The sequence below is a fragment of the Amborella trichopoda genome, chromosome 13, assembly GCF_054954075.1.
Source record: "Amborella trichopoda isolate Santa Cruz 75 chromosome 13, AtrichopodaSantaCruz75HAP2 v2.0, whole genome shotgun sequence".
In the NCBI taxonomy this organism is placed as follows: Eukaryota; Viridiplantae; Streptophyta; class Magnoliopsida; order Amborellales; family Amborellaceae; genus Amborella; species Amborella trichopoda.
The window spans coordinates 51,921,505-52,043,400 of NC_142348.1; the positions used below are offsets into that span (position 1 = coordinate 51,921,505).

Here is a 121,896-nt window from a genome sequence, read left to right on the forward strand (position 1 = left end):
CCCAAAAATTAACTAAGAAGAATAGAAATTAAAAGTTCACAAAAGAAAACATAATATAAGCCCACTATTTCAATGAATAAAAGTCATCCATTTATCCTTCATTGTTCATCCCCGCTTTCAAGAACTAAAAAACTACTTTTAAAATTTTATTTATTTTGAAGGGATTTATTTTTAAGGGATTGTATACAATGTGATCATTTACTTTTGGTATAAAGAGGTCACAATTACTTACAACCATCCAATGTGAAATCTATAGCTTGAGTGTGTGACAAAATTTGAGAAAATTTCTTTTGAACGTTGTAGTTGGTTCATAAAATAAATGCAACCAATCAATTTCACATCCAATAGTCAAGATTAATTGTGACTACCTTATACCAAAAAGTAAATAGTCTCATCATATATTGTTTTGTATTTTTAATGAGAATAATATAATAATTTTAAACTCAAAAAATTGCTGAAGGTATATGTTATTTATCAAGTATTTCACTGAAAATTTAAAAAAATATACAAAAAGATAATTTACCATTGGTAACATAAAGTTGCGACCACCTTTAGCTATTAGAATATGAAAGGGAACGCACAACAACCATATGCATCCCAGGACTCATAAAAACCTCGTCTTCGGAAAAGAGGGGATAGGACTCGTGCTTCTTTGCGCTCCCTGAGAGGCCCAAAGAAACACAACCAACGCTATCTCGCCCGTACGGTTGGTCCACGTCATCGATCCGCGTGGTCATGATTGGACGGTCCACGATGAATGTTGACACAATCGTGAGCAATCTGCATCTGACGGTCTGAAACACGCTTACGAAACCGCGGTTCACCGCTAGCAGTTAGCCTCCGAGGGCTCCCCTTAAGAAGACGAAGAATCTCCCAATTGGAAAATTAGGGTTAGGGTTAGGGTTTGCAAAAGCCTCTCTCTCTCACGCAGTGTCCAGCCCGTGGTTCAGAGGAACGAAATTAGGGTTTTTGGCTGTCTTCTTCTGTTTTTTGTTTCCATGTCTGTTGAATCTCACGATTTAGGATTTGTGGTGTTGAGGATGGGTGGAATTTGGTGGAGAGGGGCTCTCGGGGTTGCAGAGGCTGGATAATGAGATTCCGTGGTGTGTTTAGGGTTTTCAAGTATTGCATGCGAAGTGTTGGGGTTTGAGCTCAGGTTCGATTTGGTGTGGTGATCTGGGGGTTTTGAGTTGGGTGGATATCTGAAAACCCTTTTTCAGGGTTTGGCGGCTTCTCTTAACTCTAGGTTTCTTTCTTTTTTACTTGGTGGAAACGTTGCATTAACATGCTTTGTATTTTCTAGTGCATTTGATCTTGAAATTTAGGGCAAGTTGTATCGAGTGGTTCCTCTGGATTTTGAAGCTGCTTCACTGATGTTTCGTCAGAGGTTCAATTGAATATCTTCACCCTGGTAGATTTAGATTGAAAATTTTCTTCTGGTTCACATTGATCTGATACAATGGATGAAGTCTGGGAAAGAGCCGTGGAAACAGCTCTTGAAGGACATTCCGACTCTTTCTCAGCTCGAACCCTAACACTAGATGGTGCAGTGAAGTGCGCCCATGGCCGACTTCCTCCTCCTGGTCTCCTTGAAAAGTTTCAGAATCTTGAGCTCTTATCGATTGCAAATGTTGGCGTCTCCTCTCTAGAGAAGTTTCCCCGCCTTCGAAACCTTCAGAAACTCATTCTCAGTGACAATCGCATAGCCAGTGGCCTCGAATTCTTAGTGGAAGCAGGGCTTGATTCTCTCAGAGACCTTGACCTCTCAAACAATCGAATCCAATATCTTGAAGACCTTGCTCCATTAGCCAAACTAAAGCTCATCTCTCTAGACCTCTACGAGTGCCCTGTAACTAGGGTCCATGACTATCGATCCAGGGTTTTCTCTATGATCAAGTCTCTGAAATACTTGGACAAGATGGATGCTGAGGAGAATGAGAGACCTGAATCAGATGAAGAGGAAGATGAAGACGAAGATGATGAGGACCCAGGCAGTGGTGAGATCGATGGCGAGGATCGCTCGGGTAAGGCAAATGGGGGTATAATTGATGGTGACGAAGATGAAGATGAGGGGGAAGAGAGTGATGAGGATGAGGAGGAAACTGTTAGGGTTAGGGCGAATGGGATCAATGGTGGGGAGAGGGCCAGGGCTAGGTACTCGCCAGAGTTGAATGGTGTGGATGGGTCCGATGAGGAAGAGGAGGATGTGGAGGATGAGGAGGATGACAATGGTGGTTCTAGGGTTACAGTTCCTTCTCAATCAGCCAATGGCGATTGGTCTGAGGAGGAAGAGATCGATGAAGATGATGATGGTGCAGAGGTTCATGAGGGGGATGACAGCGAAGAGGAAGATGGGGTTGAAGAGGAAGAAGAAGATGGTGATGGCGATGATGATGATGGTGGTGGGGATGATGATGATGATGATGACGACGACGATGAAGAGGAAGAGGATGTTGATGAGGAAGGGGATTTGGGTACTGCAGGTAGGCTAACGAGTGCAGAGGGCGAGATTGATGGGCATGAGCAGGGCGAAGAAGATGAAAATGGAGAGATTGGTGAGGAAGATGAACATGGTGTGGAGGAAGATGGGGATGATGATGAGGAAGATGGTGAAGATGAGGTGAATTCCCTCCCCTTTTACCATGCCAATACTTTTATCTTTCTATTTCGCTGTTTGGTTTCCATCTCTCTTTCTAAAAAATTGTTACTCTTTTGTTATTTGTCTATGAGTGCATATGAATATCATGTATAATGCTGATATCTTTGTCTATTTATTCTTATTGATGTCCCTATTTCTTATTGTGGCTCAAATAATGCAGTCGCCTCTGAAAATGTGTTGGGTCTTTGTTATATGTCTGCAAATGCAGAGTATGTGCTGTAAATCTGTTTTGTTCTGTTACTCGGCATAACCACTTTTTAAGTGTTATTTACTTGTTTGTCTGTTTTGATATTCTTGCACCTTACTGTTACAGTGTTTAGGTATTTGCTAAATATGATTTTTACCGATCATGTTGTTTTTTTTATTAGTGCATGCGGTTGTTTTTTATTAGTGCTTGCTGTTGGTATGATATCCCCTGTGGATTACTGTTCATTTTTGTTCCCTTTAATTTATGCTGTGGGGTGTTAGTAGATATGGGATTTTTGTTTTTTTCCATATGCATTTTTTTTTGGAACATCAATTTGCTTGCATTACCTCAGCCGTGATTTTTTTTAGTAGACTTTGTTAACATTGGTTCTATTTTACTTGTTAAGTGGACAAGTTCTGTTCACTACTTCCCACCATTTTTGTTTCTCTTTGGACTACTGGTACTGTTATCTTTTTGCTGTTTTGTTCTATTGATTATGCCCTTGTTCGCATAGTATGTTTACTGTTCAGGGTAGTCATCTTGTATTTCCTTGTTTTGTAACATATGGATCAATATTATTTTTCACTTTTTCCTCCACCTTAAAGCTTCTACTTAAGCATTGTCTGTTGCTCTTCCTCTGTTTGTGATTATTGTTGCACTATATTTTTGCAAATTGTTATCATTTTACAAGTGAAATATGTTTTTTGTTAGTTAAGATGCTTCTTGTTTATAGTAAATGGGCTTTAGGTAAAGTTGGTCAGAGCGGTGGGTGTCACACATGATGTCTATAGTTACATTCTTACCAAAACAAACGATGCTTCTTATTTATAGCTTCAATTCCAAATATGATGCGTAAAGTGACTATAAAAAATACATTTCAATGAATGAGGAATCATGTTCATCTGGTGGTAATTAGTTGTTTCTATTGGACATAAGGTTTGGGAGTTATGTTTGCCATATCCTCTATGGCTGGTTGGATTTTCTGCTGGTTTGGATCACGTATTTTTATGGGGTGGTCGAGCTTTGGTGTGAGGTGTAGGTTAAGTGCTAGTTGGTCATCTCCTTGTTTTATGTTTTTAGCTTTGTGCCTTGTATTATTTGTGCTGAATATCAGCATGAGTATGCTTGTGGCTTTTATTCTATCCTCCTGCCATTTTCACTGTCCCGGACCTATTTAGATGAGTGATCTTATCCCTTCTATGATATACTCTATTTGCAGTTTTTTGGTCATTGGTGGCTGGTTCTTTATTGCGGAGCTTGTTTTTATGGCACTTATTGTCTTTTAATACTTTACAAGTTGTGTTTGTTTTGAATTATAGTTTGCTTTTATGTTTCCTATTTTTGTATCTTTTCTGTTCATTTAATTATTTACACGAGACACCACTTTATCAAATGGCAACACAAACTTATGGCTATGCATCTGCCTCTTCCTCATGTTGGCTGGTCTCTTTTCATATATATTTCCTCCCCCACTTACCACACACACACACAAAACAGAAAATATTTGGAATTGATGCCCTTTAACACTGCTATGGTTCTTTTATGGTCCTAAGTGTTAATATCTCCTTTTCCCTATTGGGTACTTCTTTTCAGCATTTTATATGCATGTGCTTATTCTTGAAGCTCTGCTCTTTTGCCTTTTTGTATCGCTTTCCTTGCATTGCCCTTCAAAGTACCCTTAATGATGAGATCTTTAATTTGCTTGTAGTGATGGGAACTTTTTGCTCTTGCTGTCCTTGTACAGTCTTATTTTATCTATCAACATGGGATTTTACCTCTCATAATACCCTAATTGGTGCTTTCATTTGCTGATCTTTCATTTGTATGTGTGTGTGTGTGTAGATGTATATTTGTATATGTTGTATATAATAAGTGCTTTCCATTCTTTGCATATTGACCCCCAATAGAATGTGCACTGCTCATTGATTTCCCAAGTCATTAGAACCCGTATATAAAAGTTTTTATGCTGGTCTCTTGTGCCGACTCCTTATCGCCGACTCCTTATCTTTTGTTTGCTGGCTGTGAACTGGGTTTTGTTTACTGAAAGATACTGGGTCTGTAATGTCATGGAAAAGAAAAAAGATGCTTGGCTTTTAGATTTTACTTTGCAGATTAATACCCTTTTTTATTATTGGTTATTAAATGGTCTTGTGTTGGGGAACGTGTTTGATATTTTCTTTTGGTTTTCAGTTCCTTTACATTTGTTGCTGATATTGTGATTCGGTAGTCACTTTTTTTTTAGTGTAATTCTTTGACATTCTGTCTCTTCTTTGTTATTTTAAGTTTTGAATTATCTTTCTGAAATTGGGTTGTGTTTTTTTCTGCCAAATATTTTGCTCTTCACTCTTCCTTATACATGTACGATTTCATTTCTTTTAGGAAGAGGATATCGGTGCTGAGTACCTGGTTCAACCCATTGGACAAGCAGAAGCAGAAGACGAAGGTGGAGCCAGTGATTTGGACCCTGGGGAGAATGAAGATGACGATGGAGAAGAAGAGGAGGATCTTGATGAGGAGGAGGGCCACAGGGTTCAATCACAACCTCCTCCTCATCAATCCAAAAGGAAAAGAAGCTCAGAAGATGATGATGATGATGATGATGTGGTCGAGAATGGCAAATCGTCTAAGCAGCGCTAAGCCTGAAGATTTCCCTCTCTTTTTTTCCCCCTCCCCCTTCTCTCTCTCCCCCCATACATTATACTCTCTATGTAGACATCTCTTATACTCGAGACGTAAGGGCTTTCTCTAAATTGTTCTCTGGTCCCTTTGAGCTTGCATTGAGAGAGAGAGAGAGAGAAAGAGAGAGAGAGAGATTGAGAGCAGTTCAGACTGCCCCTTTTTGAAGGCAGGACCTTTGATTCAAATCCATGTGTATATTTGTACAACCCATGTCATGGGGCCCCCCCTTGAAATCTTTTTTTTTTTTTTTTTTTAAAGTTTCATGTGAAGATCCTTTCCCTTTGAAATGAGAGACCAAATCTTTTTCCCTCAGTCTTCAATAATTCATGTGAACGATTTCTTTCCTGCAGTTTGTTACAGTTGGTTGGTTACCAGTTTGAAGGATCCTACAATGGAGTACACTGACAAGAACAAAGGTTTGTTCTCATATTTTAGTCATCACATTCCTTTGATTTATGCTTACTTTTTCTCTTTGTTTTTATGTGGGATTTCATTTTTTAATTTTCTCTGCTGTGAATATAATAATGGTTTTGCTGATTTTGATGGTGCATAGCCTCTCTGTATATTTTTGCAATGATTATTAATATTTGGAATTTTGAGTTCATCACCCGTTATTATTAAAATATTATTTAATTTTGGAATTCATAAATGGAGGTATTGCTTGAGCTTATAATTCTCTTTACGTTCCAATGTTTCATTCTATCGATCCTAAGATTGCTGTTTCTTCTGGTGCAGTTGCTCAAAATCTTTACAAGTATTTTTTGAATTGTTTGCATCAGGTTTTTTGTTTTTCTTTGCGATTGTGACCAAAATTGTTTCCGTTTCTTTTTATTTGGTTGTTCAGAGAGTCTTTTCATGTGCAGAAGATCCTGTTTTTTAGTCTTTTTTATTTTTTGGAGATTTTAAGATTGTATGATGACGATCCATAATAGGGACCATCCATAGGATGGCCTTAATGTGGGTTTGAGTTTTCGTTGTATGTTTAGCCTCACTCAATTCAGTTTTCATCTTAGCCGTCCGATCTAGTATCTGCTTTCTGATCTTGATGAATTGGACGGCTACGAATGGTTAGGGGCTAGATACCATCCAAAAGAGGTGAGTGTTTGAGAGAGAGAGAGAGAGAGTTGAAGCAATTCTCTATTGCTTGATTTCTCTCTTAGAGTGAGAGTCGCTTGGTTCTAGAGAGAGATTGGAGAAGCCATTTGTCCATTCTCTAATCTCATTCTAGTGAGAGACTATTGCATTCTAGAGAGAGAGAGAGAGAGATTGGCTTCTCTATTACTTTCTGTGGGCGTTTTTTATTCTTTTTTTTGTCGAAGTCATTTCCTCATTTTTCGAAGTCCATTTTGATGGAATGGATGGTCAGGATTTATCTCATGGAAGCTTGTGGGCTACACGTAAGAGCAATGGACGGTTATGATTGATGTTTACACGTAACGAGAATGATACACTTGGCCGTAACTTAATTATTTCAATTATCCATGTGCACAAATCTTATTATTACGTGTGATGTGAGCCATGTGTGAATTCGTTTTTTTTATACTACCTATCTTTAGGTCATACTTTCTCATATTTTGTCAATTTTGACCTCCTATTCTTTATCTTTTTCTTCCACCTGCCTCTCTTTGTACATTGTACTACTTCAACTACCGAGTATTTCTCTCTTCCATTTGGGCCCCTCTCCCTCTCTCTCTCTCTCTCTGGTAAAAATTGGGCCCTCTTTTAAACAGGAAAATTGTTTCATGCGAGGGGACCGCATTTCCACATTTGCGTTCCGTGAGTATCTATAAAGTATTCATCTCAAGGATGGATGCAATTAGGCTGTCCATCTAAAACTAATTGTAACTAACGTCTTTAATTTTTTTCAATAGAATTATTATTTTTATTTTTAAAATTTATTTATTTATTTATATTCATAATTTCCATATAAGAGATTATATGTCCTTATTTTTAAGTCCAAAAATCTATTTCAAAAATAGATTTATAAGAGGTGACTCAGAAACTTTCCTTTAAATTAACTGTCCATAGTTGCTTTCTCTCTCTCCCTTTCTCTTCTACAACGTTAATTATTGGGGCCTTCGTTTAACTAAACTTGGTCGATAGTTGCCTTAATATGGACAATGATCTCTCTTCTATATAAAGTAGGAAAAAGGGCATTCGATTATTTCTAATGTTGTATTGTAGGGCACTCTTATATGAATCTCTCTCTCAATAGAGGGAAAGAAGGGGGCTTTCAAGTATTCCAATAGTCGGGTGTTTTCATAAGGTATTTTAAATTAAATTGAAAATTGAGTTTAGAATGTTAAATAGTTGGACTTTTAGGTGTGTTGTGAAATTTTTATTGTAAGAAAAATGTTTGGGTTTTATAGTTGTTTTATCATGATTAGTATGTTATTTTTTTTCATAAAAAAAAGGGGTGGCAATAGTGATCCTTAAGATCATTTAACCACCAAGGGTTATGGAATGGATTTTATAGTACACTATTGTGCTCCCTAGCATGACCTTAAAGGTCATGGTAAAGCGGTATTCACTCGGATCAATGTGGTGGATGGAGATGGAAGAAAGTGGGTCCAACATATATTGATTGATTGCAATGCGTGTTCCCGCTGTTCTTTGCCATCCATTTCATTGATCGGATGGTGATAAAACCACATGGTATTGTCAACTTTCTTGCAATGGTGCCCATTCTGACAGTATGGATCATGGCATGTTCTCCACCTCGCTCTCTCTCTCATATGGTCATATGAGAATATAAAGGGATCACATATCTTGTACTCCAAACCCTTACCCTTCCCCCCTCTCTGGCTGAAGAGAATCACAAAAGCTTTCATCCACGGCTCTCTCGATGGCTATCTCCTCACTAACCACATTGCCATGGATTCCACTACCTGGGACTCCACCACCTAAACCCTACAACTAGATGGCAAAGAACCACCGTTCATATGAAGATGAGCAAGGCCAAGATCGACAAGGACCAAGACACCGAAGATGTCGGCTTGGCCAGTAAAGTAACCATAGCATCGAGCCTAGTAGCCATCCCCACCATAGGTTGGTCGCTCTACACGCTCAAGACCACTGGGTGTGGCCTCCCCCCGGGGCCACTGGGATCGTTGGGTGCGCTAGAGGGCTTGAGCTACTTGACCGTGTTCGGTGTGGTGGGTTGGTCAGTGTGGGTCAAGGCTAGAACTGGGTCAGGCCTAACGGCCGGGCCTTACAGCCTCTTGGGTGCAGTTGAGGGTACATCATACTTGGTTTTGCTAGCCATTTTGGCGGTGTTTGGGTGGCAATTCTTGGACTTGGGTTACATCCCTGGCCCTTTGCCCGGTGACCGGTGCTTTGGATGATGGGTGTGGTGTATGGTATTGAACCATGGTATCTGGAGCATGGAGGATGTGTGGCTGAGAAGAAATTGCTCTTAAAAGAAAAAGAGTTGGGAGAGATAAGGTTGATGTGGTAGATAAGGGAGGAAGTGTTAGTTTGGATGTTATGCTATTTGTTGATATTTAGCGTTTTTTCCCTCTCTCTCCTTTTCTTTTTCTTTTTGAATAATTTATGTACAGACACAAAAAGAGAAAAATACAAAATGGGCTAATTTTGGTAAAAAATTATGCGGAAGGTTGGCTAACTTGCTTTTTTTCTTTTTTTTTAAATTGCCCCTTGGTCCGACGATAGCATTTTCGGACCGCTTTATATATATATATGTATTAATTTTTTCGTTACTAGGGTAGTGTCCTAGTGTGAGGGGCAGGGCTCAATCCAATAGGCAGTCTGAGGTTGACATCCTCGGACCATGTTATTTCTTAGCACACATAGGAGCTTAATGCAATTTGAGGATGCCACCGCACACTGTCTTGAAGAGCGCCAAGGAAGGCGGTCTGAGAATGGGCAGCTAGAACAACTTCTAAATGCTTAACAAAATTAGTCTTTGCGGTTTGAGGATGTCAACCTCGTTCCACTTTGAAGAACACCACAGAAGGTGATCTGATGATGCTAACATCGAACCGATTGGACACTGCCCCAAGGGCACAACCTTACTACATAAAAAAACTCAAAAAAAGAAAAAAATGGCTATCCTCGAATCAAGAGGTAACTTTTTAAAAAATAAGTGACTGACCTAATTTTAACCCAACATTAACTCATATAGTTTTTTTGTCCCCGTACATAATCCTTTATGTCTTTTTCCTCTCTGAGCTGAAAGAATGATGAATAGCACCTTTTTCTTTTTCATTGTATAGCCAAATTTTTTTGGAGTGTATTAGATTAGCTAGCCAAAGCGGTTTTCTTAGATTTTGAATTAATGGCATTTTGTGCAAGATATCAGAAATTAAAAAATGCCATTAATAAAAATATCTGTGGATTTTTTTATACTTTATTTGAGCATAGCAGGATTGGGTATCGTACGTACAGGATTGGGGATCGTATGTTTTAAGGAAATTTTTAGCACAACATTATTTCACAACTGTTAAGGATTAAATAAAGGGGAAGGTTTTGGTGCATCACGGGGTGCACCTACGGACATGGGGATTGAAAATTTTAGAAAAAATTACGTACATATCTGTTATACTTTGTATTATTACAGATGCATCAAATAGTTTTCGTTATTACAATGTCTGTCCGTTTTTTACTTTTTATAACGTAATTTTTTTAACAAAGGTGACTTTACCTTTCTTAAGGTTTCAGGACTTTCGCAGTTACATTTTCGGATGTCGAACATCTGAAAATGTGACACTTTCGGATGTTGAATATCCGAAAATGTGACACTTTCGGATATCCAACATACAAAACCATTTTTCGGATGTTAGCAATACAAGCTTTTTGAAATGTGACTGATATTGTTTAACAACCGAAAATACATTGCATTCGGGTTCAATACCCAAAAAAAGATAAAATCGTTTTTTTAAAAAAATTTACGTTATGAAAGGTAAAAAATAGACATACATGTAATAACAGAAATTATTCGATACAGTTGTATGAACGCAAAATATAACGAATAAAGATGTAATTTTCCTAAAATTGTATAGGTATGTCATGTTGATAACCACAACTATGAATTTTAAAAAGGAGAAAGTTGTACAACTTCGTCCTTTAAGGTTAAAAGTAAGATTATGAGTAAAAAATTAAACTCAGTAACTAAAATGTTTTCGGAAGAAATTAATAATAATTAAAAAGGTATGAATGAAAATCAAATTTGACATTTTTTTTAAAAAAATTATAGTAATTTAAAAAGCCATTAACATAAATTTCTTTTAAAATTATCAACATCGTTTAGGGACAGTTTTTCTTTCAAAGTTCAAACAATCAGTCCAATAATTGAGATTATTGGTACACCATTACAATCTCTCGCTAATACTTGACAACCCCTATATTATTCAACTGTTTTATACTCCCGTGTAAGCAAACTGTACATTTGCACCCTCCAGATATATACTAGCTAGTAGCATTTCTCCTGTAAAAAAATCACCTCTCAGATGGAATACATATTGCCCCATTTTTAGTATGTGTTCGAACTCAAATCATTTTTATTTTACTTTTTCTTTAAAAAGAAAGAGTTGCTGCAATTCTAAATGACAAAAGTTTTATACTTCCTCAGGAGTATACTATCCATTTACTCCCTCTAGTAAAGTTCAATCTAGGAGCATTTTTAGGATATCATTTTGCCAATATGACGTCTTCTTCTTGTAGGCTAACTCCATAAATTTCTTTTTCCAAATTTCACTCTCCATGGGCTTAAAAAAAAAAAAGATCTCAAGATTGAATGTCCAATTCTAGGAGGGTGAGATCCACAAGTCAGTCAACTCAAAATCCTAATTTTTTTGTTCATAAAAACAATAATGTACTGATTATTAGGTGGTTCCCAAAATTGTAGAACGTGAAAGAAGAAGAAAAGAAATACTTCCAAATATGTCATCTATAAGAGGGAGTAAGTGTATAGTAAAGTTCCCTAGGGACTATGGTATTCCTGCCCATTCTAATTTGGAACCGAAATTCCATCGAGGACAAAGAGAAGCCCTTCTAAGTGGCTCCGAGGCTGCAGATTATAAACGATCCATTTCTAATACTTTTCATTGTTTTCAGTACACAGTAGCATCTTGGGATGAAAAAACACTTAAATGCATTGTAGACCGGGTCCTGCATGAATGGAGTGCAAGGCACGCAGCTGAATGCCATGCACTAAACCCTAAATCTAGAACCCCAAATTATCCCCAAATTATGGAGTCTCACATGGTTTACCCTATTTTTTTTCTACACTTCCCAATTCACTTTTCATGCACAAAGAATTGTAAGTTTTTATTTCTTTTCCAACCAAAAGTTCAAAGGCGTCCATTCACCATGATCCTTATAATGATTTTTCACCAAGATACATCTCAAGTTCGATTCCTATCATTGAATTACCCCAAAAAAAAAAACACAATCCATGTAAGTGATTAAAAATTCATTGGCAGGACACGCCTGAGTTGGATCGGATAAAAAAGGTGAATCCTTGCGACTAGCCTTGAGTTGGCAACTATTTAATCACATGATCAATTTATGTGATTAAAATATCTAGTCCGACTTGAGGCTCACCTTGAATCAAAACATGGGACCCATGCTCTAGAGTTTCCTAGCCTAAGTCCCATGTTTGTGAAGACTGAAACATATGGGCTTTATGATACCATAACTATGAGGTTATCACCATCCAATCAATTGTTTGGACAGTGAAGGAGGTGGGTGGGTCCAACCTCAAATGTCATTAATGGAGTTGTGTGTCCATACCCTCCCTCTTTCATCATCCAATCGATTGATTAGATGGAGGTAAAGAACCACATGTCATACTTGTTGATATATTGGCATAATTATCTGGTGGAAGTTTGGTTTATGAAGCCGAAGCCTTCGAACAATTCAGCTCTTATGGGGGGCATGGAAGGCGCGGCTTTCATTTTCTCCCTTTTTCTAGAACAATGAGGGAAACAATGAAAGCCATCTTTTTCCATGCCTCCCGTGGGCTGAAACGTTCAGAGGTTTTGGCTTCCAAAGTTGAAATTTTTGCCAAACACGCGCCTACATGTCCACATGGCGATGTTTTTCCTTCAAGAAAAGGAGCCTTATTGAATCAAGCATAAGAGGCTAGCTCTGACTTGCTATTCATTCATAAATTCCATTAACTAATTAACATATTGATAAAAGGAAAAGGCATTGTTTGGTAAGTCCCTTTATCATAAGCAAGTTCTGCTTCATTCAGGTTTTATTCACATATTGGAACAATGGAGAATTATTCCCCCTTCTATTCAGGAAAAGAAAGAAAATAAAAATATATATTTTAGTCTTATTCATGAATATCCCCCTTCTTGAGCATGGTTGGAAGCGCCAAAACATGGGATTAGTTTTTACTATCATTCATCTTTACACTTTGATACAAGCCTGAATCAGAAAAATTGAAAGGGAGCTAATATATGTGTGAGAGAGAGAGGGGGCGGGGGGTTGAAAAGAAGAAGAAGAAGAAGAAGAAGAAGCAGTAGGTATGTACTCACATAATAAGAAAGAGGTTTATGAGCCAACCCTAAAGAGAAAATCTATGAGGACTTCCTCTACAAAGTGGTCACCCCCCTGAGAAAAGAATAAGACTAGGGCCTTCTCCTGGGACGGCTGCATTCGAAGAATTCTAAAGAATCCGGCGTGTCGTTATGACATGGCGAAGAACCGGAACGAGGAAACCAACCTTTGGGGAGCATTTCATTGAATGGGATCATCTTCCAGCTTTTGGGTCTCTTATCCAATCCCTTTTCACTGGGGCTTTGCACCTTGGGCCTTGAGTTCTTCACTTTATACACCTGCTGTTCTTGTTTTCCATCAGAGGGATCACTTCTATGGGGTTCTTCTCCTAGTGAAGAAGCCATTAGAATCAAAAGAATGAGGATTAAGATTTGAAACCCTACTTTGGGGATGAAACCACCCATGGAACAAGTGATGAAAAATGATGGAAAGGCATAGTATTACTTACTACAAGGAGGAGGAGAAGAGGATTGATATGACAACTACTTGGAGTTTATATTGCAAAGTGAAAAGAACTCAAAACTTTCTTCTTACTCTTCTTTTAATACATACCTCTCTCTCTCTCTCTCTCTCTCTCTCTTGGGAGTATAATTCTCACATGGGTAGTTGTTATTGGAACAGCTTGGATGTTCCTTTTGTACTCCACCAAGCTTCTAAATTCCTCTTTTGGTCTCTAAAAGAGAAGACAACAAATTTATCTATACTCATGAAATGATGTCTAGTAAACTAAACTAAACAAGCCTAAGAGTCTAAGCTTTGTAAACTAGCAAAAGAGATAGAGAAGCTCGTTAGACTAAGATTTAGCAGGTGTCTTGTCCTATAAAAAAATTGGACAAAAAGAAGGCTTGTTCCCCTTGAGGCTGAAATATTGTTTGACAATTCCTTCTTTTTGAGAGAAAAAGAGATGAGAAGTGTGTCTCTATGCATTGCCTTTAGGTAGAGGTTGTGGTTATGGTTAGACTGTGACCTTAACCATTATCATAAAGCTGGTATTTTATGTTGTTCATGTGTCGGGTCGGTCCGTCGGGTTTGAGTCATGGTTGATCTTGACAATTGGGTTATGCTCTGACCATGTTTAGGTCAGAGTAAACTCATCTCTCTCTCTCTCTAGGTCAGGGTTTGGGTCAACTTGTCCCTCATCCGACCACTTTCCATCCTTATTTTCGAATACCAAGCACAAAATTGTTTAAAAATAGGTTACAACATTTTCAAAATCGCCAAAAGCCTTTACATTTGAAGGTCGTTATATTTTTGGGAAGGATAGAATAAGACCATTTAATTTTGGTACAAAAGGTCACAATAACTACTAGTCATTGGACATCAAATTGGACGAGTGGAAGTCTACCATTGATTGGGGAGAAAATCCAAAAAAAAATTTTCAGGACCCGTGACGTACCCCAAGCTATCGAATTTCACATCCGAAAGCTAGAATACATTGTGACCTCATTATATTATAAATGATCTCATAGTATACAATGCCCTTTTGTAAAAAAATATGTTATGTTCTTCCTTTATCATTAAAAATAGTTAGAATTTATATTTGACATGGTCTATAATTAAAGATGTTTAGATGTAAATTTTATTTTATTAGATGTAATAATTAATGTATTTTAAAATTTATTCTTACAAAAAGAAGTTATTATTTGTATGATTACACAAAGAACCTGACGACTGTACTAAGTAATCATATTAATAAACATTCTTTTTATGACTTATTAATATGATTGTACAAAAAACTGTGAGTAATTTCCAGAAAATAGTCATGAAGTCTAAGAAGGATGCATTTAACATGAGGTCATCCTGCACATTGTAGAAATGCGGGCTTGGCAATAAGTATTTTTTTAAGGGTGCGGTTTGTATAGAGCCCAGGCTCTAAACAATCATATTAGAGCCTACCTTCAAAAAGGGTCGAGAAAAGTGGTTTCAATACTGAAAATCTTTGTAATAGCTTTAAAATATATTTTCATCTCTATTTATAAAGTTTAAAGCTTCAAAAATAGTGTAGATCGATAAATCTATGGAAATCTGAAAATTTTTGAAAATTGACGGTAAAAAAATGCATTTCAAAATACACTATTTTTACAACTTGAAATCCATTTTTTTCTCGTGTCCATGCATCTTGATGTCGAGATGATCAATTTGAGGATATTTGAGCATCAAAACAACCTCTCCTAGTGAACTATTTGAGGTAGGCTCTCATTTAATTTTTTAGAGCCTCGGCTCTATATAAACTTTTTCTTTTTTTTAAGTATAATTTGATCTTAATTTTTAGATAATATATAATCTTTAACATGGAGATCATGAATATGATTTTTTTTTAAAATTAAAATAATAATTATATTAAGAAAATATTTGGACCATTAGTTAAAATTATTTTAAATAAACCACCTATTTACATTCATTTTAAAGACTCTGGACTGTATATTGTTGAAATGCGGTCCAGCCCGCATGAAACAATTGTTGGTTTAATTACATGAGTTTCATTTGACAATTTTACGCCCGTAAGCCTAACTCTTAAGTTCAAAGCGAAGAATTAGGCTTCATCCGAAAGAACATATTAAAAGTGATGTACCACAAATAGTGGAATTATGCAACATCAAGTATTTAGGGTCACAAGCCCCACGACCAGACCCGATACTAGGTTTAGGTATGGGTCCAAAAAAGTGGACTTGAGAGGTAGGGCTGCGAATTTTTTTGATCACGTCCAGTTCACGCAAATTAGGATCTGGATTTGAAAAGTATACATTAGATGATTTGGATTTGAATTTAGATCCTATCGGATCCAAAATATTCCGATCTACATCCGGATCAATTCCAATTTTGTAATATTATAAAGTTAAAATATAATTATAAAAGTTAAATAATTATATATATTACATATAAAAGGAAATGATGACTTCAGTCCACTAGCCTAGAACTACGTGTGAGCTCAACAGTTCAGATTCAATTTAAGCTGATTTGATATTCATGATTTTATTTTGTATTTTAATTTTAATTCTTTTTTACAAATCCAAATCATATAAAAATTTAGACGTCTATTCTTCTTATCATGGCGTACCCAATAAAAATATTTTAAAAATATTTCGTAAAATATAAATTGACCAAAATACCTCTGAAACGTTTCGAGAGTAATTTGGTCAATTTATTTTACATAAAATATTTTTTATATATTTTTATTGGATTATTATATTATTAAAGAACATATGCTCAAAATTTTAAGTGATTTAGACGTATAGAAAAAATAATAATCAAAATTCAAATACAAAATACAATCGTGATCATTTCATCTGGCCAGATTCAATCTGGGTTGTAGGCTAGTAGGCCTATGCCATCATTTCCTATATATAAATTAATAAATATGTAAATTATTAATATATAATATTTAATTAATATTTAAATAAATATAAGTATATATTTTCAGTTATAATTTTTAAATAATACAAGTATATATTAAATATCATATTTACATTTTTTTTTGGGTCAGGTCCAATGGGGTCATGGACCAGCCTGACCCGACCCGTTGCCCCTAATCAAATTACTCTACAATCTGGACAAGGGGCATGTATCTGATGACATGTCTAGCACTGAACTAAAGCATGAGGGGCATGGCGAAAAGATTTTAAATGTGAAACTTTCTATACCATATTTTTAAGTTTTACATGTAGAGAACTTACATGCACTTAGTACTTCAAAAACCGAACCGGTTGGGTGAATTGGTCAACTAAAAATCTACTACGGATCAACAAATTACCAATTCGGATCAATTAGTCAGACCGATTCTCAAGTGTGAGACTTAGTCCAGTAAAAAAGAAAGATAAAAAGGAAAATAATAAATAATAGGTAGGAACCGGGCTATTCGGCTTGTCCAAACTGCTTGGTTCCTTGGCATAATCGATTGATTCCATCTTAGTAAGACCGTCTCCCCATTCTGACAAGAACTGGGTTAGAAGGGATTAGTTCCCAATCCAGATCGACAATTACTAATGCGGACAATTGTTTTTAATATAAAAGGTGAGCACTGAAATTAAAAAATGGAGGACTTTCAATTAGTTCACCTCCTAGATTTCCAAAAATATGGGGTTTAGTAATTTGAGGGAAAGATTAGGTCCTTAGAAAGCAAGGAAACTTCAACCTTGATGCCTTCCACTACAAGGCCATTGTCTCACCTCTAAAAAAGTAAAAATAAATTCACTTCTTCAAAATTTGACTCAGGCAAGGAAATGTAAAGGGATGAGGTTTTAGTAAGGCTCTTGCTTAACCGATTTTGGTTATGCTGGACCTTAAAACTCGTCTGAATAAACTAGATTCAGGCCTGAAAGCATGTGATAACATGCAAATCCATTTCACTTTTGATTATAGAATTTGAAGCTCCAAACATATTAAAATCTAATGAATTCACAAACTCTTGTATTCCATTGAAAATGTGGCACGGCGGACAATGTTAAGGTTTTCCAACTCTTTTTTTTTTCTTTTCTCAAATCAATGGTGGTTGAGATGGTGATAATCAATTTGTAAGTTTCCTGGCAAAAAACTGTATTTTCCAACTAGATTTGAGATGCAGCCATATAAAGTCAAGATTTTATGAAATACCTTATTTTTGATATGTGAAATACCATGATATTTTTATCTTCCAATTAGACTTCCGCCAAAGTGATCCATTTTAAGTTTGCAACTTGGTATAGAAACAAATTTGGCCACATGGGGGCTAGTTTTTGCACCCATAGTGGAGCTATAAAATAAAAATAAAATACAACACGACAATTTTGTGATATTCAGGTTTTTGATGATTTCAAGGGATTGAGACTCGCAATCCCAATCGAAATTATACAATAGATTAAATTTAGGGAAGATAAACTATTTAACAAATCATCCTTTTACGATGATCAAGTGCATTTTGATGGGTAATTTAAAATTAAATCAAATTGTTAAACGGTTCATATCTTATGATTGTGGTGATAACCTCACTAAAAGTATAACATTTGATAAAACAAAATGGCATATCAAGATTTGTATAACTAACCCCAATTAGTTGAAAAAAAACGGATGATAATGATAAAATTAATAAATTTCCATTACTTTGAGCTCTAATCGATTAAAAAAAGCAAAAAATTATTTAAATAAAACTTAAGTGGCTTCTCTCTCTTGGTAGGCAAGCGAAGCAAGCAAGCAAGCAATGTTCATTCAATGGACGCTCCACCCATTGTTTCAATTGATTGTTTCATCCAGAAGACTGGCTGGTCCGGATGAATTGCGTTAATAGGAAGCCAAATAAACCTAGGCGTGCCAATCAAGTCGGGCCGACCTAGGTCACAATATGGACTTAGAAACAAGACACGACATAACAGCCCAAGTCTATCAGGTCAAGTGCAGGTCGAGGTCCACCCCCGACTTCTTCAATCGGTCTTGGTTTGATGGACTCGAACCGGATTGGCTCTAATGGACCCAAACCGATTGGCTCTAGTTCTGAGTCCTAATCCTGGTCTCCCCAAGTCGGGTTGACCCGGTCACAGCTCTAAATACAACTCTTGATATGCATGGCTAACATGATCATTCCCTTTAACAACAAAGGCCATCTACAAGAAAGGAAAATGTAATTTTTAAGCTCTCAAGATGTATCAAAGAGTTTTTGTTAACCCATGATCATCTAAATTTTCTTGTACATGCATCATGAAATCAAATAATATAGATAGATAGGTACATGAACTTCCTTTTGTGGGCACTTGTGCCAATGTGCTTTGAAGATACATTGAATAAGGTCACAAAAAGGGTTCAACTATTTTTTGAACCTTTGGCGACCATTAAGATGCTTTGTTTCTTGAGTTGACCAAACGCTCGAGCTCATCGGATCCACCCACTTCCTCCAATTCCTATAAATCCACAATCAAATGTTGCCTTAATTCTCTCTCTCTCCCAATCAATAGCAAATATAAATTTTAAAAATCCAACAGCTTAAAAGGAAGGAAAAATAAGAAGCATGAGAAGTATTAAAAAATAGAAACCAAAATTATTGCATAACATATTTTTCTCTAATTTCACACCCAGATCCTATTTGGCGGTTTTTACTTTTTTCTTATTTCATTTTTGCCCCCTTATGATATTGGTAATATCCAATATTTTTTTAAAATTTCATTTTCTATTTTTTGTGACCTCTGTATGATATCCCGAAAAATAAAGCCGCATATGTCTAGGGCAGCTTGATCATAATAAATCTCTAATACAAGAAGCAACATTGAATTGTCCCATTCTTGGGTTAGGCCCCAAATATGAGCGGGTTTGATTTCTAGAGTATCGTACCACACTCTAAAGGTTACAATCATAATAACTCAAAAAAAGAAAAATGGGGGCAAAACTGGAATAGAAAATCTGGGTAATACGAACCATGTGGTAATTCCACACTTATTTTCTTGTCTTTAAATAGTCTTTCCTGGAGACGAGGTTTAAAGAAGGGGATCGATGACCCGGATCGACCACCCAAAAAATCGTGCCAGATTGGTTGATCGAAGATTCAGAGAGAAATATCGGCCAGATTGGCCGGTTTCATCCTCCAATTTTTCTAAAAAACCTAATATAAGTTCTAAAAAAAATAATATTTTAAGTTTCTAAAAGACAGCGGCAATTTGCAATATGGTTTTTATTATTATCTTAAAAATATGTAAATATTGAGAACCTGTCTCATGTTGAGTATTTGTTATGTATTAAATAAATTTTATAGTCAAAATAAAAATATGATAATAAAATGAATATCTCTAGTTCAATTTATTTTTTAATTTTTATACTAACTTAGGAGTTTTGTTGATTTTTAAAATAAGTTATACGAAACAAATTTAGTAAAAGAGGTTCCTAGAGAAATATAAAAGATAATTTTGGTGGAATTGATTGAGAGAGAGATTGTTGGTAGAGAGAGATGCCAAGGGAGGGCAAGGAATAGGAGAGAGAGAAGCCAAAATTTATTGGCCCCAAAATTTCTTTCATGTGGTGGTGAAGAAATGGGATTAATTTGTCTTTCGTTGACAATTGAATGAAGCAAAAACATCTATAAAAGCCTCACACAATATGAGTGGGCCGTTGAGTACAAGCAGTGCACACTCATAAATGCGTGAGGTACATAATTGGTCCCTACCGACCGACACTTTTTATGACATGGGTTGATACCTTTTGTTTTAATTTTTTTTTTTTGTTCTTTTAAAAAATGCACTAAAAAATAAAAAATTTCAAAAATATACATACCTAAGTTTTCTCATTCAAACTAGTTCAGACTAAAACTAGCGGGTTCTGACTGACAGATTCGACTGGTTTCTGTCAAAATTGGAGAGTTTTGTCGAAGATATGTCGGTTTAAAGGGGGACCCAGCCGGTTCTCGATATATAGTAGAAACCGGATTGACTTCAACAATTTCCGATCCATATCGGACAATTCCGATCCAGATCAACTATTTTTAAAACCTTGAAAAAAACAATGAGATGGAAGATACCTTAGGACCTAGGAAGAGTCCATATGGAACTCCATTGAAGTTATCTGCATGGTGCAACTGCATAGAGTGATTTTTGTCAATAAATAAATAAATAAATAAAAAGAGAAAAAACTCATGGCTTTTAAGACTTTGGCCTCCTATGTAAGAAAGAGGTTTAACCAAGATAATTCCAATATAAACAAATAACTTATCATAATATTCTATAAAAAAAATATAACAAATACCTGATGAGCAGCTGCAACCTTCTTCAAGTATGGGACATTCTCAATTGGTCCGACGGGGAATCGGCGATGAACGAGCCCGTCGTGCACGAACATGTAAGCCATCCCAAAGATTGTGATCCCTAATCCCTATAAGAAAAAAAAAAAAAAAAAAATTGGGAAGAAAAAGAAAAATTTTTTTTTTTTAATGAGGGTGTTGAGAAGAAAAAGATAAAAAGGAGAAGTATAAATGATTATTTATTTACAATAAATATGTCTTTACAAAATTAGTTGAGGGATTTTAAGAAATACATACAGCTCCAAAGCAAAGGCCTGGAAGTAATCCTTTATTGAAGAACCCAAATGCCATCAAAGACATGGCAGGAACTGAATTTATAATGGCAAATACATCATTCAGCTCAAAAGGACCTTCTCTTGGTCTATGATGAGACTGCAAATTCCAAAAAAGATAAAAGAAGAAAAGAAAAGAAAAAGAAGAAGAAGGGCAAAAAAGAACAAGAAAAAAAAAGAGCAACTTAGTAACCATCTTTCTTTTTCCGAAATTTCATAGAAAAAATAGATTATAAACGTCTTGGAGCGTGGGAGAACACTATATACTTAGACCCTCTCTGGAAAGAGACCTACTTAAGATTATTTTCTTGATTTGACCATTAAATATTTGATTTAGAATCACTAGTTAAATATCTTGAAGAAGAAAAAAAAAAAGTTCTTAAAACACTGAAGTCTGACAATCCAGAAATTGGACATTCCCTATTTAATTTTAGGATTTTTTTTATTCAAGATGATATGAAGTGGAGCATATAATCTTTTGGCAACATTTATGGTCCCCACCTCATCTTCCTAAATCAACAAATGTATTTATATTATCTAGGCCATGTTCTCATGTTTCCAACTTAACTAAGAAAAATAAACTAATAATTGTCATGTGCACCATAATGCTCCTAAATAGTATTTTGACAAACCCTTAATAAGTGAAATTTGTACTCCACATAAAGATCTAGTTGAGAGGAAATAAATTCAACCAAAACATAAAGAGATTTAAAAAATTGGTAGAATTTTGATTAAATTCCAACCTCATTGAATTCAGAATTTTTTTTTTCCCGATTCACCTAATTTTAGGACGGGATGCCAAAAATTTCATCCAAAAATATTTTATAGAAGAAAAATGAAAAATTAAATAGTGTTTGACATGACATTGGGGTATGAACAATAGTAGCCATTCGATTCATATCGGACAACTATGGGGTCACATGTAACTTATATGTTGTTGAGGTCGCATAGAAACATTTTCCTTATAATCAGACTTCATGTATTAGTCAATCATTCACAATTACTTAATAATCTATTTTTAAAATAAATTTTGACCCTGATTTCTAAGGAACATACAATATCTTAGATAGAGATCATTCACGTAAAAAAACAAAAGATGGGGGGCTTTTTTTTTTTTTTTTTTTTTTTTTAAGTTTTGGTTTGCATAAAGTTGCAACCTTAAATAAGGTGCACCTCCAAACTTTATCAAGAGACGCAATTTTGGGGTTGACAGTTGAGAATCTATTTTGAGCCATTGATTTGACCTTTTTTTTTTTTTTTCTTGGAGGGACCATCACTTACATCCATCCCATCTTAAGATGGATGGTTCTTGCCTCGGGCGCAAATGTAGAAATATATCCCCCAATGCATAAACTACTTTTCCATAGACCAAATATACCTTTAAGGATATTTGGAGGGTCATTGGGGGACTGATATTTGAGGCAAAGAAACCCTCCATGTGAAAGAAAGAAGAATCAATAAATTAAGACCAAAGGGTAAATATATAGAAAATGGGAAGGCCCATGAATTATAGCAAGGTTTACAATAAGAAAGATTAATAATAAAGTTAATATTAATATAAAATATTAAGAGGGTGTCGTACAGAAAGGGGGGTTGGGGGTACGTACCTCATGCATATGCCACAAGGAGGAATGCCATAGTGCCCTGTGGGCCCACCTAGCCCAGTGTTCCATTCCAACCTGCCATCAAAATTCCAAAGTTTCCTATTCTTAAATTCACTTCCCCAGAGAGACACAAACAACTTCGAGAGAGAGATTTTAAAAGTCTCAGCTCAGACACTGTGTGTGATTGATTTTTGTGGGTTGACGGATATATATATATATATATATAGATCGATCTTAGTAAATCTTAAATCAAATAAATAAATAATGGAAGAGGTTTTGGGTCACAAACGATATAGAATGAGAGAGGGAGAGAGATATTGTTAAGTCTTAAACCATAAAGAAAGTGAGAAAACTCCGGTTGTCATAAACCATTGAGAGTGAGAGTGATCTTAAATCATATAAAATGAGAGAGAGACTTGATTTTTTCTATAAATCATAGTGATCATCTGAGGTCCTCCGCACATGGATGAGGAAGGGTCTTATAGGATTATTATTTTTATTTATATATATATATTTATATATATATATATATATATATATATTGTTACCAAACGTTTATGAAAAACAATGAAAAAAGAATGCGTCTATCTTCATCACCTATCACGATTGTCCAGTAGTGTTTTATTTTTCATTTTTTTTTACAAATCGCATCTGAAATTTAAAATGTGTGTTCACCGAAAAAATAAATGAATCTATGAAAAATATAAAAAAAATATTTTTCATAAAATAAATTAATCAAAATATCTCAAAAATTTTTAAAGGTATTTTGGTTATTTATTTTTTTATAAATTTTTTTTTATATTTTCATTAAACGTACTTCACTACAATGTACGTACACTTTAAATATTAAATCTTTTCGTTTTGTAGAAATAAATAAAACACGTTCGAATAACGATGACAATTGGTGATAAAGGTAAACGAAATCACATTTGACGCCTGCGGACCCCGGGATCTATATATATATATATATATATATATATATATATATATATATATATATAAAAAGAAAAAGTATACAAATAGTGAGACGGGAGAGAGCTTAAACCAAATAGAATGAGAGAGAATGAGTGTGTAGACTACAAATATCATATCGTTTTTTCACCAAAGTGAAATATAAATATTCACGAATATACTTTTCCTATCCCAAACTCTGTAAAAAGGGGTTGAAAAAAATATGGAGCATGAGAGAGAGAGAGAGAGAGAGAAATCTGACCGCTGCGCCAAGGGCTAGAGCAAATGTCCCAAACATCTCTGCTCCAGGAACATCCCCACCCTGCTTCTCAAACAACCTTCTCTTAAACGACAACAAAAATCATCCCCATAAAAAAAAAACACATACTTTCTCTCTCTCTTTGATCTCACCTCCATTTGCCAATAAAACCGATAGTACACAGAACCAGCGGCCATGGTTGAGATTCCAAAGGAAGAAGCAATAGCTGCAAACAAATACACTTCTTTCTCTCTCTTCCTCCTCTCCACCTTCTCTTCATGCGGAGAAACCCCCTCTTTTTGAGCCTTGATCACCGAACCATGTTTAGGCGTGTGAAAATAAGGCATGAGGCAACCTCCATTGATTGAGGCCTTCTTGCTCAGTAAACCACGGTTTCTATAGAAGACATCATGAGGAGAGAGAAACGATTTGTGAGAAAAGAGAGCAACGGTGTTCATCTCTCTCTAAAAGATCGACCCAAGAGCACCCAAGAAGGAACTGATCCTATCTCTCTCTACGGAAGAGAACCCGACGAGGAATTGGAACACTCTTACTCTCTAGGAGAGAAGGATATGGAATTGGAGCTCTATATCTTTGTCCAGAAGAGAACCCAATAAGAAAATGGAGCTCTCTCTCTCTCTAAAAAAGCACCCAAGAAAGAAATTGAGCTCTTTTTCTCTCTCTACAGGAGAACCCAAGAAAATTTTGGAGCAAAGACCCCTCCTCTCTCTTCACTTATTGGAGTCCCCCAAACGTACTCTGTCTCCACGAAATCACACAAAATGCAGGGAGTCCCGCACACCTAATCTCTCGCTCTCCACAAAATCAAACACCTACTCTCTGTCTCTCTATAAAATCCCAGAATGCGACAATCTAAAAGCAAAACTCTAATTTCCACAGACTCTCGACCTCTCTCTTACTCTTTATAACTTTCTCTCTCTATCTCTGTCAATCAATCACTCTCTCTCTAGGTCGGGGCATTAGGAGGCCTAAGTTGGTGACCCAAAAGGTGTTGAAAAGATAGTTGCTTTCCATTGATGCATGGGAAGAGGCGCACCAATCACTTTGTGGCACCACCCCTCCACCTGCCCTTTGCGTGGCTCGTCCGTAAGGGACCGACGCCCACTACGTAGGTAGTGGTAGAGAGAGAAAAGTATTCTAAAGCGGCAGAGGAGAGGTGTCCAGAGAGGGGTGGGGGGCCTCTTTTTGACATGGATTGATTGGATCCCTAACCTTGCTTATAGAGAGAGAGAGAGATCATCGTTCGATCAATCCAACCCGCTTTTGAAACCCGGCAATCACGGGTCAGACTAACAAGTAAGTTGGTATGATCAACCGGTTTAATCAGGCAATAAAAAAAAATTATAAAATTTTAAATTTTAAAAAATATAAAAATATATTTAAAATATAATTAACCAAAACCACATTCAAATGAAGTTGAAAATTAATAAAAAAATATATTTAAAAAAATTAATTTGTGTTTAAAAATATTTTTTTTTAAAAATATATAAAAATAAATAGTCCTAGTCAAAATGCTTTCTAATATGAAAAATAAGATTAAAAATACATTACAAATAAATACCCTACTTTTGAGATTTTATATATATATTTTTTAAAATACCCGACGATTGGAGCATTGAACCTGATCAAAACCGAAACCAACAAGTGCTCGATTCTGGTTTGACAGGCCGAGTTGAACTGACCGTGTTTACTATAGTGATAGAGATCTCCATGTGCCGTTAACGAGAGAGATCATATGGTGTTCTAGAGAAGAGGAACCCTTCAATTCGATCCATATATTTGAGAGAGAGAGCCCTCTCCACTGATGCTTTGAGGAGAGATAATCTATTATGTGGTGTTTTAAAGAGAGAGAGGGATCGCACTATACGATGATTGTTATGCTCTAATACTACTTGTTGCGTGTGAAAGTTTTAGATATGATGGCTTAATATTTAACAAATAAAATATAAAAAATAAATAATGAGAACACAGATTTATGTGGTTCATCCTAAAAAGGATGTATCGATGGGTACAACCAGCGTTTTAAAAAATGTCGAGTCGAACCGGACTCGTCCGGTTCGACTCGGAAATCGTGAAAAGGGATCGGATCGCCCAAAAAATCGAAAATCGTCCGGTTCTAGAGAGAAACGGACGATTCTGTACAGTGAATCGCAGATTCACTGTACGGAATCGGCGAGTACGAACAGTGAATCGGCGATTCCGTATGGTTTTTTTTTTTTTTTTTTTTTTTTTTTTTTTTGTAATCCATGATAGATTTTTTTGTAATACTTGATCGATTTTTTTGTAATCCATGATCGAATTGTTTTTGTTTTTTTGTAATCCATGATCGAATTTTTTGGTTTTTTGTAACCCATAATAGAATTTTTTGTAATCCATGATCGAAATGTTTGTTTTCTTTTCTTGTAATCCATGATCGATTTTTTTGTTTTTTTTTTTTTTTTGTAACCCATGATAGAATTTTTTGTAATCCATGATCGAATGTTTTGTAATACATGATCGAAATGTTTGTTTTTTTTTTGTAATCCATGATCGAAATGTTTGTTTTTTTTTTTGTAATCCATGATTGAATTTTTTGTTTTTTGCTTTTTTTGTAACCCATGATAGAGTTTTTTGTAATTCATGATTGAATTTTTTGTAATCCATGATCGAACTATTTTTTTCTTTTTTTGTAATCCACGATTGAATTTTTTGTTTTTTTTTGTTTGTTTTTTTTTGTAATCCATGATCGAATTTTATGTAATCCATGATCGAATTTTATGTAATCCATGATCGAATTTTTTTTTGTAATCCATGATAGAATTTTTTGAAAATTTGTGATTTTTGTTTTAATCCATGATCGATTTTTTTGAAAATTTGTTTTTTTTTTTTTTTAATCCATATTATTCAAAGAGAAAACGAGAGAGATGATGATTCTGAAGCCACCCTATCCCAGCCATATTATTCACATATCGAGTCCCAACAGCAACAGTGTAGGGATGAGCACGAAATACTGTAAATTAAATGCTGAATGGCGGTTCATGCAGGGAAAGAACATATCAATATTCGCATATTCATTCAAAAACATGAAAATTCTTAATGGAGTACCCTCATTTTTTATTGAATTCCTAAAAAAACAATATTTATAATGAATTTTAATAATTTTTTCGAATTTTTTTTAAGCTTTATTCTGACCGATTCACCCGATTCCAGATCCGGATCGCCGATTCGCCGATCGGGATCGGTTTTTTGGAAGCCCTATTCGGGTCACCGATCCGTTTTTTAAACCATTGGGTACAACAAATCCATTATACCAATTAAAGTTATTTTAGAACAAACCTCGACACAAAACCCAAGTCGATCAAACCCTTTTAAACCTACTCTTCCAAATGGAAGAGGGCCGATCTCTCATCTCTATTCCATAACTAAACCTTATCTAAGAAGAGAACAACTTTGAGAGCAAACGAGACTTTATCTTACGGGAAACAACCAAAAATCTCTGTGGGAATCGTTTCTCTACAAGAAACCAACCCCTCGCTCTGCAGGAGGGGTCATCAATATTTCTCTTCATAATAAGCTCTTTCTCTAAGAGGAAAATGCATCTTATGCCCTAGGCGCTTGATCTCTCTCTCTCTCTTTAGAGGAACCACCATTCCGATATGGTAACACAAATAGAGTACACAAATTCTCTACATTGTCATCCCATATATATATATATAAAGTTAGGAATCGATACTAAATATGAAACTTCATATAGATCTTACATATATCTCAAAAGGCAAGAGATATATCAAAGAGTCCTAATCGTTTTTGGATTTCTATTTTCCTTAAGAAACTAATCAATATCAATATCAATTCCACATAATATGGGAATATATCAATCTTACATAATATGGATCGATCATAATCAATCCCACATAATATGGGAATATATCGATCCTACATAATATGGATCGATCATAATCAATCCCACATAATATGGGAATATATCGATCCTACATAATATGGATCGATCTTAATCAATCCTACATAATATGGGAATATATCAATCCTACATAATATAGATCGATCTTAATCAATCCCATAAAATACGAGATATTCTTATGTGAGTGATTTTAGATAGCATCAAATCCAACAATCTCCACCTTAATATTAAAATCGTCTGCTCACCATACCAACATCCATTGGATAGCTTTATGGATTCTTCATCTTTTGCAAAATAAATTTCTTCATCATTCTTGCTAAAAAAATAGTGTTTGCCATCAAATTTCTCCACCTCGAACTTTGCATTCGAAATATTTACTATCATACTGATAACCCAAAACTAGGGTTTGATACCGCTTGTTGTGAGTAGAAGCTCTAAACCTGATAAGTTAATATTTGGCAAATAAAGTATGAGAAATAAATCATGAAATACATACAACAAGAATACAAAGATTTACGTAATTCACCATAAAAAGGCTACATCCACGGGCACGGCAAACAAAAATCCACTATACCACTGAAAGTTACATCAAAGATTTTAGAACAAACCTCGACAAAAAACCCAAGTCGAGCAAATCTTTTTAAATCTGCTCTCCCAAACGGCACAATGCGGACCTCTCATCTTTATTCTATAATCAAACCGTTGTCTAGGAATATAACAACTTTAGGAGCAAACGAGACTTTATCTCACTAAAAGGGAAAACAACCCAAAATCTCCATGGAACCGCTTCTCTACAAGAAACCAATCTATCACTCAGAAGCACTATCAATGTTTCTCTCAAAAGCACTATCAATGTTTCTCTTTATATGAAGCTCTCTTATCTAAGAGGAAATTGCATCTTATGCACAGGATGTGCTATCTCCATCTCTCTCTAGAAGAATCACCATTTCCATATGGTGACCCAAATAGGGCACACAAATTCTATGTACTTTCATCATATATATATAAAGTTATGAATCTATACTAAATAGAAAACTTCATATAAATCTTACATATATCTCAAAAGATCAAGAAATATATCTAAGAGTTTTAATTCTTTTTCGATTTCTATTTCTTTTAAAAAACTTATAAATATAAATCTCAATCCCACTGGGAATATCTCAATCCTACATAAGATAAATCAATATTAATTAATCCCACAAAATATGAGATTTCTTTTTGTGGGTGATTTTGGTTAGCACCAAATCCATCAATGCTCGGGAGGAAGATATCTCTATGTGGCGTTTTAGGGAGAGAGGGAGATCTTCACGTCGTGTTTTAGAGAGGGAAAAAGTTTATATAAGGTTGTAGCCTTATAATATAGAGCTACGGATGCACCTCAAAAATCCATCGGAAAAATGTTGTTTTAATGTTACGATACCCTTTGATTAATCATCTCGACATCGAGATGTATGACCATGAAAGATAAAAAAATTTTAAGTCTAAAAAATAATGCATTTTACAACATATTATCTACACCGTCCATTTTCAAGATTTTCATATGTTTATAGAACTATTTGATTTTAACCATTTTTGAAATGTAAAATTTTATAATTAGATATGAAAATAGATTTTGAGATAATCTTAAAAACATTTTACATCAAAATTATTTACCATGATAAAATTTGAAGGCGTACCTTACCTCTACAGTTACATATGCATCCGTATGCCAACTGCACCTTTTAGAGAGAGAGCTTCTCTTTTGACTCATCAAGTTTAGGCCAGTCCTAGGGCCCACAATATAGTTAGTATTGTTGGCCTTTTTCACGCTAGGTGGAGCCCATGGTCCTGGTTCGGCTTGGTTTTAGACTCTAAATCTAGCTGAACCAAATTTAAAAAAAAATAAATAATGCTAAGTTCTAGTTCTCTTTTTGATGCAAGTAGTGTGGCCTCTTTTTTTTTTTTTTACTTAAACCAATATTTCAATAAAGTTGTGTCGAATCGAAATCGTCCTGTTATGTTCTTTAAGTGTCAGTAGGACAATCCCAATTCCATCATAACAACGTGGTTCTAGCCAGAAATAAGACGGTTATGTAACAGTAACTGCCAACCAATGGATGGGCCCCACAATCTATTTTTCATTTGTTTAGTTTCATGTTACTCTTAAATTTTCTCTTTTTATTGGTTGCTTTTTTCGGTTGGATCACTGCTCTGGATCGACAACTCACCAACCGAGTCCAATTTCTCGAATGATCGATTCACCATGTTTTTTGACATTTGTTCAGACACAAAAAGGGAAGTGTCTAGGCTTCCCTATGTTCCAAATACTCTCCAAAATGTGGTGCTCTATTTAGATAGTAGAAGGATATGTCTTGGGAAGTGGGTGTCAAGTTATCTATCTTTAGTATGGCATGTTAGGTCCCTCCATAGTGTGTCTCTTTTGGAGAATGTTATCAAAGATTAGATCCACATCTCTATCCAACGAGTTTGATTGATGATATTTGTTTTGGCTAGTATGTTCCAAAAAAAAATTTGAGATTGATTGAAGTTTATTAGATCAAAATTGTAGTTAACTTTGGTGGATTAGACTTTGCCCATTTGACTCGTTGAATGTTCGGATAATTTTTTATGAAAAGTAATTTAACTATTGTTCTTATTTTTTAACTTTTTTAGAATTTTTTTATCTAACTTATTTAATCAGTAGTTATTTTGACTGGATGAAAGCCCTAGCCAGTGCCCAATTTGAATTATCCCAACTTTTCCTATAGACTCTAGGGCCAAGTGGAAAAGTTGCCCTTTTAGAATTTGTCCTATAGAGTGGGTATACCTAATAAGAACTCATTTATCCTCTACTCATGTATTTGAGCTCCAATAGAGCTCAGGAAAGGTGCTTCCTCATAAATTGGGATATAGATGTCCTTATGGTCTTGCAGCTCGAAAGCATGGCTGTGGGGACTCGAGCCAAGCATTCCTTAGTCAAATATTTGGAGGGCTGGGCTAGGGCTAAGGCTTACCTTGCACGGCTTAGTGTGGCTACAAATAAGAAAAAAAGCTTGGATTCGAGTTAGGGACTTGAGTTATGGCTTGTGCTGAGGTAGACCCAGACTGGCTTTGAGAACCAAATTGTATTCTCCTAGCTTTCTTAAGTAGAAAACCTACTCAAGGTGCAATTTTAGGGCATTATTTTCTCATACCCATGGTGGGTGTGTATTGAATTATTTTGTTGTCACCATATCGATCATGTCATAATCTCTGACGTAACAGCGGTGGAACGTAACATAAGATTATGGCCGCATAACATATGGGCCTACGGTATTGGGAACTCGGCCAAAATACCGACACCCAAAGGGCCCGGCATGCACAATCCTATCCATCGAGTTTACCTTGTCATTGCATTTCGGACAGCCGTCAGTAGCATCATAAGGAACACCTTCCTTTCGATCAGGGACTTTCAGATTTGAAACCTTCTCGTCCCCAAGTTCTACATCAAAATCCCTAGAATATCAGATTCGAAACCTTCTCGAGGCAAATGTACAATTTACTCCCGCGAGCCTTTCCAATATTAAACTTCTCCCAAATTTTTATTTTCTTTTTACCTGAAAGTTATACAACCCAAGCCAAGACCAAAGCCAATCCAAGCTATTATTTGTCCATGCAATCGTGGAAGAAAGAGGGACAAAGGGCGGTGCATTATGGGTGAGGACTCCATTGCAATTCAATATTTGATTTATTTATGGTTCTTTTTTAATAAATCCCAAGTTAAAATCAGTATTATGTTCCCTTATTTATTAACACGTGTCCATTTAAGGGTATTTCTTTATTATCATGTGCGTGTCACTTGTCGCTCTCTAATCCTAAACTCCTCGAACTTTTCGACTTTCTAATAAAAAATTTAATAGCCCGCGGACGCATGTTGAGATAGTGGTGTGGCCTCGGTTTTACAAGTAAATATGCACTTGTAAAGCTCTTGGCATAGTTGTCAATGCTCGACCGGGTCGTCCGGTCCAAACAACACGAATGACAAATTTTATTTAAGTAAAATTTGAATTTGGTCAAAAAAAATTGCTTAAAACAAGGGTATGAGTAGCTTTGGCGGTTGAACAAGAGGTTTTGATTGATTAATCCGATTAAACAAATTGGGCAATTTTTTTGTATTTATTTTACATTTTAAATTATTATTTTTTTATTTATTTATTATTTATTTATTTTAATTCCAATCCAACTAAGTCCAACAAACAATTTAATCAATTGTAATTCCAATTGGACCAGATCTCTCAACAGTTCGGTAGCCGAGTCCTCATAAAATTGTTCATCAAAAGGCGTAATAAATTCTGAGGTCTACGAAGCCAAGGTTGAACTTCAGCTGTAGGATTATATCTTTTTTCCCCTTATTCAATCCGTAAATTCAAGATCAATATTAGAACAATACATAAATATTGAGCCAAACTCATGAATCGTGTATTAAACAAACTAATCAAAAAAACGAGAGAGAGGGAGAGAGAGTTACCATGTGAGGCCTCCGTGTTTGGTGGGATATTTCCACATTGTTTTTAAAACTAATATAATTGCACTTATCAAGAACAAGATTAGAACACCACATAAACCCGCAGCTAAAGTGGTTATTTGTGTATCAAGCAAACTAAGAGACAAGGAAAAATAGAATAATACTTTATGTGGCCTAACTTGGAATTTGGTGAGATATTTCAGCATTGTCTTTACAAACAAAAGAAAATGCACTTGTTAAGAACAAGTGGGAAGAACAAGGGTTCCTACCTTTCGGATAAAGATTTGACTAGACCAAAGACTCAATGGACCCGAGATCACTTGGTAAATTAGCTAGAAACTTCTAGTGTCTTAAGCCAACTCTCCATAATGGTGTAGTTCTAGCTTGAGCCAATAGGTTAGAGGTGTAAACGGGTCAGGTTTGGTCGGGCCTGGTGGGCCAATTAACCAGTATTAAGATAAAACCTGGCTGGACCTGATCATTGGATCCCAACCCACTTGATGCAAGAAGATATAAAAAAAAGGTGTATAAGATATATCACATCACCATCATCATGTAAGCTTTATCCCAATTATTTGGGATCGGTTACATGAATCACGTTCTTCTATTCTTCTCTATCAATAGTGATACCTTCAGTAAGATGTATTATATATCAATAGCCAGTCAATTTCATATCTGACCATTTCTATACTCTCAATAAGGATTTCAAATCCTTCAAATAATGCATCTTGTAACACATTATTTGGAGCATCCATTTTCAATAAATTTAAGTGTTTATAAGTTTTGCATGATCTACACCATTTTTTGTTCTAAATTTCACAGTTAGGGGCACAGATAGGTCTTTAGGCCCCCGTAAGGGTTTTCAGGCCTAGAACTGCATCTTTCAACAAGATTTAGATGCGAACCTTGCTCTCACTGTTTAAAGTTGACACTTTATAACCACATTCCAGTAGTAATACACAAGGGCAAGCTTTTTATGCTTCCCCTACAGCATAAAACTTATATGCTTCCCCTTATCCAGCCATCCATTCTAAATGGAGGGCTAAGATTGTCCCAAACACAATGTCAATTCTCTATACTATTTTATTTTTATTTTTTTTTTCTATAAACTATTATGACACCAAATTTTGTACATCCAAACCTCTATTAAACTCACACTAGCAAAAAATATATAAAAAATATTTCTAATAAAATAAAATGGCCTCAATACCCTGAAAGTTTTAAAGGGTATTTTGGTCATTATATTTTATCAAAAATTTATTTTTAATATTTTTTATAAGTGCGCCCTAATGAGAAGATGACACGTCCCAAATTTAATATCCATACAATTTGTATAAAAAAACTAAAAATAAAATGTTTTGAGACGTCGGATCTAAGATCAAACTGTGAGTGACTCTCTTTATCAAAATTGGATGGCTACATGGTAAGGGAAACATAGATCTTTTATGTTGTAGGGAAAGTATAGAAATCTTTCCCAATACACAATATGCAATAGAAAAGTATTTCATACTTCATGGACACTATTCAACACCTGAGCCCCCTGGCGCATCAAACATCCATCTTCAAGATGTGTTAAAACAATGGCCCCACAAAATACTCGAATAGAAGTGTACAAAAAAAAAAAAAAAAAGCGCAAATAATACCTTTATTTCGAAAATTTACATTTTTTTTAAGCTTCATGTTATGCATGGTGGAGATTCAGCCCCCAAAATTTTGGATCCAAAACCTATTGCTATAATGGATTTTGGAAGGAAGACACATGTAACTAGATGAGTTAATGGACTCATCAAAACCTTTCCAGTATGTAATAATCGAGTCTCCATATTTTGCTCCTATGGGAGCAAACTATCCATCTACACTCTCGGGCAAAGGACCTACTTGAAAAGATTTTTTGATATGGAAAATTGAGATCCGTATTAGAATCACTGGATGAGTACTTCAAGAAAAAAAAAGGAAAACAAAAAACATTTTAGTACTGAAAATCCAGATTTGACCTCAGAAATTGGACATGTGATGTGCAGTACTGTGACTTGGATTTGTATAAGGGACGGTCAGAATGCATATTCAATCTTTTTTCCTTGTTTTTTGTTTTAGGTTGTTTTAAGTAGGCTACATCCTCAACCTTCAGGGTCCTAAAGACTACAACCTAGATAGGATTTTACTGTAGGGAGCAAATGTACATGTTTGTTTGTACGTTAGCAAAATATTTTTCCAAATAATAAATTTATACAAGTTTTTGAAAAATTGAATCAGCCTCGAAAACCAGCCAAGGATAGGGTATGAGTAACCGGTAAACCGGCCTGTTCAAGTCGCATAGCCGAGCAGGTCCTAGACGGTTCAAAGTATTAAAAAATTCCAAAACAATATGAAAAGTTTATTTAAAGCTTGATTAAGCAAAGCACATCCAAATGAAGTTGAAAAGTAATAAAAAAAATGGATTTTAAAAAATTGATTTGTACCTAAGGGTAATTTTAAAATTTTTAAAAAATGTAAAAATAAATATTCATAGCCAAAAAAATTTTCAATATTTGCCAAAATGATACAAAACTGGATCAATTTTAGATTTTATTTTTTTAAATATCCTGCCGGAGCATCAAAACTGGATCAGCCAGTGAAAAGTTCTGGTTTAACCGGCCGATTCCAAGTTAGATTGGCCAAGATTGCGAACACTGTTTACACAAAATATATTTGATCGGCCAGGTCACCTCAATGTAGCATATACAAGCTAGGTTCAAAACCGAATTTTAGAGTCAGGCCCCGACCATAATGCCAATTAGCCAAGGGCCCATGGCCCTGCATTGGCCACAGACCTAGCCCATTTAATTGCAACAATATGTCCCAAGTTTGATTCCTAAAAAAACAAAAGAGAATTTACCATGTACCATTCGTGTGTCCTATGCAGGATACTAAGTCCACAATTCCTTCTTAGTGATGATTGGTGGAGATCAATTGTAATTTTTGAGGGCAACAATCAACGGCCAAGATTAATTTCCATCATTTGTCTTCGATAACTCCAGCATCTGCCTTCGATAACTAGTAGAACCACCGTTGGTGTATCATATTCCATACACATGCGGTGCATGGTATTCTTTAAGATGTAAATCAAGTCAACTAAGTTATTATCCATCTTTCCAAAGGTCAAGGTGATATAAAATCGACGTTTTTGCCTGGGGAATATATACAATAAGACATTTATGTATTTATTGATGCAGTTCTGATTCTAATTGATGCATAAAGAAAATAACACAGAAAAATAAAAAGAAAAAAGTTGAGAGAATACATTTTGAGAGAAGGAATCCACCCCAAAATAATCTTTTTACGAGACCAAATTTTATTAACTCTTTCACCAATTTACAATAAAAGGAGATATATATTTAAATAGATTAAAAAAATTAAGAAAGAAGATAAACATTTTTCTCTCATCCATTTCTTCTCTCTCTTAAATTCACGTGACACCCATTTCTTCTCTCTCTTAAATTTACGTGTCACCCACATTTTACCCATAGCTATGGTTGAAAAGATAAACCCTTTAGATTTAACCTTATCATATTATACTCCTAAACTAACCACTCAATTAATAAATATCAATTAATATCAATTCATTCACGTACAAAATAAACTCATATCAATTTATTCACGTACAAAATAACCTACCTAATTGTCCCTGTGCACCTCATATTCTTGAGTTAAAGATAAACTAAAAAATCCTAATAATAATAAAAATTAAAATTTTTTTTTCTCTGCATCATTCTCCCGGGGTTGGGAGAAGCTCGACCTGAGCTTGAAGCTAATCACCAGCTACTAATTGGTGATATAATCCCAGCCTGCACCTCGGCACATTTTCTTCAATTTATTCAAGACTAATTTAAAACTCTTTGCCGGGGACTGTGTTCCAGGAGTAATTGTTGAACACTAGCTTGGGCTAATTATTCCTAACTAGGAATAGTCCAGCTCCAAAGACGCACCATATGCAACCGAATTATTCCTAACTAGGAAAGACGCACCATATGCAACCGAATTATTCCTAACTAGGTAAGACGCACCATATGCAACCGAATTATTCATAACTAGGTATGGGTCCAGCTCCAAAAACTCACCATTTGCAACCGATGAACACCCTTGACCATGAAATTTTGGGAGATCGATTTTAATATTAAAATCTCGTGGTCGTTCTATAAGATGCGGATCTAGCCTCTAAATTTTTTCGTTATGCTCGAAATCAACACCATGGATTTGTCGTGTAATTTCTGATGCAAGATTAATGTGGTTGCTAGTACCTTCTTCAAGAGGAAGGTGCAAAATTAATGTGGTTGCTAGTACCTTCTTCACGAGGAAGGTTATTCTCCCACCGCTGCAACCTCTGATCCAATTGTTACATCCCCCTCTGATCCAACTATTGCATCCCTTTTTCACGTCGCGTACTTCAGTTTGAACATCCTCTAGGGCTTTAGTCAAATTTTCTATAGTTTGGCTCCATCGATCATCCAAAGTAGGAAGTGGATTAGCTTTTGGTGGTATTGTAAACTGTAGATCTAACTTCTCAGTATCCCCATCGATCATCCATAGTAGGAACTGGATTAGATTGATTAGCTTTTGGTGGTATTGTAAACCGTAGATCTAACTTCTCTGTATCTAACTTACTCTAGATCTGATTTCTGATACCAATTGATGCAGGGAAAAAATAAAACAAGAATAATAATAATGAAAAAAAAAGAAGAAAAGAGAATATACCCTCTCTCAAACTCATTCACCTAAACAGACTAAAAAATTAAGAAAAAGATAAACACTTTCTTATTTTATCTCTCCTCCCTATTTTCTCTCTTTTAACGCTATTGTTGAAAAGATAACCCCTTAGATTTAACCTTTTCATATTTATACTCTTAAACTAACCACCCAATTGATAAATATCAATTCATTTTCTCTGCATCATTTATTTATTTATTTATTTCAAATATGTTAACGATAGGAATTGAGGGTGGGATGTTATGTTGAGACATTTATCACTTAACCATCGATGCCCAATCTCATTCCTTATAATATGACTATTTGATTTTTATACAAAGAGGTCACGATCATTATTGACCACTGGATATGAAATTAGATAGTTGGGATGTGTCATTGATTGGGTATGAAGTCTAAAAATAAAATTCCTCAGATGACGTGACACGCTTAATATTTGCCAGATTTCACATCTAATGACCACGAATAATGGTGACCTCCTTGTACCAAAAATAAATGATCTTAGAGTATGCAATTCTTTTTTGTATCATGACACATATTCGATGGGATAAAGTGCACAAGAAAGAAAGGGAAACAAAATTCTACACTTTCAAAGCAATAAGAGTAAAATGGCATCCATAATCCCTCCTCATGGAAGTCTCCACATAGAGAGAGAAGGGGGGAGAATGAGGGGAGAAGAGAGGGAGCTAAACCCTAAACCAATGTTCAAAAAATCGAACCGGCCTCAGAAACCTGCAATGGGCCGTGTTTGAGTACCCGTAATCAGGCTCATTCAATATGCATAATAGGGCAGGCCCCAACTGGTTCAAAAAGTGTTAAAAAAATATAAAATAAATATAAAAAAATATTTAAAGCATGATCAAATAAAGCACATACAAATGATATTTAAAAGTAGAGGAAAAAATGGGACTTAAAAAAATCCATTTGTGCCTAGGAATATTTTTTATAGTTTTTCAAAAAAATGGAAAAATATAAAAATAATTATTTATAACCAAAACAGTTTCCAATCTTTGTCAAAATGATAAAAAATATTAAAAAACATATTACAAAAGAATCTCTTATTTTTTTAGAATTTTATATAATTTTTTTTTCAAATACCCGACTAGACTACCAAAACCGGCTAAAACGGGATCGGCAGTGCCTGGTTCCAAGTTGGACCGGCGGACTTTGAAAAAACGGGTGGGGACCAAAGATTTGAATTAGAAGAAGACAGATTTGACTTTGGACATACCTTTCATATGAATAACATTATAAACTCCTGATTGATAGTAATGAGAGAGAGGCAAAGAATTTAAGGGGAGAGAGATATGTTGAAGATGAAAGTTTTGACCTCTTACGTTTTACTTGAATAACATTATAAACTCCCAACTGATTGCCATCCCTCTCCTTACTTGATGAAGTAATAAGATTCCTTTTCATCTTTTATCTCTTATCTCATGGATTTCATGCCGAAAGCAGGGTTTCAAATCTTAATCTTCATTCTTTTGATTCTAATGGTTTCTTCACTAGGAGAAGAACCCCATAGAAGTGATCCCTCTGATGCAAAAGAAGAAAAGCAGGTGTATGTGGTGAAGAACTCAGGGCCAAAGCTGCAATACCACCATGAAAAGGGATTGAAGAAGAGGCCCACCAACTGGAAAATGATCCCATTAAATGATATGCTCCCCAAAGGTTGGGTTCCTCCTTCTGGTCCTTCTCTGTGCCATAACTATTTTCCGGACTCATTCGAATCTCCCGAATGCGCGGAACCTCGGAGATGGCCTTAGTCTTAGAATTTCATGGTGTTGAGATGGTAGGAGGATCATGATTGAGTCCTTATTTGTTTTTCCTTAGTTCTTGTCATTTGGATTGGTTCATAAACATGTGTTCTTGTTGTTATAGATTCGGCCTCTCCGTTCTTGTGATTGTAGGTTCTTCTTCTCCTCCTCCTCCTTCTTCTTCTCCTCATAGGATTTGGTTTGCTTTAATTTCAGCTGATTCCTGGTGAAATCAAGTTGTGAAGATGAATGATAATAAGGTATTTGATGCTAGATGCAAAGTTAAACATTGTATGTTTTGATTAAGGCAAGGTCATATGTTTATATTATGTATAGATTCTTCTTCTCCTGATGCAAAGCTGATCGCTCCAAAAAAAATTCCAGCTCCATATCTCGACTACATCGTTTAAAATCTAGCTCGATAATCTCGACTGCATCATCTCCTCTCCTTTCTTGTGATTGAAAAGAAGGGAAAATGAATTTGCTTGATGCAGGACGTAGGTCCATTTGACCCATTGTCGATAGAGAGAGAGAGGCCATGTGGGTTTGCATAGTTTTAGGGTTCATTGAAGTTTTTAAGGAAGAAAAGAAGGCACTCTCAAGCGTAGCGTACACTCCATGCATGGCTGGCCCCCTTTACTATGCATGTCAACATAATTGCAAGCATTTGTATGCATGTTCTCAATATATTGTACTTGGAGTAGTATCTTTAAAAACTGATTTTCATGTTTTAAAAAAGGGAAAATTTATATGGAGCCTAGGCTTTGAACAATCGAATTAGAGCCTACCTCAAAAATTTCACTAGATGAAGTTGTTTTGATACCTAAATAACATCAAATTGATCATCTCGACATCAAGATGCATGGACATGAGAAAAAAATGGATGTCAAGTTTTGAAAATAGTGCATCTTGTATCGCATTTTTTTACCGTCAATTTTCAAGATTTTCAACTTTTTATAGATCTACTCAATCTACACTATTTTTTAAGTTTTAAATTATATAATTAAAGATGAAAATATATTTTAAGGTTATTACAAAAATTTCTACTATTAAGACTATATTTCTTGATACTATTTGAAGGTGGGCTCAAATTTGCTTGTTTAGAGCCTCGGCTCTATACAAACCACACCCTTTAAAAAAGGGAAAATTTTATATAAAGCCAGGCTCTAAACAAACAAATTTGAGTCTACCTCAAAAATTTCACTAGAAGAGGCTATTTTGATGCTCAAATATCTTCAAATTGATCATCTCGACATCAAGATGTACAGACATGAGAAAAAATGGATTTCAAGTTTTGGAAATAGTATATTTTGTTATGCATTTTGGACTGTCAATTTTCAAAATTTTCAAGTTTTCATAGATTTGTCAATCTACACTATTTTTGAAGCTTTTAACTTTATAGATAAATGTGAAAATATATTTTAAGGCTATTACAAAGATTTTCAGTATTGAAACCATATTTTTCGACACTATCTAAAGGTGGGCACTAATTTGATTGTTTAGAGCCTACGCTCTATACAAACGGCACCCTTTAAAAAACGGTGTGGTTTCTATAAGGTTGCAACTTTAAACAATCCAATTAAGACGCACCTCCAAATTTTATCGTAACATATAATTTTGTTTTAAAATATTCTTAGGATTATGTTAAAATTTATTTTCATATCTAATTAGAAATTTTTAAAACTCCAAAAATGGTTAAAATCAAGTAGATCTATAAACATATGAAAATATTGAAAATGAACGATCTATATAATGTGTTGCAAGATGCATTATTTCTAGGACTCAAAAACTTTTTTTTTTCTTTTTCATATTCATACATCTCAATGTCGATATGATCAATTAGATGGTTTTTCAACATTAAAACAACCTTTCTGATAGATTTTTGAGATGCATTTGTAACTCTACATTTTTAATGTTGCAACCTTATATAAACTTTTTCCTTTAAAAAAAGCTTAATTGCTTCTTTCTTGTATAACATATGTTTATGGTGGTTTGCTTTAAAAAAAAAAAATCTTCTCTATGCTACAATAATATTATAAACATTGGATTGTTTACTGTAAGATCCTTTATATTTAGTACGTGATGGTCAGAATCACTATTATCCGTTAGCTATCAGATTAGAGATATGATAGTTTGAGGAGTCGTAAATTTAAAAAATACATATGTTTTTAGATTTTGATGATGATCAATAGTCAGCAGGCCAATTTACATTTAACAACTAAAGGTGATTTTGATTGACTTGTATTAAAAGTAAATAGTAATATTACCTGCTTTTTCCTAAAATTATCCTTCCTCTTCAATATTTTCTAGTGTTTCTTTTTTCCAAATGAAAACGTTTATATAAGGTTGACGCATTATATTGTAGAATTAATTACACCTCAAAAATCCATTAGAAGATGTTGTTTTGGTATTGAAACACCATCTAATTGATCATCTTATCATCGAGACGTATGGATATAGAAAAAACGAATATCTTAAGTCCCAAAGATTAGTACATCTTGCAATATACTAACACATATATGGACCGTCCATGTTCAAGATTTTCATACGTTTATAGATCTGCTTGATTTGAACCATTTTGGAGTTAAAATTTTATAATTAGAGATGAAAAGAGATTCTCAATCCATCCTAAAAAATTTCGACACCAAATTACATTTATGACAAAGTTTGGAGGTATGCCTTACTTTGATTATTCAAGGTAGCAACTTTATGCAAACCACACACCCTTTCCAAAAATGAGCGAAGTTTGTTATCTAAAACAAGCAAAATATTCTCTCATTAAATTAGCTTAGTAATAGGGTGGCCATTGGGTTGGGTTGACCCACCGACCCTACAGGCCTGACCGAACTCTACTTGGGTTCAGGTCTGCACCAAAACCTAGGTCGAATCTAGGTTGAGCTCCATCGAGGATCTTATTGGATCAGGTCGGGTGTACGTTGGGATTGACCCACGACTCGATATATGTGTACTAACGTATATATGACATATACAACTCTTAGTTTTGTATATTATAAATAAGGGTGTGGTTTCTATAAGGTTGTAACCTTAAACAATCCAATTAAGGTGCACCTTAAAATTTTATTATAATATGTAATTTTGTTGTAAAAAATTCTTAGTATTCTCTTAAAATCTATTTGCATACCTAATTAGAAAATTTTAAATTTAAAAAATGGTTAAAATCAAGTAGATCTATAAATATATGAAAATCTTGAAAATAGACAATCTAGTTAATGTGTTGTAAGAAACACTATTTTTGAGACTCAAAAACTTCTTTTATCTCGATGTCGAGATGATCGATTATAGGGTTTTTTCAACATTAAAACAACATTTTCGATAGATTTTTTAAGTGCATATGTTATTTTACATTTTAAGGTTGCAACTTTATATAAACTTTTCCTGATAAATAATATAGTTTCAAAAAATAATAATATAATATAAATTTTATTTTTTAAAATTTAGACCAGGACTTTGTTGGGTCCATGACCTAGAGCCAACCTCAGGGTTGTGTCCAACTATAGGACCTAGTCAGTACGGATCTCAGTAGACGTCGACCCTGACTCGACCTGGCCTATTTAAGACCCTACTTAATAAAATCGAGCGGCATCCAACCACTTACTTAAAAAAGCAGCGAGTGCATGATTGTTGTGATTGTTGAGAGAGAGAGAGCTTCCATTTCTTCTTGGATGTTTGGAGGAGAGATGAAAATTGTTTCTCTCCCCAAACGATATTCAATCAATTTCTATCTCCCCAAACAATTCAATCAATTTCTATTTATTAATTGTGAGACCTTTTTATACTCATGTGTGTAGGATTTCAGAAAAATATCTTTAAATTTAGTACATATCTCTAGAAAAGTCAAACCCCACACTTATGTGATAACTTTTTTGGAGATCTAGGTTAAGTTTAATGGTAATCTTTTGGGGTCCTACATAAATAGGTGTGAGGGATCTCATAGGATTATTACTCATTAATAATAACTTACGGAAAAAAAAAAAGAGAAATCTCAAATTCCTTATTAGCCTTTTATTAAAAACTAATTTTGATATTAATATTTATAACACTTCAACATGTACCATATATTAACCTCGCATCTATTTCAGTGTTTAACATTAGATTACAAGTTCAATTCTAAGCAAAGCAAGTTTTGGAGATCTATGTTAAGTTTAATGGTAATCTTTTGGGATCCTACATAAATAGGTGTGAGGGATCTCATAGGATTATTACTCATTAATAATAACTTACGAAAAAAAAAAAGAGAAATCTCTAATTCCTTATTAGCCTTTTATTAAAAACTAATTTTGATATTAATATTTATAACACTTCAACATGTACCATATATTAACCTCGCATCTATTTCAGTGTTTAACATTAGATTACAAGTTCAATTCTAAGCAAAGCAAGTTTTGGAGTGACACCCATAAGATGCCCTTGTTCTAAAAGATGGGCTCCAAGAATTTGAAGCAAAAATCCAAAAATGAGAGAACTAATATTGCCAACACCTTCTTCAAATTGATCCTCAATTCTAAAATACACGTTTTTTAAGGTAGATTGCTGAAATCGGATCCATTATCATTGCTTTTAGTCATGTTATCTTTATTAAAATTTCTACTCATATGGCTAATTCAAAATACTTGAAAGCATGAGCAAGTCAAAATCCTCTATTACTTCAAAGTTCCAAGTAAAGTATGAGCAATTAAAAGTCCTCTTTTAATTCAAAGTTAATCTATTGGTTTAAGACATTCTAATCCATCTCTAGAGAGAAAAGATGCAACCCCACCTCAAAATATAGGTAAAACTTGAATCTTGGTTCCACACTATTCATGATTTGAGGTTGTTGCTATACCATGCCCAAATAGTGCTACTCAAATTTTGAGGAAACATTCTATTGCATCTCCAAGCTTATCTTGAGTTCTCACTTATTTCAAAAAAAAAAAAACTTATTTCCATCATGTGTTCTCCATTATCTACTAGTGTCGACTTATTTTGAGTGAGGTCCATTTAAACTTCTAACAATTCATACTGTATGATGTGTGATCACAAGAATCAAAACGGAATTGAGAGTATTTATCTTTTGTAAAAAGAGGTCACAATCACTATAGTTTTTTAAATTTCATAGCGGGTGAATGTAAGAGTGTCATTGAATAAATATAAAATTTCAAAAAAAAAAATTCTCGAACTACAGGACTTATCCTGAACCATCCAATTTGAAATCTAATGAATCAGAATAGTTGTAAGCTCCCTGTACAAAATATAAATAGTCTATTTGTAGACAAAATCCCGAATCAAAATTCATTTACTCCATAATGTCATTTTCTCTATTATCCATCAATGATAGAGGAATGGTATTTGGTAAATAAGCCAACGAGCATCTGCTCTGATTTTCAGGGGATTTAAGACCCGAAACAGAGCCCTGTAAATCCAAACGTGTATCATCCATGCAGTTGGAACTTCAAAAACAGAGTAGATCTAATGATCAGCATTAACATAGATGGTCCATATATAAAATACTCTATTTTCAAGGTTGGCATTTATTTTTCATATTCATGTGCCAAGATCGATTTTGGGAGGGTGGACTTACTGTTACAAAGTGTGTCGCCAAAGATACTTACACCATACTTATTTTTAATATATGCATCCAATTGCTATCTTCAAGGTAGATTTTGGAAGGGTGGATTCACTATAACAAGTGAGATCACTACAAAAGGTGAGTCTGAGACTCACCAAAGACCATACAATTAAAGTTTGCATAATATGCAACCTTAAACAATCTGAGTAATAATAAGTCGTACTTAATATGCAACCTTGAACATCTTATATTTTACACATGAATTAATAATAGATCGTACCTTACCATTCAAAACAAAAAAACCATAAACAATCAAAGTAAGGTGCACCTCCAAACTCTATCATGGATGGAATTTTGGTGTCAAGAATTCTTAGGACGGTGCGCATTTTTATCTCTAATCATAAAACTTTAAACTCCAAAAATAGTTCAAATCAAATAAATCTATAAGCATATGAAAATATTAAAAATGAACTCTCCAGATAAGATGTTGTAAGATGTACTATTTTTAAGACTTGAAATCATTTTTTTTCTCCATATTTATACATTTCGATGTCGAGATGATTAATTGGACGTTTTTCGAACATCAAAACATCAAATATTGCGATGTGCACTTTAATTTTATACTTCAAGGTGTCAATCTTATATAAACTTTTCCTTATTGTGCATGTTATACAAATTGATAGAACTAAGTGTACATCACCTCCAGCTATATTTGGCCCAAAGCCAAACACTTAAATAAAACCTAAACCCTAACCCCTCATACAACCAGCCTAAACAGCCCCAGCCATCTTTGTAAAGAGTCCATAAGAGCTCTCAACTAAACTTCTTTAAAAGTACTTCTTTAAAAGTACAAAGAAGCCTCAGATTGTAACCTTAATATGCATAGAGACATCTTGCATATCAAACAAAAGCCATATCTCATTCACTCTACCACTGAACTCAAATGGTGAATTGTACTGAGCTACTGTGAATACATCAGGCTTGTCGTCATGGCTTTTGCTCTTGGCTATGGCAGTGGACCATTTGGATCCCAACAAGCTAGCATGGAGCTTACTGGCTTCTTGGCCGATGTTGTAATCGCTTACGAACCCACCAAATTGGCGAACAGCTGCGAATTTTTTAACCCACTTTTGGGCTTGAAGTCCCTGAGCCGGAGGTGGATCTGCTTGGTTAGCTCCGGGCACGTAGAAGCTTACAACAAATTCCGAAGCACAAAAGGGTCCACTGCTTGGAAAGACCTCTGTCATAACAGGGGCAGTCATCTCTATCTTGGTTCCATACTTGTTCTTCCCTTGAATGTAATCGAAGAGCCTGAAAATTTACCGGGTTCTTGATGATTTAAACAAATCGGACTTGTACTTCCATTGAATGTAACAAGCAAGCCAAAAAAATTATTGGTTTTTGTCAATCGTTCGAATTGGTTTTTGTCAATCGATCGAATGAAATATAGTTGTTCCTCATCTGAATGTAATAAAAAAGCCCTAGATATTTATTGGCTTTCTGATCAATCAAATAAAACATACTTGCTCTTCCCATGAATGTAATCAAAGAGCCTGAAAATTTCTTGGTTTACTGATAAATCAACCAAAATGCACTTGTATTCCACTGAATCTAATACAAAAGGTCTGAAATTTCATTGGATCCTCAGTTAATTGAACAAACAAACTATAATGATTATTCCATTGAATGCAATGAAAAAGCCTCAAAATTAACTGGTTTTTATCAATTGATCGAATAAACATAGTTGTTCCTGATTTAAATGTGTAATGACAAGGCCTGGAAATTTATTGAGTTTTTGAGCAATCAAATAAAACAAACTTGTACTTCCCTTGAATGTAATCAAAGGCCCTGAAAATTTATTGGATTCTTGGTCCATCAAACAAAAGGCACTTGTACTTCCATTGAGTGTAAAGAAAAAGCCTGAAACTTTCTATCAAAAAAAAAAAGCATGAAACTTTATGGGTCCTTGATAAATCAATAAAACATAATACAAGTTCTTCCCTTGAATGTAAATAAAATAAAATAAAATAAAAAACTCAAAATTTCTTGGTTTTTTATCAATCAATCAGATAAAACAAAGTTGTTTATCACTTGAATGTAACAAAAAAACCCTGGAAATTTATTGGTTTGTCAATCATTGAAATAAATATATAGAACTTACCTCTTGTTCCCTTAAATGCAATTAACGAGGCCGAAAATTTATTGGGTTCTTGGTAAATCAAATAAAAAATACCTGTTCTTCCCTTGAATTTAACAAAAGAGACTCAATATTTAGTGGGAATTGATCAATTAAATAAAACATATATCTTCTTCCCATGAATTTAACAAAAAGCCTGAGCATTGCAAAGTTTACTTTCAATGAAATCAAACATGCTTGCTCTTCCTTAAGTGTAAAAGAAAAATCCTTAACATTTGATGGGCTTTTCTTTTCACTTACCATTTGATCAATTGAATAGATTTAAACTACAAAGTAGAATCAGTAATGGGAGCATAGGTGAAGAAGAAGTTAAGGGGGTTATTTCTTTTGTCATTTACTAAAAGAGAAATTAATCCCATTTTTATGAAATCTGAAGATTTATTTACTTGGATTCAATTGATTAAATTGAACAGGACTTACTGAATTCTTAATCTATTTTTCCAACAAACAAATAGTATAAAAAAAGAAAAGAAAAAGAGACTTTTCCATTAACTACATAGAGATAGCACACAAAGTAACAGTTAAAGTAAGAGAGAGAAAGAACATGTATTGAATTAGAAAGAGATAAACCAAGAATAAATAAATAAAATGAATTAGAAAGAGATAAACCAAGAATAAATAAATAAAATGACTATAGATAAAGGCAAATAAAAGGTCCAGAGAGAGAGAGAGTTGTTACTCAAGAAACCCAGTTCTTGTAGCGCTAACAAAAGAGACATCTTGAATGGGAGAGGTAGACACCCAGAGAGAGAAATTGTAGCGTCTGATTTCGAACCCATCTCCCTCATGAATTGTGGCATAAGAGGGGCACTCTATGCTCTTGCAAGATGGTGGGAGAGCTCCATTTATGGATGAAAGAGAAACCCAAAAGATAACCGTGAAGAGAGAGAAAGAGAAACACATCTTAGAGACCGCCATAGTTGAACCGGAATACATGACAGAGGAGAATTTTAGAGAGAGAGAGAGAGATAAGTGAAGTACGAGTGATGAAGGGAATAGGAAGCCCATAAGACTCAGTGACAACCATGAAATTTCTGAGAATGTCAGAAGTACCCCTGAGTGCTGTTTATATAAGGTGGCGGCTTTACAGAGGAAAGTGCAGCCACACCACTAAACACTCGGATATATTGTTTTTGAAAGAATTGTTTGGAAAATATTTTCTAAACTCTAATTAGGGATTGTATATAATGAGATCATTTGCTTTTGGTGCAAGAAGGTCACCATTATATATAGGGAAAGTATAGAATGAGACTTTTTACCTTTGATACAAGGTGGTCACATTAATCTTTACCATTGGACATAAATTTGGGAGAATCAATATAAAATTTTAAAAGAAATTTTTTCAAACTTTACGACACATCCAAGCTATTGAATTTCATATCGGATGGTTGTAAGTAATTGTGACCAACTTGTATCAAAGATAAATGATCTCATTATATACAATCTCTTATATATAACTATCCGATGTTAATTTTGATAACTTGAGTGTATCACAAAGTTCGAGATTTTTTTTTATTTTGAACTTTGAACTTAGTCAATAGAATAAATAAAACCACCTAATTTCACACCTAATAGTCAAGATTAAATGTGATCACTTTCTATGAAATGTAAATCATCTCATTGTATACTTCTCCCACTAAAAAATTACAAGTAGCAATCAGTTGGGTGGCCCGGTGTGACCCAAAAAAACTAGGACCTAAGCCACAAAACATGGCCAAGGGCTTAGCCATGACTTGGTCACTAGGACCTGAGAGCCATGCCAAGCCTGGCCAAGGCCAAGACAAGGTTGGGACAGGGCCAACCCAATTGGCTTGGACCGACCGTCTTTTTTCTTTACATTCCTTGATTTGTTTTCTTTTTTATCTAGCATGTCCGGGATAGGCCCTGCCCCCATCCAGCCGTAATTGTGTTAAGGCAGGGCTTGGGTTGGAGCCTTTTCGACCCTGTCAAGGCCGGGCTAGGCCTAGGTGGGTCCTATGGTAACTATGACCAATGCCAGCTTGCTGCTAATCCTATAGAAAATATTGTTTTAGTGCTAGAAGCTCCTAGGATGGCTTCAATTTGTACTGTCGATTGGTCTAAAAATAGTACAGTGATGGACCTATACATATAATGAATATGAATAGTCCCAATAATATGGTACGTACCATTTTGGCGTTTAACTTTCTTATTTTCACTAATAATTATCAAAGATGGGAGATGATCAATTTCGGTGGTTCTCCAAGTACCAAAGTGCCAATTGAAAGATGCATAGAAGATCTTTACGATGGCTTGAAGGGAATGGTTGGTCCTTGAAGGTTTGAAACTTCGAGGGGCGGATACCTCAACTTAAACGTCCCACCCTCCATTCCTACCATTAACATGTCAAAACAAATAATGTATGGTGGCTTAAAAATAAGTTTTCAACTACTAGTTATAGAATTTAAAGTTATTTAAAACTAGTATACATATATAAACATTTGAAATTCTTGAAATGCACAATCGAGATAATATGTTATAAGATGTACTATTTTTTTGAACCTTTGCTCGTATCTATATCTATCTATCTATTATACATTAAGCGAGAGTAGCACCTTTTTTATTATCGCACCACGTGTCTTTTTTCATTCAATTCTTATCTCCCCCTCTCTCCCACGAGAGTTATCGTGCCAGGTGTCTTTTTTTATTCAATTATTACCCTCTCTCTCCCACATTTCTACACAAGCTCTCTTTTATTTCTCTTACTTTACCCTTTTTATATCTCCTATACCGGTGATGTCATTTTCTACTTTTTGTATACCCTTAATGTACTCGATATTTGTTTTCTCTTCTTGCCCCACATGCGTTTCTCCCACATATATCTCTCTCATCTTTCTCCTTTTTACTTTTTCTCTCCTCCTCTCATAATTCTCCTACCCGCATTACTCTTTCTCACACATGCATACACACCACAACTCTCTCTCTCTTCTTTCCCTCTCTCATGCATGTTACAATTCTCTCTCTCAAGTTTTCACATATACTTCACACGTAACAAATGTGACTATGCTAATACTTTTCAAGGCAATCATATTTTTTTGCTCTACATAGGTATGTTGATTTCAATTTTTTTTTTATATTGTATATTTGTCTGGATTTCTGTTTTCTCTTCTTTCTTTTTTTGGTTTTTCTTTTCCAAGAACCCATAAATGAAGCTCATCTACACGTCATGAAAGAAGCAAGAAACATGGCAAAGCAGCTTTGGCTATTTGATAGAGAACCTAGATAAGACTTCATTTAGCTGCTCATTGGATGTTACAATTCTTCGGTATTACTTTTGCTTAGAAGTGTGTGTAGTGTTTAATATAAGAACTAAATAGTTTTAATTGTTTATCAGATGTACTTCTACATGTTAAATGAAATTATGTAAGGCAATCATACCTTTTTTTCTATATAGGTATCTTGATTTATATTATCTATTAATATTGTATATTGTCTAGATTTCCGTTTTTTTTCTTTTCTTTTCTAAGAACGCATAGATGAAGCCCAGCTGCATGCCATAGAAGAAGCGAAAAATATCTATTTAGCAACCTTGGCTACTTTGAGAAAGAAACGAAACAGATGTATCTAGCAACCTTGGCTACTTGAGAGAGAACATAGATAAGCCTTCATTTGACTGCTCCTTGCATATTAGGTATTACTTTTGTTTAGAATTATTGTAAGAACTAAATCATTTTAATTAGTTATCGGTTGTACTCCTATATGTGCCATGAAGTTATGCTCATAGATGATAAAATACACCCTATTAAAATGTATTAGTTGTCATGAGTGGACCTATGTAACATTTTCATGAAGATGAGTGAATATTATATCATTATTTGCATTAAGTGAATTTTCATTTTTTATGTAATTCTCATTGTTTAATTGCAGCAATTTGTTTTTTTGATATATGAATCGGACAAGTATAGTGTATTTTTAAGAAAATAATATTCTCCAGGTAGTAAATATATTTAATGCTACAATTGTAACTATTTGGTTAGAAATACTAATAGTAATAAAAATAATTCATTTTTATTATAATTTTCAATTATTATTATAAATATATATTAATATAATACTACAATTATCCCACTTCTTTCTCTCTTTCTCTCTTTTCACCAATATTCTCATGTACCTACTCTTTATCTCTCTTAATAAATCAACTTTCCTGAAATTGCTCTCTTATTTTATCTTTACTGATAAATCTCTTGCCCCTACTATTTTCTTTATCTTCTCTCTCCTCACTAATATTCTCATGTACCTCCATTCTCTCCCTTTCCTAATAAATCATCTTTCCACTCTCTCTCTCTTTCCTAATAAATCAACTTTTCTAAAATTTCTTTACCTCTCTCCCCCACATTTCAAAACTTCTCTATGTCATAACTTCCATTTACACATAATATACTTTAGTTTCTTTCATATTTGAATAAAAAAATTTCTATTTAATGAGCTGTTGAATGTATGATATAAAATGTAGCTTTTTATCTCATGTAAATTTCTTTCATTTATTGGAAATCATTAATGTTATTTGTTTTCAATTTTAAAGAACTTTTTTATATTTTGTGTCAAATTATTTAATTTATATTAATGAATGACATAATTGTAAATGCAAAAAATAGAAACAATAATTATAATTAATCATAAATACAAATTATAAAGGTGCTAACCTAATTTAAATTATTTTGTAGGAATAACTACCTCAAAATCAAGTCACACCAGTAAATAAAAAATTTAAAAATTATAGGATCACTATGATTAATAATTGCAAAAAAAAAAAAAAACTCTTCTGATTTGTTTATTCATTTAGGTTTTTCTTCTTCTAATTCTTTCAAAATAGAATAATCGTTTATAATCTTATAAATTCAAAATAAAATAAAATAAAGAAGAAAAATTTTACTGTCATAAAATGAGAAAAAATAAATAATAGCAACACTATGATTAGTTTTGACTGCAATAGATACATGTTTATTATAATTTTATTATATGTATCACGTGATATATTTTTGTATTTTCATATTTTCTAATTTTTTTAATAATTTTTACTTATAAGTTAATAATATATATACTTTTGTAATTAAAAATAAATTAATTATATTATAAATAATATAAAAATAATATAACCAAAAACATAAAATTGAGAAATAATTAATAAAAATACAAATTATAGAAGTTAATATAGTAAAAATTATATTGCTAAATGAAAAAAAAAGAAAAATATAATTTTTTATTGTTTTTCTTTTTTGCATCTTTAGTTTTGTAAATTTATCAAAATAATACTAACTTATAAATAAATAATATATATTAATATAAGTCAAACTAATTTAGTGACTAATATAATTAGAAAGAAAAAAACATAATAAGGAAGTTTTTGGGCTTTGGTTTGACCCATAAATATGCAGAATGCATTAAATTCGAATAAGAGAAAATTATTTATATTTTTGTATTCACTGTATTGTTTCTCAATTATTTTTATTTAAGACCGACAAAGTAGGTTTATATTCTCTCTCTATAGATGCGCCTATTAGAAGCTCCTCTCTATAACTGAAAGTCCTTTTAAAATATTATTTCAAAATAAAAATATATCTTTTTAATTAAATTAATTTCATGTAAACACACGGGCATATCACTAGTACCTATAAGCCGAGTTGAGCAATTAAAATGGGTTTTCTAACTTCAAAACAACATTTTTTAATTGATTGTGATTGTATACAATAGGACTATTACCTTTGATATAAGTAAGTCGCAATTATTTACAACCATCTATTCTAAAATTTGATAGTTTGGATATGTCACAAAGTTCAAAAAATTTATTTTAAAGTTTGAACTTTATCTATAGAATAAATGCAGCTATCTAGCTTCACATCCAACGGTCAATATCAATTGGGACAACCTAAACAAAAATAAATGGGTTTACTGTATAGTCTCCCTTTAAAGAAAATGGTAAAAAGGAGATTACAAGATGTTTGAGGGGCAATTGAATACGCGGTGTTCATCAACGCAAGGTGTGGCCCCAATCGCTTCAACGTGGCGAATGAACGTTATCTTTTAACCGCGTCAGTCCATGTTCCTCAATTTCGGATCCCAACTCCGAAATTTCGGCTGGACGAACGAATTTTCTTTAAATTCGCCCATGAAGTGAAGAATGTAAGGATTTGTTAATAAATAAATAAGTACCTCGGCAAGGTGGTCACAATTAACGATTTAGAAAACGGGCGTAGGGGGTTATTATCCCACTGAATTACTTAAATAAATAAATAAATAAATAAAGGTTTAGAGGCCAGAGGTCCTAAATAAAAAAAGCATTTGAGTGTCTAAGTAAAAAAACATGTACTCTCCATTGCATATTAGATAATTATTCAAGTGATCACTTATTTCATTTTTAATCCCACTAGTTATAAGAAAGGAAAAGAGGGAACATCTAAAATCATTTAGTTCTCTCAAAGGCTCATATGCTCGCCTCAAAGGCATGGAAAATGAATGGCATCATTCTTGTCATTAAGAATGAGTTTAAAAAGCAAATAGAGTGATGGTTAGAGGGATAGATTTCTTAACAACCTACATTGAATTTAAGCCGATCTAAGGCTCTCGAATTAAATTTTATTTTTTGTTTATTTTTAGAAATCTAATTCATTTGAAATTTTGAGTGTTTATTCTGAAAAAATAGGCGAACCTAATAAAAATATTTTAAAATTAATCTACAAAAAACTAAATTAACCAAAATATCACTTAAAAGTTATAGGGGTATTTTGATCGATTTAATTTGGAAAAAGTTTATATAAGGTTGCAACCTTAAAATGTAGAATTACATATGCACCTTAAAAATCCATCAAAAATGTTGTTTTATTGTTGAAAAAACTTCTAATTGGTCATCTCGACATCGAGATGTATGAATATGGGAAAAAAAAAGATTTTGAGTACCAAACATAATACATCTTGCAATACATTTTCTAGACCGTCCATTTTTAATATTTTCATATGTTTATCGATCTACTTGATTTTAATCATTTTTGGAGTTTAAAATTTTATAATTAGATATAAAAATAGATTTTGAGATAATCTTAATAATTTTTCACCAAAATTACATGTTATGATACAATTTGGAGGTGCGCCTTAATTGAATTATTTAAGGTTGCAACCTTATAGAAACCACACCCATTTAATTTTTACAAATAATTTTTTTATATTTTTATTAGGTTTGGCTTGATGTGAAGAGTGGATGCTCTAATTTTTAAGTAATTTAATTTATATAAAAAATATTAAAATTTAAATATGAAATATATTTTTGACCATCAACTCAAATTCAATCGGGGCCATTAGACATATAAAGTTCCATCAGCTAGTGAATATGGTAAGCATCTTTATCTCTTTCTTAAATATAATAATGTAGTATAGGTATAGCCAATGAGTTAGGGACGAAAGAGCTAGAAAGATCATGTGGTTGGAAGGAACATGTTAAGCATCTTTCTCTCTTTTTTAAATATAAATAGAAAAAAGTTTATATAATGATGCAACCTTATTAGGTAGAACTACGGATGCACCTCAAAAATCCATCAAAAAAATGTAGTTTTAATGTTGAAAAACCATTTGATTGATCTTCTCGACATCGAGATATATGAACATGAAAAATAAAAATATTTTAAGTCTCAGAAATAGTGTATTTTACAACATATTATCTACACCGTCCATTTTCAAGATTTTCATATGTTTATAGAGCTACTTGATTTTAACCATTTTTTAAATTTAAAATTTTATAATTTGATATAAAAATAGATTTTAAGATAATCCTAAGAACATTTAGCCCTCATATGCGCAACAAATCACATTAGTGTATGATTTTGATGCTAAAGATGGAAAGGACAGGACCCAGACCTTAGGTGAACAACTGGTTACATTAGTACATGATTTCAATGCTAAAGATGGCAAGGACCGGACCCAGACCTTAGGTGCCCAACCGGTTACATTAGTATATGATTTCAATGCTAAAGATGGAAAGGACCGGATCACCCAGTCCTCTAGGGCACAACCAGTCACATTAGTATATGATTTTGATGCCAAAGATGGAAAGGACCTGATCACCCAGCCGTCAGGTGCACAACCAGCCACATTAGTATATGATTTTGATGCTAAAGACGGATTCAGCCCTCAGGTGTGCAACCAGTCACATTGGTATATAATTTCGATGGTAACGTTGGGAAGGAATGGATCCGGACCTCAGGTGCGCACCCAGTCATACTAGTATATGATTTCAATGCTAAAGATGGAAAGGACCGGACCCAGCCCTGAGGTGCACAACCAGTAACATTAGCATATGATTTCGATGCTAAAGATGGAAAGGCTTAGACCCAGTCCTCAGGCACGCAACCAGTCACATTAGTGTATGACTTTGATGCTAAAGAGGGAAAGGACCGGACCCAGACCTAAGGCACACATTCAAGGCACACATTCGGTAACACTAATATATGATTTTAATGCTAAAGATGGAAAGGAGTGGACCACCCAGCCCTCAAGTTCACAACCAGTCACATTAGTGTATGATTTTGATGCTAAAGATGGAAAGGACCGGACCCAGCCCTCAGGCACACAACCAGTCACATTAGTGTATGATTTCCATGTTAAAGATGAAAAAACTCCAATCCAGCCATCAGGTGCACTACCAGTCACATTAGTATATAATTTTGATGTTAAAGACAGAAAGGACCAGACCCAGCGCTCAGGTGCACAACGAGTCACATTAGTGTACAATTTTGATGCTAAAGATGGAAAGGACCGGACCCAGCCCTCAGGCACACAGCCAGTCACATTAGTATATGATTTCGAGGCTAATGATGGAAAGGACCTGACCCAGCCCTCAGATGCACCACCGGTCACATTAGTATATGATTCTGATGCTAAAGATAGAAAGGATCAGACCCGGCCCTCTCGTGCACAACCAGTTACATTAGTATATGATTTCGATGCTAATGCCCAGGCCCAGCCTTCAATGGCACTGCCTGTCACATTAGTATACGATTTTGGCTCCGAGCATAACTTTGCAGTCCATGGAGATCGAGATGGCCACCACCACCACAACATTGCTGTCCATGGATGGAAGCACCCAAACCCAATCTTTGGAGGCACTGCAAACAACATCAGCAGTGGATGGTAGTGAAGATGGATTAAGAAAGGATTTGAGAATCCACGTTCACAAACATGCTTTCTCTCACCACGACATTTCTCATCTCGCCACTAACGCGGAAGTCTACTTCCATGAAAAGGATCTCAAGGTTGGGAACAAACTAGAAATCTTCCATTTTACTGGCAGAACCCCCCACTCCCCTCCCTTTCACCTCACCACATCACTGACTCCATTCTCTTTGCTCATAATTTGCTTCCGCAAATCCTATGCCGCTTCTCTATACTTCCGAATAGCCCCGAAGCGAAAGACATGGAAGAAACTCTTCGTCTGTGCGAGTACCCTCCGAATAAAGGAGAAAGAAAGATGTGTGCCACGAGCCGCGAGTCCATGGATGACTTCATCCTGTCAATCTTTGGGACAAAAGCCAATCTCCAAATGCTAAGCACCACATTGCCTGATAGAATGATCGAGTCCCCCAAGCTTCAAGCATACACAGTCGAAAAGATTTCCAATGAATTCAAAACTCCAAAAGTGGTTGTTTGCCACCTCATGCCTTACTTATATCCAGTGTTCTTTTGCCATGATGTCACTAAAGCTAAAGTGTTTGAGGTGAAATTGAAACTGGAGGCTGGAAACAGAGTGAATGCAGGCAGCTGTTTATCACTTGGAAACCTCACAATGTAGCCCAAACCATGCTTCCTTTGAAGTTCTTGGGACCAAGCCAGGTGATCCAGCCTGCCATTTCCTCCCTAAAGGCAGCCAAGTTTGAGCGTGAACCTCTCCCCAAAAGGCCATTTGATCAAGAGTGTGTTGCTTAGTTGTATGTTACTGTTATTTAAATGTGGTTTTGTGTTTGCTATGAGGGTTTGTGCATCTTCTCCATGCTAGGATCCTATGTCCTTTTAATAAAGTGGAGTTGGCTTGAGATCAGTGAAACCCATGTCCATGATTCATTCTTAGGCTCTCTCTCTCTCTCTCTCTCTCTCTCTCTCTCTCTCTCATACACAGTTACATTTGCAGTATATATAATGCTGCTCTCTCTCTCTCTCTCGTACACAGGTACATTTGCAGTATATATATTGCTCCAATAAGAAAACAAATTATCAAAAACCATAGATAATTGGCCAATAATTAAACATTAACTGTATCAAGGTCCTAAGCCCTCAAATGAGTGATCAAAGTTTACGAGATTCATCTGAAACAATATTTCAAGGGATTCCAACAAGAAAATGGAAGTACATTATTCATCTGCAATGAAATGTCAACCCTCCAGGGAACATATTCATCCAAAAAAACCCCTCCAGGCAACATTACTCTACAACATCTCCACATTCAACTTCCACGAAATTGTGGAGCCTAAATACCAAACCCTATGCATTCAAAGAAAATATCACTAACATGCACCATTTATGATCATGTAAGGAACAGATACCTTACAAGAAATGCCCCACTACCGGGAAGAAACAGCTGAATCTACCTTGCAACAGGACAAATACAAGCTAGTGGTTGGCTAAAAAAGAAATACTTTTGTGAAGACAATATGCTAAACCAATAGTATAACCAAGAACCTCAAGTTCATAGGATGCAACACTGAGTCATCTCGCACAGTTATTCATCAGAACTATATATATCTGCAAACAAAATTTCAAGCTTCATAATAATTTCAGATGGAGGAAATTCTCCTAATGCTACCATGGGTGAATTGATGATTGAGAAGAAAAAAAAGGCTGCAAATTTACATTTGTTTTCTATTTGAAGTTTTGGGCCTGAATAAAAAACAACTCAATGTCATGAATTTCCACGAATACCTTCAGACCTCCTACCAATCTCAAACTCTTCCACTGTCTTGCTTGTTATACACATTTTAAAAATTTCCGGGAAAGTCGGATGCCGAAGCAATAAATGGCACAATTTTTCTTTCATATTAAAGTAAGTGTCATTTGGAATTGCAAGGTCATGATCAGTGATTATTAGACTCGTTTAAGGACCACCCATTGCTTCTAGCTATTTTTCAAAAATTCATACAAATGACTACACCTTATCATCAAATAATGACTACACCTTATCATCAAATATAAGTATGAACCCAAACATTATAGTGTTGAAGCGGTGATTCACAACAAGTATGGAAGCAAAGGGCCTGCCAAACAAGTTTGGTTTGTAAGTCGTATCAAAAGTGACCAGATCGTGGTTGTGATCCCATACCATATTAAGAACATGATCTTCTTCATCTAATTTAAACAAATGGAAAAATGATGGGTTCGATTCCTTCATTTTACACTGACATTCCATAGGACGATTGCCATTTTCTCCTCTCAATTTTCTTCTATTGTTTGTTATTTGGTTTTCAATGTTTTGTTTTAGCAAGAGAGATTATCAAGCCCCTAGCTTGCTCTATGAAAATGTCATGAATATGCCTAGCTTCACTATAGAAGAATTCATAGAGTTTATCATTAACTTTATTGTACTCAATAATGTTTGATGTGAACGAATGAGTCGAACTTTCGTTAAACTGTCAAGATCGTGGCTATTATTATTTACAAAATTATAAACAACCCACTCAATAGTCATTATTAGAATTTAAGCTTATCTGTAGCTTAGCTAGACATCCGCATCTTGATTGAGGGACTTTCCTTTTACCTAAGGTATCTTTCTCTCTACAAAACCCTTCTTTGAGCAATCAATCTCCCTATCTATTCTACATCCATCATTTTGTTGTGTATTTCCCTTTCAGACGCCAAACTCATGTGCCAATGCATAAGCCTTATAAAATTTCAAGGCATCTTCTTCGGAACCAGATTTCATGCCTATGCGGGTTCTTCCATTTTAAACACCTTAGATGAGGAACAATGTTCCCTAATTCTCATATTTGTATACTTCCTTTAGGGGGTAACAAGCATGGGTTCTTGCTCGATAGGTTCAATGGTGTCCATCATGTTGTCTTGAATTGACAATGGGGGAGATGATACGCTGCCTGAAATAGAGAGGTTCATCTCTTGTACATAAAACAAAATTTATATATGAAATTATGACTAACAAATGCTTCACATAAAGTTTAATGGTTTACTTTATTTGGTTAAATTTACATTAAATTTTTCAACTAATGCAACATGTACGTATACTAATTTTATTCGCCAAATTCATACTATAGTTCATCAAAATTAAGGTTACCACATTGATTGGTCATGTATTCTGGAAACATATCACTAACATTAATACTCTTTTGTTTAAGAAATGCCCTACCCTCAATTACTGATACAATCCTAGTTCCCCATTAGGGCACATCAGGTGGAGACATGCATGAGTTCTAAACAAAACAAACACATTGACATTTCGAATCATGCATATACACATTGTATATATTGTTATCAGATTGGAGTCATGTATGAGTTTTAAACAAAATAAACACATTGACATTTCAAATCTCGTATAAATACAGTGTATATATTGTTATAAAACTGTATATACTGTTATAACAGTGTATACATTGTTAAAGCAAGGCTGTTTTTATTAAAATGCTGCAATGAAATACGCTGCGGTAAAATTGAGCATATTTACACAGTGCTGTAATACAGATATATCAATGCATGTTTATTAGAAAAAAAGCCCCCAAAATTACTCATTAACTACATTCATTCTCATCTCAAAAAACACAAAACTGAGTCTACTGCTGTATATACAAATGGGGAATGCGAAGGCATGAAAGAAAAAATGCATAAAAATCAACTTTTCACTTGAAAATGCCTAAATCCAAGAAAATGAGTGCCCTGTTCCTTCACAAAACAACCCTAAACCATAAATATACCTTAAAGACCTCAACATAGGTAACATGGTGCCCTGTTCTTCATGTGCCCTTTAGCAATCCATTTTCACCAAAATAAGGGGAAGCCTCACCTCAAAATCCTCATCCTGAAAGTACTTTTGGTGATGAAATCTCTATGATGGCTCTAAAATCAATTTCCAACACCGACAATAAAAGTTGAAACTCAAAAAATATCGAGATATTGCAGATTTGTGAGTACTTATTTTTAGAGCAAAATGGACAGTTGATAGTTCGTAATAATATACATTATTTTTTTAGCTTGAAATCCTATTTTATTTCACAACCATAATGTTCAAGTCAAGATAACCGATGTAAAGGTCTTCCAATGCTTGAGTTATAATTTTCGATTGAGTTTTGAGTTGATGATTTTCTTATTTTGATAGGGCTGCAGCCCTATCAAACTATTTTCCTTTTTTATTGAATTGATTCTAAGCAATAAATAGTGGTTCTAACACAAAATATTTGGATGATCTACCAAAAACATGAAGAACGAAATCTAAATTCTTATTAAATTTCTTTTGCATCAATTTACTGTTGTGACTTACATTATATTATGGTATAGATTTTGACTGGTATATAGAGATTGCAGTCTATGAACTACAGACTTGTCATTGTGGCCTTGTATATTCATTATTTAATGCTTTATAAATTCCTTGTATCTTTTACTCTCTGGTTTTTGGTTGGCTAATTTAATCTTACATTACTAAGTAAATACTAATTTATTAAAATCGTGAATGCATATTAATACATAAATAATACAACATTGACATAATAGTATGCGTATATGTGAATTTAGAATGCAAAGATACACATACGTGGGGGACCTCAAAACCTAAGCGCCTGCCTAGTACCTAAGGCGCCCAAAAAACCCACTGCCTTGGCACTGCCTTTCGTTTTTTACAAACAAAACTCAAAATTCAAGATAGTTTTTTTATTTAAAAAATTTGAGATTGTTTCTCTCTCTAAAAATATTGAGATAATCCATCGCAAGAAAAATATTTTCAACTCAGTTCAAAGGCCCTTGAATTTCTAAAAACTCCACTAGAAGAGCTTAGCAATTGCTCCAGGACTGCCTAAGAAACCTAGCTCATAGAGTATCCAAGCATCTAAGAGAAATATAATGATAAAAAAAAAAAGTAATCCAAGAAAACATGCTCATCTCAAAAAGGTCATGGATAAAAGTGATGGAAGCACAATTAAAAGATGTATTAGGATAGAAACTAAAAAATCATCCATAGAAACCCACCATGCCTTCAGCCACTTTATCAAAACTGCTTGAGCTGAAAAACTCAGTCCTCTAATGGCTCTAGATAGAGAGAGAGAGAGAGAGAGCGAGAGAGAGAGAGAGAGAGAAAGAGCATATACAAATCGTTCACACAATGTATGTACACTCGGCCACCGAAGGGCCTGCCCCTCTAACTCCCCATCAACAGCTCAGATCTCATGCCCCTAATCCTCAAGGGTCTGGATCTCTCCCTTCATGATGCGGTTACTAACAACGTTAAAGCCCAAGACTGATGGGCTCACTTTCTTCCCCTTCTTCCCCTTCTTCTTCGAGCCCTTGTCCTGTTCTCCGTCTCCTCCCCCTCTAGAGCTAGGGTTAATATTATGTACATCTTCAGTGTTATCTTTACTACATAGGTCAGTTCGGTTGCCAAAGGACAATTCAATAACATCAGAATGAAGAAGCTCCTTGTACTTCAGGAACTTGTCGATGAAGTCCCCATCAGGATCCAAAGAGCCCAGGTTCTCAACCAGGAGGGTCTCAGCCTCTGATGTCGATTGCTTTAAGCAAAACTCCAAAAAGCTTGTATCTGCAAAGATCACACCAAAAAAAGGTTGATGTTAACATGTACATCAGGAGAGAGAGAGAGGAAGAGAGAGACTTTTTATAAAAACAAAAAAATAAAAGCTAAAATTGGTACTGCCAGAACAACATAACCGGGATTTCAGCCAAAAGCGACCACAATATCAAGAAATGGATTTCGCATTTTGGGTTCACCTAGCTCAGGCAGGGCTTAAAGGAGGAGAATCAAAAGTTTCCATGGAGAGTACTGGTAGAGGAGAATCAAAAGTTTTCATGGGGAGTACTGGTAGCGGAGAATCTAAAGTTCCCATGGGGGGTTCTGGTAGTAAACTTGTTCCTCCTGTGGAGCTCAAAATGCTGCGGCCCACATGTTTAGTGAGACTCAATTGCCTCATGGTCAGCACACGAGCCCAGAAGACAATTGAAAAACAAAAAATTCAGCCAAGAGAAAACTATTGCAAGATGGAAGTACAACACGTAATCACATCAAATGCAAAAAATAGAAGTCGGGTATTTTTTCAAGTGTTGGGTTTTGTGAGTAAGAAATAGGTAAAACTAATGAATAGTTTCAATACTGAGATTTAATCCCAAAATTTAATAAATGAAAAATCGCAGGGGTTAAGAGTGATACTAGTTCCCTGAACTATGAAAACCACTATATTATCAGAAACGAAAATTCATTACCTGCTTGAAGAAATGAAAAATTAAGGAATTTGTTACAGAAATTAGGAGACCCAAACAGCAGAAATATAAACACCCAGGCACTGGAAGAGAAACTAAGATGCAAAAATAGGTCTAAAATGGTTTCATATTTTAATAACATAAAAAAGTAAATTACATCAAAAAAAAAAAAACAAAGAATAATATATAAGCTGGGAAAGACAATAAACAGGAACACATTGAAGGCTTCAGAAAAAGTTACCTTTTGATCCCATGAGCCTCATTGCTTCACTCTCGCACCAGTTCCGGAAATCCATGGCCTCTGCAAAATTTCAAATGTTTTAAGCACACATTGATACAATGCTAAGACCCATGAACAACTTGATAAAGGAGAAAGATGACCTTGTTGTTTAGTCATAGAGGATTTCCTTCCTTTGGAGGCTGATTGAGCAGAACTAGAAGCAGGTGATGATGAAAGGAAATAATCAGAAGCTTTGTTGCCTGAGGATTTCTGTCGATTCAATGTTACCCCAGAAGTACCTTTCACAGGGATGGTTTTGGATGACCAGCTATTCGTACCACCAAGGGATGGAAACTCAGACCTGCATTACATTTCATGAGATGAGGTAAATATCATGACTAAGCCACTTATCCATTTTTTGAATTGAACTGAGCATAGTGTAGTATTGTTGGGGTTCACATCGTATGTTAGCTTCTCGTAAGCCCGTGTAGTACTGTTGGGGTTCACATCATATATCAGCATAATGTAATACTAGCCTAAGAAGGGTAAAGATCTTAAACTTTCCCTTAACCCATCTCAAGTCCAGGTCAAAGAGGTAGGTTGTATTAGGTAGGCATCTAAGTAGGCATCCAACGTAAAACTTTCCATGAATCCTGATTCTGCTCATAGGATAATTGTGGCAGAGATGAGGAGGTTGAGATGGATAGGTGGCAAGACAAGAAGGGATAGAATTCGAAATGAATACATTAAGAGGGACTTAAGTGTGGCTTCAATATGACATAAGATGAGAGCAAGTCAACTTAGGTGGGCAGGCCATGTGCACTGCAGACCCAGTACAACACCTGTTAGGAGATGCGAGTTGTTCAAGTGGAAGGCTCAAAAAGGACAAAGATAACCCCAAAAGGTCATGGTTGGAAGTAGTGAGAAAAAATATAGGGACTTATGGCCTCACTAAGAGTATGATCCTTGATAGGGCAGAATGGCAAACCAAGATTCATATAGCTTAACCCAAATAGTTGGGAAAAAACTCTAATGATAGACAATGATTATGATCAGCATCTCGTTAGCACTCCTATGTCAAACGGTTGAGGAGATGATGGTATTTGTTTGAAGCCAAATAAATACAATAGGATGCTTTCCTTTCTTGAAGTCAATGCATTAGCTAGTGTGCTTGGGGGTGATAATCGGGTTGGGTCAACCTGCGGGTTCACCCGACTCAATAGGCTGACCCGACCTGGGTCTGGGTCTGGGTCAGGACCCGCCTGGTGTATCTGATGGATTGGGTTCGAAATGACGAGGTCCTTATCCATCCTGGACCTAATCAAGTCAGGTCAGGATCGACCTGCTCCAAAATATATGAATAACACACACACACACACACTCACAAATCAACTTGATGCAAAATATATGAATCACAGACACACACATATGTATATATGTTATGTTTTGGACAAGTACTAACTTATTTTTGACCCGACCAGACTGAAGTATCGGGTCTGCATCCACTTGACCTGGACCAGACCAGGTCCACATCTACCCTGGACCATATTGGTTTCTGACACGACCAGGACATTTACACACCTGGACATGCTATCCAAATGGTGGTGGAGAGATCAGATTTTTTAACCTGTTAATTTTCTTTTATTTTTGGCCTTTGAGATAGGCCCTCTCATCCTCTGTTGGGTATCTCTTGTGGGTTGTTTCAGGCTAAATTATGCTTTTCCACAGACATGCTTTCTTCAGTAGCACCATCGCCGTTCAGTTGAAAAGACTCTAAGTCTAGGAGATAGCCTCCCTTCATCCTACTTACACATATCTGTACAAGTAGACAACCAAGAAAGAAGTAACAGGATCCTTACTAGGTTAGCAAGGTGGAGAACGAAAATATTTCCCCTGGCAGGTAGTATTACTCGGGATGTTTCAGCTTGGGATGCATTTTAATTGGCCGTTCTCCTAATTGATTTATTAACTTTGTAACCTTGCCATAACTAAGTCATTTCGCCATGCTTTATTGTTGAAAATGCCATCCTAAATGGCTTTCAATGGCATAAAACTGACAATTTCTAACATGACACTATTTGGACACCTGGTCACAGAGCACTCAGCAGGTCAGAGCGATCCAGACGGCCTCGATGAAATATCCACCAAATGAAGGGCATCAAAGCATCCAAAAAAAAAAACTTATTTTGATGCTATTTCTGCATGACAAGAATTCTCAAAGTCAAAGAAACATATGAGAACACTATCTACATGCCGTTCCTTGGCCATTTAGATGTTATACCCTTAAAAGAACATAATGGCTCAAACTTCAAGCTAAAAAGGAAAACACTTGTGAAGTTCAAATTCCTTGCATAAGTAGTCATTGCCAAAACGAGTATATGTAGTCCAGAAATCTCCCAATGTCATGACAGGATAAATCAGTTGGTTCTCCCTCTTGCTGTTCCCATTGTCTCTCAAGGATCATAACCTCTCCCAAAATATCCATTTCTCCTCTAACATACTCTGTAAGTTATTACTGTGCCATTACCAATTCAAAACTGCCCAAGAGATAGCAAATGCTGGTTTGTTATGCAGACATAGAACCAATCAAGCAGATATACAACAAGGTGTTCATCCACTTCAGTTTGAAATCTAAACACAAAGGTCACATCACCCCAGTTCTTGTCTTTTCTTTACTCTCTTTTTTTTGTGAGAATTACATAGAGAGAAATAAAAATTACATCTCCATTCACATCTTTTTTTTTTTTTTTTTTTTTTTTTTTCCTTCTTGGAGATCAGCAGTGGGATTCAAACTTCATATGTGGTGCTGCAATTGTTAGCACACTAACCTCACTATCTCATATATGAACAAACTCACATGTCCGAGATATACCATATTGAAAGCATAAATGCTCTAGACTGATCTATACATCAGAAATCTCTTTTTAATGTCTTCGTCCTCTTGGACTTGGGCCTAAGGCCCTCGGCAGTTATTAATTTTGAGAAGACAGACCTGGCATTCAGGGTCAGGCCGTTAACACCAACCATGGCTTAGCCTGGTATGGGCCTTAGCAATCTTCCCTAGGCAGGGAATGAGCCGACCAAGAACGAGCAAGTTACAACCCTAGGGATTGCACATAAATACATCAGACAGGACATCTGACCAAGACAAACATTAGGAGAGCCTTTCGATTGTCTAAAAAACCTTGAACATTGTTAACCAATAACCATCAAAAAGAGAAACATTGTTAACCAACTAAAATACAACATATAATAGACTGAATGAGCAATATTTCCAAATTATGCCTAACAAAGATAACATTGCCAATCATCTCTCTCTGAGAAAAGCAATGGAAGGATGAAGGTCCACAAAGAATTGCACACAAATAAGTAAATAATTAAGTCATATACATTCATGGTAGTATGGTCTGCTAACAATCATAGACAAAAAGAGAAAATATCAATCTTACACTTCCCATAATATAAAGGTCAATGCTCTTAAAACCTAACAAGAGAAAATAGAAAACCTAGTGTAAGAGTAGGCGATAAGTCAACTCATCACTCCTGATGCTACTCTTGAGCATGCGGAACCAAACTTGAAAAGCAGCATCTTCAAGCTACAGCACACATGCTTGCACATGCACACACACGTGCGAGTACACATTCAGAAACAATTGATAAGATTGTCTCCAATAATAGGCAAGAACAGCTATAAATACTAGTTCATAAAGAAGGTTTAAGACTTACTGCTTAGGTTCTGGCTTTGATTGATCTAGAGGGCCCCAGAATAGATCATCTTCCGTCTTAGATCTTGAATAAGCAGAAGAAACTGAGCTAATTGGGATGGGAGCTGCAGCTTTGGATGGAGAAGATCCAGAAAGTTGCCATGAAGAACCGTTTCCCTTGCTCGCACGGCTAGATTGCGCCTTTGGAGGAATAGGGATTTGAGACTGATTCTGAATAGGAGGCAATTTCTTTTCCTGTTGCTTTTGAATCTCCCGCAATGATGTGGGCTTCGATTGCTTGCCTAGGTCAGTAGACCAAGCTGGTGCAGGTGCAGGACTCGGTTCACCCTTCCAGAGAACAAAGTCTCCTAAAGAAGGACCAGATGGTGGCAAAGGTAAAACTTCCTTCTCCTGCTGTATTTGACGAGAACTTTTGCCCTTCTCGATTGGACTGGATGCCACCGAAGATTCAACTGGAATAGCAGGAGATGCTGCCTTAACTCCGGTATTCTTAAGCTTTGCTGCTCTCTTACGACCCTTTTTAGTATCCTTAGCCTCAACGAAATCATCATTATCAGCATTAGGAGTATCTACCTCAAGAGGTGGAAATAAATCTTTCTCAAAGCTTGGAGTTGCAGGATCACCAACAAATTTCTCACTTGTCTTTGCAAGAACTTCTTCAGCCAATAGATCATGTAACTGGCTCTTCCTATTTTTGGGGTTCGCAATGCTAGTGGAATTCCCCAAGGGGATCGCATCTTGTTGATTAGAGGGTTTAGGCAGTTGGTTGGATACTACTCCAGACCAAGGGGTAGAAGGTACAGGATGAACTGGCACTGAAACCTCAGAAACAACAACTTCCTTCTCCGCTCTTTGTTGTTCCTCTTGTTGAATTTCTATTAGTGACTTTGGCCTGAAACCAGGAGCAGCTTTCCAAGCTCGATGACCCGTAGACGTTTGCACGTTATCTTTCGCTACAGACTCAACTTCCCTGGATTCATCTTTTCCATCACCTTGGAAAGCTTTTGGACGAGCTGTCTGTAAATCCAGCGGTTCAAAAGAAGCACCAGATTCTGTGTCTCCAATTGCAACAGGTAATGCGCCGTGGTTCTTTTCTTCCATTTCCACAGGTACCCCAGCTTTATTTTCCTTGAGGATCAACCTTTCATGCCCAACACCTTGCTTAACTGGTGACTCCGAGGCCACCTTTCCTACATCTGAAGAAGACACTGATTTTGAATTTTTTGCTTTTCTAGCCTTCTTCTCTGCTTTCTTCACATCACGGACTTCCACATTCTTCACTTCTTTCACAATCTCTGATTCCATGATGTCCTGTTCGCCCTGGAATTCTGGTTCGTCAGGGATGAAAGCTTTTATATTGCAGTTCTTGTCAGTTCTTGATAAGGTATTATTGTCTTCACTGAAATCAGCTTCTGATTTTGCAGCCTTGTTTGTATGATCCTCTTGAGAAGGTTGAGCTAATCCTCTGCCACCATCAAGGGCTTGGACTAGGTCCTGGGGCACCATGGATTGATGTTTTGACTGCTCCAACAGCTCAGAGTTGATGGAGTTAATCATGTGTGATGAGTGGTCTTCGTGGGAGCTCTCAGGCATGCTTTCACTATGATGAGGAACGGGCAATTCCCAGCCTTTGGAACTGGCATTTGCTTCAAAAAATTGATGAGGCAAGTGCAATGGAGAAGATTCCAAATTGTTCACCATCTTCTCCTCATTAGGAAGACTCTGCGGCATCTGGGTGTTCATGTGGAATGGCTCATTCATTGGATGACTCATCCGATGGTCCATAGAAGTATCTCCTGTGGAAACACCACCCACCTGTAAATTCCCATAAGGTGGTTCCCCAAAGTGTTGCTGAGATTGCCTCTCCAAAAGAACCTGGGAAAGGAGCTGTTCCTGTGTCTGCTGAAGTAAGAGCTTTTGTTGTTGCTCTTGTTTCTGCCTTTGAAGAAAGAGGAGTTTATCCAACAGGGATAATTGAGAAGAGACAGGCGCTTGTTGAGAACTTATCTGCATCTGTGAAAGCAAAAGTTGCTGTTGTAAAATATTCAAGGAATGTGGATCTTGAGGAAGCCCCAAAGAAAGAAGCTGGTCCATGCCAGATGTATGGTCGCCAGGTGACGAGATTATATTAGACAGAGGAGGTGGATGTTGGGGTTGAAGCCTTGGTTGCTGAAACCCAAAACCAGCTTGAGCAAATCGCTGTTGCATATGATGTGTATCTATCTTATCTTGACAAATATCCATGCCATTGTTGAGAGTGTTATTGAGAGATCTAGCATCTGGGAAATTTGACCATGAATTAACTCTATTGTTAATAGGAGAAGCATTATCGACTGCGCCTTGTAAAATAGACATTATATCAACTTGTTGAGGAGAATGGGGGGGCATATGAAGAGGAGCATTAAGTTTTGGGTTAGGAGAAGAAGGTCCAGGCATCATCTCTGACTGTGTTACGATGGAAGGTGCATCTCTCCCTGGCCAATAGGGGAAAGAAGTCGGTAGAGATCTTTGCCTCTCAGCTGACATTTTCTGAGCCAACCGATGGCTTGCATCCAGTCCACTTCCTAGTCCCATTGACTGCATACCACCGATACTGTTCCCTAAGTATTCTTGAGAACCTATAAAACAAAACAGATGAGTGGAAAAGGCATAAGTGGTGCTCACATAACCTGCCACGCAAAAATTTCAAAAGAGAAAACAATGAAAACCTCAAGAGGAAGAGTGGACAAAAAGGATTTGAGATGCCAAAAAAGAAGCCAAGAAATCCTTAAACAGCATCGTGGATCATTTAAAGAAACTAAGGACATTGCAATCATGCCCATTGGTTGAATGAAATAGGTTTCTTTCAATTTCCAATGCTACAAGAAGTATCCCAAACATGTTCAGGAATGACAGAAAGGATTGCAAAACATGGATTAGTGATCTACTTTCAAGTGGGAAAAAAATTCAAAGATAAAATCAAAATCTTCTGGTGAGAAAGCTCACTTTCTATACAGAACCATTATAGCCAGGATACCATGCTGAAAATTAAAAATCAATGAACACAAGAAAAATTAAGCAGAAAAACCCAATAGAATCCTAGAATTTATCTATCTACACTTCACACAGTTTTCAACTACTAACCTTCCAGTGGGGAACTGCTCAGATTTGTAGACATCAATGACTCGAAAAACCTGTTTTCAGTTTCTGTCGCTGATTTCTGCCTTCTTAGCTCATTATTCAAAAGATCAACCTCACTTGAACCAGCACTAAGCTTTCCACTACCACCAAACTTGGTTGCATTTGTAATCTCAGGACTTTCATTAGGTTTTGCAGCTCCAAAACCTGGAGGAGGTCTGGCTTTCATTTTGAGGTGAGGCATAACATCACCAAGTGATGAGAAAGGTGTATCTGGTGAAGCATTCACATGCCGAACCTGCAAATCTATACCAAAGTATCCTGCTTCAAACCATCCAATCAAATCACTGCCTGGGAATGGCCCTTGAATTTCTCCTTGTGGGTCTTTATAATAAAGGGAGAGCTCTTCAGGAGGAACCTGAAGCTGCAAGTTTCTACCAGTGACCATATCCCTGGCACTAGATGCCGATGTTTCTTCTTTGCCAGTCATCAAATTGGTTTCCCTTCTCCTGTCCAAAACATCAGAGGCCTGCCTTCTAAGCTCAGAGTTCCTGCCCATTTCAGAGTGATAACCATCTCGCAATTGCTGGTCTAGTTCATCATTGAAGCGAGATGGGGAAACAAATCTATCACTTTCATGCTCGATGTCCTTGTCTTTCATTGAGGGTGGCCATCGCATATCAGTTGTTTTGGATTTGCCTTCAGTGCTATAGTCCCTCCAATCACTTAAAGAACCACGAGTGCGATCACCAACTGATTGAGATCTCCATGGCGTCCCGGTTTGCTGAAAAGCACTCTCATGACTGCTTGTATCTTTGTTGTGACCTTCATTCCTCGTAGCTGAAAAATCATGAGGAGATCACTAAAAGACATTAATGATATTTAAGACAAAACAACCTAAATCATCCACAATAATAATTTGAACAAAACTGTGCAGGATCATCAAGATTCAAGAATAATCATCATTAACCCTTCTATGGCCAAACAGTTCAGACATTGGCCCAGATTTCAGTAAAATGCTGAACAGAAAATTTCACAACTTCGTAACAACATTATATGTGACAGTTCTCTCAAAACTCAAACCAGTATAGGACCCATGTTTTACATAAGCTGAAAGCAAGAAATGGTGTTGCGCCACTATGGTGTTTCCCCATCACAAACATTGGTTCACAGCTGATAAATTGCAGTTCACCCACATAAGAGAAATAGGAGAAAGACTAGAAGGGAAAAAAAAAAAAGAGTAACAAACAATAAAATAATTCATTGAGCAAAAATATGGTCCGGTGTTCAGGAATGTAGAATGATATGAACTTACTAGTTGCAGAAAAAATTGGTCAACCGACCTTTTACTAGTGTCCAAAAAGGTGATTTACTAGTTTTAGTCATTAGCAGAAAAAATTGGGGAACCAATAAACAGACCACCATTTGCAATCCACTTGACAAGGCCCCCATTATTAAACACAGCACTTCCAATTTTATGATAAATAAAATTAGAAATATACTTAATAAGGCCAACCTGAACAAAAATGATAGACCAATCATACAATAAACAAGGATTGTAAGTAGATATAATACCTTCTGCATTGGAATCGAACTCTCGGTAGTATCTAGGATCCACATTTGGATCAGGCCCAGTAGAGTACCTCTGGTTGCCAGTCTGGCTCTCACTATTAATATCATTGACTTTGAAAACATTGCTACTTTCTTCTTTGAAATCATCACCAATCAACGAAAAATCTTCTCTGCTACCTGCTCAATAATGTATCTCTTTTATCAGTATCATCATGTCATACCTTCGTCCTCATTACCAGGAAGAAGCAGAAATTATAGTAAAGCGCAATACCATGTTTGCTTCTCCGTGACTGAGCGACATCGGTGGTCAAGGTGCTACGCCCTACAGAGACATCCTTTGGGACTTGAGGAGGGAGGCTACTTACAATGTCTCCTTTATCTATTCCCGTCAGAACAATCTTATACATGCAATAGCGAAATAAATACCAAGTACACAGAAGAGAACAAACCTTCTAAAATGCAATGTTAATCTATATTATCAAGAAAATTACAATGTTAATCTTTTTATTTAATTTATCCTTTAACAGAGCCCAAAATAAATATATATATACAGCATTAATATTCTTACCTCTTCTTCAGGAGTAGGTGCAAGAAGGGCCAAAGGCTCCAGCGGTTCTGTTTGTGTAAGAGAAGGAACTTCCTTGAGCCCATCAATCAATTTTGTGCTAACTGATTTAACATCAACCAACCTGTATATATCCAGCAATTTGGTCCTATTGTATCGTAAATTTAAAGCATCTCCATGGCCAACCTCACTCTTGTCAAAGGACACACCCAATGAGCCAGAATTAGAATAACTATTGGCTGACATATTTCCTGTCGAACTGACCCTTCCTCGACCAACAGAGAAACTCGAAGAAAGATGATCTCCTCGCCCTCGGCCAAAGCCATAAATAGAACTTTGTTTGACTGGATTTGGAGGAGGCATGTTAGAAGGCTCCACCCTTCCTCTAATTTGTAAAGAATTTGATGATCGCCAGGAACGAGGGTGATGCTCTCCATCCCGATCACTTTCCTTAGCATGGTTAACCATAGGGAGCATCCCTTTGTCCCTTGATACCTCACCATCGCGACCAGAGTCAACCCATTTGTCACGCCTATTATCAGAGTCCTTATCATCTGGGCCCCAACGTGGGTTCCATTTGGACTCACGACGTTGCTCAAAATTAGTTTCTTTGTTACCTGAATCACCCCACCTTTCAGAGGGAGCACGACGAGCTTCTCCAGAAGCTTTGACCAAAGAATTCTCAGTCCACCTTTCCATCCGACGAGTTTCGGGGTTTTCTTTTTCGCCTCCATCTCTCCAACGATCTCGACGAAGAGCAGAGTTGCTTTCCCTTTCTTCATCCCGCCAACGATCACGGCGTATTGTCTCTGAGTCATTCATGGGTGACCGCCAAACATCCCTTTTCCTTTCAGTATCTAGATGTTCCTCCCCACCTCCCGATGATTTGTTTAGAAAATCAGGGCGATTGGAATAACCTGGATGTGGGCTCATATGGGAATCCTATAAAGCATTAAACATGTCACAGACAGATATAACTTCTTAATTCACATATCTGTAACACCATAAGAATATAGAAACATGATTTAAACTTCAAATTTAAACAATGTATAAAGCAGAAAAAGGTAATGGGAAGATACAATAATTTTGAGTTTCCACATCTGTAGTAGCCCCATAAACATATAGAAACATGATTGCAATTTCAAATTAAGGCAATCTAGGGAAAAGATAGAAAGGAAGATAGAATGGCTACTTACACCCAGCGCTGATCCTGACTTACTCTCCCCAGGCTTTGGCAGAAGCCACTGTGGTGACAGAGGAATAGCAGTCTCAGCACCCATCGTATCTGTACAAGGTAAGAGAGGAGGAAAAAAACAAACTCACTCGTCTGTTGTATTGGATTGAAGCTTCAACAGCAGGTAAGACTTCCAAAGACAAACAAAAACAAATCAACCAAACCAGCAAGTACAAAATTAATTCACAGGCTAATGAGACTACAAAAAATCAATATGATCCAATCCCCATTATGCACTTGCTGAAAAAGTAAAGGCTTGAGAAAGAAAACACCAAGTCAGGATATGAGAGAATTATCATTTTGGTAACATGAAGCATGCTTATTTCCAAGACAATGACAGATTGAATGTCTCGAAATGCTAGCTTACTTATCAAAATAATCATCAGTACTTTCTCCAACATCTCCTGATTAATGGGGAAGATCTCAGTGCTCAGAGAGGTAATAAGTAACCCACAATCATACACAGACCACTCACTAAGTCAATCTGATTTCAACTTATGATCCTGTGGTAGATAGAGATCTAATGGAACCCTATTCTCATGGACACTGGCAGGCCACAAACTTAGCTAATAAGCTAATTGGGAGAGGCAGCATGGTTAAAAAAATCATTTACACACTTTTGTTCGGAACCATAAGTCTACGAACAATTCTCAACATCTTGACTCTAAAAAGGAATAAATTCATCGACAAGTTCAAATCTGTCATCTCTAGCACTATAAATTGCATACTTGAATTTGACACACCTCAAAGACTATTTCACTCTGGTTACTCGGTCCATCCTCTTTCCATGTGAAAACAACAGTCATGCACTGGATTTTTTTATTTTTTTTTTTCTGTAAAATGGCCAATCAGTCAGGTTCTTTCTTGGTTCCTTTTATGGCCTCAGAGAAGAGAATAAGTACTTCGATGCGCATTAGGATACATGCTGACTTTCTTCTGTTCATTCAATAATTGACTCGTAAAATAACATTTCTTTATCTTTTATTTTCTACATTTATTCAGTTTTTTTTTTGTCTAGATTTCTTTGGTTCATATCATAAAAGAAAGCCTAAAGACTTGTAATAATTGTCTTGCATTTTATAGAATATTTAAATCCCATGTGAACAAATTTATAGAAACAACTGATCAGAATAAAACCTAATAATCTATAGATCTTTAGATTAGAATCAATCAAACATGAACATATAGAAAAATCCTACCGATTTATTGGATGAATTTAGACAAAAAGAGAGAAAAGAATAACAAAAAGAAAGTGTCTCAACTAAGACAAAACTCCTCCTATATTACTTAGGTTAAAAGGCAACATGATAATCTTATTCAACATTTTAAGCAGCATGAGTGCATCTACTCGCTTACAGTTCCCCTTCCTCCAGCACTCTAGTGAATGATAAATCAAGAACAAACAAAAAGGACATGCATTCAGACCTTAGAGAATAAACAGTGAAATAAGTGAGAAACGAAACAAATTAAATAACACATAAGTGAGTTTTTTGTGTGTCCTAACCGCTTTCTAGAGAGAGAGAGGATGTTTTCTCGCGAGATAAACCATTCCAGATCACTTTTAGAAACACTATTTGAAAGGAAAAACAGGTGTACGCTCCTGCAACTAAAGCTTGCAATGGATCGGTCTTCTGAAAATGAATAAGTGACTCAAAGAGAAAGAAATATAACTTGCACACAATAACACTAAAACAATCAAATTCATGAATACCATTCAACTCAAACAATACAGATTGATGAATACTGTAATCACTCTAGACTGAGAAAAAAATCAATAAAAGGGAAAGAATAGAGAGAGAGAGAAATGTGAAGGCGCCAAAGTTCCAAACTCAAGCTTCAAAAAACCAGCAACATCAAGCCCTAATACAACTCAAGATATTGAAGAAATATGACCAATGGCCACTAAATAATCATACATGTAGAGAGAGAGCAAGCACATATGAAGAAGGAGAGAGAGAACATTAACCTTGAAAACAAACAATCATCTTACCAGTGGAAACCCTCTCTAAAACCCCATTTTAGGTTTTGAAAATTGCCCCATGGATCAGATCAGTAAGAAAACAAATAACAGAGAAACAATACATGATAACAGTAGGGAAAGATACCAATAACCGCAGACCTAGGGTTTTAGGGGGTAAGAAGGGTAGAGAGAAAGGAAATGAGAGAGAGGGGAGAAAAGGCGGCAGCATGACGAGAATTAGGGTTTGACAGAGTGACCTTTGGGCAATGATTGCTGCGAAGCGTTGGAATGAGCGTCGGCATTGCTCCTTTCGGCCATTATCGATCACTGTAAATTGAAACCCTTTGCTCTGGTTCGCTATCAAAGTTAGGGATACTCAGAATAGAGAGGCGAATAAGTTAGAGAGAGAATGAAAGCATGGAGAGAAAATGAAAGCATAGAGAGAGAAAGTGGATAGATAGATATATATTTAAGATTTGGGGTTTAGTTGTAGAAAACCTACACATGAACTCAAGCGAGTGCTAAAGCTCTCGCTATTTTGACCGGTAGAGAGAAATTCACGTCATTTGGGTGAACTCTCACTCTCAAATTCTCACTCTCTCTAGTTCTATGCTTAGTTCTTCTAAGCTTCTCTCTCTAAAACTCACTTTTCTCCCAATATGTTCGAAGTTCAAACTCGAGACTTTGAGCTCTCTCTCACTCTTAACTCTTTACTCTCTTCCTTTAGTTATATACCTAGTTCTTCTAAGTTCTCTCTCATCATCTTACTCCTCTCACTATTTCCATACTATTTTTCTCTTCTATGCCTATTGTTTTATGCTCCGAATCGATTAGTGGTTGCAACGTGCCGGATCGGATCTAGGTCCAATCGGACTCGAAAAATTATCATGGGACCTGGATCCGAGGTCACCAAACTTTGGATCCAAATCCAAAAATATAATGTGGGAGACTCGAACCTAGGTCGGGTCTAGCCATTAGGTCCGAGTCCATTGCCACCCCTAGATTCGGACTCTATTTCTAGTGTTATTTTTAGCTCTTTCTCTCTCTATAACGTGCACATGTGCCTTTTTGTTGTAATTAGTGCGCACGCAGTTTCTATGGTGTGAGACCTAGGTGCTTCTCCTTTCTCAGTGTGGTTCTCTCTATACTCTTCTTTGAAAGCATGGATTTATTATAGGGCTTTGTTCAAAAGCCCAATCCAAGGCCTTCACCTAAGAAAATATATGGGGATTTAAAGCCTCACTGAGGATATGTCATTTAATAAATCAAAATGATATACTAAGATTTTTGTAGCTGACTTCAATTGGTTAAAAAAAAAATTGACACCATTGATGATAATATTGGGTAGAATCTTTATACAAATAATAAATAAATGGAATGTATACAATGAGATCGTTTACGTTTGGTATAGGAATGACATAATTACTTACAATCATCCGATGTGAAATCTATTAGTTTGGTCAATGAAATAAATGCAGCCACCCAATTTCATATTCAATGTTCAATATTAATTACGATCATCTTGTACCAAATGTAAATGGTCTCATTATATACTTTTCCATAAATAAAATATGGGACTTCGATTAGTGGGAACAAGACTTGGATGAGACTTTGGTCAGACTCACCCCAAGACTTAGGATTGTTTAAACAATTCCGGTGATTCAAAGCAAGTCAGTGACTGAGCCATCGATTCTTCAAAATCAAACGGCAGTATTTTAATGATGCACAAGCCCTTTTCCCATCTCCTTTCACCTCAATCTTGCACACTCCTTATAACCTTCTATCTCTTGGGTAGCTCTAACCTGGGCCCGAGTCAGTAGTCCCCACTCAGCTAGCTCTGTATGAAAGTAACAATAAGAATACTTGATTTGGGGCAAAGTCACCTTGAGCTTTTTATTTGTCCCTTTACCCTATCAGGTCTAAGTGACTTAGGCGAGTCCGGGTCACTTACATGTAGGCTGTAAAGGGTGTGTAGGTCTAAGTGACCCGAACTCATCTAAGCCACTTAGACCTACACATCCTTTACAGCATGCATGAATAGCTCTCTTTTTAAAGTCGACAATAGGCCGGGTCTTGAGAAGGCCAAGGCTAGCCCAACCCTGCATCAAAACAAGCTAAAGGTGCCCTAGCCCAATGCCTCCCAGCCCCAGCCAACTCGTCATGGTTTTTCAAGGTTAGGCAGGGCCACCCTTTCATACACACCCCTAGATCCTTTCTCTAACCATTCTCTGTGGTGCTACTTTGGTTAAGGGTGGCAATGGACATGGACCCGATTCGAAACCGAAGGGGTAAGACCTGATCTAGGTTTAGATATGGGTCAAAAAATTGGACTAGATGGGTAAGATCCGAGTCTAAATGAACCCAAACACTATTTGGAGCTAGGTCCCACCCGTTGCCACCCTAAGTTTGATGATCTCTCTCTAGTGTTACACTACTTTGGTTACTTGTCCCTCTCATTATCATAAAACTACAGTGCTCTCTCTGTCAAATCAAACCTCTATTTTGTTCTCCGTTGCTTAATTTACAAGCAAAGGTGTCAAGTTGAGAACCAAACACTAGTTTCCATTGCCAAGCAAAACCTTAATTACGGAAACCTGCATGATATTTGCACTCAATGTTCAAAAAGGAAAATGTCTTTGTGAGCCCTGCGACCCACAAAATAGTATCTCCATGGCTCATATTTAGGATTAGCAAAGGGTCGGGTTGAGTCCAGACCTGGACCCGACCTATTGGGTCCAATTTTTTGACCCATACAGACCCAGATCGAGTCTACTCCTCGGGTTTTGGGTCGAGTCTCAGGTCCGCTGCAACCCCTACTCGTATTCAACATTTCATTTATAGGCTGTTCATTTATATCTTCACTATTTTATCTTTGGATGAGGTTTGCATGAGGTGCTCTCCTTAAATTGTAGAAGCGCACTTTTAAATAATATTGATTAAGCATATCTATAAACACTTGAAAATATACAGTCTACATAATTTGTTACAAAATACACTTGTTTTAGGTATTGAAATTATTTTTTTCTTCACATCTATATATCTCGAAGTCAAAACGATCAAATTGTAAGATTTCCCAACTTCAAAACACTCTCTTCTAGAGGACTTTTGATGTGCACTTTACTTTTTTTTGGGTAAGTCTTTAAATGGTAAGTCGGTGGGGATTTGGGACCCTACCCTTTTTTATTAGAATAAAGTCAAATACCGCATCTTGAGGCTCGATAATACCACTGCCAGGGCCCCAAACCATTCTCATGTGCACCTTACTTCAATAGTATAAAGTTGACAATTTCTATTGACTTTTTCCTTGATCTTTTATTTCTTCTTCACAAATCCCTTAGCTTGATAATTTGGGGAAAAGTATGTTTCATATAGGCATACTTAAAAAGTATAAAAACTAACAATACTTAGAAAATAATGAGCACTAGCTCTACACTGAACCATTGGTTAATGTCCTTTTTGACAAATGATGGGCTCACGATTGTTCCATAACCCCCTCAGCTTTATCGAATCGTTCCATTTCAATAGGCAACAAAAAAAAGAAAAAAAGGGGGCAATTGCTAAGAATGTGTTATTAATGTGATCATAGCCAGTAAACTCCTGCGCAAAATATGTTTTTTTTTAAAAGGGATGGTATACAATGGGACTATTTACCTTTACTATAGGGATATCACAATTATTTACAACCATTCGATGTGAAATTTGATAGCTTGGGAGTACCACAAAGTTCGAAAAAAAATCCTTTTAACTTTTAGCTCAGTCGATGAAATAAATGCAACCACTCAAATTTACATCCAATGGTCAAGATTAGTTGTGACCACCTTGTATCAAAAGTAAATAGTATCATTATATACTTTCCCTTTTTAAAAATGTGGGGCAGTTTATCAAAATAAAAACTATATAATGGGACAATTTACCTTCGGTACAAAGTGGTCACAATTAATATTGATGATCGGATATGAAATTGGATGATTGTATTTATTTCGTCGACCTAGCTTAAACTTCAAAATAATTTTTCTCAAACGTCTGACACAATCAAGCTATCAAATTTCACATCGGATGATTGCAAGTAATTATGACCTCTTTGTACCAACAGTAAAAAAAAATGATAAGATATGTATATGCCTCTCACCCAAGCATATGTATGAGTCGAGTTCGAGGCTCGATCTCTTTTTGTGAGCCTAGCACGTGTGGGATAGCCAACGATCATCTAGCCGTTGATGCATGTGGAACACCCAACGGTCATATAGTCATTAATGAAATTGAGGCAAAAGAAGGTTGATGAATTCGAGATCAAAGGGGATGTTGTAAATGTAGTTATCAAGTTCATCTAGCCGTTAATGCATGTGGGACACCCAACGGTCATATAGCCATTAATGAAATTGAGGCAATAGGAGGCTGATGAAATAGAGACAAATAGATGTTGTAACAACAGTCATCAAGTGGGTTAAAGGGCTACATGTAACTTGTAGTTATTGGTGATGCATGTAACCACCGCAACAGTAAATATGCAGCCACCTTGTGGCTTTATATGAATAGGTCATTTTGCCATACGAGATAGCACTTTACACAACCCTTGCATCTGTCCCAATAGATCATTCTCTACAATTCCGACAAACAAACGAGTAGATTAAACTTTATCTCTCTACTCGATTTTATCTATTTCTCTCTATAAATTATCAAGACTCTAGTGTCTCATGTGTGGGTTCTAAGTTCCAGTACATAGTGCTTAAGAATAACTATTTGTTTTCATATATCCTAAAGATGAATTGCCCTTCTTATGCACATCAAATACTACATTGAAAGGAGGCAAATATCGTCTAGAGATAGCACTCATGTGTACCCTGAAACAATAAGAGTTTGAGATCTAATTTTTTGAAATTGTACAAAATTTTGCCTCAATTTTACCAAACCAACTCCAACAAGTCATGCAACATCTTTTTGTAAAAGTTTAGATGCTAGCCATATATAGATGAGTCAATTTTTTTAGGAGGTCAAGGATTTATCAAACAATTAACACCCTTCGACATATGTGATCCACAATTCTAGACATTGTTCAACTATTTATGAGCTAGTATACTCATGATTGAGGTGAGCCGAACCGCAACTTGAGGCCTCATTTGGATGTGCCCCGACACATGTCTCAACACTATTGGGGCGCTTTTTAAGAGAGCCGTAACGGGTTTCATCGGCCTATTTGGATGCCACATTTTACCCCTATTTTGGCATGCACATACTCTTAAAAACTCTACAATTTTGCGAGCTAGAAAATAAAAAAGAAAATACCATTTTAACCTGAACATGAATGTGTCACATTCTGAGGGAACTCAGGAGGAAATCGATATAGAAACAAGTGGAAGCCAAACATAAGGCAAGTATTTTGCCAGTTACATTCATTCCAATATATATATATATATATATATATATATATATATTTTGATCATCATAATTGAGATTAAAGCTTGACCATTGATCATTATAGCAAGAACAACTTTCATTGCATCATTCATAATATTTGTTTTGAAGAGTAAATATTTTCTGTACATTGAGTAGCATATGAGAATACAATCAAATTTGGTTGCATTTAAGGTTGCCTTTTGAAAATGACTAATGATATTATAAATCTTCTAAGAATATTAGGGAGGCTTTTATTGATAAGTAGGAGTATGAATACAAGGGCTCATAGAGGGAAAATAATTTAGACACCCATTTGCCCATATCCAAATGACACATGTGAGAGTCAATATTTATCCAATGAATAGCTTGGTTGACCTAAAAAGATTTTATACTCCAGTAGGACCATAATGTACATTTTTCCAAGACAAAACACTTGTCAGGTTTGGGATTTCATATTCTATAGTGGTTATGTACTCAACTTAGTGACCAACCTTTTAAAATTTAGAATTGTCTACAAAAGTACAATTTATCTTTTGTACATGGAGATCATAATTATTATTGTCCCTTAAATTTCAAAATGGGTGGTTGTAGGAGTGTCATTTAGTATTACAAAGTTCCAAAATTTTATTTTATCAGCCTTCATGACTCACTTCAAGCCATCCAATTCAACATCTAATAAGTGAAAACGATTTTAGCCTCTATATACAAAAGATATTTGGTCATACAATCCCTTAAAATTTTCACACACAAATTACCTAAAGAAAACCATGCCTTTGGATTGTGCCCATGTTGTCCAATATAGACAGTCTGATCGAGGTGTGTGTAAAAACTAAAAATCCTTTGCTTTTTTTTTAAAAAAAAAATAGTTTGAAATTATGCATCTAATAATTTTTATATCGGGACCCAAACTTTTAGATAAATCAACCGAGCGGGTTTTTTGCTGGAGGAGCAAATGTACAAGTTGCCTCCGCAGGATCACCACGTATGCACTATTTATTCGCTTTAGATGGAAGATATTTGTGCACCGAATATGCTAGCATTAACTTTGATGTATCTAGTGCTTAAAAATCGTTAAGCCGTATCAAAACTAATTGATCTAACTCGAAATTGGGGCCTCATCTAGAGCAACGCTATCAAAATCGGACTAATAATTGAACTAGTAAATGGTTTGGTCTATTAATCAAAGTAGTAATAGGTTCGGTCTAATCAAAATCGGTCAAACTACAAGATAAATTGTGATTTGATATTAACAAAAAAAAAAAAAAAAAATAATACCTAATTTTTAGACAACCTACCCTTAAATTTAAAATTACAAAAACCCCTCAAAACGAGACTTTTGAGACAACCCAGCCCTAAAGGTTTTTTTTAGTAATTTTTATCCAATTTAAACTTTCCTAGCAAATACCCTAAAGTAAAAAAAATCATATTGTTTTGACAAAAATGCCTATAGTGGACTGCCCCTATTTTGTGTCGGATTGCCCCTTATTTTGTGTCGGACGGCATGCTTTTTAAAAGCCCAAAATGTCGGACCGCATGCTTTTCAGAAGCCCAAAGACCACATGCTTTCTATAAGCAAAGTGCGAGATTGCCTCCATTATGTGCGGGATGACATGCTTTTTTTAGAGGATATTTTGATTTTTATTTTACCTTATTTTTTTGACTTGAGGGTGTTTGCTAAAAAAAAATAAATTTAAGGTAAAAATTACTTTAAAAACATACTTAGTTGGAAAGTTGTCTAAAAGTACGATTTTGAGAAGTTTTTGTAATTTTTAAAAAAAAAAAAAACAAAAAAAGAGAAAAAAAAGGAAAAGAAAAAAGGACACGGGAGATGTCATGCAAAACACAAAAAGTGAGGGAAGGCAATTTTGTTGATAAAAAACGGAGGGAAAGTTTACGATAACTAGGGAGTGAGAGAGGGGGGATTTCTAGAGAGAGAGAAGAATCCTATTTGTTAAGATTCTATTGCTAGGTCCACTGTAGTCTCTAAGCCAACCAAGAGCCCCTTCTTTATAGTCTCTCAAACGAAGGGCGAGAGAGAGCTTTCGGTCTGAGGGAGCGAGTAAGAGGGCTAGTCTCAGTGGGAGAGAGGGCTTCTGGAGAGAGAGAGAGAGAGAGAGAGAGAGAGAGAGGGATTTGGCAACAGAGGGAGAGATAGAGACTGGAATCGCCAGCTCGTGTACCAGTCGAGAGAGCCAGTGGTGATAGTAACACAAGCAGGTGTTTAGAGAGAGAGGGAGGGTATGGTCTTATTCGTGGTCCTTTGACAAACACAAGAGGACGCCATGGAGGAGGGGCAAAGACACGCAGAGGGCTCAGACATGGCAACGGAGGGCTCGAGGAGGAGGCCAAATTCCGTAAAAAGGAAGGCTGCTGGTTCTGGTTCCTCAGGCCCTTCAAAACGTTCCGCAAAGGATCACAAGGCTCCTCTTGCAGCTCTCCACAATGGGCCGTGCACCAGGGCTCGTCAATCTCCCAATAAAATGCCGGTTCCATTGCCTAAGGCCTCCGAGTCTCTGCTAATTCCGCCCAAAAATGAGGTTGCGATGGTTGGAAAGGAGGGTTTACTGGTGATCGGAGAGGCAAAGGTAGAGGAGGAAGAGATGCCAGAATCTGAGTCACCGGTGGACATGGAATTTGAGGTCATTAGATCCAGGAATTTGAATGCTCATGTAGTGCCTACTCCTTCTGGTAAGCATGTTGCCTTTTGGATGCCCTAGATTTGAGTTTTTCAGGGAATGCGATGACACCCTAGATGATGTGCCTACTCCTTGTGGTTTTTGATCAATGTATTGATTAATGGTTAATTTTGTTATTGAATCTCCGTGGCACAGGGAGGGAGGGAGCACTTGCAACATCAACATTAAACATTTAGGACTTATTGTGTTATATTTATTTTATATCCTTCTTGATCTAGGGTTGTGTTTATATCAACTGTGAACATTTTTCGGGAACCGTGAATTGCTATTGATAAGTGTGTGTTGCTTGCTTTTTTCCTGTCTTCTTGTTATTTTGCTTGCAGACTCATATTTAGATTATAAAGGACAATTTACAGTTTTGCTCTTCAATTTTCCCCAGTTTTGGTGGTTCATATATTAGTAGTTGTACTGCTGTAGTTACTCTCTCCTCTCTACTTACAAAAGTTGTGCATATCTATAAGAAAGACCCTCATAGTCTAACTCTATTCCCTAGAAATGTAAACCGTATTTACTTATCTAAGATCACATAGGAATAAAATAACCCTAAGAAAGAAAACTAAATCATTCTCGTGGCGTTGGGAGAAGCTCATCCTTGTGCTTAAGGAGTTTGAAATTTTTCTTCATTTTCTTCATCACCTTCTTCCAACCATAAGTCTTCATCTTTTCCTGTTGCACTTTTGATTGTTGAACTTGACACCATGAAGTTTTGATATGCTAAGGAAGTCTTGTGATTGATCCTGAGAGGTTGACCATGATTCATAATTTCTTGCACCATCCATGACTTTTACTTTATGCCCTTAAACAAATTCAACCACACACATTTTCTGTGGTTTTTATCAATGCTTGATTTATGATCTCCTACCTCTTCATTGACTTCTTGGTCCACTTTTTTTTGAGAATGTTAACTTTGTATTAATAAAAAGGAATTTACATGAAGAATAAACGATCTACGGCATGCCACATATTGGGTGCTCAAAATACAACGTAAAGGAACAGAAAGAGCATTGATGCTTAGGGGGAGAGGGAATAAATCCAAAAACGGAGAAAGTAGTGAGAGTTCAAGGTAAAAGAGTACAATGCCAGTGGGAGAGAGAAGCAAAATGCAGAAGAGGATGCTGCTAAGGAAGTCCTGAAAATTATCTGGTGGAGTTTGCTGTCTGGTCTGTGTTTTAGTTGCTGAGCAGCAGCTAATATGGGTGAGATGCTTGTGGTGAGAGTTTTAGGTGCTTGAATTTAGTAATCCGAGAGGCTAAGTTTTTAAGTCCTTGCTCGCCAGCAGTCTGCTGTCTTCAGCGATGTAGAAGGCTGAAGATTTTGTAATAATCAATGATGGAGAAGAGGGGGGAGTTGGTATTTGAGAGAGTTGTTCATAGTCTGGGGGCATGGAGGCCATGAAAGAAGGAAGAGTTAAAGAAGAGGAGAGGAGCAGAAACCATAATTTAAGGAGGCAATAGAGAAGCTACGAAAGGCAAAGAAGATATGCTTTTTAGTTTTCGTAGTAGGCAAACTGGGGGAGAGAGGAGGTGAGTGAAGGGGGTTGCGAGGAGGAGAGGGATAAGGGCGAAAGCAGAGGATTGTCTGAGGGAATACGAAGTGGAGAAGAAGATGCAGAATAAATGATCCGAGGGGGGAGAGAAGAGGAAAGCAGGGGGAGAGGTTGATGAGAGAAGAGGAAAGCAGGGGGAGAGGTTGAGGGGAGAGGTTGATGAGAGAAGAGGGGCGAAGATAGAGAAGAAGAGACAGAAGAAAAGATCTGAGGGGAGAGAGAAGATGAAAATATATCCCCATTATTTTTCCTCTTGTAAATCCTTTTTATCCATCTATTCCTTTTTTTTCCTTTTTTATTTGGGCTTGCAAGGGATTCCACCCTAAAAACTCTTTACAAGTCTCAAAAACTAATTACTCTTTCCCTTTTCTTACAAAAGTTGTGTATTCATAAGAAAAGCCTATAAGTCTAAATTGATTCCCAAGAACCCTAGACCTAATCATCCAAATGTTTAAAATGACCCTAAAAAGGAAAAAAAACCTAATTACTTGATTTCACAGATTGAAAGCAACAAAAGAGTGGAGTGTGACCAAGAATAAAAAAAATGAGGGAGAATTGGAAAGAAAACTACAAAGAAAGCATGAGGGATGGAGAAGACGATGAGCTGACCTGAATGATGATGTGGTAGTTGAACCATAGGTGGCGAAGACAAGAGGAAGTGGGTCGCAAAAGATGGAATGTCGACACTCGAGTTGGCCCAATAAAATCTTGATCATAGGCTAAAGATAACAAAATACCCCTAAGTAATTTCATTGTTAGAGTTCCAAAACTCAAAAATAGTGTTTAAAAGATCACTAATCCGGAGTGGAATTTGCCAATCCGGATCAGGAATCTGTGGTTCCTAAGGGAACTGGTTGATTATGTGCCTGGTTCAGAACTAGTTAATTATGTGCCCGGTTTCCAAAATTTATTTTTTATTATTTTTCTATTTTTATTTGTTTCAATTCTTTTATTAACTGACTCCCATGGCCGGTTCATCCGGTTGATCCGGGTTTTAAAACACTGATTCAAACTTAATTATCAATGGGACCGACACGTATTCCATACTTGGGGTGGAGATCTAGTGACATTCCCTAGAGCAGGAGGTAGTTATTAGATAGAGGGATGAGACTGACCAACTTCACGATGGTCCAGGTTTATGATCAAGAAGATTTTGGTAATATGATGATTGTTCTTCATCATGGTCAGAACAATTGTGGCACCCTCCTTGCTTTTCGGCTCCACGAACATTTCAGATTGAAGGATCAAGAAAATTCAGTGCTTTTGCATGTGAGGCGTGACATCAGTCCAAGTGACTACGGTGGCACCCTCCCATTAATTCAAATGGTCATCCTCGTCCAACAGCAAAAAATAATGGGAATATGAATTATGAATGAACTGGGTGAGAGCGTTTATTGTAGTGGTCTTGACCTTAGATCAAGGGTCCAAATGCGACAAAAATATTGTGGGAAGTCATCTTGACCTTTCACACTTTGTATTTATGAGAGGGGGTCTTCGCTTAACAATGGAGGATTGTTCCCTTTCCATTATACCAGTTAATGAAGAAATAGAGATATGGTCATGTTGGGAGATATTTGTTACAGTAAGGGCTTTCTGGGAACCTGACACTACCTTGTGCTGAGTTGTTGCCATTGTAGACCACTAGGAACATTGTATCATATTGGGAAAATCAACCAAGCTAGATGTTCTTGTGTCTTAGTAGATTTTCAAAAGCTTAAAGAGCTACAGAGTACACGTTAGATGCATCTTCATCCTCCTTGGATTCTCTTGATGACATCGATGAATGTTTTGAGAGATGAATAATATTATTGCATCAATACATGAGCAGTTGTCCACTTACAAAGATGTTGACATCTGGGAAGATGGAGACTGCTTATAGCCCACATAGAAAGCCTATCCATTGCAATCTGACGAACAAAGCTCTCCTTTTGAGAGTGTATCTAATTAGAGATCAGAACAGGGTATTTGTATAAATCAATGTTGTTAAGATTGGACTTGTGGCTGGGCCATTGAGCGGTCCAGATGTCCAGTTGGATCAGCCAGTCTAGATCAGTTCACTTGTTGACCAGTTGAATAAATGAAAAACAATAATATACGGAACATAAGGAAAAATTGAAAACGAGAGAAAATTGTGGGAAAATTAGAAAGAATAAATAATCAGAAACAAGCAAAAATTATTAGAAAAAAATAACATGATATCACACCATTTGTTCATATCTCAATTCGGTTCTCACAATTCACTCCAATAATCCATCAAGCAATAAGTCACTAACAATGAAATTGAACTATTGAAAGCAAAACAAAAGGTCTCTAAAATATTGAAGTAATCAACCATGAACATAAGTATGAAGGTCGAAAAAACCCAATAACTCCACATCATAAAGAAACAAAAAGAAAATAGAAAAGCAAATGGAAACAAAAGGCTGCCAAAATGCTAATACTTATGCACAAAAGAATGCGTATAAGCTACCAAGTGAGTAAAATTATTAAATTTATTGGAACAAAAAATACCATTAACATGAATACAAGAAACAACCTATTGCAGTATTTTATTTTTTATTTTTAAAAAAATTTAAAAAGTAGAAGGATCATTGCTTGCAAAACCTAAAAAATTTGAATTTTTATATTTCCCAAATATAACATAAACATTAAAAATAATAAACTTACTTGTGGCTTAGGGCAGATTGATAGCTAGAATGCTCCCCAAAAGTTTCAAAATCTTTACCACATCTCATTAGTTGATAGAGATTCCATTGAGCAGTGCTAACTATACTTGGCCTGTATAAGAGATTAATTTGATGCTAACCAAGTTGGACCATTTCCTAGTATTGTAGGAATGAGAAGCAAAGTTCCTTGAATCTAATTTGTTTGCGCTACCAAAGCCTGTTTCAGAAAAGAAAGCATGTAGTCCTCAACAATCAAGTTCTAGGGAGGGCCTTCACCTTTCAGTTTTGAGTTGGTTTGTTTAGATGACTAAATTTACATGAACTCAATGGAGAAAGGTGGGCCTCGTTTCATGTGGAGGGATGGGCATGGTTCATAATATTCTAAAAATTGTAGTTGCTGAAGGTGAAGTTCAAGGTCTGGAACATGGAGATCCTTTGGCCAATTACAATGCCAGAGTCTTAAGCCTACTAAAATATATTAAAATGCTAGACAAAATAGAGGACAATAGGAGTTTGTCGAGTGAGGTAACACCGAACATGGAGGCCAAAGTCTCGGTCCAATAGCATTTCAGACGGGGGGAGATCTAGTCACCCAAGGTCAAGGGTCAATTGGCTTAAGGATGAATCATTTTTTCATGTGATGCCAATTGTAGAAGGTCAAGTCGATTGAGGGGATCACAAGAGAAGGTAAACAGATCTATGGGGCTCGTGAGGTGGTGGAAGCTACTTCGATATTTCAAAAACTCATTCAGGGGGAGAAGCACCCGTTATTATCATTGGAAACCTTTCGTTTAAGAGGATTTCAGAGGAGAGATTCTATGGATTGAGTGCTAGTTGAGGAAGAGGGGATTAGGAAGGTAGCGTCTAGCCTCAAAAGAGATCGTGCCCCAAGGACTGACTGCTTGCCCTCGGTGTCCTTCCAAAAAACATCTGGTCAAGGATGAGAGACATCTAATATTCAAAGGGTTTTATGACTTGGATAAGGTGAACAAAGCAAGAAATCCTTCATTTATTGCGCTAGTACCAAAAAAGGTGTGGAAGACTTTGCTAGGAAGTGTTTTTAAGGTCTGGGCTAAGCTGCTTTCATCAAGGCTAAGATATGTCCTTGATTAGGCTATCTCCTTCACTCAGTTAGTCTTTTTAGAAAACATGCAAATCATGATAGTGTCCTTGTCACTAGACATAAAAGTAATGTCCTATAATTTGCAAGGTGGTTCAATGTTCAAGAAAACGGAAACAGGCGCTTAGGTGGTCGCCTAGTGATCTAGGCAGGCACCGCAGAAAAGAAGAGGGGAGGGGGAGGGGGAGGGGTTAGGGGTTTCAAATTTCCAAATACATATTATAAATTTGGCACTATAAATTATTGACATAGCCGTACATAGAGTAATATTTTCAAATATAGAATACATAGAGAGTAATATTTTCAAAAATAGCATACATAGAGTAATATTTTGAAACATGCCAAATATACATTATAACTTTATGATTTTGCATTATAAATTATAGATATAGCTACACATGGAGTAATATTTTCAAACATAGCCACAAATAGCAAAACATAGCCAAAGATGGCCATAAATATATTATAATCACAAAAAATAGCAAACCAAAAAAAAAAAAACACTCATTAAGTCCCATCGTAGATGTTAGCCAAACTTCAAAAATAAGCACATGAAAATGAAAAAAAAAGAAAATACTATACTCACAAGAAATATGTAACCCTTAACATAAACAATTGAATTTACTTACCTTCCAAAAAACCAATAGAAGTAGGCTTGAATTGGTCACTTTCAGTTGCCAAAAGCTATATTTTGCAACCTGTTTAATCCCCAAAAAGTGTCCGGTGGAATGCCTTTTTATTCCACAAGAAATTGAAAACTACAAATTCGGCTGCAATCAGTAAAAATTTTCTTTTTTGAACCTTTTTTTTTGGAAAGGGGGGGGGGGGGGGGGGGGTGGGTGGTCAAAATAGGGCTTTTTAGGATTTTGGGGGCCAAATCCCCCCCAAATGCAATTTCCCCACTATTCACCAAAAGTGGGCACCCACCCCGGCAACTAGTTGGCTGCCCAGGGCTATCGTCCTGGCCGAATAGTCCCAGTGCGGGATGGTGAGGCCAGGTGGATTTTTAGAAGGCGCAAGATAAAGTAGATTGAGAATTTCTTGATGAAACTTTGGGGTTAATTGGACCCAGCTAGAGAGGGCGCAGGTAGAACACATGGTTGCCTATCGTCTACCAATTTCTCAATCCTAATTGATGGGTCTCGGAAGGGCTTCTCCCCTAGATCCAAAATTCTCAAGCAAGGAAACAAATGGTCCCGCCCTTGTTTTCTATTTTGGCTGAAACTTTTAGTCAAATGATACAAGGTGTTTACAGAGCTTGTCTTTTATGAAGATTTGAGGTAGTTTCCAATGGTCATGCAGTCTCTCATCTACAGTATGTTGATGACACCTTAATTATTTGCAATACAACTGTAGATCAGATGACCAATTCCTAGAAAATATCGACCGAAGTTCTTACATATCGCTTGAAAGAGGTACTCGACTGGGTTATCTCTCTCAACCAAGGGGGGTTTCGTCAAAGATAGGCATATTTCAGATGGAGCACTCATCATTCACTAGTTTATTCATTCCAAAGATATAGCGATAGTCCTAGGGGTCGTGGTTAAGCTTGACTTTGAAAAGGCCTATGACCATGTGGATATGGCAATTCTGGAAGAGGTCATTTCCAAAATGGGCTTTGGATTCTAGGGGAGGCAGTGGAACAATGGTTGCATATCATGGCCCTATTTCTCAATGTTGATCAACGGAGCCCCTAATGGCTTCTTTCCATCATCTAGGGTTTGACAAGGGATCCCTTGTCCCCCTTCCTCTTTGCACTTGCAGTTGTGGTCTTTTGCTAGTTGATAGAGGGGCAGCAAATATCACACCTCTGTACATGCTGACGGCACCCTTATATTTTATTGGTGCCACCACACAGTAGATGGTACCTTGTGGCTCTACCTCTAATGCCTTGAACTCGCCACTGGATTCAAAGTTAACTTAGCGAACTTTGAATTAATGGGGGTCACTTTAGATCACCAATCAGTCTTGGCCTTAGCAGCCAGGTTAAGATGTGGCATTAAGACCCTCCCCTCTAGATACCTCGGCCTACCATTGTGCACTGGTAAGCCCAATAAACAATTGTTGGCTCCCATTGTAGAGAGGACTGACCATAAACATGAGCCATGGCAGGGTGGATTCCTATCCAAAGCAGGGCGTATCGGGTATCACCCTCATCAAGGACACCCTATCAAATGTCCTACTATACTAGATTTTGTTCAGCCTTCTTGCTACTGTGCCCATCGCCCAAAGAAACTTATGAAGGACTGCGTGTGTCGGGCTCAGAATATTGGCATCATATCCACTTGGTGACTTGGACTCACTCTCACTCTTCCTAAACACAAAGGGGGCTTCAGCATTTGGAGCCTCAAACGTTGCAACTTGGCTCTTCTAGGGAAGTAGTGGTGGCGTTTTGCCACTCGACCCAACCACCTCTTGTAGTAGGTCATCAGGCAAAAATACCAAATTGATTCCTTCAATTGGTTCCCATCTTTCCACTCTATCATTAGGCCCTTAGGGGTTTGGCGGTTTGTCACTTAATGCCTCAATCAATTCCAGCTTGATGTCTGGTTTAGTGCTAGGGAGGGGCCAAATTCTTGCGGGACATCTGAATTGGAGATAACTCACCATAAAGTCTCTCTTATGCCTAGTAATATTCTCGGAAATTACTAGTGAACACTCCTATGACACTTCGGAAGCACTACGGTCTAGAGCCCCATTTTTAGAAGATCTCTTTGGGACCACGTGATTGCTGATTTTAGTTCTCTATTGGCCTTGCTCCAAAACACTTATCTTTCTAGGCAAGGGCTTGATTTTATGATTTGATCACCAACCCACTCAAGCTTCTTCTCAGTTGCCTCTTCCTACGGCATCCGAGCATCCTACACAGCCCCTCCACCCCTCTTCCCCCACCACCCCTCTTCCCCCACCACCCCTCATCGTACTCAACAGCTAGAAGAGCTTGGCTTAATTCAATCCCACCACAATACAAACCTTTGTCTTGACTACTATTCCCCAAAAGGCCCTAACAGTATGCCAGTTGTAGCGTAGGGGGCTACATATACCCAATAGGTGTGCCATATGCAAAGCAGCACAAGAAACCAACAATCATCTCCTCTACCACTGCCATGTGGTTGAAACCATTTGGTCAAATATGCTTCAAAACTTCTCACCCCATAGTCTTGCAACTTTTCCAAGCATTCTCCTCACGTCCTTACTCGGTTGCTGACCTCTTTTTGTGGCAGGCGGCAGTGACTCTGACCTTATGTAGGGTTGGGAACGGGTCGGGGTGGTTTTGAGTCGACTTGGACTTGGATCTAACCCACCTAGGTTCAGGTTAGACCCAGACCTGGGTTGCGTACAAGTCAATTGAACCTCGAGGGTCGGGTTAGATAGGATTCGTGTCTAGAAATACAAAAATATAAAAATAATGTTATACATGTTACAATACGTACTATATCTTACACGAACAGATACCAGATCGGGTTGGGTTGGGTTGGGTTGGGTTGAGCCCGACCCAACTGGATAGTTTTCAAGTTGGACCGGATCTAGACCCAACCTGCCTTTGGTCTAGGTCAAGTAGATCCAAACCCAACTTGTCGGGTCCACTGTCTTGGTTCAGGCCCCGAGCCAGTCGGGTGGATCTGACCGGTTTCCCGCCCCTAACCATATGGACATTTGGACAGAGAGGAAGGCCATAATCTTTGAAGGAAGGGAGTCCAGCCCCAATGCCCTATTAGGCCGTATCAAGACATTGATGATCCGTTGGGCCAGTGCATAAATCCCTGAGAGGCCTTTCCACCTCCAATTTCTTAAACAGTTGGCATAATATTCTCGCATTCAGACCTGCTAGGGTCTCGCGCTCTTCCCTTTAGAGATCCCCGGAGGCACATAAGCTAAAGCTCAATTTTGACTTTTGCTCTCTTGGCATCCCTGGCTTTGCAGGCTGTGGAGGTATGTGTGACCAGAGACCATAACAGTACTCTACTTGTGTATTCTGGTCATCTTGGTCACGTCGCTTGACTGCCACAGAAGCAATGATGGTCCTAGAAGGCCCTAGACAGTATCAACAGATACAACTGGGACTGTGAGAATTCATTGGTCGTAGAAGAAATGTTGCAGCATGGGCCATAGGTGCCTCCACCTGCCCATGGCGCCTAGAGTACATCTTTTACCATATTTCCTTTCTTTGCAGACATATTCGCATCTCCTTTCAACATACCTGTTGGAAGGCAATCTCTAGAGCAGACTTAGTTGCAAAGGAGGGTGCGGCTGCAAGGGTATTGGTGGAACCTACAACATTTTTTGGAGCTCGATTCCACAGTTTTTGTTTTGGTTTCATTTTGAGTTCTTTATTTTTGTACAATATGCCTTCTTGGGCACCATTTTTTGTATATGAACTCCTTAGCATGTCCACTTAACAGGCCTACATCATAAATTGTAATCTTTTGGGTTCTAGCGATACAATTATTCCATCAACATTAAGAAAAAAAAAAACAGATTAAGAGTTTGTGACTTAGATGATTTGAGGTCTCTTGGGGCATCAAAATTAGTAGGGAAATTAGTTATTGGGTGTTGAAGTCTCTTAGCAGAAGCTTCTTCATTTATCTAGATGTGTGGGGTGTGGTGTGGACAGGTTGCCATGTAAGTATTAAGTTCTACCCCTTACCTACGTAAACCAACAAAATTCTTGTGGGGAGGATTCATTGATAGGTTTGAAAAGGAAGCTAGATCTTGGTAAACTAGATCTTATTTATTTATGGGAGGTGGAATTACCCTTATTGAAGCGACGTAACCAACCTACAAATATACCTCTATGTCACTTTTCTCTATCCCTGCCTTTGTGGCAGGTATTATGGAGAGAATGACGCGGAACTTCTTGTGGGGTGGGTCCTCAGAAAAGCATGGAATCCTTTTGGTGCATTGGCTTTGCCTAAGAACAAAAGGGGTTTTGGGGTTCTGCTGTCTCAAACCAATGAATCTTGCCCTTCTAACTAATTGCTGGTAGAGGTTTGGCACCCAACCATCCCATCCATGGAAATCGGTGGTGGCCTCTAAATATGGGGTGGATGACACTGGAAGATTGTTGAAAGAAAATTAAACTAAAGACGAGCTATCTGTGATGTGGAAGGTAGTAGCTGTGAGGCAAAGTTTTTAAGCAATTTAAGTATGGTGGTTAATGAATGTAGAGGGTGGTTAATGAATGTAGAGGACTTGGGTTTGGATTGATAAAGTTGGGAAGAGGCCATTGTTGAAGAGGTGTGTCCTGATCTATACCTGCTGGCCCCTAGACCAAAGATAAAGGTGGCTGAAACAGTTGAAGGTGTCTACTCTCGAGCAGTTTGGGCTCCAGCCATGCACCAAGACCACAAAGGCAGTTAAATCAGTTAAGCCACAAGAAGAATCAGAAAGATTCTATTTCAAGCTTTGTTGATAGGCTCATCTGGGAACCAGACAGTAAAGGGGACTTCACCTTCATCTCGATGTATGAGATTCTAACCCAGAGGTGCCCCCAACCCAACTGCAAGTAGAGTGTGCTCAACAAAGCTCTACTGTTCACCACTCTTATTAGAAGAGGCCTGCTTATTCATGATATATGTATTATATGCAAAGGCTGCAGAGAAAATGATAAGCTGTTTGTCTTATATCGTTCATTTGCATATGATATACTATCCTATATCTTGAATCTCTTTGGGCTATTTGGGCAGCTTCGGTCTCAGTAGGAGAACTCATTCTTCGGTCTTTCTCCCCCTTGCTGCCAAAGAGAGATTTGTTGTTATGGTGATTATCAAACGTTGATGGTTTTGTGGCCTCTGGTATTGGAAAGAGAACATAGTTTCCAAGGACAAAAGAAGAGGAATTGAGGATACGAGAGAGAATTTGCATAACATGGATCTCATAGGTGTTTTAGGGATACTCAGTAAGGGGCTGTAAGACAAGGTTCAATGAAATTGATCAGTTATACAAGCCAAGACAAGTAAATTGGCCAAATGGATCTCTCCTCTTGAGCGTACAATAAAGTTGAATGCCATGGTAGTTCTCATGGAAATCCAGGGCCTATGCTGTGAGTGGCCCATTGAGAAATCCTCTGGGGCATACAATTATTATATTCTCTGGTCCCATTCACTCTAGTGACCGGATGAACCTGAAGCTTGGTCCCTCCTACATGGACTTAGTCTGATGGGTTCCAGGTGGCCACATGATATCATCGAGGATGATTCTAGCGAGGTCATTGCCTAGGCCTTAATTTCAGCAGCAGTTAACTTTTTGGGTTACTAATGTCGATATCGGTTGCAATTTTGTAAAGGTCTTTGTGTAGAGCACGTTGTGTAGTGATTCGATCTTGTGAATGACATAAGGACACACTTGTATACCATTTGTGAATGACATATGGGCACACTTGTATACCATTTTTATAGGAATTGACTGCAGTTGAATGATAAAAAATGTTGAAAAAACATTCCTTGCTGAATTGCACAATCATTTGATCTCTTTCAGTTCATTGAACTCTTGTATTACAAGAGTTTGAACACAATTCCCATATCTTCCCAAGATAATCTCAAGGTAGTTTAATATTGCATCATTGCCCTTTAATATCAATACTTAATTGATGTACATTCATTGTATTGCCTCAAGATAATTCATCAAGTAGTGTTGATACTAAATATCGATAAAATTATGCTTTTGATGAAAAGAAAGGACTCATTGACTATATTGTTGTTTAGCTCATTATGATTAATAGCATCTACAGTTAATTTTCCAGAGGAAAAATTTTATATGTTGAGATCAATTTTTCCGTGTCACTATAATTGTTCACAGGTTGGTTCTCATGGACGAAGGTCCACCCACTGGAGGAGCGGGCCTTAGTTTCATTCTTTAATGGCAAGTCAGAGAAGAGAAACCCTGATTTATACATGCACGTAAGAAACTCAATCATTAAGAAGTTTCACAATGACCCACAAACCCAGTTGACCGTGGAAGACTTATCTGATCAATCTATTGGAGATTTCGATGCTGTGCATGAAGTAATGGCATTTTTGGATCATTGGGGCTTAATAAATTTCCACCCTTTTCCACCAAATGAGACTCTGCTCAATTCAAATGAGACTTCTAAAATCGATAAAATGGCATTTTCACTAGAGAAATTGTATCAGTTTGAAAAGGTTCAATCTCGGTCTGTCCCCAAGGTAGTTACAAAAGGAGGGTTATCTGCTCCAGCTGTTCCACCTCCCAATATGCTTACTGATTCTTCCATTCCTGATGTTTCGGCGAGGCCGGAAGGACCTGCTGTCGAGTACCATTGCAACTCGTGCTCTGCTGATTGCTCTCGGAAACGTTACCATTGCCAGAAGCAGGTATATTTATTTTCTTTTGTTTATTTTAAATTCATTTATGATAATGTGCATGTTAGTTTTAATCTCATTGTGTATGTGTGTTTTGTTTTTGTGAGTAGTTTGATGTAGATCATCTCGGGTGCTCTTCCTGGTCACCCCTGCAGACAAAACATAGAGTTTTTCCTCTAGCAAACAACTTATTACTCCCCAAAACCTTCCCTTACTATTAGTGATTTTCCCACTTTTCTCATTCAGTACTTCATCCGTTCTATTAAGATATAAACTATGATTGATTTGAACTTAAATACCTAGAATAATTGGGACTGTCTTGCTAGCCTCAATGACAACACATTATATTTGTGGTTTGCGCCTCCTCTAGTGACATGTAATTATCTTTTCTCTGTGAGAATGGCTATCACTTTTTGAAACCAAAGAATTAAACCAAAAATAAAAAAAAACCAAAGACAATAAGTTTTGACAACCATTGATTTTTCTATGTGATAGTTGATTGCATCTTATGAACTGATGCTTAATCAATTATGTTCTATTCCCATTTACTTTTAACACAAGGAGGTCACAATCACTCTTGTCCTTCAACAAATTGAGTGGTTGTGAGCATGTTATTGACTTGACTCAAAGTTCTTAAAAATATTGTTCGAACTTCGTGACATACCCCAACCCATCCAATTTGACATGTAACGGCCAGGAGTAATTGTGACCTCCTTGTAAGAAATATAAATTGTCTCTTGCAGTTAATCCCTATATTAACCCCTCAAAATACAAAGGATAATGTTAGAAATATTACTTCTTGTTTAAAAAATTATTTTAATAGCTAACTTAGGGCCAGTTTGAATGTCAAATAAAAAACCTTCACATTGAAAAAAATCATAAGTTTCTTCATCCTTAATTAATAAACATTGCCATCTTTTTTTTATTGTTATTCTGGATTGTTTGGATGAAGTTCACATGCTAAAAGCAAAGTCGCATTCTACCCTTTCAAAATTCTCTTGCCAATCCAAAAAGATTTTCCTATATCTCTCACAGCAGTAAACAATTTGCTTCCATACAATAAGCAAACCTGCAACCTGAGCTTCTCCTTATTCATAAAGGGAAAGGGGTTTCCCATGGGTGTGGTATGAGAGAAAAGACTCGCCTTTTGTAGAGAGAGAAAGGCCTTGGCCTTACAAAAACGCCGCCTAGGGCCGTCATGGATGGGGTTTGAGCTTCTCTGGTTTTTTGCAACCCGAGCTTCTCCTTATTCATGAAGAGAAGGGACTTCCCATGGGTGTGGTATGAGAGAAAAGACTTGCCCTTTGTAGAGAGAGAAAGGGCCTTGGCTTCACAAAGATGCCGCCTAGGGCTGCCATGGATGGGGCTTGAGCTTCTTTGATTTTTTACAACCCGAGCTTCTCCTTATTCATGAAGAGAAGGAGCTTCCCATGGGTGTGGTATGAGAGAAGGCTCGCCTTTTGTAGAGAGAAAAGGCTCGCCTTTTGTAGAGAGAGAAAGGGTCTTGGCTTTACAAAGACGCCGCCTAGGGCCCTCATGGATGGGGCTTGAGCTTCTCTGGTTTTTTTAGAGAGAGAAAATGAAAATGCTCTGTTTATTCAGAGAGAGTAGATTTGGGGTTTCTAAGGTTTCACAGAGTTGTTGGGTCATGAGTTGAGGTTTGCACGGGGATGAGAGAACTGCACTTTCATTAAAAAAACTTCAAGTCTGACTTGAATTTTTTTTTACGATAACTTGTGCCTTGACGTTGCAGTATTTTTTATTTCAATCTAAAAATCTAACAAAATCTTGAGGTTGTCCAAACGGTTCAAATCAGTTTCAAAAGATTTTTGAATTGCAATCCAAAAATATTGCAATTTTGGGTACATCCAAACTGACATTAATCATTAAGTAAAGTTGAATTTGAAATTTTTATAAACGTACAATGTTGTTTTGGAAGTTAGTGTCCTAGAACTTTATTTGTAGAATACCATTGTCTTTAAGTAACAATATTAACTTTACCCTTTAAAGATGACAAAAGTGTCCCCTATGTTTTATTGATATTTACATAAACACCATTATTTGATGAGCAAGCTACTACAAAAAATAATCGTTTTAAAAAAGAAATCACATAGTTCGTAAATACACCATTCACAACTCATTCTAACACTAAACTTTATGTTTTGAAAGGTCGTGAATTGTAGATTATCTCATATTTGTATAAATATAGATAGCAAAACATTTACAAACACTCATGAGCGAATTTCTACTGTATTTTGCTTATGGCTTATCACCATTCAAAGTCCATCATAGGGTCGCGGTTGTCTGATGGTGTTTGAATTTTAATAATTTTTCTACAAACCGTATTCATTTGAAATTTAAAGCGTGTGCATATCTAACCAACTCGCACCTAAATAAAATGTTAAAACATAATTCTCTAAAATAAAATGATGAAAAATACCCCTGAAATAGTCATAGGGGTAATTTGGTCATTTTTATTATTTGGATTATTCATTTTAATATTATTTAGATGTGCCTCACTACGGCGCACACACCCACAAAGTTTCAAGTTAATTTGATTTGCATAAAAGTTATTAAAATTCAAACACTATTAGACAATCGTGATCGTTTGATGGACTTTGGATGGTGAAATACTGTAGAAATTGGCTCATGAGAATATATGGGGAGTGATTTCATGCAACGGTTGCATAGTAATATAATGAAACAATCTTCAAAAATCATGTTAGGGCCATTTTGTTTGTTTGACCAAAATTTCAAAATATACATTCTTTTCATTCTATTGCAAAACCACAAAAAAAGAAAAATTTGAGAACACAATCTCGAATGTGTTTTTTAGCCCAATTAACATAGGCTATTGATTTTGGTGAGATACTTAGATCTAGGTCTTAGATAACTTTCTTATCATTAGATTGACAACGTTAAAAAAGAAAAAATTGATTTTGAGCTCATAAAGACCTAGATCTTGAAATTCACCAAATGGACAGTCTAGATTCATGTTGGAGGGGACTCATTTGGACTATATATAGGGTGCAAATTAATTTTTTTATTTTTGAGATTGATTATTGAGATGAAGAGAGTGTGCCAAAATTTGGGTCATACAAGTACGACAAACATGGTTTTCTAGAAGTGTAGTTTCATTATATTATGATGGCATGGTGACATGATATCATTTCCCTATATATATATATATATAAGCGTAATTTTGTGTATATTATACATATTGAAATTATGTGTTTCAACAAAAAGAGCTTCAGCATGATTTTATGTATATTATTTTACTGACTTGCCATTGCGGTTCATCCTATAGTTGTATTGCATTTTGATATTGGCATGATTCCCTCGAAATATCTTGCTACTTAAAAAAATGAGGTTTCACTGGGAGCAATAAAGATTATGGTATGATAGTGGGAGTGCTTTGGAAGTGCAAAGTATGAGGCCTGTTGAGTCGTGAGCTAGAAGATCTGATATGAACTCCTGTGTTTCATTTGGGGTTCCTGCACATTAGCAAGGTAGGGAGTCCCACCAAAGTGGTAGATAAAGAGGAAACGAGTATATTTATCCTATCCGCTCTGTTTCATATGAGGCTTTCTAGCATTAATGACAGGACAGAGCATTGCCAAAAGAAGCGATGCGGCAGATAGAAATATCTGAGGCAAAGAACGCCTTGGAGTTTTTGAATGAACATTTAAGGCGGAGACAGTCATGGTTAACTTTGGACGAGCATCTGGAAAAATTTAACGACTAGTGATGGATGTTTTAAAGGCATGAACCAGGTAGCAGTATGAAGGGAGACAACAAGGAGGAAATGTGAAAGAGGCTTAAGAATAAAAGAGAAAGTCTAATTAATTTTTTATGAACAGTTGGAAACTGCAGGAGAAGAAGAGAGGGAGTGTGGGGTGGCAGCTGATGGGTAGAAAGGATTCTTACATGGAACATAAGGGATCTTGAAACCCTAAACTAAGATTGGTTCTGAATGATCTTGTGTGGAAGTGCAATATGTATATAGCATTGTTACAATAATGAAGTTGGAGTACTGTCAACCAAGTGATGGTGAAATCTTTATGGGATAGGAGTAGAAGTAGATGTGAGTGGGTAGGGCTCCCAATCAACACAGGATTTGTGGAATTAGGTATGGATAGGTGGTGCTCCTTGAGGGATATTGCTGTTTGGTCATCAGGCTATTTACAATATGAGTTACATATTGATCCCTGGTGTCCAGCTTCACAGGTCTTGGCATGCAGTTGTCATTATAGACTGAAATAGATTTAGTAAGGACAGTATGGGATGGCTTGTGGTGCATAGGAGTTGATAGTAACACTATTTATTCCCCTTTATTGTGAAAGAGGAGGGGGGAGGGGCGCGCAGAATTATGACACTGCTTCCTTATTGACCACACCATGGTTGGACCGAGTCATGTTAGTTAAGACGTACTGTGTATAGTGTGATTGCTTAGTCAAAGTTGCTCCATTGCAACTTGTTAATAGAAAAAAGCCAAGGACTATTCTAGGCAGTTCTGCATGGGTTACCTGCCTAGGTTCACTAGAGACATAGTTGCTTGCCTCCATTTCCCCCCAAACTGAGTTGTCCATCCAACTCTCTCACATGGTGTTTTGTTTTTCTAATCTTTTGGTATGGGGAAAGTTTTGGGGGTGTTAAATGTTCCAAAACCTCATAAAACATTTTAGGAGCTATGCATGGGCTATCTGCTTAATTTCATTAGAGACAGTTCTTACCTCCGTGTTCCCCCAAACTTTGTCCACCCAACTGGCTCTCTCATGGTGTTTTGTTTTTCTAACTTTTGGTATGGGAAAAGTTTTGGGGGTGCTAAATGTTCCAAAACCTCAGATAACATTTTAACAGTTCTAGGAGTATTAAAATACTTGTAATGTTTATAAATTCTCAATGTTAGTAAAACAACCTTTACCTTTTCTCTATTGCATTAGATGACCTTTTTTGGGAATTAGATTCCTGAAAGAATGTTTCAAAACAATCAGAGTTGATATCCTTTCTTGTTTTACCATGCCATAGAGAATCAATCTTTAGGCATTGGGATCCAATTCTTCTTGCCTAAATGTTTCTTGAGTGTTGAGTTGCGTTGCGTTGTAGATGCCATTTTGACTCATAGCTAAATTTTCAAAGATCAAGTTTTTCTGAGTGTAGCATTTGTGATTAAGTTGTAAATTTATCAATGGCTCAAACGGGGTTAGTCTGGGATGAAAATATTGGCATTTTCAAGATTCCCATATAATTGTTATGGTGACATGCCATGTCACTAGCAATATACAACTTGTTAGTGCTCAACATGATCTATATTTTAGTTGGAATATGTTAGCACTCATTGCAATCATTTTCAAAACTCCCCTGCAAGATTATCCCTTGCATGGGTCTTGTTGTTATTCTTTTTTTCATGGGAAAATTAATTTTCTTGATACATATTGCACCTCACATGGACGGGGTGAGGTAGGAGAACTCCCTTGTTTTTTGGGGTGTTTGGAGTTGAGGAAGATTTGTGATGAGAACATTTAAGAGATGTTATAAGAAAATGTTTTTCTCATCTCCCAATTTTCCTGTATTTCTTCTCGTGATCTTAAGATTCCTTCATTCTCGTCCCCTTTTTCTTTATTCTCTCTTCTTCTTTTTAGTATCAGGTCATATGATGTATGAAGTTCTGTGAACTCAAATGTGCACCATGCTAAGTATAATAGATGAACAAACTTTCATGGAACTATGTAGATTAGTGTTTATTAATTTTCTCTGTGGCTACCTGGGAAATGCCAAGAAATATAATTGACATAACATGGTAATTAATGTCTTCCATGTGCAAACGCTGTCAGTTCCAGTTCCTGTTAATGTGATAATGCTTTCATATTGGAAAAGAAACGCTCTTTGATTGTTTCATGCAGATTCACTTTGAGTACCTGTTGTTGTGACAGGCAGATTTTGATTTATGTTCTGAGTGCTATAATGATGGAAAGTTTGGCTCTGGCATGGCACCAGCAGATTTTATCCTAATGGAACCTGCAACTGAGATGCCGGGTGTCAGTGGAGGAAGTTGGACTAATCAGGAGACCCTTCTGCTTCTTGAAGCCTTGGAACTTTATGGAGAGAACTGGAATGAGATCGCTGAGCATGTTGCCACAAAAACAAAGTCTCAGTGTATTTTGCATTTCATCCAAATGCCTGTTGAGGACCCTTTTCTTGAAGGAAAGGAACCTACTGATATGAGTATCCAGGGGGCTCCCGACACCGGTTCTACAAGCATAGATGTATCTCTTCCGGAGGCTGCCCCACCAGTCAAAGGCACAGATTCTGAGGAGGCCCCTGAATCTTTATCAACTGAACCAACAAAGCCAAAAGAAGAAATCGATGTAGTTGAGCCAGCCAAAGAAAGTGTTGGAAACTTTGTGCTTGATGCGCTGAAGAGGGCATTTGAGGCTGTGAGAGCCCTTTCTAGACCAGGAGGGTCACTTTCTTTTGGAGAAGCAGGGAATCCTGTTATGGCGTTGGTAAGTGATAAGTCCTTAAAATAATGATATTTGGATAAGCCAATATGTCTTCTTTCATGTACCACTCTATAAGCTTGTGAGCACACTATTCCTATGATTTTTCTTGATAAGTTCTGAAAAGTACAGCTCTCTGTCTCTGTCTCTCTCTCCCTGCTCTTGCATGGGTTATTCTGCAGGTGGCATTCTTAGCTGCCATGGTTGACCCTGAAGTTGCTACTGATTCAACCCGCAGTTCTATGAAGGCGATTCTTGAAGACTCTCCTGGTATTCAACTTGCTATGAGGCATAGCTTCCTTCTTGAAGATTCCCCTGAGGATGTGAAAGATCCACCTGCCAGCCAGAGGTTCGTGACGGACTTTCTATTGCTATGTTCATGTTTTTTGAGCAACTGTAATTACCATGTTTGTTTAACTGTGCAAATACGGATGCTTTTAGTTCAAAGCCATTGAAATTCCGACATTTTATTATGGAACGTAATAATTATATTTTATTTATTTTGCCTCCCATTCTTCTCGCAATATTGTGGAAGCATCCCAAGATCTTCTTTAGCCCCAAGAATCTTTGTAATACTTTTATCTGCCTTTTTCCCCAATAAGCTCTGCAATTTTCCTACAAACGGCCAATGTCTTTCATTCTTTTAGAACTCAACCAAAGTTCCCCAGAATTTGTGGCGCCTCTTATAAAAAATAATAAGTATGGTTTTGGAAATTTTCTTCTTACTTCTTTCTAAACTTGAGAGTGCTGCACTCAGTTGATAATTCATAATTTGGTACGTATTTTTTGAGGTATGACATGTTGCAATTTCTTTTAGATTAAATATTATTAAAATGGTCAAAACATGTAAGACAATCAGTGTGGTGGTTGAATCAACAATTTCACCAACAAAGTGGTTTCTTTTTTAGTATACTTTCATTTATATAGGTCCGCAAGAATTTTCTTAAAAATTGCCCAAATTGGATTTCTTCTGTATTTATAAGCTTGAGGCATATTGATAATTTGATCCACTTTAAGTAACTTTAGCCAAATGACCCTAGTACTCTGCTTGTTCTAGGTTCCAAACCTAGAACAGGTTTTTTCATTAAAAAAATACTTGTACATTTGGTAGCTCCTGGCTTGTGGGTAGCCTCATTTTTTGACCTACTGTACTCTCTCTCTTTAATAGTAAAGAAATGTTAGTCTTTTCAAAAAAAAAATCTACATTTGGAACACGGAACAAGCTGGGGCATTTTGGTGATTTCCCCACTTAAGTTACTGGAACCAAAGGATATGACTATCCCCTATTTGTTCCTGGGCCAAACCCTGAACGGAATTTTTTAACTATAAAGGCATGTTCTGGGTTTGGGACTTGAAACGAGTGGGAGTATTTATGTTATTTTAAGTGGCCAAAGTCCTTGAGTGTCCTCACATTTTTTAGGGTTCTAAAACTCAAACAGGGGCAGTCTGGGTATTTTCCAACAAAATAATTAAGGGGTGCCAAAGTGAAATGATTAAAAAAATAATAATAATACTTTTGCTGGTGAATCAGTTGATTTAACTACTACATTGATTTTTTGAGGTGTTTTGACTATTTTATTGATATTTTCTCTTTTATTATGTTTCCTTTTGTTTGCTTCATTTAGTTGTACATTATTTTTGTCTTATCAATTTGTTTCCACATTACTATCTTTGTAATATTAACATTTCAATATATCTTTCTGTTTTTTGTGAACTTACTTGCCATCTATTGACTTTACCTTTTCAATTAAAGATATTCCCTTTGTCGGCCACTTCAAATACCATGTCTAATTCAGTGTTGAAACTACAGCACCACTCCTGATACAGTTGATGTGGAGGTCCAGAAAGAGGAAAACCATTCATCAACTGTGAAAGAGGGTGAAGCAAAGAAGAATGACACAGTGAACTCTGTGTCTTTAAAGGACAACAAAGATCCTCTTCCTAACAATGAATTAGGCCAGGCAGTCTCTCCAAGCTCATTAAAGGAAAGAAAAGAGGACCCAGTACCACCAAAGGAATCTGAGGACACGATTACACCACCTATGTCAATGGAAAAATCGGATAATGTGATTCCTGCTAAGGAATCAGGGGAAACAACCATGCCGAGCTCATCAAAAGAAAATACAGAGAAGGATCCTTCTATAAAGGAGAACATGGAGAAGGCTTCTCCTGTAGAGGAGAACACAGAGAAGGCTGCTCCACCTATAAAAGAGAGCACAGCAAAGGCTTCTCCTATGCGGGAACCTAGTGAAACCGTTTCATCAAGCTCATTACCAGATAACATGGAGAAGCCTTCTACTTCGAATGGATTGGATGAAGCAAATCCACTGAAGACCTTATCAGAGGCCACAGCAGGTCTAGATAGGGCAAAGGCTGTGGAGAAGATGGCTGAATCAGTTCCTTCAGAAGCACAAGTGCCTCAGCAAAGAGTTGTTTCTGATTCAGCACCAGAAGCAAAGGAAAATACAGGTACAGTACTTGTTTCTGTTTCTTAAATTGGAAGCGCTAACTATCATCCTACATGCATGTATTATACATACAATGTATATGCATAATTACATATACATATACATATAATACTTAAATGGAAACTCAACCCATGTACACATGAGCAAGGGTATGTCTGCACATGTCATTGTTCAATCTGTGTGTGTGCCTTTGAGCATGCATGTGCGTTGGGATGGGTTGATGGAATACTTTTGGGAGCATCGTTGTGTGTGTGTGTATTATGTTGGGATGAGTTTGATGGAATAATTTTGGGAGCATTGTTCCCTGTGCTTGTCTTCTTTGTCTCTACAGTCTATTGGATTGGTTTAGTTCTACTCATTTTGGTTGCTTTATCCCTTACAGGTGAGGAGAATGCAAGAGAAAGAAATAAGACAGTTGAGAATAACTGCAAACCTGAGAGTGATGCTGCGAAAGAAACCAGTAACATAGACAATAGGAAGCCCAATGCCTCAGTGGAATCCAAAGATGGTCACAAAGAGGATAGGCTAAAACATGCTGCTCTAAGTGCGCTCTCTGCGACTGCCGTCAAGGCAAAACTTCTTGCGAAGCAGGAGGAAGAAACAATTCAGCAGCTCGTCTTATCAGTCATTGAGAAGCAGGTATCATCTATATGGTCCATAGATTTCAAACCTTAAATTTCATTTTGTTCTCCTGGAGACCAAGGTTTTGTTTTTTAAGAAAAATGAAAATGCGTTTGTCTTTGGATTATCTAATTCAGATAATTCAAAAGGTACATATTTTACAGTTTTTTTGGGAAATATGAAATTCCATTCCTTGTTCACACCTGGAATGATAGCTCCATGGAGAAAACTAGCAACAAAATTGAGTGATATATGGGCTTATGATTTCAGATTTTCAGAACAGACAGTTTTTCAATTTTTCAGAAAGGCCCATGCCAGAAATTCGAATAATCAATTCATACTCAAAATGCCAACTCTATAGATGCCTTCCGATATCAAAGCACTTCATTTTCTCCTGCAGTTGCAAAAGTTGGAGGTTAAGATGGGTCCCCTCTTTGAGATGGAGAGAGCGAATATGAGGATAAGGGAGCCAATCGATAAGGCACGACAGAGGCTTTACCATGAGCGAGCCCAAATAATTGCAGCACGATTTGGATATCCTCCTCCGACATCTAGGGCAGCAGCATTATCATCAAACCCAACTGGCAAGACTCCTCTACCGAATTCTAACACAGTTTCTTCACAGCCACCAATAGCTAATCCCCCAAGGCCAACTAAGCCATTAGTACCCGCTTCATCTCTTCTAAGCTCAGCAACTGGACATGCAAGGTCAAGTCATGTGATGAGCCAAGATGGCCTTCCTTCTACAAGACCAAACTTACCATCTGTTCCTAAGGTTTAGGATTTCCTGTTTATTTTGCTACCTGTTCTTCGAATTTATGGCATCTTGCATGGAGTCTCCTACTGAGTAAGTAGAATAATTTTCAAGTTATTATTTTGAAAGGCAGTATAATTCTTTGCTCTCTCTCTCTCTCTCTCTCTCTCTCTCTCTCACATAGAGAGAGAGAGAGAGGTTCACTAGCCAAGAGCTATGGTGTCAGCCAACATCCCAGATTGAATCTGGGCTGATCTAACAGTCACGACTTCATTTTGTATTTGAATTTTAATATTTTTTCTACAAATCCAAGTCATATGAAATTTTAGGCGTCTATTTTTCTCATCAAGGAGGACCTAATAAAAATAATAAAAAATAATTTGTAAAAAATAGATTGACCAAATTACCCCTGAAAAGTATTGGGGGTGTTTTGGTCAATTTATTTTTTACGAATTATTTTTTTGATATTTCTATTGGATTCTCCTATTTTTAAAAGAATACACTATCAAAATTTCAAGTGATTTGGATATGTAGAAAAAATTAAAATTAAAATACAAAATGCAATCGTGACTATTGGGTCGGCCTAGATTCAATCTGGGCCGTTGGGCTAACACTGTAGCTGTTAGCTAGTGGGCTAATCTCTGCTTATATATATATATATATATATATATATATATATACACAATTTCTATGAGTCCATGTAGAAATGAGTCACCTATTAAAAATCTATTTTTGAGATGGAATTTTAGGCCTAATTTTTAAGGACATGTAATCTCTAACATGGAGATCATGAATATGAAAAAATAAATAAATTTTTAAAATTAATAATAATAATTCTATTAAGAAAACATTTGGACTGTTAGTTTCAATTATTTTTAGATGGACTACCTATTTGCATCCATCTTTACGGTGAATGCTTTCTCCCTTGGGGACCACAAATGTCGAAATGCGGTCCCTACCGCATGAAACAATTTTCCTTTATATATATATGTACATATGCATTCTTTTTTATTGTTTTTGGTTTTTGGATATGCATTCTTTGAGATTGTTATTGGTTGAATTCTTAATTACTTTAAAACTTGTTTCATTCAGGATTGGCTCTGGAAGAGGTTATGGCTGATTAATTTGTGCTTGAATTGGGGCACAAGTTGTAACCTGTTACGCTATTTGGGATTTCAATACTGTAACTGGTAAAGAGGTCCACTGGTATTTGTTGTGGCTCTTCTCACCCAACAATGTTTTGATAAATATATGAAGTGTTAATCTCATTCTTTGGATTTCATTGAATTTTTTCCTTTTTATCTTGTGATCTTTGATCTCTCTGTTCTTTTCTTCATGCTCGAGAAGGAGCTCTAATTATGAAGCAGGCCTTTAGACCCAACCCAACCAGGAAGATTGAACTTCTCCAAAGGATCATCACAGACAGGTGAAGTTTCATAATTGCGATTGTTTGTTTATTACTGTTAATTGCATTATAATAGTTTCCATTTAATTATCATAGTAATAAATTTGGAAGAAAATAAATGAAGTGCTCTCTATAGGGAGTGAGTTGTTGCTCTGCACCTCAGGAAGTTGTTTGTGTTGTGGATGATGCTATGACCTCTGAGTGAGATTGGGGAGTTTTGAGGTATATTTGTTATTATTGATGTTCAAACTTAACTAGTTTGAATTTATTGAACACTGGTGTTGAGGTTATCCTTTGATAGTCGATATCGAATGAATCCAACTATGTTTGTAATCTACCTACAATTAGGCAAGAGTCTATTTTTAGAATCTCCAAGATTCGAAGGGTGGCTAGTTTGTTCAGTTCTTGTTTGTAGTATTGTTCATCTCTCTCTCTCACTCACGCACTAATTCTCTATAGATTTCACTCTCTTTAACATGCATGCGATAATTCTCTCTAGATTTCACACTCTCTCACACACGCACTCTCTCCCTCCGTCTATTAGTCCCAGACCAGTATTCAGCGTTGCTGTTGACCCTTTCATTAACCTATTTTTAAAGGGATTGTATATAATGAGACTATTTACTTTTGATACAATGTGGTCACAATTACGTACGGTCATCTGATGTGAAGTTTGATGGCTTGGATGTGTCACAAAGTTTTTTGAAGTTTGAGCTTGGTCGATGGAATAATTGCAGCCACCCAATTTCGCATCCAATGGTCAAGATGAATGTCTCACCTTGTATCAAAAGTAAACGGTCTCATTATATACTTTCCCATTTCTTAAACTTCAACTTAGATATAAAATTGTAGTCATAATTTGGTATTGGATATTGTTTCCAGGCTGTTGGTAGATGAATGACATCCTTCTGCACAAGATAAAATACACTGCTTAAGGCAAAATGTCATAATTTTGGATTTTAGGCTCTGAATAATTCTCATGCCCAGGTGGTCTTTTGAAGCACTCATGTCCTTGTTCTGGGCACTGTCTTGTCATTTCCCTACATATAAACGGAATTGAATGAGAGGCCTAAAGACATTCCTTAACTCTGGCAATCCGGATGCAATTCAATGGGTCGGCGATCTCGGTTCCCACCACCCAAGTACCTTGAGTTCATTATTCTTGGATTTCCATAGCTTCGGCTGATCTGAATCAATGATTTCGCCAATCGGGATTGGTACAATGGGTGTGCAATCCAACACCCGATTCCGAGTTTTCAATCACTCGTGAGCTAGAGAGACTACCAGAAACAAAAAAAAGTCGAGAATGAGCAGGGAGAGAGGAAATACAAATAACTACAAAACTAATGGTTTGGAAATGCCCACCAACTATGGCTGTAAACCCAATGAGTTAATAGATTTTCCTTAACCCTAAGTAATATTAATGGTTTAGAAATACCTACCAACTATGGCGTTTTTTGGTTTAATATTAGGAAGAGACCACATAAAGTATGATAGGGGTGGCAATGAGCACAGATCCAACCCGGGACCCTTTCTTTGGACCCGATTTGGGACCGGGTATGTGTCCAAGAATTGGTCTCGGTGGGTTGGGTCTTGGTCCAAATATTGGACGTGAACACTCTTCAGATCCGGGTCCATTTGGACCTAACCCGACTCGACTCGACCCTACTTGAGTAGTGTTATTATATAAATAATATTTAATATATAATGTTTTAATAATTAATTAATTGGGCATGCTTTATATGCTTCTTCTACAGTATAAAATTTATTTACTTCCCCTTATCTAACCTTCCATTTTGAATGGAGGGTTAAAATTGTTCCAATCATAATGTCATGTTTCTACATTATTTTATTTTTTATTTTTTTTATGAATTATTTTGATACCAAAGTTTGGATGTCCATTCGCACTGGCGAAAAATATAAAAAAAATATTTTCAATAAAGTAAAATGATTAAAATACCCTTGAAAGTTTCAAGTGGTGTTTTGGTCATTATATTTTATTGAAAAATTATTTTAAATATTTTTTATAGATGTATCCCAATGAGAAGATGATTCGTATTAAATTTCATATTCATACAATTTGTATAAAAAAAATTAAAAATAAAATACTTTTAGATGTTGGATTTAAGATTAAACGATGAGTGCTTCTCTTGATCAAAATTGGATGGTTGAAATAGAAACTTTTGTCTAATTAATTAATATTTAAATAAATATAATTATATATTTTTACTTATAATATTTAAATAATGTATGTATATATTTAATATGACATTTAAATATACACAAATATATTTTTTCTAATTTTTGGTTTGGGTCCAATCGGGTCTGGGTCCACGTCTGGGTCTGGAGGGACCAGACCCGACCCGTTGCCACCCCTTTAAGTTCCTTATTTTTTATGATAAAGTGCTCATATAAATTTGCACGTCATTGATAACTGCCAATATTTCAGACTGTTACGTACATTCGCGCACGTGCATATCTATTTGCTGGACCGTCAATTTAGGCCTTCAACAAATTAAAATCGAATTTTTAATTATTTATTTTTTGAATTAAGGATTTTATATAGACTACGTCTCAAAGAAATCCCTTTGTTTACGACTGTAGCTAACCTCAAATTTTTGGAGATATATTTTTATGTACTTGTAGGTGCTTGGAGTGTCTCAATTTCTCGATCCTTATTTCTTTTAATTTTTTTTCAACATTTTCATGCAGTGTTGGCTAGGGTCAACAAATAAATATATGCAAAAATTGAAGTCAAATAAATACTCCAGACATTGAACAGAGGAATCAATATTTTTCTTCAGTATTAACCTAGCAAATATCATTTTTTTCATGTAATACACAATATGTCCTGGGAGGTTTATATAAAGTGACTGTAGAAGTGTACTTTAAAAACTCACTAGAAAAGATTCTTGAAAATATTCAATCAACTCAGCCTCGAGAAATATGAATATATTGAAGCTCTCAACCTCAAGAAATATGAAAATGATAAATATGAATATGATAAGGGGGATTTCAAGTTCTAAACATAAAGGATCTTGCAATATAATATCTTGACTATGTATTTTCAATATTTGTTAGTGTTTATAGATCCATTTTATTTACATCACTTATCAAGCTTTAAATTTTATAATTATAAAATTTTGAACACTAAAAACAGTTCAAATCAAATAGATCTATAAATACTTGAAAATTTTGAAAATTTACCGTCCAAATAATGTGTTGCAGGACACTATTTTTAAGACTCAAAATCCCTTTTTTTGTTTTTACATTCGTATATCTCGATGTCAAAATCACTTAGAAAATTTTCTAACATCAAAACAATCTTTTATGATGAATTTTTGAAGTACACCTTAATTCTACATTTTAAAATTGCATCCTTATACGAACTTTTTCCATAACCAAAAGGGGTGGACAGACTTCCAATTATTTCTTTTGTGCAAATTCAAAATTTTTACCCGACTAATAGAACGCACTAAGCATGTGCAAAAAATTTGAGATCCCATGAACACCCACAAACATTTCCAGCTCAATATAGAAGCCTAGAGACTCATATAACTTTTCCCGAAAAGAAGAAAGCCATGAACCATACGTTTAGAAAGCCATTCCTTACTAGAGAAGTGGCCATTATCCCCTCTCTGAGCCAATAACTCTTCGAGAAACAATCAATCCATGGACTCACACTAAACCAAAGATCACAGATCCCAGCACTAAGACTCCTTGATACCTGGGAATAATGTACAGTGATAGATTACAGTAGGAAATGATTGAGTGCAGTAGGACCCAATAGAACACTAAACAGCACAGCATCTTCAAGTAAACCATCTAGACCCGCATATATCATATTATAGATGTTATTGCTCCAAATGAATGAATGGGAAGACAATCTAAAACAGGTCTTTTAACACTCGCATCCAGATGATCTCGGTTGTCTCCCTCCCGCAACATCAATGGTGTCCGGCAAGTATCTATTGTCATCATAGTATTTCGCAATGATGAGAAGACAATTTTTACTAACAAGAGAGCAGAGGTTAACATATTAAGAAGTGAAAAAAAAGATCAATTTATTTGCTTTATGCGAGTGCGCACGCATATGCATGTCAGAAGAGAGATGCAACCAAACAGGTAAATTAATGATGGGTAGCAATTCGGTGCATTAGAGGACACACCATTTCCATGAGTCCACACTCCCAAAACCTTTTGGATCTAAATTCAACAGGTCTATCATCTAGACCACCAAAATAATAAAATAGAAAAAATGAATTTTGCATTTTAAAAACAGTCTATGTTATACTTTTTTTGGACCGTTCATTTTATTTCTTCAAAGATCATCAGATCTGTGCTGTTTTTGTAGCTCTAAATTCATGGATCTAATTCAGAAATGAATTTATAATGATTGGGGTTGCATTTTAGGTCCTATATCCCTTTGGAATTTTATTTTTTGGGGGGGAGGGAGGCACATGAGACGGCCCCCTCACCAAATGCTATTAATAATTTTAACCATCAAAAGCTATTTGATTAACTTCTATACAAAAACCAATGACTGTATATTTTGGCTGGCAAACAAATTTGGGGAGGAAGGTGGTAGCTATCTTCTATTTGTGATCTCAATGTTCATAAATTTCGAGGTATTCCCCTAATGATTTCAAAATAGAGCAATTTCACAGTTCACTGAAATAAAATCGATACGACACCTGAATTGCTCTCTCCCTTGGTGGCTAAAGTTGTGGTCTATGAGCAGACAGCATGTATAATGAGATAAAAGGAGCTGAAATTCTACTTACATTTCTTCTTCTGGCTCATTCTTCAAAGCATTCTTTGCTATACACTCAAAAGCTGCTTCTACATTAAATCCCTCCTTGGCAGAGGTTTCAAAGTAAGGAATGTTTCCTTTTGAGGCACACCATGCCCGAGCCTTCTTCTCTGAGACCTGAGGAAAAAGCCCTTGGGATCACGAAAGAGGGGGGGGAGAGACAGAGAGAGACGAGAGAGAGAGAGAGAGAGAGAGAGAGACAGAGAGGGACCATACCACCCTACTATTTCCACCATCCACATCAATCTTGTTCCCAAGAACAACAAAGGGAAAATTTTCAGGGTCCGAGGGGCTTGCCTGTGGAAGAATTCTCACTGTAAGTTAGAGCCAAAGTCAGATGTCAGCAATATAAAACTATGGTAGACATATCACCTGGATTAGAAATTCTTCTCGCCAGTTGTTCAGGTTGTCAAATGACTTCATTACGTTGACATCATACACCAGAACACAGCAATCTGCTCCACGATAAAAAGCCACACCAAGGCTCTGAAAACGTTCTTGGCCGGCCGTATCCCATATCTGCCGAACATATTAGTTTGTCATAAATTTGAGGGCTTCAAAGTAACACCCTTTTAACTACCTGTATGCCGTGCTAGTTTTATTTCAAGAATGTATTTCATAACGCAAATTTTGATAAGAAGCATTAGGGGGTACCAAGGAACTTGCAAAGATGCCACAGGATAATAACAAAGACCAGTCAAATAAAACATTAAACACAACTGAACAATACATACAAGATACAATGCCTTGTTTCTTTTTTTAACCCTAAGAAGTGACATTTCACTTACGAGCAAGAATAGTCACTAGCCCATCTTAAGACCTACATATAAAGATCGGGATAGGATAGGAAGACAGGTAATCATCTTCATCATCATCATCCAAACCTTATCCCAATTATTTGGGGTCGGCTACACGAATCATGTTCCTCTATTCCATATAACATAAGTTTAAGACTTATGAGAACATATGAAGACAAGTAATCAATCCTAATAATTTACCCCACAAGTACCATTAAGGTGGTCTAATATTAGAAGTACAATTTATTGAAGTAACATCTTACGCTTCCAAAACATCAAATATCTCCTGTATTATGCATCCAAGCTTCCAAGGGGATAGAGGAATATGACCGGACCAGCTTTCCACATTAAACAAGTTTCAGTTGGCCATAAGACCCCTTGATAGCAAACTTAGGCTTCTGTAAAATGCAGCACACTACAGAATAGAATCCTGCCTCCTCCCAGACCAGATCCCAACCTGCCCAGGATAGGGGAAACCTTTGAGATAAAATCAGAGTTCGATTTCAGCATGCAACAAGACCTAACTAATTCATCTCTACTTCTACTGATTTTTCGTCTCTTCATTCCACTACATTTCCTTCCGATTCCACATTAGGTTGTTGGCTCTAACCCACTTATATTTTTATGGGCAACTCTTAACCCTTTTAAACTTCATTTTGATAAATACCCAAATGCCCCTTAGCATGTTCACAGCTCTCCTAGGGATTACCACAATAATCCCCCAAGCCCCAAAAATTAAGCCTAAACCTTTTCTCAAGAAATCACATGCACCAGAAAATGCAGAATTCTTCCCTTAGATATGGACAAAACACAGAAACTTAGAAATTGGATGCGACAATGATATCTCGGGATCCCAGTGTGAATCTTGTCCCTCAAACAGCCAGCAAAAGCAGACACTCTTGAAAGGAAGGAAAACAAACATATCATAGCACAACTCAAAAAGGATTTCTGGTGCAATTTGATTATAAGAAGAAATAGGCAGTGTGGAGAATTAAGGATAACAAAATACAGAGCAGAAGGCTGGCCACATTATACAGTCCATTTAATGTGGGTGTTTTCTTTTAGCAATAGGATAAGGCAGCGGAAGGAGGGAGCGAAGGGAGGGGAAAACGGGGGGTGGGGGACGAGGAGTTGAGCAGGGAGAGTGGTGTTTGGGAGGCTGTTCCAGTACAAAAAGGGCTCTGGGGATAATAAAGAGATAAGGGAGTGAGCGGTATATGATAAGCTTGTGATATTCCATGGTGTAATGGACGATGGCAAAGAAGAGGCAATGGGGACACACACAACTTCAACGGGGAAGATCCTGATAAGGCACGAAGAATGGAAGACAACTCTAAAATGGGGTGTCAGGTGTCAAAAACTATGTATATATTCAGTATCTGAAACATATGAATATATAAACAAGTGCAGAGCAGTTCATAACTTTATACCAGTTGTAATGGATGATGGCAGAAAAGAGAACTGGGATGCATCCAACTTTAACAGGGAAGATTTTGATGAGGTACTTAAGAGTAGAAGACAACTCTAAAATGGGGTGTCAAGTGTCAAAAACTATATATACATCCATTATATGATACATATGAATATCATAAACACGTGCAGAGCAGTTCAAACCTTTATAACAGTTCAACACCCCTTTTCAGGTTCATTTGGAAGATTTCAAGTGTGAGGCATTCGCCTCATTCAATATGTTAACAACAAAAGTTCACACCCAGTATTTTACTATTTTGACCAAGCAAGTTTTGAAGTTCGAAGCGATATTGACTAGTTTTAAATTGAAGTTCAAAATTTTTACCTACACAAATATTGTCAAGCTTTGGTCGAAATTGGACAAACTCAGCTTTGTCCCTGCTAGACGCCTAGACCTTGTTAAGGATATACTCGCCAAGCTCACAACAAGGTTATATAGCCCCAGTTCAAGCAGAAAGAAACTGATGAGCAAAGGAAACTTTGCTCTAGAAGAGATCCAAGGGATGAGGAGATCAGTTAGCTGAGCAAGTTGTCAACTACGTTTGAAGACGCTTTCATCCCAACTATAGGGTCTAATAGGAGAATTTGGAAGTGGGTAGTTATGAAGAATGAGTGCCGGATTTCTTCAAGACGTCAATTTTGTGATGTTTCTAACTTCTAAGCTAAGGTGCTTGCTTTAGGCTAGAAGGTCATGTCCAACAAACGGCAAACATGGGAATCGTCTTCAGCACAAGGGACTCCATATCCCAAAGGAGACCATTGATCATCTTATATGTCACCCATTTTATAAGTCTCAATAATTATCCTCCACAAATTATTATTTCATTGCCAAATGACTGGTGTCACTTTCCTGTTGAGCACATAAAACCTTCCATAACATGGGGAAAAACATAATAAATGAAGGGAATACTGAAACTTTTATTAAGAGACGGTTCAACCCAAAGCAACTACCAAATATCATATTATGGGGAATTGCTTTAACTTTAAGGCTCAAAATCATTCCATCAAATATCTTAGACAATTAACATGAAAAGTAGCTCATAGCCATCTTAAGTGTGTGGAGATTTAACACCATAGTCTTAATAAATTCAATCATACAAAGTCCACTGTATGATTTGCTGGTGCTATCGGAGTCCCCTGTCATCAGGTCACCCCTAGACAAGCTCTGGCGACCTTCTCTCCCTACTCTGATTTGGATCATATGGCAAGAAAGAAACTAACAAGCAAAGAAATCACCAAACATTCAAAGGGCACTAAGGGAGATGATATAGAAGATAAAAAATACTATATCGGAAGACAACATAATATCCCCAGGAAATGGAAGATAAAGATTGATCTTGAGTGAGATAGAACATATACAGTGAAGTCTAAATGTACACATAAAGATAGAGAGATACTTGTAGAGAGGAACTCCGTAAACACAAACATTATATCTCCCCTCGTGTAAATTTTCTCCAAATTGATATGATCGGTGGGGTTGAGATTGCTGAACATTTATGGACCATCCTTACAAATAACATTTCCTATCAGTCAAGAAGCATGCTATTTTGGCCCCATTTTCTCCATTTCGATCATGTACAACAAATCCTATCAGAGAGAGATAGAGAGTGTGTGTGTATGTGTGGCTGTCCTGCTCCCCTAAATGGGCAGAGACAAGGTGAGAGTGAAGAGTAAAGTAGAGAAAGCAAAATAGGGGGACTAATGTAGAGAACATGATTGATAATCTGGGTTCCTGGAATGAGAGAGAGGAGCAAATGCTTTTATGCTTTTTTTTTTTGAGGGGAGCATTTCCATATCACCCAGAAGTGGCATATCCAACAATGGAGATCATCCAATGTCATCCATCTTCATGTGCCAACTTGTCCATCCCCCAAAATCTCACAGGTGGCTCATCAACAGAAATATCTCATCCCTTCATTGAACACCTAGGTGCTGGCATGTGGTCCAACCCTACGCCGACACTCTTAATGCTGAACATGTTCAAACAATCGAATGATCCAACAAAATACATTGGATGACATTAACCACTTTCAAGTATTCCTCCTCTGCCGGTTGACTACCACGTTCTTCTCCTTCTGAAGGCCCGTCATATAGTATGACAAATAGCTTGATCAGTGCTATCAGTGCTAACTTGCCTGTCCAATTGGATGGTCAAGATGTCCACAATCTTGGCCTAGGATTAAAAAGTGAAATCTCTCTCTCACTCTTCCCCCCATTTCTTCTACTCCCTCCCCTCTTCTCTTCATTCTCTCTCTCCTTTCTATCACTCTCCCTCAAACCATTTCTCTATATTGTCTTGTCTCATTGGCCCCTCTGCCCTCTGCTTCCCCATACCCCTCTTCCCTTAACACCCCCTCCCCCGCCCACCCCCAAAAAAAAAATAAAAAATAAATAAATTTCTTGCCTCCCCACTTCCACACGGCTGACTAGGCAGGCTAGGGAGGACTAGCGACATCGCCCAGGCATAGGCGGGGGTCCTTAGGCGCCTGCCCAGAGCCCAGCACCCAGCCACTGCACCCGCCTAGGGGCGAAAATGCCCCTCGTGGAAGGGCATTTTCATTTTTTTACCCCAAAATAAAGGGGAAACGGGGGTTTAGGTTGTTGTGTGAACTAACCCCTTTGTTTACCTTTTATAGTGGAAAATGTTTTTGGGAATGATCACTTTTTTGCATTTCTAAGGGATTGGGTACTTTAGAGTTTTGAAAAATCAATCCAACCATTGTCCTTTTGGCTTGGATTTGACTATGACAATTTTTGAAGCTTATTAGAGGGTTTTTGGGAAGTATTTGAGATTGGGAAACATCTCAAACATTGAAGATTGAGCGAAAAGGTTAGTTAAAAATCTTCGTATTTGAGATTTTATTTGTTATTTCAATATCTTCTTCGGGTTCTTTTAGAAATGGTGATTTGGGTTAAAAATATAGTTATAACTCAAATCCAAATGACAAAAATTGTATTAAAAGTAATTATTGCGAAAACGATAAGAGTATAAACTGGTTCAAAAAACACCTTGCTGGTATTAGGGGGAAATATCGCCTGTTGTAAAAAATTTCCTGAAGCTATCAAGGAGGAGATTAAGAATACATGAATTCGATAAAAAACAAAAAAGGAACAAAAGGAACCCTGACATTTGGATAAGTTTTCTTCTGGCTCTTCTAAAAGTAGTGATCCGTGTTAGAAGTATGGTTATAACCCGAATCCAAATGACAAAAACTATATAAGGTGTAATTTTTGTGAAAAAGATACCAATTGGGTATTTACCGACTGAAGAAACATCTTGCCGGTATTAAAAGGAATGTAGCTTATTGTAAAAATATTCTTGAAGCTATTAGGGATGAGATTATACAATATTTAAATTTGATAAAACCAGAAAAGAAAGAAAAAAGGCCTTGTTATATAGAAATATCTTCTTTAGGTTCTTCTAAATGTGGTGATCTGGGTTGAAAGTATGGTCATAACCCGAATCCAAATGACAAAATTTATACAAAGTGCAATTATTGTGGAAATGATACTAATGGGGGTATTTACAGGTTCAAAAAACACCTTGCCGGTATTAAAAGGGATGTTGCTTTTTACAAAAATTCTCCTAAAGCTATCAAGGAGGAGATTAAGCAATATTTGAAAAGCACAAAAAACAAAAAAAAAAAAAAGGGTGCAGAGGCACCAGGTAGAGTAGTGAAGACTCCTAGGGCCTCTAGATCATCTACACAGAGTAAAAGGGGGCAGAAGAAGAGGAGGAAGACGCAAATTCAAAAGAAATGGAGAAGGACAAGTGTTATGTTGAAAAGGGAGATAACTCTGATGATTATGGACTCGACTCGGATGCATATGATGAGGCTTACCCCACTTTTTTTCATGATGACTGAAGACTCTTAACTCTTGAATCTTAGACTGTATATTTTCTTTTTCCTTATTTTCTAGTTTGTACTGATCTATTCTTATGTGTATGCCTGTATGGTTGTATCATTGTATGGAACTATGGAATGGAATGGTATGATCTATGGAGCATGGAGTATGGTCTATGGAGTATGGATTGTGCCTATATTACTATTTACTATTATATTTTATTTTTTGTTGTGCTAGTAGTCTATCTATTAGAACTTTACAATGGTTTGGAACTTAAGATTATAGAATTTTTAATATTTTATCATGTATTCTCATATTGCCTTGTCCCCTGTCCCTAATCTTTAATCTAGGTCCCAGGCCGCCCAGAACTTTGGGCACCGCCTCACTGCTTAGGCGCTGAGCGGTAAGGACCCCCATGGCTACCTAGGCACCGCTTGGCATTTTTTAGAACATTGTTTGGCGCATTCGCTGCTTTGTGCAAAATGAAGACCCAGATATGGAATATCAAGGACCTATGATATAACACAAAGAAAAGCATGGTCCATGCCTTCTCGCTCAAGGTCCTTCTGATATTCACCCGAGAAAACAAAGTCTTCTGGTACTTTTAGTTCTGAATGATACAAGACTAACTCTCCCATCCTGTCCTAGGTTCACCGAGTTTGGGGTAGGAAAACATGTCAATAAGAGGACCTCCTCAAGGGCGCGTTTACGCTATCAGGGACCCATCTAATCTTGCATTTCCCTCGCCCCTTAGAGGTATCTTCTTAGTTTCAGTGTAGTTTTCCAGTCTTTCCATAACCATAACTGGAAGTTCTCAACAGTATATGTCCTAAGTAGTCCGAAACTTAGGGATTCGTTTTGGCAAGAGCTTGATAGGATTGTCATCATCACCCCATTCTCTAGGTGTCTTTAGTGGGAGAGACTTCAAAAACATTTTGATATAAAAGAAGGTCGCTCAAACACTAAGAGCTACATCAACTAATTTCTCTCCGATAATCTTCTTTTCACATGAAAGATTGGGCGGGTTTTAGATTAAGTATCAAGCTCAAAATGCTCATAAATCATTTGAAACTATGGTGCAAATAGCTCCCTAAGAACTTGTAGGCCAGGAAAGAACCTCTGCTGCGAGATATCAATGATTTTGATATCCACAAAGTAAAATTAGTAAAAAGGAGTAAGAAAGTGGAGTACAAGATAGAAAATGGGAACCTTCTTAAGTAAGAAGAAATCTATTGGCACCATAGACGTAGGGTCTCCTAGCTCAGAGAAGGGATTGAAAGTATGACTTTCTTTCAGAAGTTTGCCAATTGTTGAAGGAGAAACAACTCCACAAATCAAGGAGGCATCAAAACCCCTTGGGCATCAAAAGGGCAGTTGTCTCATTTTTCAAATTGTTCCTTTTTCAAAAGTGGGCCCAGACACGGGATCGATAATATACCCTTCCTCTCCCTCCCTAGGAGGTAGGCAGAGAGATTAGAGAGGCTCTTTGTTGAAGAAGAAATCCAAAGGGATATGGCTGATCTGGGGTAGTATAAAGCGCCTAGATGGTGTTCCCATCCCACCATTCCACAAATTCTAGGACACCCTTGCCCGAGATATCCATGTCACTTTCTTTGAATTCTTCCACAAAGGTATTTTCAACAGAGGGCTCAATAGAGGACTACATTGTTAGGGGGTTTGCGTTGAGCCTCAAAGCTTGTAAGATTTGGCTATGAAGCTAGCGTACTGAATTATGTACCAGTAAGTTTCGTGAGGCACAATGGGACATAGTGATCGAATGCTTCAAGCGACATCCTGCCACTATGAAGACCAATTCTTATCGCTGGGAGGTAAGATCGCACTAATCAAAGGAACCCTTACAACTGTCCGTGTTTATCAAATGTCTCTATTTCAATAACCGCTTTAATAGTTAACTGCCTCAAGAGAGTGATGAGAAGTTTTATGTGGTCGATAGCTAGGGATTGACATAAATTCTATTTGATCAGGTGGGAGATGGTTTGCAAGACCTAGAGAAATGGGGGATGGGGTATTTGGAACCCAAGGGATTGTAATATAGACCTATTGGGGAAGTGGCGGTGTGCTTCAGCAACTAAGAGGGCCAGCTATGGTAGGTACTCCATCAAGAGCGAATGGACTAGACTCCTAAGGACGTTGACTACTAGGTGATTCAAAAAAGGAAAACAAGTATACAAGTGATCACTAAGACGAACATCTCAAATTGCTTCCAAATTCTAATTTGTTAATTCAAAATTACTTTAAGAAACATTTCTTTTGTATATCACTAAATAAAGAAAAGACATAAATTTCAAGTATAGAACAAGATTGAAACTTGCAGAGGAATAAAATATGCAAAGATGTCAGAAAGCTTCAAGTACAAATTCTAGCAAATTTGATTTGATAACGTAAGAAAGACACAAGAACAGACTCTTGGCACAGTGATCAGGGTAGGCTGAGCTACAACAAGATGTTCAGGAGTTCCTATCCCACACGCCCCAAGTTAACATTAAGAGAGAGAGAGAGAGAGAGAGAGAGAGAGAGAGAAGAATACAGTCAAACATATAATTCCGATACCTGCAGGGTGAATAATCGATCTTCAAATTGAACTTCTTTGGTCAAGAAATCGGCTCCAATCGTTGCTTTGTACTGATTACTGAATTTTCGATTCACATATCTGAACAATGATAAATCAAGGAAAAACATTTTCCTAATTTTGAAACAAAAATGAATAAAAAAATTTGATTCACCAAAAGAAATGCCATTTAAGGTTTCAACTCAAATCTGAAATATAGGATACTGGTTCATCAGAGAGGTCTTCCCAACCCTGAAAAATCACAAAAACAAAAAAGCAAAAAAAAAAAAAAACCATAATTATCACACAATTTATAGAATTCAGAGAAAAAGAACAAAGAAAACCCTCGATCTTGAACAATCAAATTAAAGAAAAACAGAAGAACCATGACAAACAATAATCAAATATTGAATAAACAACAATAACAAAAAAAATCCGGTTAAAGTCCAAATTTCATGAGAATCCATGAAATTCAGGCGCGATAATTAGGGTTTCGATCCGGATCCAAACCCTACAGAGACTTAAACGTCGATCGGTTTTCTCGAGGCAGGAGACCCACCCGCTATCGCCGAGAATTATGACCTTCAAAAGTGTCCTTCTTCGTGACGCCATTGTACGGTCGCAGGAAGTTGCCCGACGTTTAACGATTTCTAGGGTTTCTTGCTTGTCAGAGAAAAGCCTGGTCCAGAGGAGAAAACCATGTGACAGTAATAGCAACAAAAAATACGCGCCTCTTTTTCGGGCTCTTGATACAAAAGCCTGGAGCTAGAGTTTCGATGAGAAAACTGACGAAAATACCCCAGTCAAATACAAACTTATACTTCATTTTTTAACCTCTCCTCAAACAAAAAGATTCTGTACTCCCTCATGGGTGTACTATCTATTTACTCCTTCGCATGAAATCTATTTACGTCCTCGAATAAAATACACTGTAAGAGTGATTTTAGGACGCCAAATTTAAGGGATGCAACTTCCTCAACTCATAGACCAAACTCAGTAAAAAAGAATTTGAATTAAGCTCCTTAGGTAGTGAAAAAGAATAATATCTCGATATTGAATAACCGTGCAATTTTTTAAGGGCGTGATCTAAGTGTTTGAGAACTCGTAATTTCATTTCTTTTTCGATTGAAAATAACCATCTAATGATATTTAGGTGAAAAACTCTATAAGTTGATGTTTTGACTGAGGGACTAGATGCACAATAATGCTCCCATAGGAGCATCTTGTATATGGTCTTGACTGTAAAATAAAAAAAATAAAAAAAAATAAAAAATTGAGATGCAATTTTTTTTAGAGTCCCATGTGACCAAAGTCGACTAAAAAAACTTACAAATATCTATGAACTATTCAAATATTTTACCTATTTGTAACTATTTCAACTTATGGCAATGTATATTTTTATAGGTATCTTAAAATTAAATAAAAAATACAAGTAAACTATTGAAGATTTCACCTAGGTACTTTAATAAATTCCTATACATATATTGTATATATAAATTTTAGGAAAACTTATGTCTAATATTCGTTATAATTAATTAGA

At 36.5% G+C, this 121,896-nt stretch overlaps 7 protein-coding genes and 1 long non-coding RNA gene across 13 annotated transcripts; 4 read left to right on the plus strand and 4 right to left on the minus strand.

The window, feature by feature from the left end:
* The first annotated feature begins 888 nt into the window (after positions 1-888).
* LOC18445855 (Leucine-rich repeat (LRR) family protein) lies at positions 889-5,837 on the plus strand. The gene is made up of 2 exons (XM_006855981.4): positions 889-2,620; positions 5,226-5,837. The coding sequence occupies exons 1-2, from the start codon at positions 1,460-1,462 to the stop codon at positions 5,481-5,483; spliced, it is 1,419 nt and encodes a 472-aa protein (XP_006856043.1). The 5' UTR covers positions 889-1,459; the 3' UTR covers positions 5,484-5,837.
* Positions 5,838-8,315: 2,478 nt separating this feature from the next.
* LOC18445854 (anti-muellerian hormone type-2 receptor) lies at positions 8,316-9,047 on the plus strand. The gene has a single exon (XM_006855980.4). It carries the CDS (start codon positions 8,468-8,470, stop codon positions 8,867-8,869), a length of 402 nt encoding a protein of 133 aa, XP_006856042.2. The 5' UTR covers positions 8,316-8,467; the 3' UTR covers positions 8,870-9,047.
* Positions 9,048-18,629: 9,582 nt separating this feature from the next.
* On the minus strand, positions 18,630-24,460 carry LOC18445852 (beta-carotene hydroxylase 2, chloroplastic). 2 transcript variants are annotated; one of them, XM_011629377.3, is made up of 7 exons: positions 24,044-24,460; positions 23,895-23,954; positions 22,685-22,756; positions 21,043-21,177; positions 20,751-20,876; positions 20,527-20,583; positions 18,630-18,922 (listed from the first exon to the last, which is right to left on the minus strand). In XM_011629377.3, exons 1-7 carry the CDS (start codon positions 24,347-24,349, stop codon positions 18,854-18,856), a joined length of 825 nt encoding a protein of 274 aa, XP_011627679.1. In that variant the 5' UTR covers positions 24,350-24,460; the 3' UTR covers positions 18,630-18,853. The 2 variants fall into 2 exon arrangements, with proteins under 2 accessions (XP_011627679.1, XP_020530176.1); XM_020674517.2 differs by lacking the exon at positions 21,043-21,177.
* Positions 24,461-44,975: 20,515 nt separating this feature from the next.
* Positions 44,976-47,514, minus strand: LOC18445851 (uncharacterized). Its single transcript, XM_006855977.4, has 2 exons — positions 47,236-47,514; positions 44,976-45,670 (listed from the first exon to the last, which is right to left on the minus strand). The coding sequence occupies exons 1-2, from the start codon at positions 47,490-47,492 to the stop codon at positions 45,220-45,222; spliced, it is 708 nt and encodes a 235-aa protein (XP_006856039.2). The 5' UTR covers positions 47,493-47,514; the 3' UTR covers positions 44,976-45,219.
* A 13,161-nt stretch (positions 47,515-60,675) lies between these two features.
* On the minus strand, positions 60,676-75,067 carry LOC18445849 (GYF domain-containing protein). 2 transcript variants are annotated; one of them, XM_020674732.2, is made up of 11 exons: positions 74,872-75,067; positions 74,627-74,726; positions 72,372-72,460; positions 71,179-72,117; positions 70,882-71,008; positions 70,614-70,787; positions 69,045-69,878; positions 65,923-68,539; positions 62,358-62,557; positions 62,218-62,277; positions 60,676-61,302 (listed from the first exon to the last, which is right to left on the minus strand). In XM_020674732.2, exons 2-11 carry the CDS (start codon positions 74,685-74,687, stop codon positions 60,938-60,940), a joined length of 5,466 nt encoding a protein of 1,821 aa, XP_020530391.1. In that variant the 5' UTR covers positions 74,688-74,726; positions 74,872-75,067; the 3' UTR covers positions 60,676-60,937. The 2 variants fall into 2 exon arrangements, with proteins under 2 accessions (XP_020530391.1, XP_006856037.1); XM_006855975.4 differs by lacking the exon at positions 74,872-75,067 and having other exon boundaries at positions 74,627-74,860.
* Positions 75,068-81,799: 6,732 nt separating this feature from the next.
* On the plus strand, positions 81,800-106,724 carry CHB3 (DNA-binding family protein). 3 transcript variants are annotated; one of them, XM_011629376.3, is made up of 8 exons: positions 81,800-82,451; positions 94,590-95,125; positions 101,047-101,619; positions 101,796-101,962; positions 103,424-104,082; positions 104,464-104,720; positions 105,103-105,549; positions 106,549-106,724. In XM_011629376.3, the coding sequence occupies exons 1-7, from the start codon at positions 82,046-82,048 to the stop codon at positions 105,481-105,483; spliced, it is 2,979 nt and encodes a 992-aa protein (XP_011627678.2). In that variant the 5' UTR covers positions 81,800-82,045; the 3' UTR covers positions 105,484-105,549; positions 106,549-106,724. The 3 variants fall into 3 exon arrangements, with proteins under 3 accessions (XP_011627678.2, XP_088713117.1, XP_088713118.1); XM_088856991.1 differs by having other exon boundaries at positions 101,051-101,619; XM_088856992.1 differs by having other exon boundaries at positions 101,114-101,619.
* Positions 106,725-106,802: 78 nt separating this feature from the next.
* LOC148779333 (uncharacterized) lies at positions 106,803-108,279 on the plus strand. The gene is made up of 2 exons (XR_016048547.1): positions 106,803-106,882; positions 107,849-108,279. It is a non-coding gene; the product is annotated as an uncharacterized LOC148779333 (long non-coding RNA).
* A 2,175-nt stretch (positions 108,280-110,454) lies between these two features.
* LOC18445846 (ras-related protein Rab7) lies at positions 110,455-121,096 on the minus strand. Of its 2 annotated transcripts, none has more exons than XM_011629375.3 (7): positions 120,916-121,096; positions 120,582-120,608; positions 120,359-120,458; positions 112,047-112,193; positions 111,891-111,971; positions 111,646-111,791; positions 110,455-110,829 (listed from the first exon to the last, which is right to left on the minus strand). In XM_011629375.3, the coding sequence occupies exons 1-7, from the start codon at positions 120,966-120,968 to the stop codon at positions 110,763-110,765; spliced, it is 621 nt and encodes a 206-aa protein (XP_011627677.1). In that variant the 5' UTR covers positions 120,969-121,096; the 3' UTR covers positions 110,455-110,762. The 2 variants fall into 2 exon arrangements, with proteins under 2 accessions (XP_011627677.1, XP_020530255.1); XM_020674596.2 differs by having other exon boundaries at positions 120,872-121,096.
* Positions 121,097-121,896: the final 800 nt, after the last annotated feature.

Excerpts from the sequence above, each read along its gene's own strand:
- LOC18445855 (XM_006855981.4), top strand. The coding sequence starts at position 1,460 with ATGGATGAAGTCTGGGAAAGAGCCGTGGAAACAGCTCTTGAAGGACAT. Across the intron at positions 2,621-5,225 it reads AGGAAGATGGTGAAGATGAG|GAAGAGGATATCGGTGCTGA; the intron begins GTGAATTCCCTC and ends CATTTCTTTTAG.
- LOC18445854 (XM_006855980.4), top strand. The coding sequence starts at position 8,468 with ATGAAGATGAGCAAGGCCAAGATCGACAAGGACCAAGACACCGAAGAT.
- LOC18445852 (XM_011629377.3), bottom strand. The coding sequence starts at position 24,349 with ATGAACACCGTTGCTCTCTTTTCTCACAAATCGTTTCTCTCTCCTCAT. Across the intron at positions 22,757-23,894 it reads CTCTAGCCCTTGGCGCAGCG|GTTGGAATGGAACACTGGGC; the intron begins GTCAGATTTCTC and ends TTTTGATGGCAG. Across the intron at positions 20,584-20,750 it reads AGGTTGCAGCTGCTCATCAG|TTGCACCATGCAGATAACTT; the intron begins GTATTTGTTATA and ends CACTCTATGCAG.
- LOC18445851 (XM_006855977.4), bottom strand. The coding sequence starts at position 47,492 with ATGTATTCCGGTTCAACTATGGCGGTCTCTAAGATGTGTTTCTCTTTC. Across the intron at positions 45,671-47,235 it reads ACAAGAACTGGGTTTCTTGA|GCTCTTCGATTACATTCAAG; the intron begins GTAACAACTCTC and ends GTAAATTTTCAG.
- LOC18445849 (XM_020674732.2), bottom strand. The coding sequence starts at position 74,687 with ATGGCCGAAAGGAGCAATGCCGACGCTCATTCCAACGCTTCGCAGCAA. Across the intron at positions 72,461-74,626 it reads GCAGCAATCATTGCCCAAAG|ATACGATGGGTGCTGAGACT; the intron begins GTCACTCTGTCA and ends TACCTTGTACAG. Across the intron at positions 62,558-65,922 it reads TCAAAGCCAGAACCTAAGCA|GTCTGAGTTTCCATCCCTTG; the intron begins GTAAGTCTTAAA and ends AATGTAATGCAG.
- CHB3 (XM_011629376.3), top strand. The coding sequence starts at position 82,046 with ATGGAGGAGGGGCAAAGACACGCAGAGGGCTCAGACATGGCAACGGAG. Across the intron at positions 82,452-94,589 it reads TGTAGTGCCTACTCCTTCTG|GTTGGTTCTCATGGACGAAG; the intron begins GTAAGCATGTTG and ends AATTGTTCACAG. Across the intron at positions 104,721-105,102 it reads TATCAGTCATTGAGAAGCAG|TTGCAAAAGTTGGAGGTTAA; the intron begins GTATCATCTATA and ends TTTCTCCTGCAG.
- LOC18445846 (XM_011629375.3), bottom strand. The coding sequence starts at position 120,968 with ATGGCGTCACGAAGAAGGACACTTTTGAAGGTCATAATTCTCGGCGAT. Across the intron at positions 120,609-120,915 it reads ATAATTCTCGGCGATAGCGG|GGTTGGGAAGACCTCTCTGA; the intron begins GTGGGTCTCCTG and ends GTGATTTTTCAG. Across the intron at positions 111,972-112,046 it reads GAGAAGAATTTCTAATCCAG|GCAAGCCCCTCGGACCCTGA; the intron begins GTGATATGTCTA and ends ATTCTTCCACAG.